Raw genomic sequence first — 144179 nt, 5'->3', positions numbered from 1 at the left:
ACATTGGTGGATGCATTCCCTCATCCTTGAAATCTTCCTCGTTTGGAATGATTTTCTCTTTGCTGATTCTGATGTTGTTGAGGATGATGCTGATGCTGATTCTGACTTTGATGATGATTTTGTTGCTGATGATGACCACTTTGCTGGAATGATCTACCTTTGCCTCTGCCTCTACCTCTACTTCTATCTGAAGCTGTGAATGCTTGATCATTAGAATGACCTTTGTGTGCGTGAATGGCCCGTGTCCTAAGTTATTCACCAAGTAAGACTGATTATTTCTAGTGTCGATATTTGCCATTGAATGACAATACTCTGGACTGGATTCTCATATCCCTCTCCTAGTCCATTCAAGATGACTTGAACCATTTTTGCTAAATTCATGGTCTCTCCTACTTTTGCGAGTTGATTGTTGTAATATTTGATCCTGAGTACGTAAGTATGACTTGAACCATTTATGTTGGATTCATAATCTCTCCTACTGCTACTGAGAATTGATTGTTCTAATATTTGATCCTGAGTACGTAAGTATGACCGGTTTTACTCCTATTGTGGACACTCTGGTTGATTTGGTTGTTGTAATATTTGATCCTGAATACGTAAGTATGACCAGTTTCACTACTATTTTAGAAACTTTGGTTGATTTGGTTTCTCAGTGTGAGAATCCTAGAAGTGTTCTTGGTCTTATAGAGAGCTGCGAACATATTCCATGCTTCTTTTGATGTCTTGACTGTGTTGAGCTGTCTTAGCATGACATCTTGCACATTATTCTTGATTAGATGATATGCATACTTGTCTTTCTTGTCCCATTCTACCTGTGCTTGGGCAATGGCATGATCTGCTATAGGTGCAGAAACTATTTGTGTAGCTGGATATCCCACTGCTGGTGCTATGACAACAGGTGGAGTACAGCTACTACTGGCAAGATCGTCCAATGGTCTAGGTGTAGATCCATCGACATGGTGACATACGTGCTTATGTGATTGATGGGGAAAGGAATCTACAGGCAGCAATTGTAAATGGGTGAAGGAGGGTAACAAAATCTCTATAAAAGGAGCCCTCCTCTCCCTTGTTCATCAATCTCTTCCACCATTAGGCCTCATGTTGCTGTAGCTCTAGTCTCCCCAAGCCTCTTCCATGAGCCTTCTCTCCCTCTTGTAGATATTCTCTTATGTAGACTCTTGAGTCCTTCTCTCTCTAGTTTATTCTCTCTCTATGAGTAGTCTTGGAGCTTCCGCTCCCTCTTGTATGTATGAAACCTCTTCTTCTCCCTTGTGTTTGTAGTGTTGAAGTGGATTCTCACTCTATTTGTAATGAAGGTCACTTCAGGTTCTCTCTCTTTTGAGTGTCTCTTCCCTTTTCTTTCTTTTAAAGCCTTAAAAGTTCTTTCTATTCGGCCGCTCACTGTGCATACATGGTCCATTTGTTTCCCGAGCCACCATGCAAACTTCTTTCCCTCTTCTAGGCGAAATCTATGAGGGGTGGATCGTTGATGAAGGTGGAGTCTTGAGGGAGCATCCTGCTCAGACGAAATTAGCTTGGGTGGAGGGTAGTTTTCATGACAGTTTGACCCCCTGTTAGTGTTTTGCTCATAACTTTCTGCTTGTTAGTCCAATTGTAATGAAACTTATATCAGCACGAAGCTCTCTTCAACACGCATGTTTATATGTAATTAGATCTTGAATCAGATACTGCTGCAAAAAGTTATGAGTCTCTATGTTTGACAGTCTTTTTTCATGATAGTTTTTACCCCCGTCTAGTAAACTGTCCATAACTTTTTGGCCGCTTCTCTGTTTCTTAAAAACATATATCAACGCGAAGCTCTTTTTAAGGCACATGTCTCTATATGCTTAGATCTTGAATCAGATACCACTACAAAATGTTATGGGTCTCTGTGTTTGACAGTCTATTTTTATGATAGTTTTTACCCCCTTCCAGTAAACTGTCCATATCTCTTCAACCGTCTGTCTGTTTTCAATGAAACTTATATCACCGTGAAGCCATCTCAAGGCACATCTCTTTATGTACTTGAATCTCTGATATCATGTCTCTACTGAAAGTTATAGGCCTTTGTGTCTAATGACAGTTTGTAGAGTGTTTTGAGCTAAGTGTAAAGGTGTCTATGAAGGAGGTGCAATGTTTCCTCGGAATCTACCCATCCGACCTAATCATCCCCTTCAAACTCCTCGATATATATGAGTTCATGTCATGTTGAGTCACAAGATCTTCTTTCAACAACGTATCACTCTTCTCTTTGGCGCAGACCGGCTTGTTGAGATTATGGCCTGTGCTGATCCTTTCCTTCTCCCTATGCTTGATTACAACATCACTTGGGATGTTACCATCTTCATTCTCATCTGAGGGAGGAAAGTATGGTATGGTATCTTGGCATATAAGCTTCTTTATAATGTCCCATTCTCAATGATAAATATATTTGGATGTCAGTTCGAAAGCAGCAGGAAGTGAAGAGGTGCGTGAAGTTTATTACCCCCAACTTCATGTCACAGTATACAAAAGAAAGTGATTTGGAGGTTTGGGCATTACCCAAACCTCCAAATTGCTTTCTTTTGTACAATTCTCTCTCTCTCTCTCTCTCTCTCTCTCTCTCTCTCTCTCTCTCTCTCTCTCTCTCCCCCCTAGACATTGTGGAAGTGTACAGAAGAAAGCAATTTGGAGGCTTGGTAATCCCCAAACCTCCAAATCTCTTTCTTGTGTACACTTGCAATGGTAAAGTGCCTTGAATTCTTTACAGCTTGGAGAGAGAGAGAGAGAGAGAGAGAGAGAGAGAGAGAGAGAGAGAGAGAGAGAGAGAGAGAGAGAGAGAGAGAGAGAGAGAGAGAGAGAGAGAGATAAGAGAAGCAGTGGGGCTCGGCAGGAGTGATGAGATGAGGCGGACGGTGCATAGGAAACATCCACCAGATTTAGGAAACCTCAACAACGGATGCACCTCAGAGTGGGGTTCGGTAGGAGTGATGAGAAGATGATCTATATTTAGAAACTCTATATTCCTTTGTTTCTAAATATAAGTTGGCCCCACCTTCTAAATATAGTTTGGCCTCTCTCTCTCTCTCTCTCTCTCTCTCTCTCTCTCTCTCTCTCTCTCTCCCATACTAGTGTACAAAAGAAAGCGATTTGGAGGTTTGGGCATATTACCCAAACCTCCAAATCGCTTTCTTCTGAACACTTTTTATTTTGGAAAATTGTACAACATGAGAGAGAGAGAGAGAGAGAGAGAGAGAGAGAGAGAGAGAGATTTTATTCTATAGGAGAGAGTTTTAAATGTGTGTATGTGTGTGTGTGTGTGTGTGTGAGAGAGAGAGAGAGAGAGAGAGAGAGTTAGTTTTAAATCTATGTATGTGTGTGTGCATGCATGTGCATGTGTGTGTGTGTGTGTGTGTGTGTGAGAGAGAGAGAGAGAGAGAGAGAGACCACGTGCATGATGTTGCGCATGCATGTACACGACCTGTTATATGTGTGTACATGCACAGAGAGAGAGAGAGAGAGAGAGAGAGAGAAGAAGAAGTGCACTATTGTCTACATGTGTCAATGATGGTGTGCATGCATGCATGCATGTACACACACTTGTTATGTGTTTTTAAAATTGAAAAGCATATTTGGATTCTTGTTACATCGTTGAAAACTTAAAATAGTTCATTAAAGAAGAGAAGTTTGCAGGAAGGAACTTCACAGTATCAAGGAGAGAAGAGTGTGAGCAAGAAAGAGAGAATGTCTTTGGTTAGTAAGACAATCTCGTTCAAGGGCAAAATGTTGGAGGAGCAAAATCCTACATATCTTTTACTTTTTGAGTTTCTTGAGAAGTGCAATGCCCAAGAGGATTTCCATATCTTTTATGAGATGTGGAACAAAGACACATATTATGCTGGCTTGTTGGAAATTCATAGAGACTGACCAAGAGTCTTATTTCAGCGGGTCAGCTAGATGATGCTGGTTTTCATACCACCTTTGCTTTTCAAAGGTGGAAAATTCAGAAGGGCTCTATGATTTTGGCCAGGGGTTCCAAGTGTGGGACTTTATATCCCTTACATGTATCAGGGGTGTCTGATCATGTTGTCTGATCATGTTGTTGCAATAATCGAGTAACCAAGTACTTATTTGTGGCATTGCAGGTTGGGGCACATGAGCCAAAATGGAATGAAACTCTTATGCCATTTGGGTTATGTACCGCATTTGAGTTTTTTTTACTTTGAATTTTGTGAGGATTGTCTCTATGAGAAGCAAACTATATTATCCCATAAAAGAAGGGGAAAGAAAGAGCTTGAAAGGCTTGATTTGTTTGAGGTTCATCCCATATGAAGGTGCTTCCCTTTCCCTTAAGCTGGTCCGTCATCAGAATAGCAATCTTAGTGTAATCTTGGATGAATCTCCTATAGAATCCTGACAAACCTAAGAATATCTATAATTCTTCTAGATTTGTAGGATGTGGCCATTCCAATATGGCCCTTACTTTGTCAGGGTCCATATGAACCCCTTCTTGGGATATTATATGTCCCAAGTATTTCACTTCTTTTGCAAAGAATTCACATTTGGATTCTTTAGCAAAGAGTGAATTATCTCTAAGCAGTTGGAATACTTTTCGCAAATGTTCCAAATGTTTTTTCCTTGTTTTACTATAAATAAGGATATCATCTAAAAATCCTACAGCAAATGGTGCATTCAAATGTATGTGGTCCCATGTCTACATGATCATTAGGCAGTGCTGAATACTATGTAACATTCATTGATGATGCAACTAGGAATTGTGGGTTTATGTTGGAGCTTGGAAGAGTGATGTGCTCCACGTATTTTAGAAATGGCTGGCTTTGGTTGAAAATCAGTCAGGTAGAACGCTTAAATGCCTACGAACTGACAAATGGTGGAGAGTATATCTCTCACGACTTTCAGCATTTCTGTGATACACGTGGGATCAAGAGGGAGATCACATCTCCTCATACTCCAGAGTAGAAGTCAATTATAGAACAGATGAATCGAACCATTCAGGAAAGGTTGCAATGTATGCTTTCCAATGCAAGTCTTTCTGGTGGTTTTTGGTTGAGGTAATGAAGATTGCAGTGCATGTGATCAATAGATCGCCTAGGAAGAGTTTGGATGGTGGTATTCCTGAAGAGGCATGGAGTGGAAATAAGCCCTCTTACTCTCATTTATGTATATTTGGGTGTGAGGAATATGCACATGTGCCAAAAGAGCTTCGGAAGAAGCTAGATCCTAAGTCTAGGAAATGCATTTTTCTGGGTTATGGTGAACGTGGAGAGATGGGCTATCATCTTTGGGATCTAGAAGCAAACAAAATCATTCTAAGCCATGATTTGGTCTTCAATGAGAAGAATATGCATAAGACACCCATGACAAATGTGGAAATGAGGCATAGGGTTAGACTATGTGATGCTTACTGATTGCGGGGAGCCTTCTTGCTATAGAGAGGCTATGACGCACGAGGAACAGTGCAAGTGGGAGTATGCTATGAAATCAGAGATGAATTCACTCATGAAAAATAAGACTTGGGACTTGATTTCTTTGCCACATGGAAAGAAAGCATTGCCATGTAAATTGGGCCTACAAGATGAAGGTAACAGGTGACGATATGCCTAAGGACAAGGCCCATTTGGTTGCTAAAGGGTTCAAGCAAGACAAGGGCGTGGACTTTGATGAGATATTCCCTTTGGTTGTAAAGATGACCAAACTTAGATGTGTACTTGGACTTGTGACAACAGAGGATATGGAGTTTATGAAGATGGATGTCAAGACAACTTTCTTGCATGGGGATTTGCATGAGGAATTTACATGGTACAGTTGGAAGGCTTTAAAGAAAAGGGCAAAGAGAATTTGGTTTGCAAGATGAAAAAGAGTCTCTATGGCCTTAAGCAAGCTCCTAGAGAATGGTATTAAAAGTTTGATGTTTTCATTCGGTCCTAGGGTTTCAAAGGAAGTGAGATTGATCACTGCCTCTACACTAAAAGGGCTAAGGATAATAGCCTGATACTCCGGACACTTTATGTGGATGATATGATATTGGCTAGCAAGAACACTTACAATCTTGATGCATTGAAGGCCAAGTTGCATGAGGTCTTTGACATGAATGATTTGGGACCTGCAAGTCATATTCTTGGTATGCGCATCACGTGTGATCAGAGTAGGAAATTACTTTGGCTTGCACAGAAGGACTATGTTGCAAAAGTGTTGCAGCATTTCAATATGGAGGGGGAGAGGCAATAAGTACTCCATTGCCTCCATATATGAAACTAAGTCATGCAGATAGTCCCAAATTAGATGAGGAGAGGTCCATGATGGCCAAGGTTCCTTATGCATCAGTGGCAGTTGGGAGTCTTATGTATGCTATGATAGCTACTAGATCGGACATTGCATTTGCAGTGGGAGCTGTTAGCTGGTATATGGCTAATCCAGGAAAGAGCCATTGGGAGGCAGTTAAGTGCATCATGAGGTATATGAAGGGTACTAAGGAGATGTGCATTTGCTTTGGCAGAAGAGAGATGTGTGTACTTGGGTACACAGATTCTGACTATGCAGGGCATGTGGATAGCAGGAGATCCACTTCTGGTTATGTTTCACCTTTGTAGATGGTGCAGTGTCATGGATGTCTTGCGCACAGAAGTGTGTTGTTTTTCCTACCATAGAAGCCGAGTATGTTGCAGCCACAGAGGGTTGCAAGGAGGCTATATGGCTTGATCGGCTAGTGGGAGATTTGGGGATTCATACAGGTGTATCAACATTGCATAGTGATTCCATGAGTGCTATTTAACTAGCATAGAATCTAGTCTTTCATGCAAATACCAAACACATTGAGGTCAGGTACCATTTTATCAAGGGGGTACTTGAGGACAAGTGCTTAGAGCTTGCCAAGGTTCATAAAGATGATAACCTTGTAGATATGCTAACGAAGAGTCTACCTAGTTAGCAATTTGAGTATTGTCATGTATTGATGGGCATTAGATAGTATGCTCACTGGTTGTTCTCCCTTAAAGGAACATTGGCCTTTAAGTGGGAGGTTGTGGGGGCTAAAGGCCACGATACCTTAACCCAGTTATGTACACTACTCAAACACACATATATATATGGATGACATAGAAGATTAGGGTGTTCTGCACCCACCAAAACTTGTGTGGCTCTCTCTTCTGGCTCTTCCTCTCTTTCACCTTCTTCCATTCTTCTTCCGTTGTTGATATCTCTCAATCGGTTCCAAAGATGGCTATAAAAAATATATGTTGTCGACTCACACATGTTCTAGTATGTGTGACGGGTTTTCTTAATAAAAACAGCATGTATATACCTATTTATGGAACAAGATTTGGTATTACCTTACCAACTCAGAAATGTTTCACCTCAATGTGCGACAAAGAAATGTTATCCATCCTAAAAGAAGATGCTATGCTACTCCAAATCCAATACCTCCTAGCTTAAGACTTTATGCCATCATTTATTACAATCCTACCAAGTTTCATCTTGTTTAGACAATAGAAGCCCAACACAATTATGAAAAATTAATGTTGACAACCCACACGTGTTCCAGTGTGTGCAACATAATTCTTAAACAAAAAAAGACATGTATAGACCTATTTATGGGAAAATATTTGATTCAATTCTTGGGCATGATGTAAATTTGAGACATACCAAGTCTCATTCCATTAGGATGTATAAAGCCATGGATTTGACCTTACCCTAACAAAAATAATTATTGTCGCAGTGCGGCAAAGAAAGGGTTATCTAGCCTAAAACAATATGCTACACTATGCCAAATGAAGTAAAGCCTAGCCATAATATTTATGCCATCATTTATTATATTCCTACAAATATTTGTCTTCTTCAAACCATCGATGCTACAGAACATGGTTATGAAAAACCTTGAACATTGGTGACCCTCACGTGTTGTAGTGTGCATGACGAGGATTTGTAAAATAAAAAGGCATGTATAGATCTATTTATGGGTCAATATTTGGTATGGGGCTTGGGTGAAATGTTATTGAGATTCATACCAATTCTCAGTCCATTATGAGATATAGAAATGTATTTGAACTTACCCTATCAAAAATGTTTGAGTGCGTAGTCTAGCAAAAAAAGGGTTGTCTACCATAAACAAATATGTTACGCTACTTGAAATGAAATAAAAACCTATCCAAAGTATTTATACCATCATATATTAGAGTATTACAAAGTTTTATCTTCTTTCGACCATCGATGCCCAACATGGTTATTGAAAACCAACATTGCTGACTGACACATGTTTTGGTGTGTGCGACGAGGTTATTTAAAACAAAAAGCCATGTATAGACCTATTATGGGATGATATTCGATACGGAGATTTGGTATAATATTGATGATAATCTTACCAAGTCTCTATTCATTACGAGATATAGAGCCATGGATTTAACCTTACCCTAACAAAAAATATTTCTCGTTGTAGTTCGGTAAAGAAAGGGTTATCTTGAGATTTTAGTTAATCTAGAAAAATCGAATTATTTTACTTGGAAATATGCATTGGTTCATTGCACGAAAAAATTTTCATGGTACATTAACAAAATATCTATTGGTCATCGAAGGGTAACACACAGACACAATCTATTGCACATGCACAATTTAAATGGGATAGGAAGGACAAATATAATTAACATCTGACAAAGAAAAATGTACAAGATGTGTTTGTAACTTTGTATGTAGCCAATAAATACTTAGAACTTTGATATTGAGAAAGAAAATGAACCAAAGATTTTCACATAGCAATGAGGACATGCCTATATATTGATACTCATAGACATCAATACACAACTTGCAGCCATACAAGGGACTACAAAATATCAAGAGATTTTGCAAGTTGTCCTCAATATACTCAATGAATGGTATGAGAATTGATATCAAAGAATATCAATTAAAAATTACATGCCAACATTGGAAGCACTCCAAGCTATTTCATTGGGCGACGAATTAAGGACACAATTAATTCAAGCTAGAATAGACAAGAAACTATACAAGCTTTTGTAGCCTCCAATAGAAGTAAAGGAAGAGTCACATCAATATATAAGGAAATGGGTATTAACATTGATATGAGCAACATAATTAGCATCATCAACAAAATAGAAATGATGGCTATTAGAGGAAATCATTCAAACAAAGGAAATGCCCAAGGTAGAGGAAAATCTTCAAGAAATGAATTAAGCATTCAATGCAATTATTGTCACAACTTTGGGAATTATGAAAGAGATTACAAAAGGAACTGTTGGTCAACACAACACCAATACAACAATATTTCAAGGTAGAGGAAATGTCATGAACATAGTCATATTCATTATTCAAGTATACAAAATGACACTTATGATAAACCTAAAAGCAAACACATGTACATTGTTACTAGGATGAGTAAATGTATCCCATTACAAAGTCAAAAGATGAACATAGCTACCAATGCATAAGAAAATGGTGAAGACCCATGGTATATTGATAGAGTTGCATCCTCTCATATGATAGGACATAAAGAAAGGTTTAAAGAGATATAACCTTTGGAAGGGGGATGTAAGATGGGATCTATATAGTTGACAATACACATAACAATATTCCTATCCAAGAAAAAATCAAATTACCTTTAGATAATTTTTACAAGACACAAAGTATTGGTAAATGAGGTACTTTAGGTTCCAAAAATAATCTCTTGTCGATTGGATAAAGACAAAGAAATATTATAGAGTTATCTTTGGTGGAAATGAAGGTGTAATCAAACACAAATCTAAAGGATAGCAACTTTTTGGAGAATTGTTAATTGCTTTTGTCTCCTATGCTACTAAGTCAAAGTTTAGATAATTCTAATCAATTATGAACTTCCTTTAGTTTTCTAAATATGCATAGTACGTTAAGCTTCATTTTGGATATTATTCCCAAGGAGTGGATAGCACAAATCTATGTTGGCTACCACTACAATGAGATTGCAAAAAACATCACTCACTTTTTTGGGCCCGCTCGCTTCTTCCCACTCGCTCTGTCGGCTACCTCAATATTTCTTGTTGCACTATGATAAAGAAAGGGTTCTCTACCCTAAAACAATATGCTATGCTACTAGAAATTCAATAAAACCTAGCCCTAATCTTTATGCCACCATTTATTAGATTCCTACAAAGATTTGTCTTCTTTTGACCATCGATGCCGAACATGGTTCTGAAAAACCAACGTTGGTGACCCTCACATGTTGTAGTGTGCATGATGGGGATTTGTAATATAAATAGACATATATAGACCTATTTATTGGTAAAGATTTGGTATGGGGCTCAGGTAGAATGCCATTGAGAGTCATACAAATTCTCAGTCCATCATGAGATATAGAGCAATGGATTTGAACTTACCCTATCAAAAATATTTCAATCCGCAGTCAGGCTATGCTACTTGAAATGAAATAAAAACCTAGCCAAAATACTTATACCATCATGTATTAGAGTCATACCAAATTTCATCTTCTTTTGACCATCGATGTCCAACATTGTTATTGAAAACCAATGTTAGTGATCCACATGTGTTCTAGTGTGTGCAACGAGGTTCTGTAAAACAAAAGGCCATGTATAGACCTATTTATGGGACAAGATTTGATATGGTGCTACAGTATAATATTAATGAGAATCATACCAAGTATCAATCCATTATGAGATATAGAACCATCGATTTGACCTACCCTAACAAAAATATTTCTCATCCGCAGTGTGGAAAAGAAAGGGTTATCTAGCCTAAAACAATATGCTACACTACTCCAAATGCAATAGAGCCTAGCCATAATTTTTATACCATCACCTAGTAGATTCCTATAAAGTTTTGTCTTATTTTGACCATTGATGCTACACATGGTTATGAAAAACCAACGTTGGTGACCCTCATGTGTTGTAGTGTGCACGAGGGGATTTGTAAAACAAAAAGGCATGCATAGACCTATTTAAGGGATAGGATTCAGTATGGTGCCTATTAAATTACACGGCGCAGCGGAATAGAAACTGAACAAAGAATAGAGAGTACACAGCAAACTGGAGAGGAACAAAATTTTCCTTCAATACTGATGTAGTACAAATGATCGCTCCATCCACCCGTGTGCTCCCACTGTGGAGCTTAGATGGCAATCTAGACAGATACTAGGTGAAGAGCTACTAGTTGGAAGATATGATCTGATCTGAACTGATCTAATACAATGGACTAGGGAGGTCACCTCTTTATAGCTATGAGGGCGGTAGTCGGATCAACGTACTCGATGAAACTGACCAATCAACCTACTCGATGGAACCGACTAGTCGTCCATGGAATATTCAAGATATATTCCCTATACCATTGCCTCGGGGGCTCTCGCCCTCGAACCCCCACCAGGGGGGCCGCTGGCCCCCAAGCCCCAACAAGAATAAGGGGCTCCCACACAATCACCTTTCTACCATCAACGGTCTCATTGATAGACCTCATCTGACATGCAAGTCAGGATCCATCCAGTGTCCTGGGCTCACACATGGCTTCTCCTCATATGGGGGCCTTACAACTTGAGCACCTTGGACCACTGGTGGATACCAGGAGGGTGGGGCATTGAGCATATCTAACAGTGCCTTGGTAGAATGTTATTGAAATTCACTTTGATTCTTGGTCCATTATGAGATATAGAGAAAAGGATTTGAACTTACCCTATAAAAAATGTTTCAGCTCGCGGTGTGGCAAAAGAAGAGTTGCCTACCATAAACCATTATGCTACGCTATGGATTTGAACTTACCCTATCAAAAATGTCTCAATCCAGAGTCACGCAAAAAAAGGATTGTCTAGCATAAACCAATATGCTACGCTACTTGAAATGAAATAAAAACCTAGCCAAAATATTTATACCATCATATATTAGAGTCGTACCAACTTTCATCTTCTTTCAACCATCGATGTCCAACATTGTTATTGAAAACCAACGTTGGTGACCCACATGTGTTCTAGTGCGTGCAATGAGGTTCTTTAAAACAAAAATCCATGTAGAGACCTATTTATGAAACAAGATTTGATATGGTGCTCTATAGATGATAACACCGTGTCATTGGATGGTCCCTATTATGAGGAACAAAAAGATTTGAGATGGAGCATGCAATTTTTGAAGATTAAAAAAGGACATGTGGTTTTCAATGATAAAGATAAGGTATACTACAATTTCAAAGGACTTAAATAATATGCCAATGAGCCAAGATTTTTGTCCCTTCAAATGTGGATTAATCAATGGATGCAAGTATAGTAGTGACATCTTATCAGGAGTGGATGAGTTCATTGGTATCAAGAAAGATAAAGAATTCAAAAGCAATGCCTTATCTGGACTAGGATGAATTCATGCATTTTGAGAAAGGCAAAGACATCAAAAGTGTTGTCCCTTCAGAATTGGATGATTTCAATACAATCATCTATGGAAGGGACATCTTATCAGAAGTGGATGATTTAATTGGTACTAATAAGGCAAAATATTTCAAAAGCAATGTCTTATCTAGAGTCGATGAATTCACGCACATCAAGAAGGATAAAGATATCATCAGTGTTGTCCCCTAAAACTTGGATGATTTCAATGCACTTAACTATAGAAGTGATAGCTTATTGAGAGTGGATGAGCTCATTGGTACCGAGAAAGCAAAAGGTTTCAGAAGTGATGTCTAATCTGGAGTGGAAAATAGTTCGAAACTTTTGGCTTATCAAACATGGATATTGATTCAAATGGTCCTACAATTGCTTCAAATACAAGAATGAAATCAACAAAGGACTATTTGGTATTTGACTTTGACTGTGATAAGATCAAGGATGCAACATCCCATGAAAACAAAGTGACAAATAAATTTGACAGGAGAAGTGTACAAATTCAAATAAGGATGTTAAAAAAAAAACAAAAACGGACATACATATGCATGAAAAGAAAGTGAGTCCAAGCAGATGTAGAAAAGAAACCAAAGAGAATAAGAGTAATGAATGAAGATGTTATGCTAAAATCAATGCAACCTACATATTGCAAGCATAGATGTATGCGTTCCATTAGCTTACATGACACCAATGGGTGTAGAGAACAGGTGTGGCAAAGGATATCAAGCAAAAGAAATGAATACCTACTCATGAGGCTCTCTTGTTTGAAAAAGCAAAGTTCTAGAGAAAATATAAAGCCTCTTTTAAATTGAAAAAGGGTCAATGTTTGCTTGGGTGTAGCCAATCATGGAACTATTTTTGGGGACAATTTGGGGCCACGATGCAACACGCTCCTATGTGAAATTTTGAATTTTTCATGGACCCGCGCTCTCACCGAAAATTTTCCCGACGTCATGATGCCGCACTGGCATAATAATGAGATGCAATCTATTTATTCTAAACACCACAAAGCTTAACACATGGCAGCTCTGCACTACATCATGGATGTTTGCACTGCTTTATGCAATGTAGTCTATGGCTGACCACCTATTATCGCACAACATTATTTTACTACAACTTTTCCACCTGCCACTAGGCAGCATGCCCATGCGGATCATTAAAATTCAAGGTTGGATTGGAGATACCACTGCACTTATTCTTGGTGTAATAATGAGATGCAATCTATCATTTCTCTATCATTTTGAACACTACCATAGCACAGACTCTGGGCTGATCACCTACCATCGTGTAGCCATTTGTCATCGTATGCCACCTGCCATTGGGCAGTGCACCCATGCAGATCAGAGGCAGATCATAGGTTGGCTTGGAGAGACCACCGTGCTGGTTTTTGGCATGATAATGAGATGCACTCTATCATTTTCAACATCGCAGTCTCTGGCCTAAAAACCTATCATCGCCCAAAATTCAAGGTTGTCTTGGAGTGAGCACCGCACTGGTTCTTGGAGTCATAACTCTATTATCTATTTTTAAGTATTACAAGAGGAGGTCTATGATGGCCTTTGTGCTGAACAACAGAAGGAGATCATCTAGCCATTGTTGAGTGGTTATGAGCCTCATTGAGCAAGAGGAAATTTATACAACTTAGTATTGCCACTAGCCTAGCTTGTTGTATTAAAATTTTTTAGGGAGCCAATGGAGGAGATGATGGACAGGCCGAAGACCATGCACATTACAGGGGAATCCATATAGCAGATCCATAAAGAGGCCAGAGGTGAGCATTTCATCTAAGGTGGTGACATATAGATATGGTGGGAATCGATTGTGGGAATGAAGGGCATCTAGACACTAGTGCCAACATTTCTTCTATAGGTGAGTGCAACGCAATCACCTTATTAGAAAAGGAAGATAACATTGGGGTCACAAAGCATCCAGGGGTGATAGTAGGCATGGTGAAGATGAGTGGGTGAGCAACAGATGAGCAAGGGAGAAGATGAGTGACGAGAGTTAGAGGAGGGAGCATGGAGCAAAGTAGAGAAGGGTGGAAAAGAGCTAGAGAAGGTTGTGTGGAGCAAAACACCAGAGTGTGTGGAGCAAAGTAGGAGGTTAAGGGCAAATGAGAGAGAGCCCCACGAGAGACATGGTTGATGAGAGCCACCACCATTAGCCACCACCACCTCTAATCACTCATTACCATGCAAGGTAGTACTACCTCCTTGAATTAATCAAAATACAAGCCAACCAGTATGGTGGCTCTCACCTTGATAGTTCCTTGTAGTCGGGATACAAACTTAAGCCTCCTCTATTACATTCCCTTAACTGTTTCATCTTCTATCCCTCTTCACTGTTTCTTTCTCCCTTGCACTCGGATTGCAAACTTAATCCTCCACTATTCCATTTCCTTCATTGTTTCATCTCCTATCCCTCTCAACCATTTCCATCTCCCTTGCACTCTTCTTGCAACTTCTATCCCCTCTTGTAATGGACCCTGTATAGTCCTAGAGCTCCACACACAATCTTTCCTCCCCCTCTATACATTAGGAAAAAAGGGAGCTCATTTTGGGGCCCTGTAAGAAATTCACTATTTTCTCTTTTCTCTCTCTACAAAAGCAAGAAAATATGGATACTTGAATGAGAAATGTCAATGTGAAAGGAATAAATATATTCTTTCACATGCTTTACATTCAATGTTCATATAAGAGCAACACTTTTCTGTGCAGAATTTGGTGATCTCAAAAGTACCAAATCGCGTATTTCTGCAAATCGCATTTTTCGGCCTTTTTTGGCCGTTTTCGGGCCTCCGGATGTCCGACTCCAGTGTTTCCAGTGCCGTTCTTGGGATTTTGGGCCGTTTCGGACGTGTCTGCGCTGTCAGAATCACCAAATTTTGCACAGAAAATAAATGTTTTAAAGATTCAAATTAGATCACCTCATTAATGTGACATGCTTCTACGAACATATAGTACTATTTCTTTTTCTTATTTTCATCTTCTTTTGTTGAATTTTCAACGTTACGTTAGCCCACTCCTGATTGGTTGAGAGCCTGTTTTCTCTCTCTTCTAAAAGGCCCCAAAATGAGCTCCCTTTTTTCCTAATGGCATAATGTGAGAGCCTCTCCTCCCCTGATCTTGAAATAGTGACATCTAGGAGCTCCTCACTCGCTCTTTAAAAGCCCAATTTGGATGCTCTCAGCAACTTCACTAGTTTGGTGTAGGAGGTGAGTGTGAAGGAAGGACAAATAGTCTATCAAGGTCAAAAGATTACAATCACTAAAAGCGTGATTGCATTCCTAGAGGAAATTTGCAAGAACACTTCTTCAAGAAGCAATGGAAGAGACAGGATATTATAGATGTATACCCCAATGCTTAGATTAGTAAATATGGTGTAGTCAATCTTTCTAGCTTACCACCAAACCTACAAGATGTGCTGAAGAAGACACTATGCACTTCTTTCTTGATACAAGAGGAACCATGAAGTTTTGGTAGGTTCAAGCAGCATTAGAGCAACTGAAAGGATGTGATGTATCTTTCTTAAGGGCAATCTCAAAGAGCATGACAACCAACCTGAAGAATTGCCTGGATGGCAAATCCCAATTGTCATCTCAATCCATTGGAGTTGCAATGAATGTGATGACATCTACCCTCAAATGGATCTTTGAGAAATACGATAAGAAGATGTCTCAGAAGGTGACTTTTCTACAAGAGAAAGCCACCGATACAGCAAAGGTAGCACAGCTTGAGAAATTTCTCAAGGAGGGTGCAGAAGACAAGGTAGAGGAGGCTGAAGCAAGGGCCTTGTAGGCAAGAGAGCAAGCTAAGGCCACTTTTAAAATGGTCAACATGGAAAGGCATAGAAGAGAAGAAGTACAGAAGCGCATCAAGGAGCTCTGAGATAGGCTTGAAGAAGTTAGAAGTGATGGGTACATCACGGACAAGGAGCTAGCAATGATGCAAAAGGATCTTGAAGATCAGAGAGCCAAAAAGGAGGGTCTTTACAAATGGTTCTGCAACATGCAGAACTCATTGAACATTGAAAAAGACCAGATGTGGAGGAGCTAAAAAGGGAGAATGCAGAAACCATAACAATGATGTAGGATGTGCGAGGGAGCTTCAAGGCCAAGAAGTATGGGGCAAAGAGCAACCAGGGTGGAGATGATAATGAGGTAGCTCTCTAGGCTATGAAGGATGCAAAGAGTAGCCATGGTGGAGCCAGTTGTAGCAGCCATGGTGGGGGTTGTTTTTTTGAAACACTATTGGAAGTTCAAAGAGTAAGCTACAAGACCCTACAACAAGATTACAATAGGGTTGTGCACGAGCATACAGTGGCTTTCGACAGTTTTCAAAAGTACATCATCATGAGAGATTTCCAAACTAGATTGGAAGTCTTGGAAACGGCCCATATTGATGTTTTAAGCAATTCAAGCAGCTTCAACAGATGCTGAGGGGTTCATATGAAGCTATTGCACAGAGTGAGAAAAGAGTGGAGGATATGAAGGAGAACATCCACAGCCTTAGGATAAGGGAGAAAGGAATCAAGAAGCAACTTCATCATGTACAGAGCAAGACTATGGTATTGATGGCTGCAATAGTTAAATCGAATGCCTATCCTATTATGCAGCAGGGTCCAAAATGCATGGTCTGCCATACCCCCATCATAGATGACCACCATGATCCAATGGCATGCATGCTACCACCCTTTGCATGTTTTTTGCTTTGGGGTTTCTGTGCATGCAAGATACCTATGTAGAGAATGCCATTTGCCATTGCCCAGAGGTCATGGGCAGACCAAATGTGTCTGCCTACTATAGCTATCTACGATGACAAAGTAGATGTTGCAGCTCAATTTGCCATTTGGGCAAAAAATGCAAAAGACAAGGAGCTCAAATTGAAGAACCGATCCTGACTGAAGGAAAAGGATCCTGAAGGGAAGATCTAGCTCCCTTAGGAAAGGAGAAGTAAGGGCCAAGCTTGCAACCAGGAAGCTGAAATCAAGGAAAGAGGAAGCAACATGACAAAAAGGAGCAAGGAGGGTTGAGCCTACAATCAGGGAGCTCAAGAAGGCAACCTACTCAAACCAATGTGGAACCAGTCCCCTAAAGGAAAGGAGTCCTTGAGATGTAATCTGAAGGAAAGGAGTCTTTCAGATTGGCCTAAAGAGCTGGGAGATGCTTGCTATAGAGAGGTTGATAAGATAGTTGGGAGTTTGTAATTTCCTTGAGCCACAAAATGTCGTCATATTTTAAAAAAGAAAAAATCTTGCAGGTACTTCTTAGACTTGTGGACTTTCTCAAACTGCCATCATCCATGATCTATGGTGCTCGTAATACTTGATTTTGTGTTGACCTGCTTCCATGTTAATACTTAAATGTTTTAAGTAGCCCGGTGGTTGAAATCTGATAGTTAAAGATAACTAGTCTAAAGGGGATTGTTTTAGTATAGCATTGTGCAACGAGTTTTAGGATAGCATAGTGGTAGTGCAAGATAAGTGGTCTTGCCAGCAGGTGATTGGTTGTTGTTGAAGGCATAGCCTCCACCCACGTGAACACTAACCATGGGATAGGTTAAATACACCTCTGGTAAGAGGGAGTTATTAGAACAAGGTAGTGGGATCACTTTGTAATTGTAGGGATAGTTGTAACTATCCCTAACAGCACTCTTTAGTGGCCTAATCCATCACATAATGTTTTTGACTAGGATTGTTATATTTTGAAACTTACTGTTGCCGGACTGATGATCTTGGGTAGCTATAAAAACTTGTATCATCTCCTGTTGAGAGTTTGAGTTGTTGAGTTGATGTATTCTCTATCAAAACATAATATACAAGAAGCATACTACCTTTTTCAAGATGTGTTTGTGTTTTTCACTCATCTGAAGACACTCTAAACATATTGGCGATCCTGTCAGTGTTCCTATCCAGAATTTTTGGTTTTCGCTCAATGCACAACAAGAACCACAGTCAATTACGACGTGAAACAACAAACAAAAAAACATACAAACCACAACTCCGAAAAACATCAAGCTCATAATTGTGTCGTAGGATCACACATGCATGTACAAAGCCAGCAAATACGCCCACGATTATAAATGACATTAGTAACCGCATATGGTAGCAATGTCAAAAAACATAGGAAATTCTATCCTAGTTAATACACTAGTAGAGGAGGATCTCTCAGTGCTACTTCAGCATACGTGCATATCTGTATTAAAAGCACTATTCTGCCAAGGAGAACTTGGACTAGACTGCATGAAAGTTGTCATTCAACGGCAACTATAGGAGCAATTGTTTGAATCTAGTAAGGCTCAATGCTTCAGACTGCAACTCAGACCGCAACTCACAAAGCAAGACCCCAAGAACTGCATCAACAATCAAAAAACAGCTGCCAATCGGACTCCTATTGGAAAAGCAACGTACGGTAGCAGCATCAATAACACACCGAAACAAGAAAAGTACATCAAAATTGGCAAAGAAGATCATAGCATCAGCATTACACCTCCATTGTCACAATAGCATGCAAAGCTTAACTGACAACAGCATATTTCTACCACCCGATAAGCTACTATAATCCTACCTCTCTCCTTTTCCTTTCATGGAACAACTAGCTCATGTTGAATAGCTTCGGAGAGGAAACGTCACCTCGCCATATCGGTATAGCATATTTTACACAAAATAGAGCTCGGGTAGAGGGTGCTTCCCAAACAGATGATCTAGAGGATATCTTTCACGACCCTGATTATATTCCTAGTGGGACAAGTTCCTCTGATAATTCCTTACATAGCTAGGAAGTGCACTTAGCATTATGCTTTGCTAGATGCAGATTTGCTGGTCTCAATTTAAATCTAGCAAAGTGTGCTTTTGCTGTTAGTACAAAAGCCCCAAAAAACATCAAACAACCTCAAAGATTTCTAGGCCAAATCAAATGGCATTGCAAATTTTTAAGATACCTTGTAGATATTTGTTATCCTCTCACAAAGCTAGCTAGAGATATAGAACCATTCGTCTAGGGAAGCCCTCAAGAATATGCATTCAACATTTTGAAAAAGATGCTCATAGTGGCACCTATCCTATAACCCCCTGATTGGTCTCTTCCTTTTGAAGTATTTGTGGATGTTTTAGATTCAACAGTTGGTGCAGTACTAATGCAACAAAAAACACCAAAATGGTTCCGATCTGTGTACTATGCAAGCATGATCTTAACCAAACATGAAAGAAACTATGCAGTTATAGAAAGAGAGGCACTTGGTATGGTTTATGCATTGCATAAGTTTAGACATTATTTACTGGGCTAGTAAGGTGAATTTTCATGTTGACCACTAGGCTTTGATTTATTTGGTAAACAAACAGCAACTAACAGGAAGGCTTGCAAGATGGATGCTTTTATTACAAGCGTTTGATTACACTGTGGTGCATAGACCAGGAAAACAGCATGCCATAGCTAATTATTTGAGCAAACTCCAGTCAAGAGAAGCTCCGACTGGCATCCCAAATGAACTCCCTGATGCAGGTATATATATGGTAAGGATAGAAGAACCACCAAACTGGTATGACAAGACGTTATTTTTCCTTACTGATGAACTGGTTCCAGAAACATTGAATAGGGATCAAAGAAAAAAGTTAGTATTGCAAGAGGGATCAAAGAAAAAAGTTAGTATTGCAAAGAAGACCTTTCCTTGTCATTGCTAGAGTATTGTATAGAAGAGGTATTAACCAGGTCATCAAAAGGTGTGTGCAAGACCATGAGCAAAAAGTTGTGTTAGCAGAAGCACATGGAGGGCCAGCAAGAGGCCACTTCTCAGGTGATATCATGGGCAAGAAAATCTTCCTGGCTGGGTTATGGTGGCCCACAATATTAAAGGATGCACACAATTATGCCAAATCATGCTTGTCATGTCAAAGGGATGACAGATGACAGACCAATGGATAGTGACAGAATGCCACATCAGTCCATTCTTCCATTGGGACCTTTTCAAAAGTGGGGATTGGACTTTATTGGACCAATCAAACCTGTGGCCAAATTCTCAGGTAATCAATATATTCTTGGTGCTACTGATTATTACACTAAATGGGTTGAGGATGTAGCATTGAAGACATGCAAAGCTAGAATAATTGCACATTTTTTGTATCACAATATTGTAACCAGATTTGGTGTTCCCATTGGGATTGTATCTGATAGAGGAACCCATTTCATTAACAAAACCATCAAAAAAATGACCAAGATGGACATGATGCTGCACAAAAAATCCACAGCATCTTACCCACAAGCCAATGGATTGGTTGAAAGCTCCAATAAGCTCGTGAAAAAGGTTTACAGAAAAACAATTGCTGATCACCCACAGGATTGGGATCAACATTTAGACTCAGTGCTTTGGGCACTCATGACAGCACACAAGGTGGGCACAAGGTTAACACCTTTCAGGCTGGTGTATGGTTGTGAAGCAGTGGTACCCATGGAGTTTGTTGCAGTAGTCTCAGAGTAGCAATTGTCAAAAAACTTTCACCAGAAAACTCCATCAATGCTAGGTTGGAGCAACTTTACAATTGGATGAAGATAGATTGGCTAGCTCCCATACAGATAACATTATCCAGAGAAGAAGAGCAGCCTGGATCAATATAAATATTAAATTCAAGCTTTAAAAAAAGGAGACTTAGTGTTGATGTTCAACACTAAACTAGGAAAAATGCAAGGTAAATTCAAATTAAGGTATGATGGTCCATTCAAAGTGATTGATACGTATGAGCAAAAAATATTTCTATTGGCAAACCTATAGGGCAACTCCTTTGAAAAACCAGTCAATGGTTTTTGAATCAAGCCTTACATTGGCCCTGATCCCACATGGGCGAAGATCAACACAATCTCACTGCAGAACCCATCTGAGGTACACGATTATACAATCTCTATTTTAACCTATCTACTCACTAATGGGGTATCATGCAGCTTTCCAATGAAGCCTTCAAAGACAAATATAGAATAGTTTTCTGACAGCTTTGAGCACCATCCTAGTAAGCAATCACATGAACAGCGACTACGAGTACAATCCGACCCAATTTTGCCAACAATGCAGCAAAGACATTTCCGCACTTCGAATACGGTTCAGGTATACTCAAATTACCCTACAAGAAACAAAAGTGATGTTGTAGGTGAGAAGATGCAGCAACAAGATGAAGATGCAATGAGCTCCGCTCCAACAATGTTTGGACGTGTTTCTAACCGAAGTCTGACAAAACCAACTGAGAACTCCACCACAGTTCCGACGGGGACCAAGCTACGCCAATTCGCTGCACGTGTCTTTTTTGCCTTTTTGGAGTTTGAACGAGGTCCGTGATGCCTTGTTCATGTGTTTAGTCCTGCATCTGATTTGACCACCCCAATCCGACGTCAATCTAACCCTGCAATCTAACTCTAATTCTCCATAGGCATCGCAACAAAGTTTGATTATGCTCCACCTATCCGACCTCACTCCGCCCTCAATCTGCCAACTCACAAAACACACTGCACTAACCATACCGACCCATTAGCACCCGTATGTACATAGCATCAATGGTACAAAAATCGACAAGACACCTCACACAAACGACGCCCTCACCACAAGGAGGAGCATCATTGTCGACGCATGCCTTACCAACCCCATGATGCACACTCATATAAACAAGGAGGGATGGGAGGTGGATTATACACACACCCAATCATCACTTCATACTGCTAGTCTGGCACATGCGAGACTCCCAATGAATCTCCAAACAAGCTCAGTGAATGACGGCTTCTGCACTCAAGCTTCCCTTCAAATGGCTCTAAAATGTAGTTTGTGCCTTACAACTCCCTTGCCTTCCGAAACACAGGATTTGTTGCTTGAGCTCCTTCACCTAGCTACTTTGCTAGATGATGAGATGGGTAGAAGTAAAAAGTCCTTGACTCTGACAAGAAAGAGCCCCTGAACAAGCCCAGACAGGGAGAAAGCGATTGTCATCATAGATAATGAGGAGACTAAGTCCAATGATGAACCCCCCCAGCCACGCTAAAGAAGCAGATTGTGATGACCAATTTCGCTAGCTTCAAAGTTTCTTTGGACCTCAGCAAAAACCAAAAATGGTTGAAGAAGATAGGCATGCTTCAGTACACAAGTCTATCATGGACATCCTGGAAGGCCTCGTAAGATCCTCTCGCGCAATATGAAGCGTTCCAAAAATCGAGAGGTATGTTGAGCAACAATCTCATGGTGACACTAGAGATTATCTTTGAGGTTTTTGAATTACCTTTGATTAGGAAGGAAGTTACCTACAAGAAAGATGTCAATAGTGAGATGCATAAAGAATTCAGACCGCCTAAAACACATAAGAATTATTTCTTTGTGAGTAATGTACAAGATATAGGTGGCCGCCAACAATTGGTATGGTATTTAGAGAGAATGTAGTTGTTGGTGAAGCCCAACACAATGAGCGGAGATTCATATGCAGTACTTTGTGCAAGAGAAAGGGCACATGAATCAGCTTGGCTCACCTATTGCATACACGTCTCATGGGGGAGATAGCAAAAAAAGATTTGACTACATCGAAGATTGCACCATTCATCACAGCTTTGTTCAAATTTGCAGCACAAAATAAGGAAGAAGTGCCAAACATCATTATACAATATAGAGAAGATAGAAAAAAGCACATACATGATAGAACAGAGCAAGACAGCAAAGAATCAAACAAATTAAAGGCTACAATAGTGCAAGATTTGCAAGCAGCTTAGTATTCGGAGGATGAGGCCTTACAAGCAGTATACGGTCCTTGGCAGAAACACTCTAGGACACACCACTGGCAAAGGAGGAGATGCCCTCTCAGCAAACACCATATGAATCTGCCAAAAAAATCAAGCTCAATCAATGCATTAAAGCACAAATGTCGAAGGAAACATGGCTCAAGCCTGAGGCTGATGTGGCTCGTTTGTTCCTCAACTCACCTCCCAAGTCCTTATTTGAGAATTTGTCTCCAATCCGCAAGCTCGACTTACTAGAAACTCCTGTGAAGGACAAACCGGCATTCGCACCACACTGAGGTGTCAAGCATGCAAGCTGGTAATGCCCTGCTTGTACTTCAACATTATGTTGACCAACAATAGAGAGAACAAGCTACACTCAGTAGCAAGTCGAACATCTCTAGAAAGAAAAGGAGGTAGCATAGGAATTCATGATCAAGCATTTTGACTTGCAGCAATAGCTTGCCAGTGCACAGGCTAGAATTACATAACTTCAGGATGAATATGCAAGGTCCACAGAGCAACACAGCAGACATATTGCAAAGCTGATAGCACAAGTCAAGGTACAATAGGATTGCATGCCAATTGTGACAACATGGCTCCAAGAGATGAAACATGAGTTCTTTGTTCAACTCGACCGTATGGGAGCAAATCAAAATGACCTTCAAATCAAAAATATTTTGTTACAACAACAGCTTCATGCACTCCAACATATCAAACAACAACTCAAGGAAATGGCCGATGAGGTAGATGGCGTATTCCTTAGCAAATATGAATTTTTTGAGTTGAAAAATCAGCTAGTTCAGACATCCCAAGAGATGTGGAACACCTTGAAGGACAGACTATTTACTATATCAAAATGACCATACGATGCTTTCACATCAGCTGCATATGCCTATGAGGCCATGGCCTATGAGATGGAGAATTTAAGGGCAAAATCAAAGGATGCCCAGAAAAAGCAAATGCCATTGGAGGACCATCTCACAATCTTGGACACAGAGAAAGCAGAAACTTCTGCAAATTTCAATGACCCTATAGAATTCATGACCCAGATTCCTAAGCTTATAGCCGATCAACAAGAGGAAGATGCCAGCACAAAAGTCAGAGCTACCCCCAACTACTCCATGTGTGCCAGCCCTAACAGAACCAATGAACATCCAGAACGAGCAGAAGCAACACACATGATTTGATTTCAAACACATGCCATCATTGTAAAGCCTATTTGGCTATTTCATGGCATTGTGCACTTTATTTCAGCCTTGTAAAGCCTCTTGGATATTCCCGGCATCATTTGCCACAAGTCTTGCAACATATTGGATTATATATTGTGTTTATATCTTCATCGACAGTTCAAATTTCATTTGATACATTTAGTGTTTTGTAGTTGATTCAGACAGTGATTTCACAAACACTTTGAGTACATTTCTTGCACCATGTCTACGACTAGCAACCTCAATCTAGAGGCATCTACTAAGATAGAAAACCCCAATTACGGCACATGGAAATACCGAATGGAGACCATTCTTGTACTTTAGGACAAATGGGAGTATGTTGATGGTTCTACACCTAGACCATTGGATGATCCAACGAGCAGTAGCTCTACTCCACATGTTGTCATAACTACCACCAGCACGGTGGTTGGTCACTAGCACGATGGTTGGTAGCATGGTGGTTTGCTTCTATTATTATTATTACAAGACAAGATGAATGGCATACAATTCATTCGTTTAGGAATTATGGGTTTGTGGATTAGTTATGGGATTAGTTATTTCTCAATGTAAGTGTAGTTGTTAAGATATATATATATACACATATACATATAATAACATAATGTATATGTATATATTGTTACGTCAGATATAATCCCAGAATCGTATGGTGCGATTATGCTGAGGCGGGAAACCAAGACGGCTTGACGCTGCAACAACGGTGGATGTAAATAAGTGTGGCTAGGCATAAGTGGGACCTAGCATTAGAGAGGGATGCCAAGAAGGGGTAAAGACTAAGGTCCCTTAGAAGGACACTTGGCATCTAGAAGTCCACATGGCATGTAGTGGGCTAGGAGGGAGGATTCTAGAGGGAGCTCAAAGAAAAAGAGATTTGGGGAGAGGAACCTCACGAGTCGCAAGACAGAAAACGAGCTCATGAGTAGAATCCGTGGCTAGGTGGAAAATGGTAGAAGAAGCCCTCGAAGCTTAAGGGAATGTTACATTGGTATCGGGAAACCAAGCTTCAATGGTGGATGTAAATAAGTGTGGCTAGGCATAAGTGGGGCCTAGCATTAGAGAGGGATGCCAAGAAGGGGTAAAGACTAAGGTCCCCTAGAAGGAAACTTGGCATCTATAAGTCCACATAGCATGCAGTGGGCTAGGAGGGGGGATTCTAGAGGGAGCTCAAAGAAAAGGAGGTTTGGGGAGAGGAACCTCACGAGTCGCAAGACAAAAAATGAGCACATGAGTAGAATCCATGGTTGGGTGGAAGATGGCAGAAGAAGGCCTTGAAGCTTAAGGGAATGTTACATTGGTATCAGAGCCTAAAAATCAATGATGAATGGAAGTTCCAAGCTTGAGCACTGCCCGAAATCACCACAAATAATTAATTGTGCCAGCTGTTGGGAGTTAGAGGTTCTTGCCTTTAATGAGTCGGTGACTCCAAAGTCTACAATCTTTATGCCTCCACAGTCTGACGATTCATGCCACATGGGTTGCTACAAATTGATGATGGCAGTTGGCAGCAGGATTTTAATATGAGACTAAGCATGTGGGAGCCATGCGAGCGTTATCTATATTGCAAAATTATAGAGTCGTGTGGCAAAGCGAGTTTCAGATCTGCTACAGTGGCACAATGATGCAGCCTACTAGGCTACTACTACTCAGATACTCAGGGTCAGAGTTTAGAGATGATAAAAAGGGATAGATTTGGGACTCACGTAATACGCAATAAGCCAGTCTTATGAAATGGTGGCAGGTTGCACGCCAATTCACCCTTCAAAGCTCTTGTGAAAGTAACGCCCATCGCATTCTTAAAAGCTACTCTAGATTCCTCGTTGGGCCATTGCCCAAAGCAGTGAGAGCACTTTTGTGAAATAGCATGCAGTTTTTACCTTGCGTTCTAGGATCTTGAAGGGTGACTTCTTGGAAGAAGAATTTGGCGAATCGGCGCCTTTGTCTGTTCGTCGACCTACAGGCTGCACAAATATTTAAACCTTTGTAATAGCCACATCATCTAAGGTTTCCAAGACCTTAGAAAAAGCCAACTCATCAATACCTTTTCTACCCCTCTTCTTCCTAAGGTTCTAAAACTCTTTTTACCCCCTTGTCCTTTTCAATCTTCCTAACCTCGCCATTCTCAAAGAAGAAGATTGGATATCGGTTCAAGGAGTTTGAGATTTCAAAGCAAGGAGTTTGAGATAGAAGAAAGCACAAAAGTGAAATCAAAAGTGAAGATCGCTTGCGAAGTAAAAGATATGTTGATTTTGAAGACGACGAATCCAAGGCCTCGAACAAATACCATGGAAGTGGGCATCGCATTTTTCTCTCTGACATAAAGTGCTTTGCTTAAAATTTTTTGGAAAATACACATCTTTAAAATCACAACTCCAGAAAGGGATGATATGAATAGGGAGGCTGACGAAAGGGCTAGAAAAGGAAAAGTGATAGTTGGAGAGGAAATACATGAGGAGGTGCAAATTGAAACTCAAGAGGATAATGTGGAAATGGAGGACATAGACTACGGTGATTATGGAATTACGTATACGAAATTCACTAAACTTGAAACTTGAATGCAAAATATAGAAACACATCTAGGAGTTATCAGTGATACATTGAAAACCCTAGCTGAAGCCATAACTAAGATAGCCGATTCTCAATCGGTATCTATTATAAAAAAATCACCGATTCCTCCTAATCAGATTGAGAGGTCCACCTCTCGACTTAGAGAAACCTCTAATATCCTTAAGGACTTGAAACCACCAATTTTCAATGGGGAAGAAAAAGAGCATAATAAAGATGCAATTAATATGTTCTTGCAAAATTGGCAAGACTTCCATTGACTCGGGAATACTCCTCCTAAAAAATCAAGTCATGGAAGCAAGTCTTTCCCTTGGAAATAAATCCTATAAATGGTGGATGAGCCTCAAGGAAAGTGAGAATTCCTAGGTATTGAACTGAGTTTGAACAAGCCTTCCTAAAAGAGTTTTTATCAAAAAATGAATTAGAAAGAGCATGGGAGGCTTGGGACAATTGCACTATGGGTAAAAACACTCTAGTCCAGTACATAGCAAACTATAGGGAGGCAGTCCTTAAGCTAAAGGGAATTGATGAATCCCAAAAGATAAGGGGTTTTGTGAGAGGTCTCAAAGACACTTATAAGGTTGAGGTGAAAAGAAATTCTCCTAAAACCTTTGAGGAAGCCATTTAGTATGCCCAAATATACGATGATACGACAGGGAAATTCACAGTTGGAACTTTAGAGCAAACATGTTTTGTTCCAAAGTTCAACAAATTTCCCAATTTGAAAAGGAAGGGGCACTTTAAGAAGGAGGTCCCTCAAGCAACACCTAAGAAACCTCAAACAAAAAATTATCCTCTCTTGAAGAAAGAGGATTATGAAAGGGCCAAGCAAGAAAATATTTGCTTCAAATGTTTGGGCAAAGACCATGCTGCTTGGAACTGCACTAAAAATAAACAAGCGAGAACTAAAGACCCAAATAGACTCCAACAAAACAAGTGCATGTGGTGCAAGTGTTGCCGCTTAATGGTACTGAAAAGTACAATGAGGTAGAGGTCTTTCAAAAGGATAGCACCCACATGTGTGTCTATTATCAACAATGTGGCAGCCCACCTTTGGTCCTCATGATTTAATGAGGATGCATGGAGAAATTAAGGGGCAAAGAGTAAGAGTGATGGTCGATGATAGTGCAACAAATAATTTCTTAAACTACTCGCTAGTTAAGAAATTAAAATTGCCTGAGAGTCCCAGCGCCCATAAATACGTGGTCTCTTTGGCAAAGGGCAGTGATAAAAAAGTTTGGGACACCATGATACATGGTGTAGAGGTGGATATTTAGGGTTATCAATATCAGGAAATTTGCAGTGGTATTGTTACACGATCCTTATTTATAATAAAACCAAGAAAAAATAGTTGGAACATTTGCAAAAAGTGTTCTAGCTGCTTAGAAATAATTCACTCTTTGCTATAGAATCCAAATGTGAATTCTTTGCAAAAGAAGTGAAATACTTGGGACATATAATATCCCAAGAAGGCCCGTTCATATGGACCTTGACAAAAGTAAGGGCCATATTGGAATGGCCACATCCTAGAAGAATTACATATATTATTAGGTTTGTCAAGATTCTATAGGAGATTCACATCCAGGATTATGCTAGGATTTCTATTCTGATGACGGACAGCTTAAGGGGAAGGGACGCACCTTCATATGGGATAAACCTCAAAAGAGAAGTTTTCAAAAATTAAAAGTTGCTATAGCGGTAGCTCCTGTCTTAAAAGTAGTGGATCCCAATGAACCATTAAGGGTTGAGATAGATGCCAGTGATTTTGCTATTGGGGTGGTGATAAAAACATTTGGGACACCATGATACATGGTGTAGAGGTGGATATTTAGGGTTATCAGGATGCCTTCGATTTCCAAATCATGCATCTCGACCGAATAGATGTACTGCTTGGTCGAGAATGGTTGTATAGTCTTGGGCATAGCTTATAGTGGAGTTATCTCAACAACTCCATTATGTTTGAAAAACAGGGTAGAGTCATCAAGATACAAGGAGAACATGATGTGCCTAACTCTCCTCTTCTTTGTTCGATGGAATTGGAATGACTACTACACCAAGAAGAATGCGAGGTATATCTATGTGAACTTACTTTTATTGGTGATTTTAGTCTTCTTCATTTGCAAAAAGTGTTCTGGCTATCCTGAGAGAACATGATGATGTCATCAAAGAAAGTGCCAACAAAGGCTAGGTGCTCTTAGAGATAATTCACTCTTTGCTAAAGAATCCAAATGTGAATTATTTGCAAAAGAAGTGAAATACTTGGGACATATAATATCCCAAGAAGGGATTTGTATGGACCCTGACAAAGTAAGGGCCATATTGGAATGGCCACATCCCACAAATTCAAGAAGAATTATAGATGTTATTAGGTTTGTCTGGATTCTATAGGAGATATCCAGGATTACGCTAGGACTATTGTTCCAATAAGGGACCAGCTTAAGGGGAAGGGAAGCACCTTCATATGGGATGAACCTCAAAAGAGAAGTTTTTAAAAATTAAAAGTAGCTATAGCGGTAGCTCTTGTCTTAAAAGTAGTGGATCTCAAAGAACCATTTAGGGTTGAGACAGATGCTAGTGATTTTGCTGTTTGGGCAGGGATGAAAACGTTTGGGACACCATGATACAAGTTGTAGACGTGGATATTCAGGGGTATCAGGATGCCTTGAATTTCCATTGTGAACTTACTTTTATTGGTGATTTTAGTCTTCTTCATTTGCAAAAAGTGTTCTAGCTGCTTAGAGATAATTCACCCTTTGCTAAGGAATCCAAATGTGAATTCTTTGCAAAAGAAGTGAAATACTTGGAACATATAATATCCCAAGAAGGGATTTGTATGGACCCTGACATTCTAAGGGCGATATTGGAATGGCCACATCCCATAAATTCTAGAAGAACTACAAATGTTATTTGGTTTGTCTGAATTCTATAGGAGATTCACATCCAGGATTATGCTAGGATTGCTGTTCCGATGAGGGACCAACTTAAGGGGAAGGGAAGCACCTTCATATGGGATGAACCTCAAAAGAGAAGTTTTCAGAATTAAAAGTAGCTATAGCAACAGCTCCTGTCTTAAAAGTAGTGGATCCCAATGAACCATTCAGGGTTGAGACGAATGCGAGTGATTTCGCTATTGGGGCAGTGATAAAAAAGTTTGGGACACCATGATACATGGTGTAAAGGTGGATATTCAGGGTTATCAGGATGCCTTGGATTTCCAAATCATCCATCTCGACCGAATAGATGTAGTGCTTGGTTGAGAATGGATGTATAGTCTTGGGCATAGCATATAGCGGAGTTATCACAATAACTCCATTATGTTTGAAAAAGATGGTAGAGTCATCCAGATTCAAGGAGAACAATGTGTGCCTAACTCTCCTCTTATTTGTTCGATGGAATTGGAATGACTACTACGCCAAGAAGAATGTGAGGTATATCTCTGTGAACTTACTTTTATTGGTGATTTTAGTCTTCTTCATCGGAAAGATCTAATATTGTTTTTTATAATGTTCAAAAGTATAAATCTTCTTTCAATGATTTAGTGTTTGAATTTAGAGATGTTTTTCTGTCTAATTTATGTGATGGTTTACCTCCTGAGAGAGAAGTAGATCATAAAATAGATTTAATTCCTGGATCTACCCTTGTTTGTAAACCCCCATATAGACTCAGTCAAACGGAGGAATGTGAGGTCGGAGGACAGTTAACGGAATATCTTAGAAAGGGCCAAATCCAACCAAGTACCTCACCTTGGTCTGCACTATATCTACTAGTAAAGAAAAGGATGGTACTATACGTTTATGCATAAATTACCAAGCACTAAATAAAATTACCATAAAAAATAAGTATCCTACGCCTCGCATTGATTATCTCTTTGATCAATTGCAAGGGGAGAAATATTTGACTAAACTTGATTTAACATTAGGATATCACCAAGTGAATTAGGGAAGAGGATGTCCCTAAGACATCATTTCGTACTAGGTATGGGCATTATCAATTAAAAGTAATGCCATTTGGATCAACAAATGCTCCAGCAACTTTCATGACACTTATGGATAGTGTCCTAAGGCCATATCTAGGGAAATTTGCTATAGTATTTTTAGACGATCCTTATTTATAGTAAAACCAAGAAAAACAGTTGGAACATTTGTGAAAAGAGTTCTAGCTACTTAGAGATAATTCACTCTTTGCTACAGAATCCAAATGTGAATTCTTTGCAAAAGTAGTGGAATACTTGGGACATATAATATCCCAAGAAGGGGTTTGTATGGACCCTAACAAAGTAAGGGCCATATTGGAATGGCCACATCCTTTTTCTGTCTAATTTACCTGATGGTTTACCTCTTGAGAGAGAAGTAGATCTTTCTGTTTTAGCTTAAGGGGAAGGAAAGCACCTTCATATGGGATGAACCTCAAAAGAGAAGTTTTCAAAAATTAAAAGTAGCTATAGCGATAGCTCCTGTCTTAAAAGTAGTGGATCCCAATGAACGATTAAGAATTGAGATAGATGCCAGTTATTTTGCTTTTGGGGCGGTGATAAAAATGTCTGGGACACCATGATACCTGGTGTAGAGGTGGATATTCAGGGTTATCAGGATTCCTTGGATTTTCAAATCATGCATCTCGACCGAAAGATGTAGAGCTTGATCGAGAATGGATGTATAGTCTTGGGCATAGCATATAGCAGAGTTATCTCAATAACTCCATTATCTTTGAAAAATGGGGTCGAGTCATCCAAATTCAAGGAGAACATGATGTGCCTAACTCTCCTCGTATTTGTTTGATGGAGTTGGAATGACTACTACACCAAGAAGAATGCGAGGTATATCTCTGTGAACTTACTTTTATTGGTGATTTTAGTCTTCTTCATCAGAAAGACATAACATTGTTTTTGATAATGGGAAAAAGTATAAATCTTCTTTCAATGATTTAATGTTTGAATTTAAAGATGTTTTTCTATCTAATTTACTTGATGGTTTACCTCCTCAGAGAGAAGTAGATCATAAAATAGGTTTAATTCCTCGATCTACCTTTGCTTGTTAAACCCCATATAGGCTTATTTAAACGGAGGAATGTGAGGTCGAAAGACAGTTAACATAATATCTTAGGAAGGTCCAAATCCAACCAAGTAGATCACCTTGGTCTACACCAATTTTACTGGTAAATAAAAATGATGGTACTATGCATTTATGCATAGATTACCGAGCACTAAATAAAATTACCATAAAAAATAATTACCCTATGCCTCACATTGATGATCTCTTTGATCAATTGCAAGGGGCAAAATATTTTACTAAAATTGATTCAAGGTCATGATATCACCAAGTGAGTCACCAAGTACCAATTAGGGAACAGGATGTCCCTAAGACATCATTTCATACTAGGTACAAGCATTATCAATTTAAAGTAATGCCATTTGGATTAACAAATTCTCTAGCAACTTTCATGACACTTATGAATAGTGTCTTAAGGCCATATCTAGGGAAATTCGCTGTAGTATTTTTAGACGATATCCTTATTTATAATAAAACCAGAATAAAAAAATTTGAACATTTGCCAAAAGTGTTCTAGCTGATTAGAGATAATTCACTCTTTGCTAAAGAATCCAAATGTGAATTCTTTGCAAAAGAAGTGAAATACTTGGGACATATAATATCCCAAGAAGTGGTTCGTATGGACCATCACAAAGTAAGGGCCATATTGGAATGGCCACATCCTAAAAATTCTAGAAGAATTACAGATGTTATTAGGTTTGTCAGGATTCTATAGGAGATTCATCTAGGATTACGCTAGGATTTTTGTTCCGATGATGAACCAGCTTAAGGGGAAGGGAAGCACCTTCAAATGGGATTAACCTCAAAAGAGAAGTTTTCAAAAATTAAAAGTAGCTATAGTAGCAACTCGTGTCTTAAAAGTAGTGGATCCCAATGAGCCATTTGGGATTGAGACAGATGCCTATGATTTTGCTATTGGGGTGGTGATAAAAAAGTTTAGGACACCATGATACATGGTGTAGAGGTGGATATTCAGGGTTTGAGATAGATGCCAGTGATTTTGCTATTGGGGTGGTAATAAAAAAGTTTGGGACACATTATACATGGTGTAGAGGTGGATATTCAAGGTTATCAAGATGCCTTGAATTTCCAAATCATGCATTTCGACCGAACAGATGTAGTGCTTAATCGAGAATGGATGTATAGTCTCGGGCATAACATATAGCGGAGTTATCACAATAACTCCATTATGTTTGAAAAAGAGGGTAGAGTCATCCAGATTCAAGGAGAACAATGTGTGCCTAACTCTCCTCTTATTTGTTCGAGGGAATTGAAATGACTACTACACCAAGAAGAATGCGAGGTATACCTCTTTGAACTTACTTTTATTGGTGATTTTAGTCTTCTTCATCGAAAAGACTTAATATTGTTTTTGATAATGTTAAAAAGTATAAATCTTCTTTCAATGATTTAATGTTTGAATTTAAAGATGTTTTTCTGTCTAATTTACATGATGGTTTACCTCCTGAGAGAGAAGTAGATCTTAAAATAGATTTAATTCCTCGATCTACCCTTGTTTGTAAATCCCCATATAGGCTCAGTCAAATGGAGGAATGTGAGGTCGAAAGACAGTTAATGGAATACCTTAGGAAGAGCCAAATCCAACCAAGTATCTCACCCTTGTCTGCATTAATTGTACTGGTAAAGAAAAAGGATGGGACTATGCATTTATGCATAGATTACCAAGCACTAAATAAAATCACCATAAAAAATAAGTATCCTATGCCTCGCATTGATGATCTCTTTGATCAATTGCAAGGGGCAAACTATTTTCCTAAAATTGATTTAAGATCAAGATATCACCAAGTACGAATTAGGGAAGAGGATGTCCCTAAGACATCATTTTGTACTAGGTATAAGCATTATCAATTTAAAGTAATGCCATTTGGATTAACAAATGCTCCAGCAACTTTCATGACACTTATGAATAGTGTTCTAAGTCCATATCTAGGGAAATTTGCTGTAGTATTTTTAGACGATATCCTTAGTTATAGTAAAACTAGGAAAAAACATTTGGAACATTTGCAAAAAGTGTTCTAGCTGCTTAGAGATAATTCACTCTTTGCTAAATTACCCAAATGTGAATTCTTTGCAAAAGAAGTGAAATACTTGGGACATATAATATCCCAAGAAGGGGTTCATATGGACCCTGACAAAGTACGGGCCATATTGGAATGGCCACATCCTACAAATTCTAGAAGAATTACAGACATTATTAGGTTTGTCAGGATTCTATAGGAGATTCATCCAGGATTACACTAGGATTTCGGTTCCGATGACGGACGAAGCTTAAGGGGAAGGGACGCACCTTCATATGGGATGAACCTCAAAAGAGAAGTTTTTAGAAATTAAAAGTAGCTATAGCGGTACCTCCTGTCTTAAAAGTAGTGGCCAGATCCCAATGAACCATCTGGGGTTGAGACAGATGCCAGTGATTTTGCTGTTGGGGCAATGAGTTAAAAAAATGTGGGACACCATGATACATGGTGTAGATGTGGATATTCAGGGTTATCAGGATGCCTTGGATATCCAAATCATGCATCTCGACTGAACAGATGTAGTGCTTGGTCGAGATTGGATGTATAGTCTTGGGCATAACTTATAGCAGAGTTATCTCAATAACTCCATTATTTTTGAAAAAGAGGGTAGAGTCATCCAGATTCAAGGAGAACATCATGTGCCTAACTCTCTTCGTATTTGTTTGATGGAATCTACACCAAGAAGAATGCGAGGTATATCTCTTTAAACTTACTTTTATTGTTGTTTTAAATCTTGCTCATTGGAAAGACGTAATATTGTTTTTGATGATGTTAAAAAGTAAAAATATTCTTTCAATGATTTAATGTTTGAATTCAAAAATGTCTTTGTGTCTAATTTACCTGATGGTTTACCTCCTGAGAGAGAAGTAGATCATAAAATAGATTTCATTCCCTAATCTACCCTTGTTTGTAAACCCCCATATAGGCTTAGTCAAATGGAGGAATGTGAGGTCGAAAGATAGTTAATGGAATATCTTAGGAAGGGCCAAATCCAACCAAGTAGCTCACCTTAGTTTGCACCAAATTCACTGGTCGTAAAGAAAAAGGATGGTACTATGCGTTTATGCGTAGATTACCGAGCACTAAATAAAATCACCATAAAAAATAAGTTTTCTATGCTCTTCCTATGCCTTGCATTGATGATCTCTTTGATCAATTGCAAGGGTCAAAATATTTTACTAAAATTGATTTAAGATCAGGATATCACCAAGTGCGAATTAGGGAATAGGATGTCCCTAAGACATCATTTTATACTAGGTATGGGCATTATCAATTTAAAGTAATGCCATTTGGATTAACAAATGCTCCAACAACTTTCATGACACTTATGAATAGTGTCTTAAGGCCATATCGAGGGAAATTCGTTGTAGTATTTTTAGATGATATCCTTATTTATAGTAAAACCAGGAAAAAACATTTGGAACATTTGCGGAAATTGTTCCAGCTGCTTAGAGATAATTCACTCTTTGCTAAAGAATCCAAATGTGAATTCTTTGCAAAAGAATTGAAATACTTGGGACATATATTTATCCCAAGAAGGGGTTCGTATGGACCCTGACAAAGTAAGGGCCATATTGAAATGGCCACATCGTACAAATTCTAGAAGAATTATAGATATTTTTAGGTTTATTAGGATTCTATATGAGATTCATCTAGGATTACGCTAGGATTACTGTTTCGATGAGGCACCAGATTAAGGGGAAGGGAATCACCTTCATATTTGATGAACCTCAAAAGAGATGTTTTTAAAAATAAAAAGTAGCTATAGCGACAGCTCCTGTCTTTATAGTAGTGGATCTCAATGAACCATTCGGGGTTGAGACAGATGCCAATGATTTTGCTGTTGGGGCAGTCATAAAAATTTTTGGGACACCATGATACATGGTGTAGAAGTGGATATTCAGGGTTATCAGGATGCCTTGGATGTCCAAATCATGCATCTCAACTGAACAGATGTAGTGCTTGGTCAGAATGGCTGTATAATCTTGGGCATAGCTTATAGTGGAGTTATATCAATAACTCCATTATGTTTGAAAAAGAGGGTAGAGTCATCCAGATTCAAGGAGAACATGATGTTGCTAACTCTCCTCTTATTTGTTCGATGGAATTGGAGCGACTATTACACCAAGAAGAATGCGAGGTATATCTCTGTGAACTTACTTTTATTAGTGATTTTAGTCTTCTTCATTTGCAAAAATTGTTCCAACTGCTTAGAGATAATTCACTCTTTGCTAAAGAATCCAAATGTGAATTCTTTGCAAAAGAAGTGAAATACTTGGGACATATAATATCCCAAAAAGGAGTTCGTATGGACCTTGACAAAGTAAGGGCCATATTGGAATGGCCACATCCTACAAATTCTATAAGAATTACAGAAGTTATTAGGTTTCTCACGATTCTATATGAGATTCCTCCAGGATTACGCTAGGATTGTTGTTCCGATGAGGGACCAGCTTAAGGGGAAGGCAAGCACCTTCATATGGGATGAACCTCAAAAGAGAAGTTTTCAGAAATTAAAAGTAGTTATAGCAGCAGCTCTTGTCTTAAAAGTAGTAGATCCCAATGAACCATTCGGGGTTGAGACAGATGCTAGTGATTTTGCTATTGGGTCGGTGATAAAAAGGTTTGGGACACCATGATACATGGTGTAGAGGTGGAAATTCAAGGTTATCAAGATGCCTTGGATTTTCAAATCATGCATCTCGACCAAACAGATGTAGTGCTTGGTCGAGAATGGTTGTATAGTCTTGGGCATAGCTTATAGCGGAGTTATCTCAATAACTCCATTATGTTGAAAAAGAGGGTAGAGTCATCCAGATTCAAGGAGAACATGATGTGCCTAACTCTCCTCTTATTTGTTTGATGGAATTGGAACGACTTAGTACACCAAGAAGAATGCGAGGTATATCTCTATGAAGTTACTATCGGAATGAAGTAATATTATTTTTGATAACGTTAAAACGTATAAATCTTCTTTCAATGATTTAATGTTTGAATTTAAAGATGTTTTTCTATCTAATGTACTTGATGGTTTACCTCCTAAGAGAGAAGTAGATCATAAAATAGATTCAATTCCTAAATGTACCCTTCTTTGTAAACCCCCACATAGGCTTAGTCAAACAGAGGAATGTGAGGTCAAAAGACAGTTAAGGGAATATCTTAGGAAGGGCCAAATTCAACCAAGTATCTCACCTTGATCTGCACCAATTGTACTAGTAAAGAAAAAGGATGGTACTATGCATTTATGCATAGATTACCGAGCACTAAATAAAATCGCCATAAAAAATAAGTATCCTATGCCTCGCATTGATGATCTCTTTGATCAATTGCAAGGGGCAAACTATTTTACTAAAATTGATTTAAGATCAGGATATCACCAAGTACGAATTAGGGAAGAGGATGTCCCTAAGACATCACTTCGTACTAGGTATGGGCATTATCAATTTAAAGTGAGTTTAAAGTAATGCCATTTGGATCAACAAATGCTCCACCAACTTTCATGACACTTATGAATAGTGTCTTAAGGCCATATCTAGGGAAATTTGTTGTAGTATTTTTAGACGATATCCTTATTTATAGTAAAACTAGGAAAAATGATTTGGAACATTTGCAAAAAGTGTTCCAGCTGCTTAGAGATAATTCACTCTTTGCTAAATTATCCAAATGTGAATTCTTTGCAAAAGAAGTGAAATACTTGGGACATATAATATCCCAAGAAGGGGTTCATATGGACCCTGACAAAGTAAGGGCCATATTGGAATGGCCACATCCTACAAATCTAGAAGAATTACATATATTATTAGGTTGTCAGGATTCTTCTAGGATTATGCTAGGATTTTTGTTCCGATGACGGACCAACTTAAGGGGAAGGGAAGCACCTTCATATGGGATGAACCTCAAAAGAGAAGTTTTAAAAAATAAAAAGTAGCTATAGCAGCAGCTTCTGTCTTAAAAGTAGTGGATTCCAATGAACCATTCGGGGTTGAGAGACATGCCAGTGATTTTGTTGTTGGGGCAGTACTTTTACAAAAAGTTTGGCTGGTGGCTTTTGAAAGCAAAAGGTTAGATCGTGCCCAACAGAATTACTCGACATATGAGAAGGAACCTTATGCTATAGTCTATGCTTTAAAAAAGTGGAGGCACTACTTATATGGTGCAAAATTTGAGATCATCTTTGATCAAGAGAGCATTAAGTGGATTTGTAATCAGCCAGAGCTTAAAGGTAGAAAAGCTAGATTGGCTGAGTTAATGCAAGAGTTTGATCTACAATTGACATATAGGAAAGGGAAGTTCAATGTGGTAGCAGACTCTCTTAGCCGAATGCCAATTGTTAATGAATTGAGTTTTACTCAATTTTAGAATGATTTCCTAGAGTCCTTTAAAAGGGAAATGTGAGTTTGATCCTCACTTCTCTGAAATATGGAAAGCAATTAGAAATAGGGATCCAACTAATCGAGAGGCTTTCATAGAGGAGTCGCATGGAAATGGCGACACACCACAGGTTGGTGAGGATAAAGGACTCAAGTGGAAAAAATATACTATTGAAGATGGCTACCTGCTCTACAAGGGTAGAGAATGTGTCCCAGATAATAATGACATTAGGCACCGAATTATTTTTAAATGTTATGATAGTCCGAGTGCTGAACACCCGGGAATTCAGAAGACACATGTGCTTCTGAAAAGACAATTCTTTTGGCCTGGAATAGGTAAGGACGTCCAAGATTATGTATTGAAGTGCCAAAAATGCAAGGTCAATAAGGCTAAATGCTTTAAGGTAGGTGGTCTCCTACACCCATTGGAGATTCCATCTAACAAATGGGAAAGCATATCCATGGATTTCATTGTGGGATTACCTAGGACACAAAAGGGGAGCAAAAGGGTCACAACTCAATGTGGGTAATTGTGGATCAGTTGACCAAGATGGCTCATTTTATTCCTATTTATGAAGGTGTTAAAACTCCAGAATTAGAACTCCAGAATTAGAACTCTAGAATTAGCCAGGCTATTTGTGGAGCATATCCATAGACTGTATGGGCTACCAACTGGTATGGTTAGTGATGAGATAGCAAATTTAATAGCCATTTTTGGAGGGCTGTGTTTAAGAGGTTAGAAACTTCATTGAATATGAGCACTGCAGGACTAGTTGAAGGCTAGAAATTAAAGGTATCAGAAGCTTTGATGAAATTGGATGTCACAAATCATGGAAGAGTCATACAAAATGGCGAGGTTGCTCCATGATCGCAAGGTACAGCTAGTGGTACAGCTAGTCATGGCAATGTTTTGGAAGGCCTTGGGTATTTTGTGATTATCCTATATCCAACTTGGAGAATGCATACACCTTTCCATTGGCTTCATTGGCCAATGAGATTGTAAACTTGGAATTCACCTCTCGAAGTGAGTGATTGAAAGAAACCCATTTCTCCTCTAATTCAAATGGACTTTCCTCTCAACTATCCCTAGCTCTCCTTATGTCTTTCTGCATGATCAGTTGTGCCTCTCCCTTTTGCATCTTTCTTAGTCCAAGATCATAGATTAGAAAATCAACAGTTCTTTCCTCCAATCTTTTGCATCTCTTAGAGTCGGGGATCAATCTAGACAAAAAGAAAAGTAACACAAACCTTGAAGGAGAAACCCAATTTGACCCTAGAGACTCTCCATGTGCTCGCTCTTCCTCTATAACCATGTTTCCTACTTTTCGCTTCCAAGGATCAAAGATAAAGCGAGTGACGGGCAAGCAAGCCAACTTTCATCTTTTGGTAGAGAACATACTTTCAATGTTTGTAAAAAGCCAATCAGCATTCTCGTGAGAAGAGATGGATGATGCCTCAATGGAGAACACAATATTAACTACCACCAACACAGTGGTTTGCTTCTATTATTACTAGTATTATACTACTCGCACATTATCTTTGCATATCTTTGCTAGAGATCCAACACGCTGATAGAGAAGACTATCCATCTCAGATGAATGATCAGAGGTGGACATGTCAGGTTGTATGAAATAAGAATGAGAAGGCCGGACTCAATGAACTCTCCTGCAGACCTCATGAATGTCATGCAATTCATTTGTTTAGGATTTAGGATTCATTTACATTTCATTCGTTTAGGAGTTCACATAGATTCTTGTGACATTGTCCTAGTCATTAAATGGTATTTAATTGTGGTAATTGCCTACACTCTACTGAGCATGCAAGTCCGATGACTAGTAATTAGCTGCACTCTATTGAGCATGCAATCCCGATGATTGGTAATTAACTGCATTCTACTAATCATGCAAGCTTGGTGGTAGTAACTGGCAGGTGAGTAATTGCAAGTCCTCACATAGATTCTTGTGACATCACCCCATGTATTTGTGATTATTTTTGTAACTTCCATGTATGGAAGTCATTGCTTGCACATTATCTTTACATATCTTTGATAGAGTTCCAACACACTAACAAAGAAGACTATCCATCTCAGCCGTATGATGAGAGGTGGACATGTCAGGTTGTATGAAACAAGAATAAGGAAGGCCGGGCTCAAAGAACTCTCTCCCTATTTAAGTGCAGTGCAAACACAAAGTGCAAACACAACTTAGAGCCCATTATGAAATCTAGCCCTGAAACTCTGTACATCGATCCACCTACTGCAACTCTATGGCATACCCAAAAGAATTTGGAATGCTCATGTTTGATGACCTTCTTGCAGAACAGAACCTGGAGAAACCTAGAGAAGAGGTAGGATAATAGCTACAAGGAGGACATGCTTCGCAATTGGCTGTATGACCTGGAGTCGAAAAAGAAGGTGAATATTAATTTCCCTAGCTATCATTTTTCCTACTCCTTTAAGGTACTTGTTAAGATCATGATGTAGGTTCCTTTTGGCAGGACATGATGGTGGCGCGAAGTTGTATAGAGCGCCAATACCAGGATGAGGACCGCAAGCAAAAAGAGGAGTTACTATGGGCATACAAGTCAGTAGAGGCAAGCAAGCAGTTGGTGGTCCAAGTGTGTAATGAGGTCTAGGATAGCTCATCAAACTGGCTTAAAGAGATGGGAGATGCTTGCTATAGACAGGTTGATAAGATAGTCGGGAGTTTGGAATTTCCTTGAGCCACAAAATATCATCGTATTTTCGTAAAAGTAAAAATCTTGCAGGCATTTCTTGGACTTGTGGACTTTTTTGGACTACCATCATCCATGATCTATGATGCTTGTAATACCTGATTTTGTGTTGACCTATTTCCATGTTAATACTAAAATGTCTCTAGAAGACAGTTGATTTATTCTTAGTGTCAATAATATTTGAGCATAATATTTTGTGAGCATATACGAATTATCTTAGGTCTACTCAAGTAAATTATTAACCGGTTTTATTTTAGTCGACCAAAGTAAACTCGGATGGATCTCTAGTTTATACATGACTGCTTAATACACGAGGTGGATGAAGCAATGAAATAGTTTATACATGACTGCTTAATACACGAGGTGGATGAAGCAATGACTACTCTAATGTCTTAAGGAGCCCGATGGCTGAAATCCGATAGCTAAAGATAATCAGCCTAACGGGTACTGTTTTAGTATGGCACTTTGCAACGAATCTTAGGATAGCATGGCAATAGTGCAGGATAAGGGGTCGCTAGTGCGGTGGTTGGTTGCACTGGTTGGTTGCACACTAGGATATTAACTGCCACCAGCGTGGTGGTTTGCTTCTATTATTATAAGATGAATGGCATAAAATTCTTTCGTTTAGGATTTGTGGATTTGTGGATTCGTTATGGGATTTTATAAAAGTAGCACGGTGGTTGTTTGGGATATACTAAAAACAAGCATGGGATTTACAAAAACAAATGCAGTGGTTAGTTTGGGACTTACTAAAAGAAGCATAGTCTCAAATACATTTTCCATTTTCTAGGATAAGTGAAATATTGCTTCCTTGCAATGAGACTACATTTTCTTAGTACTATCTTAGTCGTCCTTGTCCACCAGACACCCCAAGATGTGCTCATGTGTCTAAATCCAATTTGAAGACACTCTTGTCCTTCTTTCATTGTGGCACAAGTTGCATCTAGAGCTTAATAGCTCTTACTAGATGAGAGCACACAAATGTTTCTGGCCTTTTATGTAGTAGTTTGTAATTGTGGCCTCTCTTGGATGTTTTTTTGTACCAAAAATCTCTACCAACTACTACACCCCACTTTTCATAGGTTGTTTCCCAATTATCCTTAAATGTTTTATCAACCTTGTGTTTAGGTTTTGTGCACTGCAATAGAAAATATGGGTCGTCTTTCTTATTCTCCTCAAAGGCAACGACAATTGCAAAGTTATCCCCCTCTTCTAGACAGTCAATGAGGTCATCGAAACTCTCCTCAAACTATGGTGAGTCATTGTTTGTCTCTCCATTGTTTGTCATTACATCTAAACATAGAGGGAAAACTTGAACTCACTCACATGTCTTCACAGTTGCAATGTTCTCACAATGGTCATGATCCCCTATAATGCACGTGCTGCAGAAGTAAGAAAGTTTTCTTGTTTTAATCAGGTGGTTGTTTGAAAATCCCCATATGCTATAAAGACCACGAACTCCTTTAATTTTCTTGCAATCGTGCCGGCTTTTCCTTTGCACTTCATCCACTTTTACTTCATGGAACACTCTATGTACTACACTATTCTTATTACTTTGTTTACTATATATTGAATGCACGCCGGTGGAGAGGTTGGATGTAAGCCATGTTACAACATCATGGGCATCATTGAGATTTTCTTGAGGGAATGTTAATTGGTGTTTAAACATATATTATTTAATAATAGCACTACATCCATCATGTTCACCCTTGCCATGGCTAGACCCAAAGAAATTCCACATCATGTCTAGACCAGTCAAGGATTTGAACCTTGAGACAAAGTAGAATCCATGGACTGATTTAAATTGAGAGGCAACACCATCTAACCACACCCAATGTTATTTTATATTTTCTACATGGGTATTTTCCCTTTTCAACCATTTCCAATATAGTAGAAAAGCATGATGCATGACAAAATAAGGGCCCATGTTTCCTATCATCTAAAATGTAGAAATCGTATGTGTGTTGCATTGACTTGGAGTCCTGTGAGCCAGCAAGTAGATTGGCATCAATCATAGAAGAATCAAGCAAATGACTGTACGTGATATGCATAATAATTTTATCTACTTATTGTACCAGTGAGTACTTGGTATCTCATCTTGTTCTTGAAATGAATAATTTTTAGCTCTATGACAGAGACAATAGTGGCATGGGGAAAATTGGCAAGGCACGTCTTGAATTGCTTATCTTGCCACCTAGCCATGAAATTGTGAAGCATATTTTGGAATGGATTGAACAACGTGACCTATAAGATCCCTCGAGTAAGTGCTCTTATATGATAATTTAGCCATCTCTTTTTATTAGATCCTTCAATATTGACATTTTCAAATCTCCTCCATTTTAGAGAAACATGGTTGTCTTCTCTCATTTCATTTGGACAGACATGAAATGTCTTCTGCTTTAGCTTCAGATTGCAATTCTTGCTTGTGCCACGAATGCATTCATTTTTGCAGTGCCACTCATGGTATGCCTTTGGACAAACCATTGGCTCCCACAAGACCTTAGGCTACAAACGTACTCTCCCTTGCAACACATGATGAGGACCCAGGTGGTCTACAGACTGGCATTCATTGGGGAGACATGGGCATCGATCCCCATGGAACAATGCTCCAACACGACCAGATATTAAGTCATTCATAGCTTGGTGGGCTAGGTCAAAGTCTGTGTGTGTTTTGCAATAACAAACATTCCCGTCTTTGAGTTTCATGACGTACCAGGGTTTAGAATGCTCAAAGCTCCTCTGTCCAATTGAAATGTCAGAATTCTGACCCATAAACTTGAGATACAATGAGGATACAACTCTGTCTGTTGACCCATGCAAGAACAACAGAACATTGAGCCCTCTTTTAAATGGAACAATAGTATAGCACGAGCCTCCTTTTTGCACTACTAAAACAAGACAAAACACAGTACGAGCAAAAATGCAGTCTAATTAAAGTATATAATGAATCTAAATTGAACTAATCAAGCTATAGAAGCAAAACAATTTCAACCACCATGTTGGTTTAGGACAGTCACAATTTCAACTACTGGCCTGGTTTAGGATAGTCACAATTTCAATTTCTGGGCTAGTTTAGGACAATCACCGAGATGGTTTAGGACACATTTAGGATAGTCACAATATCAACTACCGGGTTGGTTTAGGACCTGGCCACAATTTTAACCATAGACTGGTTCAACCTAATGGTCTCAACTTCACATATTAGACAATAACAAGTATATTTCTTTTCATTTCTAAATTTCACAATTAGAAAATAACATTTCACAATTAGAAAATAATAATATATTGCTTTTATTTTTTAATTTCACATTTTTAATCACAATTTTAATCAGTAATAACTGTTGTTTGTCTTGAACCAGCACCGGGTTGGTTTAGGACAATCACATTAACTCCAAGCCATCCCGGTCTAGAAATTGAGTGGTATATGACCTGAATAGCAAGTAATTAAATTTAACTAATTTAAGTACTAAGAAACAAAGTAATTTCAACCACCGAAACCATTGACAATTAATGTTTGCTCAACCACGGTGGTTTAATACAATCACATAACTTGTGATTGAGCTAAAGCAGTCATGGTTGCATGATGTTCCAACCATTGGGTTGGTTTAGTAAAGTAACAATATATTATTTTTCTATTACAAAATATATTGTTGTTATTTTTTGCTCACCCACACCACTGGTCCGGTCTTAGAACAACTAATGTCTGTTCAACCAGTTGGTTCATATCAATCACATAAGTGGTGATTGAGTTGAAGTAGCCCTCACGGTTGCATGATGTTCCAACCATCGGGCTGGTTTACTAGAATAATAATATATTGCTTTTCTGCTGTGAAATATATTACAGCTATTAATTTTTGCTCAACCATGCCACCGGGCTGGTCAACAACTAATGTCTGTTGAACCACGCTGGTTCAAGACAATCAAATAGCTAGTGTTTGAGTTGAACCAACCTATGGTTGCATGATTTTCCAACTATCGAGCTGGTTTAGGATAATCACATTTAGTCCAAGACTGGTTTAAGAAATGAAAGAAGTAAACTATTCCAAAGCTCAATCACAAATAACCATCGGATTCGTTTAGGCACCACTGACCTGTGTTATATTAAGCATGTGTATAATGTGCTCCTCAAACACCTTGTGTCCCGTTTGCTTTTTATAGATGTTCTTTCTATTTGGAGAAACTCTTGTATTTTTGTGCCAAAACATCGCTACTCTAGCAATGACTTCCACACTTAGGCTGTCCTTTTCTTGCATTCTGTTAAAGCCCACAGACTTTTCGGATCGGGATGATTGTGCATTGCTTCTGCTCTATGTTCAACCGTTGCCGGAGCCACGTTGGTCCTTTTGATTGACAATATCTTCGATATTGTGTGCCCAAGCAGTTTCTCCTCTGTTTTAGGGAACACCAACATAGCTAATGTCGCCCTCTTTATAGCTAGTTGATCTAAGTTGTGCACCCCTTTCACTTTCTATAGGCCATTTCTCATGTTAGAGAGCATCGCCTCTTGGCCGTGCATCTCCCGAGGTGTTGGTAGGGTTATTACTCTATGAACTTTAGGGTGTAGGCTAAAGCTTATGAAGAATTGAGACTAGTATTCACCTGAATGGCTTGATGTTGCTACCTCAAATGCTCCCACCAATCGTGACACCATAGCTCATGTTCTTCGTTTTGATGGAAATGGTCGAATGTGTGCATCTGCAACTACTTCTTGCTGTTGCTCTGCAAGGAGTCTTCTTTCTTCTCATTGTTTCTCCCTTCACAAATGTTGCAAAAGTGTCTTTCGTTGCCATTTCTATACCGTGTCATTGCTTTCCTCAACCCGCAATCTGTTCCTTGTGCCTTGATAAGGCTTTTTAGCTTTCCTGCCTCACAACCTCTATCTACTTCTCTTGCAATCCATGGCGAGTTGCATGTTGCCATTGACGCCATGGCCATCATTAGTCCAGAATAGACCGAGAGAAGCTAGCTTGTGAGGCACACAAACAATAGAAGACAACTTACTAGAAAGAAGACCATGCCAAACCAAAGTCTGCGCAAGGTCACATCAAGGTGTGTGCGAGTTGGAAGGCGTTTGCAGGGTGGGGGCAAGTTGCAAGTACTTAATATTCCAAGATTCAATGGGCGAGAGATATGAAAATTAGAAATTCGTAGGAGTAGCAAAATTTTCAGCCCTACTGGGTTTCCCCCCTCCGATGATACAGGTCAGTAGATTGGATATCCCAAACAAGTACAATGTGGCCTGAAATGCTTCAAAACACAAATAGGTCAAAAGACACACTATTAGGTTTGATGCCATGTATTATGAAATGCAATGACCTTTGGCATGCTTATGAGCCATATAGCGAGCAAGTGCATGGGAAAAAAAACAATTCAAAATTGTAAATAGTGTTGGACTTATTAAAAGATCTTTGGACATCCACAAATTGCACATTCTCAACTTCTTCCATCTTAGGGTGAATCTAGATACCAATATCAACAACTATCAATGTTTTAAGACCACCAGGCAGTAGTAACTAGTTTGGATTCCAATGGTGTGCCCTCAATGGTGTGCATTACTTTAGCACAACATTGGAGGACCATTAAAGCATGCCTAATGTTCTCATTTAGGTGTGTCCTAGAAGCTCGGATAGTGTTCTTTTGAATGATTACTTGGTTGCATGTGTGTATAGAATAAAATTTTGATGTTTTTGAATAAATTGCTACATCCTATAGTCTTAGGATGCATGCTTCACATGCAACATAGCACTTTTAATGCTTTACTGGTCTTGTTACAAATCCTTATTCCATAATTTTTTGGTAAAGTTTGGAATGTGTACTACAACTTGAAGACAAAGTTTGTCGAATTTCATTGAGCAATGCATAAGCTATGGGTCATGCAAGATACCTATATACAAAAAATTCCCTGAACCTCACCAAAAATGGCTAGACCCAAGCAAACAATGACCTAGAAAGTAGGTGGGGAAGGCATCAAATGGGAGTTGGACAAAAACTTGGGAAAATGGCAAGATCTCCCCCTTTTATAGATATCGCTTGGACATACTGCGTAGTGTCATAAAACATAGCGTAGTATATTTAGACAAATAAGATTGTGCCACCCGATGCGCATGCCTTTGTCAGACGCATCTCGCGCAATATCCCTATACACTGCACGGTAATGCTCCAATTACACCATAGGATGCTTTGTTTTACAGCACGGTCTTTTGACACCATGTGGTATATCTATACACCGTGCAATGTATTCTATTTATACCACACTGTGTCAGGTGATACTGTACCATGTATTCTTGATCAATTGGTACACATTTACCGGTTAGAAAAACATGTTTAATGCATTTTGAATGTTCCCATATGTTTTTAAAACAAAAAGGACATTCTCTTGTTTAAAAAACCATAGTAAAAAAATCACATGGATGGGGGTATGAGCTAAATAGGGGATAAAGATAGATAAGGGAGGGAATAGGGGGTTGAATAGGGGATAGAGAAAGTTGGATATAGGTTAACAAGGGATATGGGAGAAGATAGGATAGGTGATAGAGGGACAGAGGTGGGGCTAAATACAATGAGGATAGGGGATAGAGGGATAGATAAGTGATAGCGAGGGCTGAGTAGTAGATAGGGGATGGGGAAAGTTGGGAATGGGGATATGCGATAGAGGGTAGGATATATAAGGAATAGGGAATAAAGGGTCAAACTAATAGGTAATAGTAGATAGAGGGATGGATAGAGGTTAGAGGTGATTGAATAGGGTAGAGGAGTTGGGAAAGGGGAGTCTGCCTAGGGATGGAGTGCTAAATATAGAGGGAATAGGGTATAGATGGTTGGATAGGGGATAGAGAGTGCTAAATAGAGGATAGGAGATAGAGAAGAATGGAGATAGAGGGAGGGAATGGAAAGGAGATAGGGGATAGGGGTGAATATAGAGCATGGAGATTGGGCTTAATGTATGGGATAGGGGATAGGTATAGGGATAGGAATATGGGGTACATAGGACATCCATAGAGAGGAGATAGAAGACTTGGGAATAGCAGACATGGGTTGAATAGGGGAAAGAGATGATTACATACGAGGTAGGGATAGGGGATATGAGAGAGAGGGTTGAATGCATAGGAAAGAGAGGATAGGGGGTTGAGTATAGAGGGTAGAATATAGAGGATTGGATAGAAGATTGTGTGCTTAAATATATAGGGGTGGACAGGGATAGAGAGAATAGACTAAATGTAGGGGATAGAGAGGAGATCTAGGGGAAAGAGGGCCAAATATAGGGAGGGGGAAACAGAGAGATGGGGATAGATGAAGATGGAAAGGTAATGATAGGATAGGGAAGGGGATATGGATAGGTTTGGACTGAATAGGGGATAAAGAGGGATAAATAAAGGGAGAGGGGATGTGGATGAATATAGAGAGGGAATATATCATATGTGGAGATGAAACTAGAGAGGGGATATATCATATGTAATCAACTTGCATTATGATACTAGTGGGTCTCATCACTTTATAAATTAAAAACTTGTAATGGAGATCGACTAGATCTAGATGGACAGGGTACACTTTGGTAACCATGTGGGGCTATGCTATGGTCTTTATGAGCAGCCTCTACTAGAAGGAATGTTTTCTTGAGGGGATGGAGCGACTCCCCATTCTTCTTGGAAGCCCCCACAAGGTTGAGGTGACACTATGAGCCTCAACCTTGGTTATTTTCTCGCTTTGTTGCAAGAGCTTGATTTTGATTTGGATTTATTTTCCCATGTTGTGCATGATGTACTTCTCCACTGAGCTTTGCACTCAGAGGTCCTTTCATACTCAATAGGAGTCTCCTTTTTGCAAAAAAGAGAGTGTGTATTATCAACTAAAGTTTTCACATTGTGATATATACTAGTGGTTCTCTTGACTTTAGGAATCAACAACTTGTAACTATGCAACTATCCACATTTATGGAAGAAGTGCAAATACCTTTACGCTCAACCTTGAAAAGGTACAGGTGGAAATGAAAAGTCTTTACAAATAAGCAAAACGCCTGCTATAAGTTGCAAAGGCAAGGCAAGAAATGAATGCCATAGCTGCAATAAATTTTTCATTGATAAGTCGTCCCAAATTACATTGGAGTGTTCCAAATGAATTTTCATTGAAAAGCATAAATTATGTCCAAATTATATTGTTCCAAATTATGACAATCCGATCTCTCACATGAATATATTGACTTTATCTAACGTTCACATCTGTGAGAGAAAAGGCTAAAGGGAAATTTTCTGCCGATGAAGAGACTCTTGAACTCTCAATCTCTATACGATTAGCCTCTTTAAGTTCGAGAGACACCTCACTCATCGTTGGCCTCCTTCTACTCTCATGTTCTACACACATCATTGCAGTCTCCACAACCTTCCACAACGAAGACACATTATAGCCTTCTTGGATTTCCGTGTCAACGATGTCTTGAACAAGTCCTCGCTCAATTGAACGTCGCACCTGCCAAGTTCAAAAAGTGCAGCACTCTTTAGTTAAGCTTAATTTTGTCATCAAGGATTGAGTCAAAATTATCACTATCCTGTACGGTATTAGTAATTGTACGCAATCTATTGGTAGGCTAGAGAGGTCAACAAAGAGAACCTTTGTTCTACTGCTATAGCCCTTGCTTACAAGAGCTTTGTACAGTAACCTCAAAATTGTTTAAAAAGGTGCGCAGTAACATGGGTATTACCCACTGCACAATATGTAAATGTGAAGTATTTGGGATGAATGGAGGCCGTCCGCAAATAACCTCAAACATCAGCACTCCGAAACTGTAGACATCGGCCTTTTCAGTCAAATTCAAGGTTGATGAATACCTGCATCGTCGCGGTCAAACAATCTGTAAGATTATAAAAACATTAGAGGAACCGAAATTGTGGAGTTTTGCAATGAAGAGAATATATGAAGAGACACGTAAAAACAATTTGCTACAATTATACTCTGGATCCAAGTAGCCCGGAGTGCCCATCACATGCATGGTGAAGTCGCCACTATTTTCAGACGTAGGTCTGGATATTCCAAAATCTGAAACTTTCCCTTCCATTTTGTCATTCAATAGGATGTTGCTGCTTTTGACGTCCCTGTGAATGATTTTCGGGTTGCAGCCGTAGTGTAGATATTCGAGACCTACAAATGTCACCAAATTGAAATGATAACCATCCACGCTTACTAGCTATTCTACAAACATAATATTTTGGAGGTTGAATGAAAGATTTCATGTAGCATCATTGCTAGTCGGTTGAGTAACGAATTCTCACCTTGAGCAGCATCTAATAGAACTCTTAGCCTTGCTCTCCACGTAAATGGCTCGATTGATGCAATTTGACCTTCACAGATTTTCATTTTGTCACTATTAGGCATTTCTAAATTATCCATCTAATTTCCCTTGACCAATATCATTAAAAAGTTAACATGGGGTGTGCAGCTCTTATATATCAACCTAAGTAAGCACATTGCTATATTACCATATAGGAGATCTTCTAAGGATCCATTTGACATGTATTCATATACGAGCATTAGTTTTTGATCGGTACAGTAGCCCAATAATTTGACAAGGTTCTTATGATGAACTCGTGATAGAAGACTAACCTTCAAGGCAAAGATATATAGTAAAAGTCAATATTGCAAACAAGAAAAAAGAATTGAAGGCTTGACTCATTTGAATATTAGATCCAACGATGCTTTATGTGAAAAAATGTGAATAGCAGGTTAGACATTCAAATTGCAAGAAAGAAAGTAGTAGAAATTACTTCATTAAAAAATTGTCGAGCTCCTTCTTGGGAATCTCCCTTCAACACTTTGATAGCGACATGATAACCATTGGCAAGCTTTCCTTCATACACATGTCCAAAACTACCCTCACCAAGCTCAAACTGAAAGTTATTTGTAGCAGCTTGAATTTCTTGGTAGCTGAAGTCACTCACTAAATTTGAAGCCTTGACCAATTCTGTATGCCGGATGACTTTTATATGTGGAGCAAGCAATGGGTAGAAATAAGTGGGGAATGGAGAAACAACATTGATAGCCCACTACGCGTGCCCGAAGTTTTATTCCATTGAGTATACATTGGAAGTATCTTGTGTGCGAACATAGAAAAAACCATACGCACCATGTTTTTTTGGAATGTTGTATGTGCTAGGAGTTGCCAATTGTTTATTTTGCTTGTGCCTTCTCCTTCGATAAGCTATCGACATAATGATCCCCAATAACACAAGAAAAATAAATGCCGCAAGAACAACTAGGCCAATAATTAAAGTGGTATTCTTGGAGTTTTGCCTTTGGGAACCATCATAACACGTGTTGTTGCTTGTCGTACATAAGAAAGCATTTCCTGAATAGCTAAGAGATGCAAGACCGCCAATATGTTGTTAAAGTAGGAGGTAAACAAAACCAGCAAATGTGTAGATGGTAAAAATGTCTAATCTATGTTTCTAAACAAACGCTAACCCCTTACTTAAAATCATTAGAAAATGATAATAGAGAATTTATGTGATATGAATCAAACTATTCATGCAAGTCCTTGATTTTTATAGATTAACACCATACTTTTGTTGAAGTTGCCAACGAAAGAGATCAAATTGGGTGAACGGATTTGCTAGGGCACAATACCACTCAAACTCACATGTTAGAAATGTTGATATGAAGCTATTTATTACGATTTTGTGAAGGAGCATCATGATTAGCATCCAAAATTAGGCTAATGGGATACCCACTTCTTATCAAGGAGGCATAGGGACTAGATTGTGATGGCAAAGTAAAGGCATCTTTCAAGTAACCGGCCATCTAAAGCTACTAGTGGCTGAAAATGGCAAATGAGGAAGGTAAATGATACCTTTGTGATAAATTCTTGTAAAGTAATTTCAACGAGCTCTAAATGAAAAAAATGATTCTTGCTAGCAAGGCATTTATTGCATCCATCAAACTATATCAAGAGATATGGTCATTAGATGCTAATGTCTGGGAGCGCAATTTCTTTTGTTGGATGATAGAAAGAGACTAGCAGCTGGAAATTGAGAAGTTAGACATTACACAATTAGTTGAACTTGTTTGAAGGTTCATGAAGTATGAACTTTAGTTGGTTTGCTAATTGGTAGATCTTCTCTACAACAAGACAAGTTGTATCTAGGTTAGGATGCCTAAGTATTAGAACTATATTTGTTAAGGGTAGTTTGGCGCATATTGATTAATTAATCCCAAGTACTCTAAGGCCGTGCACATGTCATATAATAAGTTTGTCACATGACATCCTAATTCGTTTATGAGTAACTATTGATTGGTGTGATTCATAAAACATTCATTGAATACAGCTACCCAAGTGCAACTTGTGCACAAAAAAAATAAAGAGAGGGTGCTTACTTAAATTGAGTGAATGATCGCTTCAATAATGACGCAGGTATCGGTCCACTAAGATTGTTGTTTTGTAGGTACCTTTAGACAAAGGAAACCAACTCTAGTTTCTTATAGTGAGGAAAGAAACCTTTACCCAAAGGCATTATTGTTCATATCACAACACTGCGCAATTCCGAGAACATACTTACAAGTACTGCAAATTCGGCAACTTGGACAAGAAGTCTGGAATGGCTCCACTCAAGTTATTGTTGCCAAGATTCCTGTAGGAGTTCCAATTCACACAAAGTATGTGTACTTGGAGAAAAAATAGTGACTATTATTTCATTAAACACATGAAATGTGACGGTTGCGTCTCTTTATCAAGGCACCAAACAATAATTTCGAGAATCTTACGTTGTACGACTTTTGAAAAGAGACGAGAAACTTGAGGAGGCTTCGAAAGAGAAGACATACAATACTTGAAGATTTGTGAGCGAGCTCAGATCTGGGATTTGCCCCTCAAAGTTGTTCCAATCCAGCAAACTGAGAACGCAAAGTGGCAGATCAGCGAAAGATTACGAAAGGGAGCAAATGGTATGGGCAGGCTTACCAAAAACATCGCAAAACCTTGAGCAAGCGTGACCTTACATTGCGATAAGCGCAGTAAGATTATTGAAGCTTGTAGGTATCTCGCGCACCAACGCTCGATTCGATAAAGATCTGTAAGGAAGACGTTTACACAATGCAGGTCGTTCCAAACATCAATATGTATATGTATATATAACGATCGAGACAAATGATTTGACACTCACATGTTAGTGACTCGCGGAATGGGGGTGTTTAGACTACAAGTCACCCAGGGATATCCATAACCGGAGGGAAGACATGGATCACCCGTATAATTGTTGAGGTTGTATAGAGTGGCACTTATGCTGTTGATTGATACGACTGCGTCATGAGGAAAATGTCATTTCACCGATGCAATGAAGAGATCTGGTTACTTTTTGAGTGCAATTTGCAATATAAAAGCGAAGCTCAAGAAAAGAGATCCAATTGCACGGGATGGAAATATTCGGACGTCTAATTGATTAGGTGGTGGTACAGACCGGAAGTACTCACCATCGGGATAGAATGTGCCGTTCGACATCGGATTGTCGAAACTTTCAAACATTTCCATAGCGGAGATGGAAGGAGGGTACATGGAATTCAGAGTCGGCGACAAGGTTATATTCAGCCAGTCCAGTGATGCCGTAGAATTATGTGAAAAGACCCACTCGTAACCACTATTGTTCCGCGAATCCGTCTCTTTAAAAATGTCTAAGTCAGATATAATCTGATATCCATTCACGAGGATGTTGAAAACTCTCTGGCCTGACCTGTTCACGTTAGGGTCGATCTCTGCGAAGTAGAGGGCGCAGAAATACAAGTGAATACCTGTTTGCCATGGGTACATATCAATACCCCGTCCCATATAAGTTCCGACGATGGCCGTTTGGAGCACTGGAATGGGCGGCAGATCGTTGATATCGTTATTAATGGTCCGGTTTGTAGATACATAGGAAAGATCAGTTCCAGGCGTGGAGATCCAAACGCGGTCCAGCGAATCATTAGCATACCTGCCACCATCCAGGGTACGAGGTGAGGAGCTTTGGCGTGAGTGCCTAGATTCCCTCGAAATCACCCTCCAAACCATACCTTACAGGCAAATCACTCGACTGAGCTTCGTAGTGCAGCCTATGCTTCGTTCGTAAAGCATATTGGGTGTAGTTACGGAACTCCATATTGTCGTTAAGGGGTCGCAATTCTAAGGCAGAAATGAAGGGCGGGTCGCTTACTCCAGTTTGTTTTGCGGAAAGGCAAACGGCCATACTTGTGCTGATGGCTTGCACGTAAATCTCGAGCGCCAAGGGATCGCACTGGGGCAAATGTATCGAAACATCTTGCCATACATCGGCATTGATGATGAGCTTGAATTGGAGCTGCGAGGTACTAATGGTGCGGTAAGGAGGGTCGGTTTGTCCAAGCCAGAAGGAAGCACGGACGAGATAGAATTTGCTGGGGATGGTGTTGGGCAAAACGTAGCAAAACTTCGTGTTTGCTGTGGTATCGAAATAGCGGATGGTTGTGAATCGTTTGGTTGTAGAATAATATGATGGATTTGAGGGTGGTGAGACAGTGAGGGAGGTGCCACCGGGGTTCATATTATTGTTGGAGTCTGGCGTCCAAATGATATCAGAGTCTGTATCTTTGTAACTAATTACATTGGTGGAACCGCAATCCAGGCTCTGGAAGCCTGCATGAACCACAAATCGATCATAATCATGTGGTCATTATCGCTCCAGGTCTGTGATAAACTTAACTCCCATGCTTGTGATAAACTTTAACTTGTAGTGCTTGCCATTGCATTTCAGCACACAAGGATTGGAAACAAACGGCAACGATGGGATTGAAGGCGTCTCAGATGACACGAGAGAATTTTGTTTCCTCATCTCATGACACACAAGAATGGGAAGGTGTGTAACATGACAAGCTAACAACAGCTGAACAGAACATAATTTGGGTGCATTTTAACACACTACAAGAATGGGAAACCAATAGCAAAGATGGCAGGTATTGAAGCTGTCTCAGATAACACTAGAGAATTTTGTTACCTGCTACTCGATTATCAACCATGGCGCAATAGAGAGGACGGGCATACTAATGTCATCTCAATACACCACACCACATTAATCATAATCATCTGGCCACTATCGCAATATGACTGTGATGAACTCTCGGATAATCTCTAAACTTCCTGTGCTTGCTTTTCAACATTTAGATGCATTTCAACACATTCAGCATGATATTTGGGCCCAACAAGAATAGGAAACCAACAGCAAACATGGGATTGAAGCTGTCTGAGATAACAAGATACAATTTTATTGCCTGCTAGAGCGCAGTCGAGAGGGTGGGCATACTAATGTCATCTCAAAACACATAAAAATGCGAAGCTCGCTAACATGAAAAGATAAGCACATGCTTTTAGGAGAATATAATATTATCACCTGTGCGTTGAGCCATGGCCAAATGTAAGAGAACATGGGCAAACTGGAAGCCCAAAAAAACAAGCACAATGCAGAGCTTCATCCCTCACACTATTCCTAAAGCCTCCCACAGAATCAGCTAGGCGCGCAAAATTACATACAACCTAAAGCCTCCCACACAATCATTTAGACGCTCAAATATGACTATTCCCAAAGAACGCTCTATTCCTTATATCAGAAACCTTTCCATAAATGCCATACAGAATTATTTCGCATTTTCATATCAAAACAAAAAGAGTATAGAAATATAGTCAAAAGATAAATAGATATTAGAAACAGCATGGCCACACATTCCAAAATATCCTTCCAAAGTCAGTCAGTCAGTCAATCAGTCTCTCTCTCTCTCTCTCTCTCTCTCTCATGCCGTAAGACAGACGCAAGATAGAGATTTATTCAATTGTCTTAGTCTTGGAAATAGCATGGCCACACATTCCAAAATATCCTTCCAAAGTCAGTCAATCAGTCTCTCTCTCTCTCTCTCTCTCTCTCATGCCGTAAGACAGACGCAAAGATAGAGCTTTATTCAATTGTCTTAGTCTTGGAAATAGCATGGCCACACATTCCAAAATATCCTTCCAAAGTCAGTCAATCAGTCTCTCTCTCTCTCTCTCTCTCTCTCTCTCATGCCGTAAGACAGACGCAAAGATAGAGATTTATTCAATTGTCGTAGTCTTGGAAAGTGGATGCACTTGACATTGTTATGAACGGACAATGAATAGCCAAATTATGTAGGACAATGAATGAGCAAACAATACATAACATTACACATAGCATGGTCACATGACAATATATTGATGTTGACATTGTTACTATTATTGGCATTGATACTCGTGAATTTTCACACTTTGGCTTTTTACAAGCACAAAATGACAAAAGTTGAGCTTTTCTACATGTGTGGTTCAATTTCACACAACTTCAGTTTTAGTTTTGCCCTCTTAAAAACAAAAAGGAAATTTTAAGTTATTGTTGAAGGTGGAAGAATAACATGAACCTGAATATATAAGAGAATAAACTAAATTTTGAGAGCTATCAAGTAAGGGAGAGACTTAATGATTGTGAGCGAGATGTTAGTTCTTAAACAATGGCTCCTAATAAAGAGTATTACTCTTCTTATTGTCCCAATGTTACAATTAATCTTGAGCTAATTTAAAGAGTCTCAAGGGTTACAAGTATGGGTTACCTTATGGCTACTTTAAAGTGAGTTGATGTAGATAATATTTTCTAATGATTGAGCTTGTTTTTGTTTTATTCTCTTTATCATTTTTATAACCACATTGGATCTCTTTAAATGAGCTTTAAATGCAAAAACTAATAAGTTTACATGTTTATTGAAAATCCATGGAAACTTCCAACACATGCATGCATTTTTCTCTTTGCCATGAGACAAACGTAATAAAAGTAAATTGTCATATCTTAGGGCCTTAGCACATGGATGGGGCTAGCATGGGTTTAGGATAGGAGTAGACCAAATGGTCTAGGATGGATTTAGAATGGGAGTAGCCACTTTTTCTCCCATCCTGGACCATGGCCTCTAGACCCTAGCAACCAAAATGGGTTTCCCTTTTTTAGGGTTCAAAAACATGGAAGGATGACATATGTCCTTGTCCCCACGTGGTCCCCACCTTCTAAATAATTGAAATGATGCCATGTGTCCTCTTCCACCTAAACCCATCCCTAGTTCTTTTTCTGTTAGCACATGGTGGGATGGGAATATGATAGAAATATGCATGGGACCACCTGTTAGCACAAGGTGGGATGGGAATAGGATAGAAATATGCATGGGACCACCTAGACCACATTTTTCCATTCCCATCCTATTTCTTCCCATGTGCTAAGACCTTTAGAAAGTAGATGTTGATGTTGTTTTGAATGAACAATGAATCTAATATTAGAGATGGCATGGCCACACTAGGTTGACATTATTACTCATGAAATTTTGGCTAGAGTTGATGTAGATAATCTTTTTTAATGATTGATCTTTATTCTCTTTATCATTTTTGTAACCACATTGGATCTCTTTAAGTGCAAAATCTAATAAGAGTACACATTTGTTGAAACTTCATGGAAACTTCTAACACATGCATGTGTTTTTCTCATTGTCGTAAGACAAACGAAATAAAGAGAGTTAGTACTAAATTGTCACAGTCTTGGAAAGTAGATGTTGACATTTCCACTATGGCTTGGACTTCATTATATGCCTTGTGGATCAAAGGCACAATAATGTTGAGTATGTCATCTCTCTCACCCATCCGCATAGGGATATCTTCGATGTCTTCCATAGGTGGAGGGTGATTTGCACATGCGTCAATCCCACCAATGTTGAGGCAAGAGAAAAATATCATGCCCATTACATGTGTTTTGCATGGTCAATCACGTATTGAACCACGTTTCTCACCTAGTGTCATGCACAATCGTCAAAAAACATGTCTTGAAGTGTGTTATTCGCACCTCCACTTATTTTATGGGCATCCCGCTTTGCACGTGCATCAATATCACTTATTTTGAGACAGGTGCAAAAAATCATGCCCATCCGATATGGTTTGCATGGTTGATCGCGCATCAAACCATGTTTTCCAGCTATTGTCGGGCACAATCATCAACAAACATGCCTCGAGGTGTGTTATTCAAATTTGCACGTATCCGATGAGCATCCCCCATTGAACATGCATCAATAATGCCTATGTTGAGGCTCATTTAAAGTATCATGCCCATCGGATATGGTTCGCATGGTCGATCATGCATCAAACCATGTTTTCCACCTACTATCGGGCACAATCATCAAAAAACACATTTCCAGGTGTATTATTCGAACTTGCACGTATCTGATGGGAAGCCTCCTTTGCAGGAGCATCAATACAATCTATGTTGAGGCACATGCAAAGTATCGTGTCCATCAATTATGGTTCGCATGCTTGATCACACATCAAACCATGTTTTTCACCTAGTATCATGCACAATAGTAAAAAAACATGCCTCGAGGTGTGCTATTCAAACATGAGCGTATCCGATTGGGAATTTCGCTTTTCACACCCATGAATACCACCTATTTGGAGGCTTGTGCAGAGTATCATGCACATTGGATATGGCTCGCATGGTCTTTCACACATCAAACCATGTTTTTCACCTAGTGTCCGACACAGTCGTCAAAAAACATGCCTCGAGGTGTGTTGTTTAATCTTGCATGTATCTGATGGGCATCCCCCTTTACAAACACATCAAGCCCTTCTATGTTGAGGCATGTACAAAGTATCCTACCCATCGGATATGGTTTGCATGGTAAATCACACATCAAACCACGTTTTCCACCTACTGTCGGGCGCAATCGTCAAAAAACTCGCTTCCAGGTGTTTTATTCAAACTTGCACATATCCGGTGGGCACCTTGCTTTGCATACACATCAATATCAGCTATGTTGAGGCACGTGAAAAGTATTGTGCCCATTGGATATTGTTGGCATTGTCGATCACGCATCCAACCATGTTTTTCAGCAAGTGTCATGCACAAGCATCAAAACACATGTCTCGAGGTGTGTTATTTGAACTTGCGCGTATCTGATGGGCACCTTGCTTTGCGCATGCATCCATACAACCTACGTTTATGCATATGCAAAGTATCGTGACCATCAAATATGGTTCTCATGGTCGATCACGTATGAAACTATGCTTTTCACCTAGTGTCCTGCACATTGTCAAAAAACACGCCTCGAGGTGTGTTATTCGAACCTAGATGTATCCAATGGGCACCCCACTTTTCACATGCATCAATACCACCTACGTTGAGGAACGTGAAAAGTAGTGTGCCCATCAGATATGGTTCGCATGGTCGATCACGCGTGAAACCATGTTCTTCACCTAGTGTCACAGGCACAATCATCAAAAAGCATGCCTCGAGGTGTGTTATTTGAACGTGCACGTATCCAATGGCATCCCATTTTGTGCACGCATCAATATCACCTATGTTGAGATGCATGCAAAGTATCATGCCCATCAAATAAGGTTCGCATGGTCGATCACACATCAAATCATGTTTTCCACCTAGTGTCGGGCATAATCGTCAAAAAACACTCTTCCAAGTGTGTTATTCCAACCTGCATGTATTCAATCGGCATCCCTATTTGCACGCACATCAATACCACCTATTTTGAGGCATGTGCAAAGTATGGTTCCCATTGTATATGGTTCCCATGGTCGATCACGCATCAAACCATGTTTTCCACCTAGTGTCGGGCACAATCGTCAAAAAACTCTCTCTCTCTCTCTCTCTCTCTCTCTCTCTCTCTCTCTCTCTCTCTATCCATCTATATATTTATATTTATATTTATTATATATATATTATATACTATAATTACAAATAAATAAGTTTATTTCTTTCTTTTTTTATGTTTATTTTTATTTCTATTTATATTTTATATATATATATATATTATAAAGTTGTATATATATATATATATATATATATGTATGTATGTATATATACCTTCACAAAAATAAGACTTCTCTGCATACCCGCTTTGTGTTGTCGCCCAGGAATGATACTAATTGCTGAACGCTACCCTGGCTATGCACAAGAAGCAAGTTCCTATTGCAAAGATCATGGTACTTCTTAGTTGTCTGCATTTGGTCACGTTTTCTCACAAGCTTTTCCTAATGACTACTGGGAACTTGGTGCCTATGCTCTTGCAGACACTTCCTCAAATTAACCAAATGATGAGAAATCTCAATCTGTCGGTGAAGGGAAACAAAAGATGAATGAGCATTTCATGAGAGTGGAACCACCAACCAATGAAGGTTCTCTATTACCTTCCCATCAAATTCCATGTCCTCTTCATCCCTGACTTCTTCCACCTCTTTTGAGTCCTTGCCACTTGTATGAATTGTTTGTCATTCCACCTTCTCTTTCAACTAGTCAACAGTTTCTTCACTGCCATTGTGGTACTCTATCACATGCAAAGAACCCCGCAAGGAACGTGATTAATATTTCACACGACCTTTGTACCATGTTAGATCCAAAATCCATTAAATTTAAAGTCCCTTTGCAACAAACAATGCATGATCGGAAAGTTCATTACTTGCATAACCCTGTGATTTGCTGGTAGCTACATAATTGCAGGGTCCTCCAAAGCTGAAGACGTTTTAGCACGCTATTAATTAGACCTGCAAACGTTTTTCCTTTAAAAGTGTTTAATAAACTTTCTCTTTCATAGTGGTGGTTAATGAAAACATAACCAAGGATTCGTTTCAATCTCCGGTGGTTGTTTGTTGAAAACGACATCGCCCGGTCCATCCCCAACTATTGACATACCTATTTCATTCATGGCGGCGAAATATTTCACAAAAGATGGGTCCCTCTTGAAGCATTCCAACATCAAGAAAATTAGCAAGAAAACACTGAAGGCAACTTTCCAAGTTGCTATAGAATAGGCATATGCTGAAGGTAAATGTTCACTCAATGTAGCCTATTTTTTCCAACACGTTGAGCACTAAGTTTCCACTGTTTTACTCGACCAATAAAAAAAGAGGTACGCAAGTAGGGTTGCCTTCTCAAGATGTGTTGCAGGATCGAGCTACACATAGAGCCACCCTTTGAGGAAGATATAAGCTATGGTTTGATGAAAAATTTTGGGGAAAAGAATTACAATGAACACACATATCTTCATTTTCATCCCTTTTTCCTTATTTTTAATCATGGACTCTTTCATATGCACCTTCTTTCTTATCTAAGCTATTTTTATCTTTGAACTAAACCATATTCATTTTAATTATTTACTTCATGAGATCCAACCCACTTCCATCTCTACCTCTATTATTATTATCATCACACATATTCTTCTTCATCAATCCACTTTTACACCATTGGTATTGGCTCTTATCTAATACATGGAAGTAGAGTTGATTTATTGTTGCAATGTACTTGGCATGGACACTTGACACTCCCTAAGGATCCAATGTGGACTTTATCAAATTAATCGCTACCTTAATAATATTAATATTTGAATGGAAACTTCATGCCTTCTATTGATAATTTGAAAAAAATATTCAACCTTCTCATTAGAAAGGGATTTTTGAGAGCTTACTATTATTGTGAAGGTTATTTTGTATGAAACTCTCTTCTGAAGAGTAAAATGGCCTTACAAGGTCCAAGAAGGCTTCAAATTTGACAAATGCACCACACCATCACTCAATTCTGAAGGCTAGGCCTAGTATTTTCTTTCAAGACTTGCAATATCCCTCATATTTGAAGGACTATCCTTGTTTTCGATGACAAGTCAGCAAACCACCTTCTGACTAGAAGGTTAAGTTTTAAGGCCGCCCTCCTTTTGCATGGAAAAAGATTTCCCTCTTCTTTAATGATTTATTAAATAATAGATTGAAATATTTCAATATAGAATTTATTAAATTTTTATATATTTGAGCACCTATGATTCAATTGATATGACATGGAACACTTAAAGAAACACCCTCCATAGTTTGAATACACTATAAATTAAAATTATTGATGTCAACATTCATGCAAAATGTTACACTTATTTCTCAACAACAAAAATATTGGAATAAAAATTTTAACAATGCCATTTCTTCTACTATTTATGATTGAATAAAAGAATTACATTATCAAAAGCTCATAGTTTCAACTACATTTTAAAGGGACATTGACCATCCAAAAAGGAAGTAAATAATTACTAACACCATGCATGAAAAGGTAGATTGGTGAAAAAGAACACACATATGATAATGAAAATAACAAAAATGGAGATGGATAAGATGGCGACTGGATGGGAAAAAAATGTAGGGTGATCATGAATAAGAGAAGGAAGAAGGTGTGATGAAGAGGCCCATGGATGAGAACAAGAAAAAGAGATGCATCAATATTTTCAGCTAAAGGTCTAGTCACGATCTTCTATAGAGATCTAGAATACTAGAAGCAAGAAGGCCTAAAAGAGGCCCATTACCTTCTTCCTTCTATTATTCAAGATCTCTCTAGAAGATAGCAACTAGTTTGGTTGAAAATATTGATGACAATCAACATACCTATCTCCATTTTCATCTCTTTGTCCTTATTTTTTGTCATGAGCCTCTTCCTTGCACCTTCTCTTTTCAAGACCTTGCCATCAATTGATTCAAAAAATGGATTAAGGAGTAACCATGCCTAGAGGGGGTCCCATCAACCCCTAAAAAGTGCACCTACCTATGCTTGTGGCCCCACACTCTGCCAAAAATTGTACCACCCCAAAGCTAGGAACCCATACTCTTCCAAAAGGTGCAACCCCCTCTTCTAAGAGGCTCTTTCATCCCAAAAAGTTACTCGCACATACCATTCCTTCAAAAAAGATGAAATTTACAAACAATACCCAAATGAGCCATGATCCATTTCAAACTACTACCCAAACTATTAATATCCAACTAAGCCACTTCTCGATCTTAAAATAATAAAAGTTCCATACCCAAATCCTTTCCCAATCCCAATTAGTATTGTTTTGTATCCATCTCATGCTCAACTCCATCTTATCATGCCTGCAATTAACAATGTCATGAAAAATGGAGGTGCATTGTTTACATTGAAGGCTAGACCTTGGACAACAAGGCATACAAGATTAGAGGGAGGACAAAACCATGGTAATTTAAAAGCACTAACTTGGTGCTATTGATAAAGGGCCTTCTACCAGGCTATCAGACTCTTCTTAGTGTAAATGTTTGGATTTATAACTTTTTAGGTGCACATTTTCCATCGATTACCACATCAAATAAGTCATATGGATTACAAGACTTGGGATTACTTGAAGAAATTTTAGAGATGAGATTTAAGCATGATAACTTTGCATTGCCATTTGTAGTATCATGCACATTATCCAACATAGAAGGTGCTAAAATCTTGCCAAGATAAACAATTAGGCTGGTTGGAGATCTTGCTTGCTGAAAGAAGAATCAAGGAGATGGCAAATGGAAAGAAGGTTTATGATCTCAAATCTTTTAGCAAGATTGGTGACTGGATTGAATAAGCCATAGCCGTTTTGCTACTAAGCAGTTAATAAAAGGATCCTTATCATCTCCACAGCTTGAGATTCTATGGTCTTATTCGTGAAGAGAATTTTGGTCTTCTCTACTCATGTTATTAAGATTCCATGGGCTCAATAGGAGGTCACACATCATGTGTATCACCTTGAATGAAGAAGTCAAGCATGTTTTATTGTTATAAGCAACAATGCCAATCTATGAATCGAGTCTATAGGGTCCATTTTTGGATAAATAAAGGAAAGGAAAGTATCTCTAAGCTATGTTTGGGCTAGTATTTGGATTAACTTTAGACTACAATGAAGCTATGAAGGTCATGATTTAGAAAGAATGGTATCCACATTCTAGGAGGTAAAAAAACAAAATTAGCTTACATTGTCCCTAATTTGATTCTTAGTGTGCTCAAGTTTGCATGTCTATTAACTACATTTTTTTCATGATGAACCTTGTCAACAACTTTAGAATAATTGGTGCCTAATGGTAAATAATTGTGTTTCTCACATTTTTGTGATTCATAGAATTACATTGTTATTTATTTGGTGAAATTTTTATGATTCTTAAAATTACAATGTTATTTATTTGGTGAACAATTTTGTTTCTCACATTTTTGTGATTCATAGAATTAAAATGCTATTTATTTGGATAGCTTGTGTGAAATTAAGAAGATGACAAACAAAAAGATGGTTTGTGGAGAATCTTTTAGCAAATTGGTGACTGTTGATTGAATAAGAGCATAGTCTTTTTGCTACTAAGCACTTAATAAAATGATCCTTGTCATCTCCACTTGAGATTATATGGTGTTGTTGGTGAAGAGAATTTTGGTTATCTCTACCCATGTTATTAAGGTTCTGTGGGCTCAATAGTAGGTCGCGCATCATAATGTGACATGTCTATCCCTTGAACAAAGAAGTGGATAAATAAATGTATGCTTGTTGTTATAGGCAGCAATGCCAATGTATGAATGTAGTCTACAGGTTCCACTTTAGGATCAATAAAAAAAAGGAAATAATCTATAAGTCTATTTTGTTGCTCAAGGCTTCGTGTTACAAATTTAGGGATAATAATAATGAAATGTGGTTATAAAATGTTTGGGCTAGTATTTGGGTTAACTTTAGAGTACAATGAAGCTATTCAGGTCATGATTTGTAAAGAGAAGCAAATTCCAAATGCAAAATAGATTTAGCATCCACATTGTAGGATGCCAAAAATAAAATATTTGCATTGTCAAGGTGCCTCTCATTTGATTCTTATTGTACTCACGCTTTGCATGTCTCTATTAAAACTAAGTTTTCTCAATAAATTAAACCTTGTCAACAACTTGGAAGTAAATGGTGCTTAAATATAAATAGGTTTATTTCTCAAATTTTTGTGATTAATAGAATTACAATATTATTGATTAGGTGCAATTTTCTACACATTTGGTAATTTAAAATATAGCTTGTGTGAAAGATTCCATGCATTAGTTGAATATAGTGTGTTTGACTAGCCCATTTTTGCATGAAAAATTAGTTTTATTTCTCTTGTAATCTACAATAAATCATTCACAACAAGACAAAGCACCCATAGACGCGCACACAGACGTGTTTACTGAACTAAATAAAAAACTTACGGGCGCGTCTATTTTTGCGTCTAGAGACCCGCGTCTAACACCGCGTCTATATAGCAGACACACGCACGTATAGACGCGCATTTGGACACTTAAATAGACGCTCTGCTTAAAAATTTAAAAATAGACAGACGCATCGTTAAACGCGTGTATAGACACGTTTTTAAACGGTCTTATAAACGTGTTTATAGACGCGCAAATAGACGCTTCCCGAACAAACAGACGCGTATATAGACACGTTTATAGACGCACTGATAGACGCGCTTTATAATATATTTTTTTTAATTTACAGAATGCTGTGTATGTTGTGTATGCTATATAGTTACAAGAATCTCATTTCCACATTGTGTAATTCAATTCTTACAGCCAACCGCATTTTAATTACAATTCCAAATAAAACATTACAACTCCAAAACGCAATAAAATTGAAAGCTCAAAAAGTGCTTGTATGTACATATAGCACGAAGCTAAGCCACGTCATGTGGCTTCAAGTACAAAAAATAAGAAAGCTAAGCCACATCATGTGGCTTCAAGTACAAAAAATAAGAGGAGTGTATATACAAGAGGCACGAAGCCAAGCCAGTGGCTTTAAGTACAAAAGAGAGTAGCTAGCACTACTTCTACGACTAATCTATGTTCTCCACGTCCTCGCTCCCTTCCACGCTTCCTTCTGTGCTCCCTTCTATGCCTCCTTCCTCGTCGTCTTGTGCACGGGCCTGTAAACAAGGGACAACATATATCAATGTATGAAAAATCAAATCTTTACTTATAATATTGACATTATTTGAGCATTATTTAATTACTTTCAAATACCTCGGGGGCCGCTCCAGTAGCCCGGATATACTGCTCTTCAGTAATCAACCCGTCATCATAGAAGTGCCTCCATGTATCTCCTCTGTGATGGTGGCAATGGTAGGCTGTCTCGACAGGAGTAGCGTATCTGCCCACGATCTCAAGCTACAAGACGACACAATTTGCGGAGGGATTAGTACAAAGAAACGACCTCCTAATAAACTACATAAGCAATATAATTTGAGATCGATACTTACAAATTGGGCCTCCCATGATTCAACACCCCCTGCTCCAAAATGCACGCTTCCATATTACTCCATCTGGATCCTTCGTGCCTCCACGTGCTGCAGACTGGGGTCCTCCCTTGCTGACTTCATTGCTTTCTTCCACTCACGCTTGTGAGCAGTGTGGGGCGGGCCCCTTGGTGGTTGACCTCCCTTGAGCCTGGCAAGCTCTGCTAGTGCCTGCCTCTTAAGCGAAGATCTTTTATTGTCAAGTATCGTAACAATCTTTGACTTGGCCCATTTATCTGTGAACTGGCGATTGGGGGGGTTAGGATACCTAGAGCGAACAGCAACAAGGGTCTCATCAGCCAACCTCTTTGGCTGGTCTTTGAAGTGGATAAAGCAATCTCTGTAATTGTTAGCAATTACAGAGCGACTACATGGGACTACGTTGACCACTCGTAGCTAGAGAACCGAGTCTCGACTGCACATGAGTACGCCGACGGCTCTGTGAGACAGAAGGACCTCCTGACGACATGGGGGAAGGGGCATAAGACAGCATGGCAGAAGGGGCATAAGACGGCATGGGGGAAGGGGCATAAGACGGCATGGGAGATGGGCCTGCGTTGTGTAGCTGGCTGGGCTGTGCTGACTCCGCTGGGGTGATCTCAGCTAGTGTGGGGTGGTTTGGAGTCTGTAGTGCCGACTCCTGGGGGGTGTTTAGAGTACCCATCATATACCCGTATAACTCCGCAGGACTAGGAGGGTTCCCTAAAAGGTTATATAAGTCCCTAAAAATAGAATCTCGGGGATTAGGTGAGCTCGAAGCGCTTCCTGGCCACATGATGAACTGGAAAAAAGAAAAAAAGACGATTACTAATGAGTTGAGAAGAAAGGGGAAGGAAAGAGAGGATTACTGTCGGAGCGCGTCTATAGACGCGTTTGATTAGCGCGTCTATAAACACGGCTATCTGTGTCTACAAACAGGCTAGACGTGCCTGTAGACGTGGTTTTAGATGCGCTCTGAGACGCGCCTATAGACGCGCTCCGACAGACTAACTTTTTCAAAAAGTAGAAAAGGACATGCGCCCGACACACAAACGTAACACTGATACCCAAATCATGCATTTTTTGGATACAAGTACAAATCCAAAGAGAGTAAACTTCCAAAAAAAGATCAACTGCAAAAAGACTTACCTTGGATAGAGGTATGGAAGGTTCTTCTCCTTTTTCAAAGTTGCTTCTCTTCCTTGTTCGCCCTCCTCTCCTTTAAGCTTGGAAGTAAGTGTGGGTGCCTTCCTCTTAAGTGTAAGCTTGGAAGTAAGTGTGGGTGCCTTCCTCTTAAGCGTCGAAACTGTGGATCTGCTAATAACGAAGCAAGCAAGCCACACAAAGTATAAGTAATGTGAAGAAAAGCGAAGCGAGCGCGCTAAAAGCAGATTTAAAAGTCGCATCTATAGCGCGTCTATATATGCATCTAATTATACAGATCAGACGCGGTTTTAGACGCGCTTGTAGACGTGCACCTTAGAACAAACAGACGCGGTTTTAGATGCACTGGTAGACGCGCACCACAGAATAGACAGACGCGGTTTTAGACACGCCTTTAGACGCGCCACAGAGTTTAAAATTAAATATTTGAAGAAAAGCAAATTTTTTTGGGTTGTTTGTTTGTAGGATGTCTTCATCTTCAACAAGTAGCTCCAATGAGGATGAATCCCTCCGTATCCACCATCGCGAAATGTGGTTAGAGTAAAAAATCAAATGTGTGTGTGATCGATGTCGAGGAAACATGTATCGTGCACGCAGGATTACACCCAATCACATCTCAAAGTATGGAGAATGGGATGTGACCGTAAACATGGTAAGGGTTTGTAAGTTAAGGTTGATTGAGATACCTATGGGTGTTCATATGTTTCAGTTATGATCCCGTTTTAATTTGATACAGGATGCAGTGCCACACCCGCATATGTTGCCCTATGCTCGCCGTGAGGAGGCGAAGCGTCGGCGATATGAGGTGGGATCTTCAGGAGGGACCGTTACGGATGCATGGAGTGATGGTGATAGTAGCCCTCCGCTATTACCTCATGAAGCCGTGGAGGAGGGTGTGTTTGATGATATGGTGCGGGATTTATATGTCCATCAAGGGAGGGATGATAGCATGGAGTAGGATGATCTTTTTACTGCAGCATCGACTCCACTGTTTGAGGGGTGCACATTCTCTGTACTACGTGCCTCCCTTGAGTTACTAAACTTGCAAACCATCTATGGATGGAGCAATGCAAGTTTGAATGCATTACTCAAGTAAGCTTTAAAGTCTATTTTGCAAACATGGTGAATTATGCTAGTGGGTCAATTACTCGAATGCTTTTCCTCATTTATGGTCTTCACGTGCAGGCGATTGTGTAAAATGCTTCCAAGGGAGAATAAATTACCGACCTCAAGAGATATGGCAAGGCAACATGTAACCTCTCTTAGAGGATTAGATTACAAGCGCATCCATGCATGTGTCAACGATTGCGTTTTGTTTCGTGGACTACATAAGGATGCAAGAGAGTTTCCTACTTGTGGAGAGGCAAGATATAGAGGAGATCTCAAAACTTTGGACGTGCCTCATAAGGTTCTGTGACATTTTCCCATAATCCCTCGCATCCAACATATGTTCAAGTGCAAATCTATTGCAAAGCTCATGTCATGGCATTCCTCCCATCGATCAACCGATGGCAAGTGGAGAACTCCGCGGACTCTCTTGCGTGGAAGCATATTGAAGACACATGGCCAAGCTTCAAGGAAGAACCTAGGAGCTTGAGACTTGGATTAGGTATGGACGGTGTGAACCCATTTGGTCTCAAAAGCACCTCTTACAGTGTATGGCCAGTGATATTAGTGAATTATAATCTTCCACCCTCTATGGCTATGAAGAAAGGACATGTTATGCTGTCCCTTCTAATTCCAGGGAAACATAAAGTCAAAAACCCTTATGTTTATTTGGAGCCTTTGATTGACGAGCTAGAGATACTTTGGAGAGGTATCGAGGTGCATGATGTGAGCAGGCCTCCCTCATCATGAGACTTCAACTGCAAAGCAGTCTTGATGTGGACGATGCATGACTTCCCAGGCTATGGCGAGTGTTCAGGTAAGCATTCCACTTCTAATTATGAATAGGCAAAGGATGTGGCACCCTAAACCCACCTTCAACTCTTAATTGCATCTATTGTTCAGGTCTTACTACATCGGGTTACCATGCATGTCCTGTTTGTGGTCCTTCGCTAGTTGCCTCATGGACAGACGCATTGAATAAGGTCATCTATGAGAATCACCATCGATTTCTCCCACCTGATCATCCTAGATATTTTGCCCCTTGGAATGAAGTCCTCCCACAATCACTCACCGCGGGAGATTGGATGAGAATTTGGGATGGTTCCACGACTTCTCCACCACTTGGCATGAGCCGGTAAGGGTTTGTAACTATTGTGCTCGGGGGGGGTCACTCATCATATGTAACCCTATCGCGTGAGTTCGATAGAAGGATATTTTTTATTCCTAAAATTTACAGAAATAAATATGCATAAGGGACTATTTAAAATAGTTTTGGAAAAAATTTACAGATTTGTATAGAAAAGGGGTACATTCTATTAATGAAAAAATTTACAGATAAGGGATTTTAAATATAGGCATTGAACGCACGTGATATAGAGGGTTTATACATAGTGATTTCCCCGAGCTATTGTGTGCTATATTGGTTGGAAATAAAGATTGCCCGCTAACACTTTATTTTGTTTAGATACTCCATCTTTCATCGTTTACCATATTGGTCCCACCTCAAGATCAATCACATGCTTGATCCCATGCATATCTTCAAGAATGTGACATCTACCATATGGGAGCATTTGAATGGGACACGAGATTCCGTAGGCATAAGGGAGGATCTACGTACCGCAGGGAGGATGCGTGAAGCTTGGCCACAAGAGAGACCAAATGGGCGTGTTTTTTTACCTCGTGCACCGTGGAGGTTATCAAAGCTAGAGATGGCGACAGTGAAGCGCGCTATTACTACAATTCGTACTCCCACTGGATGCATGAGGCGTTTGAAGGGAGCCTTTACAAAGAGCAAGAAAAGAGGTGTAGAGCAATTATATGCCTTGAAATCTCATGATTGGCACAAGATGCTCCAAGTAAGTATTTTATGTGCATAATATCTTTTTCCTTTCAAATTTGTGAGTGAATAATTATAAGCAACTAATCAACGACCTCCTCGTGGGTTCAGTTCATACTACCTACTAGCATTTCATGTAGTGCATCGAAGGACGTGAAAGATTGTATTTACAAGATGGGCGAGCTTGTGAGGTACTTTACATGATACAAAATATGATGCGTATCAATGCTCCATGCAAGTTTGAATGCATATTGCTAATATGCTGTACTTTTTCATTTCTAGGTATGTGAGCTCAAAGGAAATAGATCCCACCACGCTTGAGAATGCTCGAGTTATGTCAATGGAGGTGGTTTGTTTAGTGGAGGAGACATTTCCACGTTCTATTCTCACAAGCCAACTACATCTTATAGTGCATTTGGTGGATGAGATTGCTATATGCGGTACTATACATGCACGATGGTTGTTCTTCCTTGAGCACTTCATGAAGACCTTGAAGGGCTTCGTGAGACAAAATGCAAGACCCGAAGGTAGCATGGCCGAGGGTTGGTTGGTACAAGAGTCACTTGTATATATTTCTGAGTTTCTTGTTGATGTGGATAGCTCTCTACCACGACTATGGAGAGATGATGAAGACCTAAGGATGACCTCTATTGTGCCTCAAGGAAAAGGATGCAACAAAGTAATAGACATGGAGTTGCATAATAGTATCAACCTCTATTGCGTGCTTAATAGTGATGTGATGAAAAGATGGGTGATAAGATACGAGGATGCAAAGGCAAGAAGACAAGAAGAAAGGGCCCTCTTTCGTACACACCATGGATCTCGTGTGCCATACCCTCAGTATCTAAGAGCACTTCCAAAGGATATTCATGTGGATTGGCTACTTGATGAAATGGAGAAAGCAGAGAAAGACGAGGGGATGCATATCACAATGGAAGAATGGGAGTATGCTAGGGGATGCATGAGCAAGGTCGGTATATATAATGTTATGCATAAGTTAGGAGCTTTCAATAATTTAGATTGCTTATTTAATTGATTTTTTCTTGGTGTAGTGCACTATGTTCAATGCTATATGGTGTGAGGGCAAGCATTTTCGAACACAACGGATTGATGATAAGAGAAACACACAAGATTGCGGCGTCATTGCTAGCTTTGAGGGAGCCAATGGAGCCATGGATGATTATTGTGGCATAATCCAAGATATTATTAAGCTTGACCTTCGACGCTTCTTTGTGTATGTTTTGGATGTAAAGTGGTTTAAGGACGTGGTGGAAAGAGGCCCTAATGAAACAATCAAACGCCATGCAAGTGGCTTTGTAACTATTGACACCACAAAGTTTTGGCAAAGTAGGAAGGACACACTAGTACTACCGCAACAATGTGAACAGGTACTGTGCACACATATAAAAATACTCGCTTTTAAATATTTGATGCAAGAAAAATAACATGATTGTATTTGTGTTTGAGTTAGATTGTCTATCAACCAATGGTGGATAATAATAGATGGTGGCATGTCATACCTATTATGCCACATTCCAAAGTGATGTATAGTACATTTACTAATATGGAGTGTATGGAGGATGATCATGGCCATGGATGTGATGATGACCGTGATACGAGAGAGGAGGATGATCATGAGATAGGAGATACAGTTATTGAGGCCATTACCCGTGAGGATGAGCCTACCATTGGTGATGCTGATTTTGATGAGCACATGAGTAGCACAAGTAGTAGTGGGTTGAATGTATTTGTAGATCTAAACACTTGTTTGGATTTTGAAGTAGATAGTTTGGCAAGGGTTGATCTCATTGAGGATGAGATTGAACCGTAGCCCATCATTGATATTGGCAAAACTATTTTACATATTGTCTCATTCTCCTCACCTCACTTAATTCTTGTATATGTGGGCTTGCAAAAAAGCATTGATGTTTTTGTTAAAATTATGTGCTTTGGTAATCATGGGCAATGTTTGGAAAGCAATGATGTACACCAAAATCTCACTTTTTGTATTCTTTAGTTTGCGTCTAAATACGTGTCTAAATACGCGTCTAATTCTCAATGTAAACGCGCAAATAAACGCGCTAATACATGCGCAAATAGACGCGTTGATAAACGCCATGTTAGACGGGCCCGTATTTTCTCAGTTTAGATGCGCAAATAGACGTGTTGATACATGTGCAAATAGACGCACTGGTAAACGCAATGTTAGACGGGCCCGTATTTTCTCAGTTTAAACGTGCAAATAGACGTGTCAATACACACACAAATAGACGAGTTGTTAGACGTGTTATTAGACGCGCCCGTAATTCCTCTACTCAAGCAACGCCTATAGACACGCCCGCTATTTTGCGCGTCTACCAAGCATGTCTATAGTTGCTTTGTGTTGTTGTGATTGATAACTTTTGATCCCAAACTCAAAATATTACGCATTATCCTATCATCATTGGGAGAGAAATGGGGTCTCAAAAGGGCCTTGAATTAGTGTTACTTATCTCAAGGAAGTAGTGAGGGACTTGAGGTGGACTAATTGGAGAGTTCCTTTTTGTGGGTCAATGCCATGTTGAGATGTCCAAAAGAATTTCCAAGGGGGCCCACTATGTTAAAACCCCATATAGTACATGCAATCAAGGGGTTTAAAAAAAAACCCTACCTACCCCCCCCCCCCCCCCCCTTCCCTCCTACCTGAGAAGAATTTATGGGTGGGGAGACTTCCTCCCCATCCATAGAAAAGTTTCACCCAACGACCTACAATTCATAACTATGTTTTTCTTTTACTTTTTAACCTAAATCAAATGTAAACCCTTCATCAATGCAAACATCTAATGGATGAGATTGAAAGAGGAGGCAGGACAAATTTAGCCATCGATTAAGCAATAGATCCAAGGGAGGAGATCTAATCTCTAAATCTAGAAAACACAAGGAGCTCGAATTGGATTCTCATGAAGTAGATGTGTAGTCATAAGATAGAGTATTTGAAAGCTCAATGTACTTCATGAGAATCTAAGTTAAGCTCATCTTCACTAGATTCAGAGATCACTTGTGCTATTCATTCCTTTTAAAGGATTCTTTGTGTATCTCCTCCTCTAAGGTTCTATTGCAAATGAGACGATAAGAAAAAATTATCTAAAATCATTGAAATTAAAGTGTTCTATTTTTCCTTGGATAAATGCTTCTAGCATAGCCTCACCTAACACTGTGTTTTACAAGAAGGACCTACTTACTATCTTGAATGAGTGCACCCATAAAGAAGCCCTTACTTTTTATAATGTAGATAGGAGATGACCAACTTTAGTACCCATTCCTATCACACCTTTGTATAGAGTTGTTGCCTCTTAATTAGATAGCAAAAAGCATTTTTCAAAGATATTTTATTTGATTTTTTACATATTATAAAAATTTCAATATTTTTTCCTTGCTAGCCTACTTTGCTGGAGGCATATTCCTAGGTGTGTGTCCCTTATCTCTGATCATTTCTTCATAGTATCAATTGGCTCCACTAATATCTCACAATCGGTCTTGCCCTGGTCCTCAGGATCCATATCAACTCCTTAATAGAGGGGACAAGATGTGCTCCAAGAAGGAAGGCTGCCTCTACCTCATGGTCCATTATGTCAAAGTAAGTACTACATGTATATGGTATGTACCTCCAAGTGTGCTATTGTTTGAGGGGGCCATTGTAGATTTTTTTTTTTTTTGAAAAGAGAGAATAAATTTAAGTCAATGCACGCTATTCCCCAATGTGCAAAGCCTATAGACCTCTCTTCAAGAACCATAAATAAAATGAATTAAATCAATTTGTTTAGTTTACTTGCTAGAATACTTAGATAACTAAGGTCAAGGGGTCTCACACTTGAAAGCATCACAAAAAACATCAGTACTTGATAGTCTTATTGACAACTCTATTGATTTTTTAATGATGATTAGGGTTTTTTGGGAAAAAAATTTAAGGCCTGTCCTTTATCAATGACATTATAGATGGTTACGATTTTTTATCCAATTATTTTGATGCTTAGGGTATTTTTTTTAAGTTTTATTGATGAAAACTATATTTTCAAGGATAGGTAATTGTTTATTTTGCATATTTTATAATCAAGTTTAATGGGATTAGCTATGATACCGATGCATAGATTGAATCTCTTTTTGATCCTTGAAACTATAGCGCAATGTTGGCAAGCACAAGGGGATTTCGAGCAGCTCATGATGAGATTTTGGTCTCATTTATAGGGGCCCAGATCATTAGGCCAAAAAGTTTCATAATTTCTTTCGCTTATCATTCATAGGTATTCTATGGGATCTTGGCTCCATCATATTTTGTTTGAATTCCATAGTGCATAGCTAATGCATATGGTTATTGTGGCCTTGCCCTTACTATCCATTACTAGTTGTTTTTTTATCATTTACTATATAGGAAAAGTCTATGGATGCTCCTAAGTTTTGTGTACCACTCCCAACACTATTGGTGATGACTCTCTCGCTCTTGTTTCCTCCAAGAGCCACTATATTTCTCAGAGATAGAGATAGAGACGCCTTGGCTCATACTTATAAGCGTCAAGTACTTGTATCCAAAAAATAAAATATCAAAAAAGCATCCAAACAATCTTGGGTAGGATTTTCAATGCTTATGTTGACACTATGTATGCCATTTTTCAACATTTGTTGAAAAAACGAGCGTACCCTGTATATCCACTTGCATTCTAAATTGGAAAAAGTTTGTGGGACTCAAGGGCATGTATACCTCTATCATCCTACCAATTTTGGTTTTATTTCGATTTGTAGCGATGTACATTTTAGTAGATGGTGCCATTTTTTAAATCTAAACCCTACTTAGGTGATGCATCATTGGCATGATGGGATACATTGACTTAAGTGGAACAAAACTTGGTAAGGATCTAGAAAACATTTAAACTAAGAATCCTACCAATTTTGGCCTCATTTAGTTACAAAGCCTCACCATTTTCATAGATATCATTGTTTTTTAATCCATACCCCACCTAAGCACTATATTTGAGAGCATCAAGGGCTACATTGTTCTAGATGGGAAAAAAATTACTAATTTTCAACCAAGATTTGGATCCCAACTGCCTTTCTTTTCTCTTGGATCACATAAGCGGCTTCATCGACAAGTATGCTCAACTCCATATGCCTCTCCTCACTCATCAATAATGCAATCTGTTCCACAAATTCAAGACTTTTTGAGTTCACTCTAAGAATTTGAACCAAATTGGGATACCTATGGGACAAAGAATTACTAGCAACAAACAAACCACCATGGCTTTATACATGTGGTACATCTTTGTATATACATGAATTAGTAGTATAAGAGCCCTGAGGGATCAAAGTCATGATGTGAATACTCCTTATGAACTCAGAGCAAACCACTTTTAAATTGTATTTATATTTTGCGAGGTTCTTTATAATGTGGAGAGAGGGTGAACATTTGCATACCATGGCCATTGCATATCTCCCTCTCCCATGTGTGTGTGTGTGTGAGAGAGATAGCTATCCCCAATGCAACACGTTGTTCGTCTCAAGAAGATCCAAAGTTATAGTCCTATTAAAGTCGACTTTTGTGTTTTTTTGCATTACCCATGTGGCACATTGTTCAACTAGCTTCTTGGTTGTTTTGTAGGCGTAGATGTCTTTTTATAAATGTCGAGTGCTTTAAATATCTATCTTCAAATGTCGAGTGCTTTAACATTTGATCTTTGATATATTAAGCCACATCTTTGTAGGTGAAAAAGTATTCTTGCTCTTCTTCTAATGCACCTCAATCTTCCTGGACAAAGAAACATGATTTTTAGTGTCTTAGTCTTGGCATTTTGAATAACCTCATGAAAGAACAAGGTGCCCTTGCAAATTGTAATTTGGTCGACTTGGGGTAGGGTGTTGGAGTGTAGTTGGAACTGAGGCTTACGAAGAAAAATGCAAGGACCACTTGCAGCTGAGCCATAAAGCTAGCATGAGAATGGGCTCTTAGTTTGACGAGAGAGGTCCCATAGGCCAAGGGTGTTTATAGACTACCCCACCATGGACATGCCCACGGATCATGGACAAGCAAGATTGCCTATCCACATGTAGCCCATGGTCCAAATGCATTTAATGCACCCTCGGTGGGCATGGGTGCCTTGTAGTATGTAAATACCCTAAGGGTCTATTCATGTGAAAGGCTTGGTTTGGTGGAAACCTCCCTGTCCCTATCAGCCCGTACTTGGAAGTTGGTTTTTGAACTAACCCCTACTCCAGAGCAAGGCCTTGAGGAGAAACCAAGTCTACAACTAATTGTATTAGGTGATCTTGATAGCTCAAGGACTTCCTTGTTGACATGTTAGGCTGCATGCATACATTTTCCCCAAAAAACGACCTACTGAAAACTGCATGTGAACGGATCCAAGTTTTTTGTGCCTAGGGGATCGCAAACCATATCATTTGCATGAATAGGCACCCTAAGGGAATTTGAGTGGATTGAAAAGTGTGTGTGTGTTGGATCATGATGTATGATGTGGTCGCATGCGAAGGGCTTGGTTTGCAAACTAGCAGAAATCAATAATCTGGTGTGGCAAGGTTGTGTACACACTATTATAACATAGTGGCAAGGCTGTTGTGAACATGTTGAGAAGTTCCGGGTTCAAGCCCCACCACTCGTGCCAGCATTTATCTTTTGTCAAGAAGGAATTGCCCGCCCAAACCCTTGGACAGGGGGTCTTGCACCCATACTTGTCTAGGTGACATGATTTCGAGTAAGGGGAACACTCTGGTGTGTAAGAGTGCCTCCTCGCGCTAGCTAGTGGCACTCACCTAGCACCACGAGTAGTTGATGGGAGAGGCCCCATGGGTAGTTGCAAGTTTTAGTAGGGGGAGTGCCACAATTTTGTCCCACTAGGTGCACATGGGACCTCAATTGATGTTGAAGCCATAATGCTAGACTCAAAAACCCGCTCCATCTCTAGTAGTGCATGGCATCCCTGAATTAATCGTTTTGAACTTTTAGATTAGCTTAATTCGTAGTTTAGACAAGAATGCGCTGGCACGACTGTGTGTGTGTGTGTTTTTCTTGCTTAAACTTGAAGAGAGACCACTCGAAAATTCAAAAGATTCAGCTGATTTATGGCAAGATCAAAAGTCGAAACCACAATGAATTGGGATGTGAGCTCGAGCCATTGTCCAATTGGCCTCCGCTAGTCAATTGTCCAATTCTATTTCCTCCTCGAGGGGCGGCCAGGCGGCGAAGAGAGAGGGAGAGTGTGTGTGTGTGTTGGGTCATGATGTGTCTCATTGTTGCTGTTTATTAAACTTTAAGCCATTTAAACCATTTTGCACGTCAATAAGGCCTGTCTGTTTTTTGCATTTGCTTAATGTTGAAGAGATTTCTCTGTTTTGTAAGAGAATTCTCAGTTTGTTAAGAGAATTGGAATTGGAAAGATGGCAGCTCATGGATAGCAAGATGACACAGTTGAAACCAGAATCAATTGGGATGTGAGCTCGCGCATCATCTTCGTCTCTCCATCCTCGAATCCAAGAATCAATTAGGATGTGAGCTCGAGCATCATCTTCGTCTCTCCATCCTCAAATCCAAATTCAGCAAATTTATGGCAAGATCACACAGTTGGAACCATAATCTCAATTGGGATGTGCGCTCGAGCATCATCTGTCTCTCCATCCTCAATCCAAATTCAGCAAGATCACACAGTTGGAACCATAATCTCAATTGGGATGTGAGCTCGAGCATCATCATCTTCGTCGTCTCTGCTCTGCAACCAGTTTTGTAGCTTCCAAATTCATGGAGCGAGTGGGAAAGCAGCTCGCCCCGCAGGATTGGGAGCAGATCTTCCATGACTTTCGAGGTGACAATCGATCCAAATGGCTTTCGCAGTACCCTGGCCTCGCCATCCTCGAACAGGCTCTCTACATCGTCGCTGAGAAGGAGTACCCTCTCAAAACCCACCTCCTCACCTTCATCCAAGAGAACACTGAGCTCCTCATTGGCGAAGACGACACCCAGGAGGGCCTCGCAAGCGTCGTCGAGGCCCTGCGCACCGTCCTTGACGCTCCTGCAGATGGGCTCATCGTAGCGAACCTGCTCAAGGAACAGATGATGACCACAGCTACCGTGGCCATGGTGGTCGTGGACAGCCTTCACAAAGCCGTGCATCAGCTCGAGACGTTGGTGGAGCTTCTGCTCGGCGTGATCAATCGACCCAATCATCTTGTGGATCGCCAGGCCAGGGGCATCGCTTGTGAGTGCCTCAGGGAGCTTGAAAAGAACTACCCCTGCCTTTTGCATTCTTGTGCAGGGCATATACTCTTCTTGTTTCAAAGCGAGAGGACGCATGTGGCGCAAAGCTATACTCTTCTTCTCACCACCATCCTTCACAACTTGGCGTGCTACATGTACACCACTCCAGCTACCAGATCTGCTGCAGCAAACTCTTTCCTGTCGACCGCTGCTCCGTTAACTCCATTCTCTGTTCCACCCTTCCTTGTTACATCTGAGCCCGGTGAAGAAGCACTCTCTGTTCCTTCTAAAGAGCTCACACCCACAATCTCAAGAGAATTCAGAAGAGTAGTGGGCTTGCTTCTTGAGCGTCCTCAGCTTCTTACTCCAAGTGCGATGTTGGAGTTTGTGTCTAGCCTTATGGATATAGCAGCAGCTCTAGAGCTTCAGGGGTCCATATTAAAGGTGCAACTGTACAATCTCATGTATACATTCAGTCCCCTTCTTTGCCACGTTGTTCTGATGATCTTCTCTCATTTTACGGACGCGTTTGAGGGGGAAGAACCAGTCATTTTCAGACACCTTAGTTTCCTTTGCAATTATCCTCAACAGCCTCTAATGATTCGCTTATTGGCTGTCCATTGGTTGCTTGGTTTAGAAAGCCTTTATTTCAACAAACAAAAGAAACCACTTTTTGCTTCAATGGCATTGAGCATGTATCCCCTGATATACGATCCGCTTTCTCTAAAGGCGTTGAAGCTGGACACTTTGGCATATTGTGCAGCATGTGTGCAGCCTTCTGGGGGATCATCTGAAAACATACCTCTCAGTGCTACACAAACGTCCCTCGATGAAAAAATAGAAGCTGCCAGTGAAAATTTACTTTCCAGTGCTTCACAAATGTCCTCCAGTGAAAAACAAGAAGCTGCCAGTAAGCTTTTTAAGGACGGGGCTGTTTGCGTCTCAGCATTTCGCTGGTTGCCCTCTTGGAGCTCAGAAACGCATCTTATGTTCCGGATGCTGCACAGATTTCTGACAGTGGAAATTCCTCATTCACAAGGTGAACCTTCAGATGTTGCTCAGTACACAAGCTCCACACTTTTCAAAACCTTAGAGGTGATTATGATTTTGCATGTTTTCCTTTCAACCCTGTATTTTGAATATATCTGTAAACTTCCCTGTGGTCTTTCAAAGTGCAACTATGATAGGCTTCGAAGGGCTTCATCTTGAGACTTGACCTGTGGTTTCTTATACTTGATAAGATGCACTTGCGTGTCACTTTACCATTTAGATTGTCTCTCAAATTCTTTTATATCTTGCTGCAGGGACAAATTGTGTCATTAGCATTGCAAATGCAAAGGCTAGTTCCTTGTGTATTGATGCTTGTCGATCGACTCTTACTGTGCGAGACACACAAGAACTTAGGAGAACACTTGCTGCAAACCTTTAACAGAGATTTATTGTCTCGGACATCCCCAGATAAGCACCTGCCTGCCTACTTTCCAATTTTTGAACGTATTGGGGAGAATGGCAGCATACCACCTGGAGCTCTCATTGGGCTTCTCACAATGTACATGCGAAATCAAGTGGCAGTGGTTGGGGATGAAAGCTTAAGGTTATGGATTCGTGGTAGCCAAGTTTTGCACATCTGCAGGACTGTTATGGTGCATCATCATAGCTCAACAGTCTTTCATCCTCTCAAGAGTCTCCTTGCCTTTCTTTGCTGCTACTTTCCAGATATTGATGTTCGGGATAGTGCCAGGTGAAACCACATATTATTTCCTATAATATGTTTCATACTTGGTTGTCACTACCTTGAATTGTATCATATGTTTTGTACTGGTGGTAGTTACCTTGATTCATAGTGTATATTTATATTGGGATATAGTTTCCTTCAACTCACAGAGCCCAACACATTTATCAGCTTATAACAAAGCAATCACATTAAAATAATATGGCATCCAAAGAGACCGTTACTAATTGTCCAAAATAACTGTGGCAGTACATAGTTTTGGTTAGGCTTGCTCCTCAAAGCAATCCTGCATGATCTGAGTTTGCTAACTCCTGAAACAAGCCCTGCTGCTGGAGGTGGCTTCACTGTTGTGAGCTTTTTAACGGCGTGGGTTTGGTGCTGACAGCTGTAGAGAATACCTGCTTATATTGACCCATAAATTTCACCTCTTTGTCGCTGGCAATCTCTTGAGGCAACCCATGAATGCTTGAACACATGATCGACGAATCGCCAGGCAACCTGAGATGCTAAATACTGTGTCTTGGTAGGGATGAAATGGGCTTGGTTCATGTGCCTATCAACCACCACATAGATGCTGTCTCATCCTCTATCCATAGAAGGCAGCCCAGTTATGAAGTCCATGGCTATGTGTGTCCAGTTGCCTTCTGTAATGGGCAATGGCTGTAACAAACCAGCTGGAAGTTTGCTGTCCACTTTATTTTACTGACATGGCAAACATTCAGTAGCATATTCCACCAAAGACCCTCCCAAAAGAAACTTTACTTTATCCTTTTTCATAGGTCTTTGTGATGCTTGTATGTTTTGCTGTAGTGGACGAATGCATTACCAACATTCTATATTGCAAGTTTGAAAGCAAATATATTTTGCCTTAGAACCACAAGCCATTGGGCAATAACTCGGGATGATTGTGACACGAGGGGTCATGCAAGTCTTAAAATACGGTTGCTTCCCTCAACTTCTGCATAGACTCCTTTTGAGTGCCATGTATCCAATCTTTGTAGATAATGGAGACAGCAGACAATGTGCAAGCCTATATTCTTGAGACAAGGCATCCGCATCCACATGTTCTTTGCCCTTCCTGTATTCAATGTCAAGATATGACTGCATTGAAGCCAACCACATCTTTTACTTGGCTGACAAGTTGGGTTGCATAAGAAAATATCTAAGTGTCTTGTGATCAGTCTTGAATTTTCTCATGAGAAGAGAAATGACTAATTTGTAATTAACAGACATTAGAACATAAGTACATCATTGCACCAATTGATGGTGCAACATGTGTTTGCATCTATTGGTGACATTGGCCGATATTGTTATGGCAGTGGATCATCCAAGTAGATAAGGCCTGTTGAGCTGGAGCCACTGCTTCAGGCGGAGGCGAAAACCTGCGAACAGATGCGATAGCAGCAGGGGTGAAATTCTGGGAACAGAAGCGGTAGTGCAAGGGTAGGAAGAGGAAAGATGAGCTCTTCAAGGAAGCACTTTCTCTGAAATTTCATTGTGGCTTATGCTTTTTGCATTGGTGAACGGGTGTGGTAAAGGGGTGACTCCCCTCCGGTGTGAATGTGCCTTCAAAATCCCTTAAATCATCAAGAAAAGGACTTGCCCAGTTCTGCCTAACGGAAAGTCTAATCGGAACAAGGTTTTAAGGGGGTGATCTACCATCAAGTACCCCCTATAACGGTCTTGGACCTCTAATTCCCTCAAATCAACAAGCAGCCTAAAGTGAGTGCATTATTTTACAGCAAAAGACAAGGAAGAAGGGCTGTTTTTCAACCAAAATCAAGCGGGAGTCAGTGAAGTACCACCAACTCTATAACATTTGACTTTTTCTGTAAAATAATCCTCTATTTTGAAATTACAGCAAGCCATTGTCATGGGCATCTACAACCCGTGGCCATGCTGGACTGCCACGCAGGCAGCCAGCTCAGCAGCAACCCACGGAAGTGGCCACATGGCCTGCCATGAGGGGAGCCACGTCAGCAGCTGCCACGCAATCAGCCAGTAAGGACAGGGCGCATAATGGTCGCAGCAGAAGTGCCAGCTCAGCAGCACCACGTCAGCAGCCAGTCGGCTGCCAAGTGGACTGGTCGGTGCCACATCAGCAGCCAGTCGGTCGCATCAGCCCAGTCAGTGGTGCAGCAGCAAGTCGGCCCTACTGATCGGTTTTGGAGCCCAAGGGGGCCTATAAAAGTAGCCCCTTGGCCCTCATTCTTCATCCACTTCTCAAGCCTTCAAACCTTTAGAGCAGGAGAGCCAGGCCTCGCCGCAGCAGACCAGCAGGGTAGCCTCAGCCTCTTTAGGGATCTAGTGAGGATTCACCTCTTATAGGTAGTCTAGTTTCTTTTAAGTTTTGCAGTTGAGGGTTTCAGCCCCTCCATACAGTTGTATTCAGCCCTTTTGGGCATTCATTATTCAGTTGTATCTATTTCCTCTTCGGAGGTCCACTACATTCTCTCCCTCTGATTCTCACTCACATCCACATTATCACTTTGTGTATTGAGTGCATCATCTTGTAGTTGTAGTCAGTGTTGAGCAAGAGAGAGAGTGAGGATAGTCCATCTCCTGCTACATTGGTATCAGAGCTTCAGATTCTTTCCTGAAACAGAGGGGTATCCTATTTATTTTTTCGTATTTTGTCCCTACCCCGGACTAGTGGTAGTACCAGACTCCATTAGCCGCTCCCTCCCTTACTCCATCGTGCATCGGGCCGTCTCCCGTCTTCACCCATAGGTCTTTACACCTTGTGGTTTAAGGGAAACATTCTTTTCTAGGAGTCAGGCGGTTCAGGTTAGTCAGGTTCAGCCCCCATCGTTTATGGTCTAGACAAGATCCGGTGAGGACACCGTGAGCACCAGTGAACAGTCCAACTCAGGGCCTAGGGGGGGAGGGTTCAGTGCCTCAACCACCACCCCCACCACAAAATCCTGCAGACACTTCCATGTCTGCCATGACAGGCATGTTGCAGGCTATGATGCAGATGTAGCACCAACAGTCCGAGGCTCTCTTCACCTGCATGACCCAGCTTCAGGAGATGCGGGAAGATCGTGAGTAAGCCGCTAGAGAACGTGAAAGGCTAGCTCAAGAAGCAAAAGAAGAACGCGATTGGGAAGCTCGGGAAACAAAAGAAGAATGCAATCGGGAAGCTCGAGAAGCCGAAAAGGGCAGCTCGGGAAGCAAAAGACGAACGCTATGGAGAGGCTCGGGAAGCCAAGGAACTCCGGGACCGCGAGGCTCAAGAGGCCAAGGAGCTTGGATAATGTACCGCTCGAGAAGAGAAGGGAGAACGGGACTCATTTCTCTACTCCGACCAGCGGGGGGAGAAAAGGAGAGACTTCCACCTCTAGCCAAGCCTTCCTTTCTGGGAAGCTCAACTTCACATGGTATGATGGTAAGCAGGGACCCGTAGTGTTGACTTCGTGGCTCAATCAGTTCGAAAGTTATTTTTTAGTGATGCCTATGAAGGACAACGAGGAGTGCATCCTAGCATCCATGCACTTCATAGGCGAGGCGGTCACCTGGTGGCTCAAGTGGCAGAAGGACCACTATGATGCAGACAAGGAGACACCTTTCTGGACGGAATTCGTGAAAGATCTTCGATCACGGTTCTTGCCACCGCAGTACCTGGACAAGGTCCAGAGTCAATTCTATGAGCTACGCCAAGGAGACACCGAGACGGTGAATCATTACCCCAATAAGTTTACTCAGGTGTTTATACAGTTGCAGCTAGTGGACAGTTAGAAGTTGAACAAATTTCTCCATGGGCTACGTACAGACATCCAGTGGTATGTCAGAAGTTTCAGGCCACTGGATTATGAGTGTGCTTACGAGCTTGCTTAGAACTTTGAGCTCATGCACAAGGGTCAAGGATCCAAGCATGTCGATGGTAAGAAGTCCCAAGATTCCATGCTAGTTGATGGTGGGAATGGGCAGTAGCAGAAGAGCTGGATGGCGAAGGACAACGACGACTTGGATACGACACGGGCACTCTATGCCAAGGAGAACCGATGCTTCCATTGTCATGTGCCGGGCCATAATACCGAGGACATCATCTCCACCAAAGCAACTCAGAAGGCTCAGTTGCCTCTTACGCCAATGGAACCAATGACCTTGAATGATGCATTTCTAGGGCAGCAGATAGATAGCAACATGCAGGTAGCTTCAGTCACTCTAAAGATCTCAGTGGGTACACAGTGGGCCACTCAGGATCGCAACTACTCAGGGTCGCAACTACTCAGGGTCGCAGCTACTCAGGCAGCCGACATCATCTTGGGAGCACGATGGTGGCAACAGTTCAAAATCCGACCAGAATAACAGCACCAAGGCTTGGATGTCAAAATCCCAGGTCATGGGTCCAAGTTCATCGATTAGATTAAGGGTGTTCCGCCTCGACCTTCGATATCAGTCATTCAAGGGGTTTGAGACCGGCGCCAGCAAGCCACAGTATTGCAACAGGGTATAGTATGACAACATGCAACGGGGTTACACCAAAACCAAGATGCCTCTCTTGAGCCCACCTATATGCATTGAGAAAAACCACATGGAGCATCATCCTGGAGTATCAATCCCAGTACCTATCCTTACTAGAAGTCAGCACTAGATCCACGAATTAAGTACCTGCAGATCAGGATTTATTAGCCAAAGTATACCACAGCCAATCACCTCCATCAGCCAACGGGAGGCCACTTGCATACCCTAGTTCCAGTTTCAGCAGAACGGGATGTCATGAGCATCCACAACCTGTGGCCATGCTGGATTGCCACGCAAGCAGCCAGCTTAGCAGAAGCCCACACAAGAAGCCACGTCAGTAGCAGCTGCCACGGGGGACTGTCACGTAGTCATCCACAGCAAGGACAAGGTGCAGGAATAGTCGCAACAGATGTGCTAGCTCAGCATCACCACGTCAGCAGCCAGGTGGACTGGTCAGTGCCACGTCAGCAGCCAATCGACCACATCAGCCCAGTTAGTGGTGCAGGAGCAGGATCGGCCCTGTTGGTCGGTATTTTTGGAGCCCAAAGGCCAAAGGGGCCTATAAAAGTAGCCCCCTTGGCCCTCATTCATCATCCGCTACTCAGGCCTTCAAGCCTTCAGAGCAGTTGAGGCAGCCTCCTCGCAGTAGACTAGCAGGGTAGCCTCAGCCTCTCCAAGGATCTAGTGAGGATTCACCTTCTCTAGGTAGTCTAGTTTCTTTCTAGTTTTGCAGTGGAGGGTTATCACAGCATCACTTTGTGTTTGAGTGCGTCATCTTGCAATTGCAGTCAGTGTTGAGCAGGAGAGAGAGTGAGGACAGTTTGTCTCCCGCTACATCCATTTTCTCTCCTTTATTTGTAAAAGGATTAGTAAAAGGAAAGAATGGAAGGGGAAGGGATATATAATAATGAACTTGTCCCATTTCCTCCATTGTCTGAAGGAAAGAGGGAAAGAACACCATCACTTCCTCGTGAAGAGGATATACCTTCCTCTTTCCTCAAGAACCCCTTGATAGAGAGTTTTCCTTTGGAAATAAGAGGAGAAATGAGTCCACCCAAGAGCAACATAATGAGTTTACACCTTTAGCTCCAAATAGAGGAAGATTCTCCCGTTGATAAGCTGGTTTCTCAGCTTAGCAACATGATTGAACAATCCATGATGACAAGCTAGGGACTAAGAGAGTTCTAAATTTTGGGGATGATGATTTGAGTACTCCTTTGAAAAGAGCGGACTCGTGAAGTTCCAAAATATGATGGAGCAAGGGAGGATGATGAAATCCTTATTTGGATTTGCCATTTTGAATTATACATCAAGACAAGACTGATCAAGAGAAGCTTGCTGTTGCTACATTGCATCTACAAAAGGATGCTTTAATGTGTGGTCATTGTTGCAAACAAGAAGAGAGCCTATCGTCAAATGAGCTAAGTTTGTGGAACAATTGAAAGCCACTTTCATGCCTCCGAGACATGAAGAGAACTTGACCTTCCATTGGGAAAGGTTCAGTCAATCTGACAATGAGAATTTATAGCCAGGTTTTGGAAACTCTCTTTAGAGTTACTCCAAAAGAGTAACGAAGATAGAAGAAAGAAATATTTAGCAGGCCCTAAACTTGAAACTGAGGTAGTGGTTGAAATGTTCAACCCAACCACTTTTAGATACCTCACTAAACTGGGTGAAATAGCTGAAAGTTCTTTCCCCATTGGTGCACCCAATCATCGCCCAATTTTTGCATGCATTGCACCCATTTTTGGACTACCAACATTCTTATTCACTTTGTCATTGAACTTTTTGCTTTCAAAAGCTTCTACCCCATGCTCTTGCCTTGAAAAAAGCCCCCAAACTTTTGCCATTGGCATCTATCTCCACAGTAATTGACTGTGAAATTTCAAGGCATACCAATGAATGGGCATGAGTCAATGGCGGTTCCAGATCTTCAAATTGACATGCGCCACCATTGACCACAAGAAAGCATAAGTGATGTATGAGACATTTGTCGAACGAGGCCCAGCTCAAAAATCTCTCTATTGAAATGCAATTTTGTTGGAGTAATGATGCTTCGCCAGCTTCCTTCTTGAGTCCCAATGACATAGAAATCAGCTCTTGCGAGCGAAAATGAGAGCACAAGAGGGACTATAGAGAGTGGTGCGGTCCACAGATCTCATAGCAGACTCGGCATTTGATTTCAAAGTGCTCCTCTGTTTGCGTCTCCTACATATCACACAAAGTGTAGATCCATCTCTTGTGCTCGTCCAGTGTCAAACTGTAGCTTGTGAGAAGATACTTGGAACTGCCTAAGCGAGATGCTCAGTGCATTTGGGAGATTGATCTACAGCCCGATGGTTTGGTCGGGCAAGAAGAAGAACCTATAGTCTCTCAATGTGGGACCATTTTGTGTCCGATAGATCTGTCCCCCCAAAAGGGATTGCTGTATATCCCAATTGGATGGACAAATGAGTAAAAAAGAAGAGACTTGGTTTTTGGGTCTTGGAAATGAGAGTGAAAGAACTCGCGCTCTAGTCTGGCTAGTTCGGCATATCTTCTACTTAAATGAGCCCACATGGCTCCATGCTAGTTTCATTGTGAAGATTAGGCCGAGAAGAGGACCCCCAAGTACGCATAGCTTGCATGGCTGGAATGCTCTCGATGTGCGGCTGCCCGAGATGTGTTGAAGATCACGACCTTGGTTATACTAAGGTCATGATGTGTTGAAGATCCTGACCTAGGCTATACCAAGAGTTGACCTTCAAAGCATGTGTCACAGAAAGTTTGGAGTGCATCTAAGTGCCGCTAGAGACCCACGGTTGATTAGGAGAGTAGAACCACATTATCTGTGTATAGTAGAATCAGGAATTGGGAACCAACTAAGGGTGAACTGTGCCTCTCAATGTCATGATGAATGACTCGAGATCATCAATAATTGTGGACATCATATATATGCTACCTGCCCATTCCTTTTGTTGGGACTTGGCAATCACCAATATTAGCCCCTTGTACATATGAGTGTCTTCTTGATTGAAGAGGGCTTGTCTGAGTTCCACTGAAGGGCTATGCCGAGGATGGATGAGGCTCTGCCGGAGAGGCTACATTGGAGGATGGATCTTGTAGAGGCTGTGGTGTCTGTTACTGAAGAGGCTACTGCATCTACTGTTGAGGGAGCTGCGTTGGCTTCAGGGGCTACCTGGAGCTGTTGCATGGACTGCATCTACTGCTACTGATGCTGCTGCTGGAGGTGGAGCCAATAGTGTGATTGCATTGGGAGATGATCCTGGTGTTGGAAAGGTCACCTCCCCATCTTTAAGCCCCCAAACGAGGAGAGCATGGGGGAGCGAGACCTAGGGCATCTGCCCAAGGAAAAAAGTGGAAAGAAGGGGCTGCCACATGGACAGCATGATGGCTGTCATGTGGGCAGCACATCTGAAGACATACCTGGCAATGGAAGGGCTTCTTGGAGGGCAGATCTGGCAGAAGGAGATCTAGAGGCTGTCCACATGGGGAGAGGACCTGATTGCGCAGGAGATACAGGGCTGCCACGTGGTGGGGTGCTGCAGAACGAAAGGTGCTTGCCTCTAGACAGGTTTGTGGGCAGATCTTGGGCCTGCAATGGGCCTGGCAGGAGGGCAGGTATGCAGGGCATCCAGGTGGCCAAGAGGAGCAGCAAGTGGGCTGCAAATGGGCATGGCCCTGCGCTTAAATAGGGCTGGGCTGGCTGGTCGGCTGGCCAACCAGGTCAGCCAGCACACAGCCCTAAAACAAATGCCCAGGAGCTCACATCTAGTTTGGTCCTGGGCTATTCTGTCAGTCTTCTGCTGTGTGTACCCTCTGTTGATCGATTTCTAACACTTGGTGATTGAGGGGATGCTTAAATGAGAGGGGATTGGAGTGATTTGTATACAGCAGATTGTTTCTTGCTCAGCCAAGAAATGCAAGCTTTGCCCAAAAAGAAAGAATTACCACTCGTGGACTGCTTAGTGTCATAGTCTCCATCCCAATCTGAGTCATTGTAAGCATGCATTTGCGAGTCACCCCCCTTGGGAAACATCAAGCCATAAGACTTTGTGCCTTGCAAGTAACGAAAGATGCATTTTACAGCCTGCCAATGTGTTGTCTTTGGGCTATGCATATACCTGCTCACCTGAGATACTGCATACTGAATATCGGGCCGTGTATTGCACAAGTAAATGAGGCATCCAACAGCCTGGCTGTAAAGCGTGGCATCCACTTCACTTGCATCATACACAGTAAGCTTCAGCCTTGGCTCCATGGGAGTGGCTGTAGGCTTACAATCTTGCATGTTAAATCTATCCAAGAGCTTTTGCACATACTTGGATTGAGACATAACAATGCCACGCTTGTGTTGTATGAACTGGATCCCCAAAAAGAAATTTAACATGCCCTCTGTTATGTCAAATTCAGCTTTCAATTCAGCTTAGAAATATGCAATTATTTCCTCATTTGACCTTGTGAGCAGCATGTCATCTACATAAAGAATGATGACTAAAATATCCCCCCCATCCTTCTTGATGTAGAGGATGCTTTCAATTGGACTATTATGCAGCCCCTTGCTGGCCAGGAAGGCATCAATCTTGGCATACCATGCACGTGGGGCTTGTTTCAGCCCATATAAAGCTTTATTCAACTTGCAACTTGATGTGCATTGCCCGAAAGTTCAAAGCCAGGAGGTTGTTTGACATAAACCTCTTCCTGCAAGTCCCTATTAAGGAAAGCTGTTTTTATGTCCAACTGATGAACATTCCAAACAAAAGTTGCAGCCATTGCAAAAACTGATCTGATTGTTGTCATCTGGGATGTAGGAGCGAAAGTCTCATAATCTATGTCCTTTTTTTGAGCATATCCTTTGGCAACCAACCGTGCCGTGTACCTATCAATGGACCCATCTGGCTTCCTTTTCACTTTGAAAACCCATTTGGTACCGATGGCATGTTTTCTTGGTAGCAAATCCACAACATCCCAAGTCTGATTTTTCTCAATGGACTGCAATTCATTGTGCATGGCATTCATCCAGTGCACATTATCCTTGGCTTCTTCAAAAGTATCGAGTTCTTCTTCATCAAGAAGAGTACGTGCATAAGCTGATTCAACGGAAAGAGCCCCCCCTGCGTGCCTTGCTGAACTACAAGTCCTTCCAGGCAAAGGTGCCTCAAGTCTACTTTGCCTGATTTGTAGCACACGTGATTACTTATGTAAGAATTTGTGGTTGGTATTCCCAAATGCACTGTGGAGTTGGAATACCGTGGCCAACTATTCTGTGAAAGGCGGAGCTTGGTGGTGAGGGACTCATCTAATAATCCTTTGAACTGCATCATCAAACAGGATAGTGACCTTCTATCATGCTACTTGTCCATAGCACATGAGAACCTCCCAAATTGGTTCTCTTGAAGAGTCTCCCTTTTGCTGAATTTCTGCTACCAGTGAGATTGCTGAGACAACTCTTGAGGGTGGGGTAGATCTTGATGGAAGAGAAGGACTATTTCCAGGATGCAAATGAGGGCAGTGCTACTTGTTGTGGCCATGCACGTGGTAGTAATAATAGAGATGCTCCATGTCATGCCTTTGCTTCTCTTTTGCATTGTGAAAACCCCCAAACTTACTATGTGATGCTGTCTAAGCTATTGCTAGTTTTGGTAACATATTTGCCCCGAAGTCTCTTGGTACTTTTTGTTGAGAGGGCCTTTGGGTCGGTAACCCTTGTTAATGAGATCAAAATTCTTATCGAGCTCATAGGCGTCCTCGTATGTCACTAGCCTAAAGCTGCAAACATACCACTGAATGTTAGACCTAAGACCATATAGAACTGATCCGGTTTTTTGTCTAACACCTACAATTGAATAGCCACTTCCACAAAATAATTCACATAGTGGCTGATTGACTTATCTCTAGCACTTCAATGTAGTGTCTGTGCGCCACATGGCAGCTTCACGTGTCAAGCGTGTGGAAGCCAAAGATGCACTTCTCATTGTCCTGTGTTTGCATAACACAAAAGTAGCTCTCGAATGGGTTGAGCCAAGACAAGTGAACTAGGTGGTTCTATTTTGCCATCATAAGGTCAGCTTGCCTGGAAAAGAAGGATTGCTTAGTGGTGGATCTGGTCTGTCAGTCAACGCAATCCCATTCCTTGTATTGCTTGCGTTGCTTGGAGGTGATAGTCTCTGGCCTCTTGGTGTGGAGCAATGATATTAGCAAAGCACGATCCAATTTCTTGTTTGTTGCTTGCATTTGGAGGTGACCATCCCTGGTCTCTTGGTTTGCACAAAAACATTCTTCTCTGGCCTACTGGGCATGAGTATCCCTCAATTCCTGAAGTTGTAACATGTGAGCATCTGCTTGTGTGTGCATACCAACACCTCTGGTCACCCTTTGCCTCCAATGCCATGGATGAGGACAAGGCCAACCACGGAATCCTACTTCGCCCTATGGTGCAAGAGCCATACTGTCTAATGTGGTAGAGATACGTGATAACCTGAAATGCCGCATCAAGCTGTAGTGGGAATGCTCTGAACTCAGCCAGGACTATGTGATGTGGTACTGAGGGCTTACTGCGAAGGATATGTGGTAGAGATATGTGATAACTTGAAACGTCGCATCAAGTTGTAGTGGGAATGCTCTGAACTCAGCCAGGACTATGTGATGTGGGACTGAGGGGGCTTACTGCGACTCATCCTTAAAAGCATGAGACCTTGAAGCCTCTCAACTCGAGCCCACTCTGTCTCTAACAGGCCTGGCCCTTAACAAGGTTTGCCATGCATACTTGCTGGCCGAACCAAAGAGTCAAAGAGGAGGGTTTTGGTCTAGGGTTTGTGGAAATGAGAATGGAAGCACTGTTGCTTAGAGTCTGGCCAATGCGGTTTCGATTCAAAATTTTCCCCAGGTGCCTGTTTTACCAAAAATTATATGCCTACTATATAAGTACACATTCCTGGGACGTAAAATGCATATTTTCATGCACTAATGGCACCTAGGACACTGAGGAACATAGAGGAAAATATTTCAGCAATCTAATATGTTCATACACTTAGAAGTAAGCCCGGGAAGGCATTTTCCAACAAAGCGTGATAGCGACAGCTCCTTTGACTGTTTTGATAAAAAATAAGGCCAAAAATTGACCTTAGGGCTTTTTGCCCCAAAAACCACAGCCAAAAAAACACGTTTTTTATTTCCAAACGTTTGGCAACGTTTCAAAAAATAAGAAACATGTTTCATTGCAACTATGCCCATGATTGCCCAGGTGACCTCCTAATCGTACCCCAACTCTTATAAACGTCCAATGAGTGTGGCCCTCGGCACTGTGTCAAACGCCTTGCGAAAATCCACAAAGCAGCAGTAGAACCTTTGTCTCCGTGCATGCCCTCCTCGATAATCCCGTGAGAGTAAGTATATGATCCATGGTCCCGTGATCTATCTGGAAGCGTACTTGTTCCTCGGCTCTAAAACTCCGAAGCTCTACAAGTAGGCTAACCTCTATGTCGAGTATTGATGCATAGATCTTCGACATGACATGTCCAATCATAATGGTCCTTTCCTGCCTTGTGTATGGGGGTGATGGTGGGGTCCAAGTGTGTGGGAAGCTTGTGCAAACTGCTTTGTTCACTAAGATTGGGACCAAGGTATTGGTTCCATATGCAATGAATTTAGTACATAGGTCCTCATGATCTTTCGGTTGGGCATTGTGAAGCTTCAGGGCTGCGGACCAGTACTTGTCCATACTAGGGCCTGGTACCTACTATATCTGCTGTACCACATTATGCTGCACATGCTGCAGCCATGCGTCTGCTCTAAACACGTGTACCTGCTGCTGCCAACCAGGTATGGCCTTTGAATGGTCCTGTACTACTGTCTTGCAGCCGTACAGGTTCCATTACAGCTTTGCTGTCCTCTACAGTACCTGCTGCAGCAGCTCCACTTGCTGCCTACATGGCAGGCTGCCTGTCTCTCAGACCTTAGACATGGTGCTGGTCTACCTCCCTCATGTCCTCATCGTACGGGGGCTCATAGATGGGGAGCTGATGCTGATAATTCCAACATATCATCTTCAAAGGTGATGCTGATAATTCCAACATATCATCTTCAAACCAGTCCCTAGTTCGCATATGTCTGCAGTGTCTAGATCATGAGCATGAACCGCCTCCTCTATCTGCACGTCAGCTTGCTCTGTGTGCTGGTCCTGCTTTGTGAGCTGCTCCTGCTCTGTGGCTGCTCCAGCTCTATCTCCTGACACCCATCTCTGATCGATGTCATCAGGATGACGATGCTCGAGCAGCTGCATGCAATCCTCCTCCTGACCCTCTTTTTGGCACTGATAACTACGAACCGGTTGTGGGGCTTGTGGTAATCCTAGGTCCGTGCCATGTGTATGTGTAGCCTTTGTAGCAGGAAGTACCCATGATACACCAGCTCTAGCCATTGAGTGTGTCTGGCATCGAAATCGGAGAATATCCTTTCATAGGAAGTCGTCGGCATTATTGTCCTCTCCTTTCGCCGAATATTCATTTCAGGACTCACTTGCTTTGGCCTCCACTCCATACTGCCAGATCCATCTGGAGTTCTGTACTTGTTAGAGATGTAGGTTGGATTTAGCCTATTGAACTACTCTGTGCTCTAACTGACACGAAGTATAAGAAACTCAATTGTCAAGGCTCAATATGTCATTTAGCAATTATAGAGGTTGAACTCTGGAGTCTAGACTCAAGAAAACTTCTTTATTTGTTTTGTGGATACCTACACAATGCTCCATATCGTCTCAAGTGGACCTCAGGTGCAATCATATGAGAGGATGTGGAGAGCTAGCTTCTGCAATGAGGGGTTCAGGATCCCAAATTTCTCCCTTCAAGAAAGAGCAAACAACTTGTCTCTTTCCTTGGCAATTGTGCAGAAGAAATGGGCAATGTCATTGTGGAATTCTATGATCTCCTCTTCTATGCTATTGCAATGTACCGTTTCAAAAAAAACTCCCATTTTTTTAAAACTTGTGGCCACTTGCATGCCGATGTCTGCATGCATGAATGACAATATAGCTTAAATAATAATCTATAATCATAAGATCTATCATCTGTTCTAAACCAATGTGTGCAAACTCTCTCTAAGTACGTTGTCCATTTGCTGACAAGCCCTCGATCCTTCCATTTTGCAACTCCTTTCTCAAGGGATGAAGCATATGTGCAATAGTATGGATTGGATTATGAAACAATTATGTTCTCTTCCTCCAAATATCTAAGATGCCATCCTTCCTAAGATATAGGATTCAGGTGCAGACTTTGTGTTAGGACACTTACAAGTTAACAAGTTACTACTAAAAAACCTATATGGAATTTGGAAACTGAATAAGTTTGTATCCGCTCTGTTTGAGGATGTTCTATGGATCAGTTACAGCAAATGCAAAACATTTTGAAAGATAATCAAGATCATATTAGGGTTGCCCAAGAAGAGATGAAGTGCTATGCAGATTTGAAGGCATCACCGAGGGAATTTAAAGAAGTAGATTACGTTCATCTGAGATTGCAGCCATATAGATGGTCTTCTTTGACGAAGTCTAAAAAGGGAGCATTATCTCCTGATTTTATGGGGCCCACTTGATTTTCACAGAAGAGGCGAGATGGCTTATGAATTACAGCTCTCAACTACTTCTAAGATGCATCCAGTATTTCATGTCACCTTGTTAAAGGAGCATGTGGGATGGCATGATCTGATGTGCATGGGTGAGCTAATCCTTGAACCTGTATATGTGGTGCATTTTAGAAGTAAGATTCTAAGGAATTGCAAAGAAGTGCAGGAATATTTGATCAAATGGAAGAAACTCCAATTAAAGACAATACGTGGGTGAACCAGAGCTTTATGGAATAGCGGCCTCCATTTATTTGCATAGCTGGACATCATGCTATATCTTGTGGGGCAAAAATGCTCAACCAAGAGCTGTTCATAGGGCTTTAAATGTAAACTGTCCATTTACCCCTATTTTTGGTATTCTAAATTTATAATTAAAGTAATAAATTAATGTAAATAAATTGAAATATAATTATGATCCCCCTTTGACCATGTTGAGCTTTGATTGTGGTCAGAGGAGAGCACTTTCGTAGAAACAATTAAAACAAAACTTTCTCTAGCTCTAGCTTGCATTAGCACTAAGTTGTAGCTTGCTTGGTTGATGTGTCTTCTGCACATGAGAATTACCAGCATGTCTCAGGTTTCATCTTTTGAGCTAGATTTGCTGCAGCATTCTTCCACCTTGGAGTTTGCTATCCGTCCTACACCTTGTAGCTATATTTTCTGCATTCTACCACAGTTTTATACTAGATTTGTTGACTGTTTCCTCCAAATCTGTTCTGATTCCTTACTCTTGCTGTTTACATTGAGATAGCATTTACTGTTACAGCGAGTTAGACAACTCTGCATCTTATATGAGTAGCATACCCCGAAAAGCCCCTTTAGTCACAATTTTACGTCTTACTTGACTGGGGGTATTGCAAGTGACTTTGTAACATTTTGCTACAATTGTTTTCATCTATTTATCACCTTAAGCAGACCAGATTTACAGTTTATTACTTCTTATCTAGGTTGACCAACTTTTGTGCTCTAAGCAGCTTCTTATTTGCGTCTTGTTTGGCGTATTATTGTTTATTGATGCTTGTATGCTCCAAACTGTTTGCAGAGATGTGTCTTGCGTTTGTCTCATCTCAAACCCTGTCTACCATTCCTAGTTTGGAGAGATGGATGGGTCTTGCGTTTGTCTCATCTAACCCTGTCTACTACTTGCTTTTTAAGCAATCCTATTCCATACAAGCAGCTTTTCTGTCCCATCTTCTTGTTATTTTTCCCCAAAACACTTCTGTGTGTCTGAACAGCATTTGGCGGGAGAAAACACTCAGACCAAAGGTGAGATACTTATCATGTGTATTCATCTGTCAATGATATTAATGCTGATTTCAATGAGCTCTGGATATTTACAGGATGTATCTTAGAATGCTTATAAGTATACCCGGAAAGAAGCTGCGAGAAATCTTGAAATATGGTGATGAGAGAATTGAGGATTCATCTGGCCCGCAGCTTTCACAGGTATCATCTCTGTTGCGATCTCCAACTTCATCTTCCCATGGCGTTAAGCAGCCACTACAAGTTGCATCATACATTCACCTGAGCAGAGCTACACCACTGCTAGTTGGCCAATCTTGGTCACTTGTGTTGCACAACTTGTTCGAGAATGGGTCGAGTGTAAACAGTGAGGGCTTGGGCTACAGTCCAGAAGTGTCAGCACAAATGGCAGAGTCAAGTGAGGAGACTACTATCAAACAAGAGCAAGGAGAACAACCTGATGCAGAAGATGCGTCTGATAAAACGGAGAATGATTTTAAGGATGAGGATAATATGCCTGAAGGAGTAAATGTTTTGCGAAAGTATTTTTCGGTGATTCCTGATTATCGTAATGGGCCAGGGTTGAAAATCAAAGTACGTTGCTATCTTAGCTTTAACTGTGAAATGCAGGCGCATGAAGGGGAAGAGGACTCCCCAAGGTCAACAATATCAGGTCCAAATTTCAATGAGTCATGGCCAGCACTGTATGCAATTGTTTTATCTTTTTCCACATCAGGACCATATGGACTGATTCCATCAGTGCATGTTCCCTTCCTTCTGAGCGAGCCTTCAAAAACAAATAAAACTGTTGATGGGAGCACTTCTTCCAAGGAGTTGCTAATTGTGCAACAGACACAAGCAGAAGAAACTCAAGGTTTCTCTGCCTCAAAAGGTAAGGAGAAACTGTACTCAGAAGATCTGATATCAGAAGATTCAGATGGAAGACATGCCACGATTGAAGTAGGTTCGACTTCTGAACATCTCAATGCAGATGTATTTAGGGCGACTGTCATCATAGAGCTTGAGCCAAAGCAGCCCGTTCCTACGATAATTGATTCCCGTGTTGTTACCAGTGATGAGGATGGGAGAAGTATTCACGGCCAGCTTGACAGCATTCATGTGGGCATTGAGGATCTCTTTACTAAGGCACCTGTTCCTTCTGACGTCTCTTCTACAGAATATGATTCATATTATCTTAATCTCTTCAATGCATTGTGGGAAGCATTTGGCGGACCTGGCTCATCGGTCTCACAACCTTTACTTTTACATGGTGGAAAAGAGGGCATATCACTTGCAGGGACAGAATCGGTGAAATTGTTGGAATCACAAGCAGACAGATTGGTGGATGCCGTTGAACGCTACTTAGCACCATTCGTCGTTAGTGCTCGGGGGAACCAGCTTGTGTCAATATTGAAGGATAGTGGCATTTTAAAAGACATTGTATGGCAAGAGGATGTGGACAATGAATTTGGCAGGGCAGGCCACTTTGCAATAGCATATGGCGTGTCAACTGAGAAGAATGATGATCTTTCTGGCCTATCATACAACTCTCAAGGACAGGATGAGGCATGGATTCCTCCTGATGTCTTTAAGGAAAACCTTGGCAGTCTGTGTATTCTTGTATTTTTACCCCCTCGCTTTCATATTCTTTTCAAAATGGAGGTGTCAGATTGGTCTTCCCTAGTCCACATTAGAACAGATCACTGGCCTTGCCTTGCATATGTTGATGAGTACTTAGAGGCCCTTGTTAAATCAAGGTAGCGTGTGAATTTTGCTTGAGTTTATGGCTTTGGCTTGTCTTTGTGTGGGCGCAAGTTTATACTCCATTGTGATTATTGTGCTCATGTGCTCTCTATCTTTCTTCTTTATGTAAGTGATGACACAGTCTTCTCTTCGAGGATGCAGAATCACTTGCAAACCATATGGAAACCCATCATTCTCAGGGCTTGTGTTTATGTGTGCTAATAGGAATGACAATACATGGAACATGACATAAATATTCTGAGTTACATAAATGAAATAGTTTGCCTGGCCTTTAGTGCTATGCTTAGTTACATCTGGTGGGAACATTTGAAATAGTATGCGATTCTCGATTTGATCTTGTCTCGAATGCTAATCGTAGCTGCATTTAGTTGAATGTGCAAAGCCCCTTTCCCCCTTCCTCTTTTTCACAAAACACAAACACCCTCTTGTAACCACAATCTCATGTACCACCACTGTATCTCTTTGAATTATTTTGCAGCAGCGACATGCTGGTGGTGAGTACATTGCAAATATGGGAGGATGCCCTATGTGATATCTCTAATTCTTGGCAGATAGAAGTCACTGTTAAGAGCAATGCGTGGCTTTCTTATCTAAATTAACTAACGAAAGGGGCTTGTTGAAACACAACGAGGGTTTGCACCTAGCTCTAAGCTTCATTCTGAGCCTTACAAGCAGTCATTATCTTTTATAATCTTTTGTTACACTTGATTAGGATCATCTAGAATTGTTGAATTGGATTGGCTGTATTGCATATTAGTCTTTGTGGAAAGCGACTCGCTTTTGTGGTGGGGGTCATATTTGAACTGCATTAAAAGACCCTTTTTGCTCTTTCTAGCTCATTATTGCTAGTTCCAAAATTGCAGTTTGCGAGTAAAAAACATATACAAATATCCTCTGGATAGCTACAAGTATTTGGAAGAAATGATCATTGCCACATTTTCATCTCCTACATTTTAAATGTTACGCTCTAGCCGAGGTAGCATGACCTCGGAAGAATCGGTCGACATTTCCCTTAAAGGATCTATGTTTGTAATATATTTGTTTGCGCTTCATGTAAATGATCGAGAGGGAATTAATGTCAAGGTCCTAGGTGAGGGCTGATAGCACCAGACTAGGTGGATCTAAGGCTAAGGGCCTAATGCAAGAAATGTGCCTAGGGGCAAAGGAAATTAATCCCAAGAGAGGGGTGAAAAGTTGCATTAGGAAGGCCCTATGATAATGACATGTGGCATCTAGATCCATCTAGGGAGATGGGGCTTGTTGGAGTTAGTGAGAGAAGGAGAATGTATTGTTCACATATGTTTTTTTGATTCTGATTTCTGTGTGAGTTTTCACGCTCCAACAGGATTTGGCTGGGAGGATACTCGTGGTGCTACTCCTGTGATATGTAGTATAGGAAATAGAGAAAGTTTTTGACATTTGGTATCAGAGCCGAGTTGAGATCAAGGGATGGGCGAATTTTGGTCGACGATAGTAACTGTGCGGTGATCTAACGGAACGTGAAGCGTATAATTGCTATCAGTTGAAGAACGTATCGGTTGCTCTTTGGTAGTGGATAGCAGACTTGGAGCGCAGGCATGGGATGCGTGGTGGTTCGTGGGTTTAATCGGCGCTGGCCTGCGAAGCGATACGTGAATTGTGACGATACGTGATCGACGAATTTTGGAGGGGTTACTGCCCATGACGACGAACGACGTGGTGGTCCTCCCGCACTGTCCGTAATATTTGCTCGGGCTTAACAGGGGCTCGTGTTACGGGAGGCCTTCGATGTGCTGCGTGGCTGTCTGGCTTGTAATAGATTTCGACCTGCTTCCCTGGCGGACTTACAGTTAGAGCCCTCCAAGGCCACGTAGGCAGCTCGTAGGCTGAGACAGATTCCAAACAGAGAGCCTATCGTTTCGTTGTGAATTGGCTGGGCCGTGGCGGCTAGTATGGGCAGCGTCGTGACTGATCTGCAGAAAATAGAGAAAGTCTGGTTCATTTGGTATCACAGGGGTATCAAATCGAGAGGCAGGAGCAATCAACCAGGGAGCTTCCGTCAATTCTGTGTTTTTTTTTTTTTTCCCTGATTAGTCTTTGTTGATGCTCCGCTTACGTGAAGAGGGTCTCGTAAATGATTAGTTTGCATGAAGGTTCGATACTATAGCAGGGACAGATTATGCCTGTGCATATGTGTGTGTGCTTCAATCACAGTTGATTTGCAGGAATTTCCCTAGTATAGGGAAAGTGGTATATTGTGATATAGGCTTGTGTCAAATGCCTAGTTAATGTGCATGTGGGATTGCAGGTATTCCCTAGAATAGGGAATTGTGTTAGAGTGCTAGTGTACTGAATTTTGTTAGTCTATAAATACAGTGTTCTAGCGGTGTTTTTCTTTTTTTTTTAATAACCCACCCATTGACCTGAATGGAAGCAAAAGAAGGGACTTCCAGGAGGGACCCTGGTGAGTCAAGAGTCCGGCCGACCCAGCAGGTGTCGCGCCCAGTAGCTCACACCTTATCTGGCAGGATTGCATTACTTGAGGATGCCTTGCAGCAGTTATTAACGCAACAGTTACAGGCAAATGCAGGGCAGTCTGAACTTAGAAGAATGATACATAGTATGTCTGCCAGACCTTCTCGAGATGAGAAAGGAAAGGCTCCAATGGAACCAGAGTCTAGTGTCCATACGGTCGAGCCTAGAAAGGCTAAAGTACCTAATATTGCCAATTATAGGCCGGAAAAGTATTCTGGTCGAATGAATGACGGTAGTTCTGATGTTATTGAGACCTGGTTACACAAATGGGATGAGGCGTTCGCCATTTGTGAAATCAGAAATGATATCAAGAAGATTCGCGAGGCCACCCACATGTTTAGTGAGGCAGCAGATCGGTGGTGGATTAAACAACAGAAAGATGGAATTGCATCCACTACCTGGGAGGGGTTTAAAAGAGAATTCAGGAAACAGTTCTTACCTCCTAACGAAGCATCCCGAGCTTGGGATGAGTATAGAAACCTTTGTCAGTGGCAGAATACACTGATAAGTTTCGAGAGAGTGTAATGAAGGTTGATGAACCCCTGCCTCAATCAATCCAAGTGAAAGATTTCATATTTGGATTGAATGATCGGATTAAAATGAAAGTTCGGGCTAAGTATGCGAACACGTTGGATGATGCAATAGCCATAGCCTTGAACTATGAAGATGCCAAGGGCAGCAGGCCAAGTGGGTTTGCACAGATTGAAACCCAGTATGGGTACCAGAAGAAATCTGGGTTTAAGAAGAAGTGGATTAGTAAAGGGAGTGGTTCTCAGCCGAGTGGTCAAGCCAAGGAGGCGAAACCAGCTGAAACTCCTAAATCAAGTACCACCATTGGAGTGAAAAGGAAAGTAACGCCAATGGCAGCCCGGACTTGGTCCAAGTCTCCCTTAAACCCAGAGCAAAGAGAAAAAGCGAGGAGAGAAGGCTTGTGTTTTGGTTGCCTTCAGTCTCATCAGTGGAAGAATTGTCCACGGAATAAGGATCGTCGGATGGCTGAGATGATAGTCTCAGAATGCGACGTGGAAATGGAGGGAAGTCCAGAGCGGAATAGATGCAGATTCAGCTAGCGGGATCTTCTCAGAGATGAGTACCTTGTTTGTTATGTGTGTCTGTTGCTAAGCTAGTAACGAGTGCACCTAATAACATCCTATCTAAGCCCGCAGCAATGGGGTATACAGTCTTTAATGATACGGAGTTAATTAAGATGAGAGGGCAAGTGTCCAATCATGATGTCATTGTGTTGTTTGACTCGGCGTCAACTCACAATGTAATTAAGTCCAAGCTCGTGAAGAGGCTGAAGTTAAAGACTAACCCATCTGACTATGCGTATACAGTCAGGATGATAGATGGAAGTTCAACTGAAGTATGGGACCAAAGGGTTACCCAGTTGGAGCTTCGTATTCATGACTATGCTGAGAAGCTTGATTTTGAAATGACTAAGCTTGCTCATGCAGATATAGCCCTGGGTATGGCGTGGCATTCTAGAAAGAATCCAGCCATTGATTGGAAAAAGCACGTATATCAATTCAAGATGAATGATGTGCTTTATGTCTTGCGAGGTGGAAAAGATGTACCTCAGGGACCGTTGGTTTCCGTGATGGAAATCCGAAAAGCTCAAGAAGAGTTTTTATTCCTTTGTACAGCATCGGTAGAGCCGATTGATGATTCTTTGGCTAGCACTGATGTTGCGCAAAGTGGTGAGATGGTCAAGCTGGCTAATCTTATAGCAGAGGAGTTCTCTGACTATTTTAGGGATGAGCTACCTTATGGGTTACCTCCAGAGCGGAATGTTCAGCATAAGATTGAACTGATCCCGAGGGCAGAACCTGTAAATAGACCTCCCTATAGAATAGAGGCGGAGGTGCATAGACAACTGGAAGAATACCTCAAGTTGGGGCAGATTCAACCAAGTTTCTCACCTTTTGCTTCGCCAGTGATATTAAAGAAGAAAAAGGATGATACGTTTCGCCTCTGTATAGATTACAGAGCATTGAATAATATCACTATTAAGCACAGGTATCCGATGGCTCGGATTGATGATTTGCTAGATGCATTACATGGAGCCGTGATTTTCAGCAAGATAGATCTTAAGTGTGGCTACCATCAGATCTGGATTAGAGCCGAGGATGTGCATAAAACCACTTTCAGAAGCAGGTTTGGTCATTATGAGTTTTTGGTAATGCCCTTCGGACTTACCAATGCTCCAGCTACATTCGTCATGCTTATGAACGATTTACTACGTCCGTATATCGGAAAGTTTGTAGTACATTTTATTGACGATATTCTAGTGTTCAGTAAAAGTATTACTGAGCATCGTGAACACTTAAGAATAGTGTTCAGTACTTTGAGGAAAGCCATTCGACAGTGCCATGATAGCCCATGTGCGGGACATCCAGGAGTCGAGAAGACATATGATCTCGTAAAGCGAGATTTCTTTTGGCCAAAGATGAAAAAGCATATTCATGAATATGTGATACAGTGTTTCTCGTGTCAAGTAAGCAAGGCCGAGCGGGTGAAGCCACCCGGACTTTTACAGCCCTTGGAGATACCACTAAGTAAGTGGGAGAGCATTTCCATGGACTTTATTGTAGGGCTGTCTACGACACAAGGTGGATATGATTCTATCCTTGTGGTGGTTGATTGTCTAACTAAGATGGCTCACTTCATTCCGACTAGAGAGTCTATTAGTGCCCCGCAAGTGGCGGATTTGTTTATTAGACATATATTTCGTCTGCATGGATTGCCTAGATCCATAGTGTCAGACAGAGATGTCATATTTACCGGTCATTTTTGGACAGCGGTATTTGAGACACTAAGGACTGAGTTGGGAATGAGCAGTGGGGATCATCCTGAAATGAATGGTCAGACGAAGAGAGTCAACCAGACTTTAGAGGATATGCTGAGGGCATATGTGTCATTGAGGTAACATACGTGGGACAAGTGGTTGCCATTGTTAGAGTTTGTCTACAATGATAGAAAACATTCCTTTACAGGGTTCAGTCCGTTTGAGCTGAACTATGGTTATAGACCAGCGAATCCAACTATAGTTGGAGTACCTCAGAAAGTGCCTAGTGCCGCGAACTTTGTGGTTCAGATGCGGGAGATGCTAGCACTTGCGAGAGCTAATATCCGCTAGGCTATGGATAGAGCCAAGGTGTATGCGAATGAAAACCGGTCTATAAGAGTATTTAAGGAAGGAGAAAAAGTTTTTCTCAGAGTTCCTTCGCACTCGAAGTCGTTAACTTCAGGAGAGTGTGCTAAGTTATCACCTCGATACTGTGGGCCGTGGTTAATTCTAAAGAGAATAGGCAAGGTAGCCTATAAATTAGAATTGCCACAGGGGTGTAAGGTGCACCCAGTGTTTCATGTTTCACGCTTAAAGAAATTTTTACATACAGGTGACTCACTAATCGAAGGTGTGGTTTTGTTTCAGGAGATAGAGGATAATGTAAGGCGCAAACCAACAAGAACCCTGGACCGAGGAACAATGCAAATACGAAATCGGAAGATACCCACGGTGTTGGTTGCATGGCATGGTCAGTCTCTATCCGAAGCTACCTGGGAATCCGTATACCAGTTGCGGAGAGTGTTCCCAGACTTGATCATCGAGGACGCTGATGTCTGAAGAGGGAAGGATTGTTACGCTCTAGCTGAGGTAGCATGACCTCGGAAGAATCAGTCGACATTTCCCTTAAAGGATCTATGTTTGTAATATATTTGTTTGCGCTTCATGTAAATGATCGAGAGGGAATTAATGTCAAGGTCCTAGGTGAGGGCTGATAGCACCAGACTAGGTGGATCTAAGGCTAAGGGCCTAATGCAAGAAATGTGCCTAGGGGCAAAGGAAATTAAAGTATCCCAAGAGAGGGGTGAAAAGTTGCATTAGGAAGGCCGTATGATAATGACATGTGGCTTGTTGGAGTTAGTGAGAGAAGGAGAATGTACTGTTCACGTATGTTTTTTTGATTTTGATTTCTCTGTGAGTTTTCATGCTCCAACAGGATTTGGCTGGGAGGATACTCGTGGTGCTACTCCCGTGATATGTAGTATAGGAAATAGAGAAAGTTTTTGACATTAAAACTAATTCAAAACTTGTTATTGCAAGTCTCTTTACTCTCCAAAGAGATGCGAATATCGTCATTGTCTTCCATGTGGCCATAAGCACAATTGGCAATCTCTTGTATAACAATGATAGTCATGGAGAAGGATTTTGTTATGAGGATCATTATGTGTTATGCATTTTGTCACCTATGTCTAGTCCATTCTCAGTGAATAGCAATGTTGATTATTGGACTAGATCATATCCTCCTATCGTCTAAGCTTTCAATAGCATCCAATACTAATTGGGCTATGTGTATCTAAGTGGAGTGGGTGTGTAAGGTTTTAATTATGTGTTATGTGGCAACTAATTGTACTCACTTCCTTGCATGTGGGATGCTTGGAGGTGGTATGCTTTGTGCAGGACAAGTGGACTTCTTCCCTTGTCTATTGTTGAGTGTGTGAGACATCTTTGTGAGTTGTATCCTCATTGTCATCAATAAACTTTGTGTTGCTTCATGACATCTTGCCTTCATCTCTCTTTTCACATTCTGCTTTAGCTACTCTCTAAATGGTAACATTGTATCATAGCATTCTTCCATTAGGGAGAGCTTGAGAGAGAGAGAGAGAGAGAGAGAGAGAGAGAGAGAGAGGGAGGGAGAGAGAAACCCAGAATGAGTAATTTGTTACAGTGATAACAGTGAGTTACATTGAGTTACACAATTTTGCATCTTGTATTAGTAGCATACCCTGAAAAGCCCTTCAATCACAATTTTGGGTCTTGTATGAGAACTTGACTGGGGGTATTGCAAGTGACTTAGGCTTTGTAACATTTTGCTACAATTCTTTTCATCTATTTATCACCATAAGCAGAACAGATTTACAGTGTATTACTTCTTCTCTAGGTTGATCAACTTTTGTGCTCCAAGTAGCTTCTTATTTTGCGTCTTGTTTGGCATATTCTTTTCAAAAGGGAGGTGCCATATTACAGCAGATTACTTCCCTTGCCTTGCATATGTTGATGAGTACTTAGAGGCCCTTGTTAAATCAAGGTAGCATGTGCATTTTGCTTGAGTTTATGGCTTTGGCTTGCTTTTGTGTGGGTGCAAGTTTATATTTCATTGTGATTCTTGTGCTCATGTGCTCTCTACCTTTCTTCTTTATGTAAGTGATGACACAGTCTTCTTTTAGAGAATGAAATATGGGAGGATGCCCTTTGTGATATCTCTAATTCTTGGCACATTAAAGTCACTTTTAAGAGCAACGCGTGGCTTTCTTATCTAAATTAACTAATGAAAGGGACTGATTGAAACACATTGACTATTATGAGGGTTTGCACATATCTCTATGCTTCATTCTGAGCCTTACAAGCACTGTCATTATCTTTTATAGTCTTTTGTTACACTTGATTAAGGTATCATCTAGAATTGTTGAATCGGATTGGCTGTTTTGATATTGCATATTAATCTTTGTGAAAAGCGACTTGCTTTTCTGGTGGGGACATATCTGAACTGCATGAAAATACCCTTTTTGCTCTTTCTAGCTCCTTATTGCTAGTTCCAAAATAGCAGTTTGCAAGTACAAAACATGTATGAATATCCTGTGGATAGCTACAAGTATTTGGAGGAAATCTAGGGTGATCAACGATCATTGCCACATTATAATCTCCTACATTTTAAAACTAATTCAAAAGTTGTTATTGCAAGTCTCTTTACTCTCCAAAGAGATGTGAATGTCGTCATTGTCTTCCATGTGGCCATAAGCACAATTGGCAATCTCTTGTATAACAATGATAGTCATGGAGAAGGATTTCGCTATGAGGTCGCTATGTGTTATGCATTTTGTCACCTATATCTTGTCCATTCTCAGTGAATAGCAATGTTGATTACTGGACTATATCATATCCTCCTATTGTCTAAGCTATCACATCTTTTTTTTTTGGCAAAAAAGAGACTTCTATTAAGTAAGAAAGAAACTCGCTAGAGCAAGCTCTGTGCGGAAATACAACATGCTAAGCATGTAATAAAAACACTTCAAAGGAATGAGGTAGAAAGAAACCAAGGCTGAGGCTGAAAATGTCAACTCAACCCTGTAGAAGTCTCATCAAAGAAGGGAGAGTCTCCCCAATCTCTGAGAAAAGTAACTCTCCTGGAGGAGGCTGCTCGAGATGATCCCTGCATGGTCGCCCAAATGGCCATCAAAGTGTGTACCGTATCTGTCCAAGTACTAGCCAAGATCTGAGAAGGGTGAACCTGAGAACCCTCCAAAGCCTTAGTGCATCTGGCTCTCCAAATGTGCCATGCTGCAATGCTAGCTAAGATCTCCCATGGAGAGTCAACCGAGGAATGAGCAGCCCTGAAGAGAGTGGCCGGAACATCCTCTAGAGAGCACGACTCCACAAGGTGTCGTCGGATGTGAAGAGCCCAAGAGGAGTCAAGTCTCTCAAAGAAGACTTGGGGCCCTGAAAGAGTGAGCCAAGCCACTGATCCCCAGGTCATGTAGAAAGGTAGGCGAACAAAAGTGCTGAGAAGTCTTGCCATCCCCTTCCATATGTGTACATTTGTTGAGAAATAGCATCTAATACTAATTGGGCTATGTGTATCTAAGTGGAGTGGGTGTGTAAGGTTTTAGTTATATGTTAGGCCTATGACACATGTGAGTGCTATGTGGCAACTAATTGTACTCACTTCCTTGCATGTGGGACGCTTGGATGTGGTATGCTTTGTGCAAGACAAGTTGACTTCTTCCCTTGTATATTGTTGAGTGTGTGAGACATCTTTGTGAATTAGAGGAACGACCTTTAGATAGCCATTTGGCAACTCTGTTATCGGAATTAGAGCAGGAGATGAATGTCCGGGGATTGGAGGAGGTCAATCGTGCTAGAGAGTTGGGCAGATAAACCTGGTTGGCAGCTTGGTGACTGCCCTACCAAGTTCTTTTTTGAGACTGCCAAACACAAGCAGCAAAGAGAACGATTAACAGGGTGATGGGTCAGATGGTTGAATCGAGGTGGAATTCTGGCACATTACAAATATATTTCTAATGCATCTTAAGGGGCTTGTTGGACAGCCTGTTTTGTAAGATGATGAATGGCATGAGGTGATGTCTAGCATCCTTATGGATACCCAACCCTGTATTTCCGGCATGCAGAGAAACATGCTTGCTAGACCCTTCACTCAGGATGAACTGTGGGATGCTGTCAAGCGCATGAAGAAAGATCGAGCCCTGGTTCAGATAGTCTTACATCTGAATTCTTTCTTGGATTGTGGGACATTCTGGAGGATGACTTAAAGGAGATGGCTAATACATCTAATGCCAGGGAAAGGCAATCTCAAGACCTACACACTCGGTTAATTAAGCTTTTTCCTAAGAGGCAAAATAGATTGCTAGGTTGGGGATTGGCGGCTGGTTTCAATGCTTAACACCTCATACAAGGTGATTGCAAAGGATATTAGGGAGATTTGTATGCAGGTTGTGGACAAAGAACATTGTGGGTTTGTAAAGGGCCGGGACATTTTTGAAATGATTCTCAATGTAAGTCTTGCTATGGACTATGCCTCGGTGACGAGTCAGAAATGCCTCTTGTTTGGATTAGATTTGGACAAGGCATATGACCGTATAAGATGGGACTATATTCTGGCTATTCTATGAAAACTCAGATTTGATAATGCTTTGTGCAAGGGTGTCCCATTGCCCCCTTACTGTTTGCTATAAGCACTGTGCCTTTGATTAGGTTGTTAAAGTGGGGTGTGGCTGAAGACCGACTTCAAGGGATGGTCCTCCCGACAGGGAAACAAGTGTCTTCTCATCTTTTTGTAGACAATATAATGGTTCTATGTCTGGAAGAGAAGGTCGATGCCCTAATGCAATCAGTTTCCCTATTTTGCAAAGCATCTGGCTCGATGTGCAGTTGGAATAAATCTTTTGGACTCAGGATTTGCCAATGGTGCCCCTCCAGAATGGCTAAGTGACTTGCCTATGCATTGGATTATGAGGGGTGAAGATCTGAGGTATTCGGGTGCCCCCATTGGCGTGGGTATAACTATTAAGCAGCGCTTCCAATGGTTCAAAGACCGCAATTTTAAAAAAACTTTGGGCTTGGTATGGCATCTCATTGGGGTGGAATGTTAGAGCCTTGATTGTCAAACATATCTTATTTGCCTCGATTACTTATGTAGCAACAGTTTGGAATTTCAAGCGCACCCATTGGCTGGAAGTAGAAAGGTTGTTTAGGGCCTTCTTGTGAGCAGAAGAGGATGGAAGAAGACACATGCATTGTTGTCAGGAGGAATGGGAATGCCAGATATTTCATCCAAGAGTAGCTTCCTCTGCTATTCTCTAACAATGTTCCATGGGCTGTGTTGGCTCGTTGGTTTATAGAGCATGGGAAAGGTTTGAATATGGAAGGGGCTTCCCTAGTACGAAAGGTTTTCTCAGATCTTCCTCTATGTATATCTGGTTCGGATTTTATGTTGGGGCTGGTATCGGCCTGGAAGATTTGTTCCTGCAGGATGGTGTGGGAAGGTAAGAGGCTTGAGAGGTGATGCGAGTTTAGGAGGCTATTTGGTGGAGCTATGCTTTAGTGATGGATGGTCATTCCATGGCCTAGCAAGATATCTCGAGACTCATAGCATTTTTAAAAAGGGCTTGAGATGCTGGTCTCAGATTTGAGTGCCAGCAAAAGGTGGCTGGATATCGACGGGAGATATCAGCTGTTCCTTTTTCTCTGTTGGTTCAAGAAACAGCATTTATGCATAGAATCCTCCAAAATTTGCCTGAGAATTGGCCTACGAAGTGGAATTGAAGGATCAGAGGATCTCTCGGGCAAAACCTGTCTAAAAAAGATCTTGGCCAAGGTAATTTATAGAGGAGTGTACGATGCACAACCTTTACATCCTGAATTGAACAAAAAGTGGGGTTTGCGCCGTACACCAGTAGAAGTTTGAAGGAGCTATGGCAGGATTGCAGAGAATAGGCAAGCTGAAGTTTATGGCTTGGAAAGTATTACATCAGTGGTTGCCAGTTCGGGCTAAATTGATGAAGAAATTTGTGGTTAACCTTGTGTGTCCATTGTGCAATAAATCCATGGGGTCCATTCCTCATCTGATGTGGCGTTGCACTGCAACACGTGGCATATGGGCAAATATTGGAGCTACCATTAGGAAGGTTGGAATGATGTTAAATTTCTATCTGGGGTCGAAATGGAGGATGGGTCTGTTGGGAGATGCTGCTAAATGCCTGTCGATACTTGTGGCCTGCTGGCCATATATACGGGCGGCTATATTATTTTCAGTTTGGTCTAACAGAAAAAACCAGGTGGTGTTCAAAAGCATGTTGAAGGTCAGATATAAGGATGATTCTCTATTGGTTTCAGTAAGATCTTGTCTTTGGGATATCTCTAAGGTTCTGGTAGCTCATGATCCGTTAGTGAGTATCAGTTAGGCCGATATTGCTGGGGTATTGGGAATGTAACTTGTGTGATGGTCTTTCTCTGCTAGTAGTGTAGGTGTTGGGAAAGCCCTATATTGAGAACAATTTTTGTATTTAGGGTCTATTTTTGGGCCTGATCCATCCACTTAATACGAGTCGGCTTGTTTTTGTTTCTAAATGCATCTTTCATATGCATGGTTTGGAGAGGTCTCTAGTGCAGCATATTCAAAATCATATCATCCTTATCTGGCAGATGCAAATGGCCATAACGAAGTGGCCAAATCTAGCATGCCATAATTCTACATTTTTCATTATAGATGTTATTGTTGCCATACAAGCATTTTTCTTGCTGCTGTCATGTGTATCCAACCAATACAAACCATTATAAACAATACTTGTAACCGGCTATCTAGTAATCTTTGTCTGTATCTTTGATAATCCACTGATCAACCTAAAAAATAACATGACATAAGTCAGCTCCATCTATTGACAATAGAATAGTCTTCCCACCTCCCTTTACACAAGATATGAAGAATTGTTGGCACATGAAACCTACAAACAAGGTTTGTACCAACATTAGTACTACTCTTACAAAATACCAAATAAAATTGCATGGAAGATGCCTACCTTGCGGCCATAGCCCAACTTAGAAACTTGGCTAATGAAATCTTGTTTCAAGTTCTTTTTTGTCCCTCTAGAATGTCAACTAGAATAGTAAATCAAAGATGCCCAAAGCGTTCTTGGCACGCATGTAAGACAATTTTCAAGGTATTCATTACGAACTATCTTCATTGTACATCACAAACCACCTTCAAGGTATACATCACAAACCATCTTTCATTGTACTCTTGTATCAGTCATGAAAGAACACCCTTGCATTCATTCACGAAAGACAACCGCCATGAATGCAAGGTTAAGAAACAATTAAGGAACAATTTATGTAATAAAAACCTTCAAGTGACATGCAATGCAAAGGCACTCATAGTTTCATGGTTCTCATTGTAGGGATCATTTGCAATAAGTACTTGGTCCATGACACCACCATCTGTGTCAATTTTACATAACCACAAAGGCCATTGTGCCAACAAGAGAAGAAATAGTTCCTTTTCCCAGATCTAACAAGTGACAATGTCCAAGGCACATATGATGTGATTATTGTTTCCAAAAGAAAACTAATGTTGCCCTCGAAGGGTTTGGATTTGATTATGATAGTTGTAGAATCAACATGCAAGGACTACTTTGATGTGCCGCCCTCAACAGATGTTTTCTTTGCAATAGCCGTGCCCTCAATCTTGGAAAAAGAATTTGGCTATAGGTTGTCTCTAAGCTATTGCACATAGCTATGTGAGACCACTAGAGAGATAGTCTCACAACTCACAACTATGATCATCAGCAAGATCATCTCTTATGCATGTGGGATAGTAGGATCCCTTGCCTTATAAGTAACATACTTCACCAATAAGTTTCCTTCAAAAGAGAATTGAAGGCACACAAACTCTGAAAGATCGCTTATGCAAAGTACTTGCAAGGAGTTCCCTCGACTTTTGAATTTTCCCCCAAATGGGACTAAAACATTGAAATTATAGTTCGAATTTTGCAGTGGTGGCTCGCTTGTGCGTTTGGTTCCTTGTTGTTGTAAGCTAATTTACCTCCTCGTCATCTTATTTGATTGATGATTTCTTGCTAACTGCAATATTACGTAGTAGTGCAATCAGTAAATACTTTGTAATTGCAATGGACTGTATTACCTAGAAATTTCAATAATTGAGCACCTTCTTAAAAATGCGATCATTCATATGAATATGTCTCTTCAACACACACTAGAAAGTGTGGGCATTGAAATGAACAATTACAAGAAAGTATTATCTCTTATTCAATATTTTTATAGGTAAAGTCCATAACAATTACAATGTACTTTTCATAATGTTATCCATGAGAATATTCAATCATTGAAAAGTTCTTTAATGTTATGGATCTCAATAACACATGCAAGTCATGTTAACTTTGCAGCATGTATTATTCTTCATCATTATGCTTCAAAACATTGAAATAATAGCGTGTATTATTAATACTTCATCATTATGCTTCAAAACATTGAAATTATTTCGTACACATAACACCACAAGCATGAAACCCAAAGCATAGTTTTGCATGTATGAATATGGAGCATATTGTCACAATGCACTTGGATGCAAAGCTACGCCTTTATGTGTATGCACACTAGCGCGCAACCCAAAGGATAGTTTCCTGGAATGAATAATTAGAATGCACTTGCAGGCAAAGTTGCACATGTATGTGTACGCATGCAAGCCATGCATATGGGTGCACTAGAAGCCACTAGTAGATCTACTCATAGGCTTCACTATGAAAGCCTACACTGAAACGTCAACAAAGCTGAAGTACCCCTTGGAGTGGATGATACTTTGATGGTGAACAAAATACACACTTAGCATACAAGCAACACTATTCACAAATGATCGACCCTATAATTTGCTCGAAGATCCGCCCACGTTGTCGCTCAGCACTACCGAAACATGCAGTCGCCTAGATTGACGAAGCCCACAGAAACATGCAGTCGCCTAGATTGACGAAGCCCACACATATGCCCACGGTTTGCTTTTTGAAATCAATCAATGAAACTAGCAATGAAGCAAACATTCTTTAATAATTAAGCGATCAACTTTCGAAAATCGATTGATTCATCTACACGAGTTAAGGAAATTCATGCTAAATAAGCTCTCATTGTAGGTTCAATGGAGCCAATACGGTGAAAATAACTAAGAGCAATTCCCACACTTAACAAGTGCATAGTTGCATTGCACGATTGTAACTGCACCCTATATGTGCAACAGTAGCCACTCAATCATAAATTTGAGTACCACAAAATTGTAAATGTCGACAATTATCTTGTGCTCTGAGTTTACACCAGCCAATACTTCTTTAGGGATTTGTTTACGAACCTCCAATCCACCGTTAAAGCATTTGTGCAAAATCCTGGCACACATATTCGTAAGCTGTTCAAATGCAGCTACCAAATGAGATGAAAATTTACTGAAAGAGCTATTCAAACACATTTATCTTCTGTTCAACATCTTGGAAAGCTTTCCATAGAGATATGTCTTGGGCTTTTTGGATCGAAGAGTGTTGCCCATCTTTGGCGACTTTGAGAGAAGTAGAGACAAGCACAAGACTACTTGATGATGCAGGCTGTTAGATTTCTACGTGAACTCCTTTGTCCTTCACGTGAGGAGATGTTGTGAAAGTGTCTGCAACAAGCCTATCAAATCAGATGACAAAATACTGAAAAGTTTGCATGTGGTGAAAACTTGTGCTGCATGTCCTTGAACTTACAAATCACTAAAAAAGCTGCATGTACCATGAAATGGAATCCCAGACTTTCCGAATTCGCACAACAATCTTCCACATTTGTGCAAAACAATACATTAGAAACATCAATCGAGTTCTATCTACAGTGCCAATCAACCAAAAAGCAGCAGCATGGAGGGATGGACAAATACAAGTTTTGTATAGTCTCTCTTCTCAAATACAAGCGGCGGCATGCAGGGTAATCGATGCGATGGACAAGTACAAGTTTTATATGTGATATGGTAAGTCTGTCGAGTCCCTCTTCTCAATCTTTAGTTTATTGAAACACCTCTTCTCAATTCTTAGGTTGGCACAACTCTTATCTGAAGCATGAAGTCCCAAAAAGAAGAAATTAGAAGTCAAACATATTTTGAAGGACATTAAACCTCATCGGAAGTTAGTAATCTCAGTACCCATGGAATCAGCAGCAGAAGCTTCACAATTTGCCATCGCGCTTGAAAGTCCAACACTAGCCAAGAGCAAAGTCAATGCCAACACTACAAAACCAATCTATTTTCTAACTGGAGTACCGTTATAAAGGCAACGACCGCCTTGGATTTGCCCATTATTAGCCGCACTCAACCAGATGCATAGCTTATCTTTGGCGCTGCTCAACCATGTGCTGAGAATATATCCGGCGGTAATCAATCATGCTTATCTACCTACGAATTTAGTTCTAAATCATCACATGCACAGCTTCAAGTATAATGAAACAAGACCACAAATCAATACGATTGTCACACACCCAGCTTCAATTATAACTAGGTTGCGGTAGGCAGCTCGAGTCCTAGAGTTTTATCAAAATTTTAAAGGGAAAAAGTAAATGATTCAAAACAAGGACATGAGACCGGAGAGACGGTCCCTTAGGACCCGATCCTCCTTGTAAATGTCAGGGATGGTGATTTATTATTGACTTGGCCGTATTGTATGTAAGTTTTGAGAGTTAAAGCCTAACAAATACATGTATAAGGCGACACTCACAAGAGCTCATAAGTGATGTAGTCTATACAATATTGTGACATGGATTACAATCATATGAATAAAAGTGTTGATATCTTTCAATCTAGCATGCGGCTTGGATTCCTTGCTCCCTCACATCGAGAATTGAGACATGCATAAAAAAAGAGGAATGTTGTCAGAATTCAAATTGAAAAGAAGTAATTTTGAATGGCGAGCAATTGAAAATATTTGTATGATAATATATAATATATAATTATTATAACCACACATAGTGTGGACACGGAAGCGGTGCGCTTCCTTTCCCTAAGAGTTATAATCCGAGGGAACGGGCCCTTCCCCATGCGTTGAGAATATAAACGCCAAGAATATTAGCGCCAGAATAAGTCTCACAAATAAATAAGAAACTGGCATATTACTTGAATGTCAATAGTTGTAATCGTAGTTAAATGCCGGTAAAATCACCACGAGCCACTGCTAATACTTTCTTTGCTTTAGCTTTTGCGGCAAACAAACTGGAACCATCAAGGTGAGAAAGTAGCTTGGGACCAGCTCTTCCAATATTTACCTATCCAGTCTACCAAAGAAACATGATGAAAGGGTCAAATATTTCACAAGTTAATATGCCTAGTCCACACCTTAAGTCCATCACAATTGCACCTTTCAACAGTAGGGGATTTCTTGTGATTGCGTCGTAATTGGAGTGGGTGTTGTAGGCTGGCCATTGCAAGACAATTGGCTATGAAAGGCAGAGATGTCTTTGTGGTTGAAGCTACATCAACGCACGAGCTTGAGGAACATTGAGGTCATCCACGTAGAGCTTTACTACACAAGCAATCTTCCAATTCGAAGAAGAATTTTCCCACTAAGAATACTGGCTATCAAGAGAAAGAAGCTGTAGCTTCTACAATGGGATTGAAGAAAGTTTTCCATCTGCAATTGAATTTGCTCTTGATTACCTGACTAGGGAGAGACAATGGTATGGAAGATCTTCATTTGCTGAGAAGTGAGGACCTGATTTAAATGGAGCCGCACCTAAAGTGTGTCAAAGCACTGTGGTCACCATCTATAAGAATTTTAGACACTTATTCTTTCATGATGTCGCTTCAGGCAACGGCCCTTGATTGTGGCAAAATCACTAGAAGCTTCAAGCACTATTGGTGGAGATTTACAGCCTTTATATAGCCTCTGCATACTACTGCAAGGACCCAAGAAGTCAATTGTGGGGATGCAACTCGTTTGAAGTTTATGTGGCTCGAGGTTGTAACAAGGGGTTTCAAACTTGCAAGATATGATCTCTCTTTTGGCTCTCTGGATGATAATTGTAATGGCCATTCTTATGGTTCTCTATAGTGATCCGAGATTGATTGTGCTCCTCTTTCAGTTGTAGCTTGATAGAAGCTTTGCGTTGATCGGTAACCCTACAAATTAGTTGGAGATTAGAGGCCCAACACGTGACGAGCGAAAGAGCCACGGCTACACTAAGAAAAATTTCTATGAGTTGGGAAGAGACTAAACGCAAGAAAAAGTGAGACTTAGGCCCATGGCAAGCTTAATGTGAAAGGTTTGAGATTGCAAGGTAGAGATGCCAGCCATGATCTAATCAAGATATTCCAAATGATGGACAATGCACTTTAGTGCATCACTGAGAGCCTAGCTGAAGAGGGAGCTCGTGTTAGCAATGTTCGGTCTATTTCCTTTGCTACTGATGGCAACCTTATATGTGTTTCAGGTAGCCTTGAAGATCCATCCATTGCAAGTATGGATCCATTGAAGATCCATCCATTGCAAGTCTCCAATATTGTATTTTGCCTTTTGTATGGCTCCTCGTCTTGTTCGGTGAGCTAGATTGGTTACTATGTCTACCGTTTGTATTGCATCAGCTTCAAGCTACACAATTACGCTCACTTCCATCTTAGTGAGAATTCATTTCATCTCTTTTGCTGCCTCTTGATTCATAAGAACTGAGAATTCATTTTGTCTCTTTTGTTGCCTCTTGAATGGCCTCAAACATCGTTTCTTGGCTCTTCTCAATGATTTCTTGAATAATGCCCTTTTCACTTCTTTATTTCCTTTTCCCCAGTGCTTGGAACTTCTATCAGTAGTGATGATGAAAATTTTAAAGTATGATCTGGCCGTTGGCAAGACAGAAATACCCTACAACCAGACATTGCCTTCATTCAATCATTGATTGAAAAGAAAAGGTCGACATGATTAACAAGATTTAGACATGGAGAGACCTACATTGCGAGAAAACACAAAAACCTACCATCTTTCACGTGATACTCCATGCCTTCATCAGGGGTTGTCGCTATCACAGTCCCATCCTGAAGTTTTGCAACGAACTTGACTGCAAAAGAGTGCCTGAAGTTAGCACTCTCTTTCACTAAAAGGGCAGGTCTAAAGCAACATGATTCACCTCCTCACCTGTAACCTCATCCACATCTTTTGAATTTTGCCACTTCTCTCCCTCCAAAAGAACCTTTTTAAAAATGCCACCATCCTTGCAGATATACTTCACACTAGCCCAAGATATCAGCTCAACATCGAAAGTGAGCGTAGCCTTCGGAGGAATGGAAGGAGGTGCACTAGCTTCACCATAAGCAAGCTCATGCGGTATGGTGATATATGGCTTGCCCGCCTTTCTTCATGGTAGCGATTCCTTGATCCCGTCCCTTAACAACTTATCCTGAACAATTGGCATGGGGAAAACTATGGGAGGAGTCGCAAAGGAAACTTTAGCAATCTTGCATTAACACTCTCCTTCGAGCCACATAACCTTGACCGACGAGCTTAAAATTGAAAGGCTCACCACGATCGCAGCAGCAGCTGGAATCAAATTTGGTACCATCTTGTAGAGTCCTAGTGTAATGCACTAAGACAAAAGTTCAATGTCAACTATGTGCCAGAACCATGTTCAAGCAACACATCATCGTCTTGAATCGCTACAATCACATCAACAGATTGGATCTCTTGCCTAAACATGATTAAGAAAATTGCAATCTCCCGATAGATACAACTCTTGCATAGAAGCAGGCACCACCACGCTCTTAAATCTCCCATCTTTGTCGACTACTAGCATGTTCACTACTGCAATGCTGAAAAGAAAGCACTGAGGAATGGGAAATAGTAATGCAAAAGATAGAAAGTAGCTGGTCACCACGGATATCATCCTTCGCAGACTTCCCAACCTCCGTCGTCTTCACCCTAGAATTACACTCAAAGTAGGAGAAAACCTTGGCTAGGCTACTTGTGAAGGGAGATCGTGGTGACCAGAGAGCTTTGGGTGAATAGGATTAATTGACCATGGCCTTAATAGAGCAAATAGAGAACAGCAATCAAGTCAAAACAATGCAGAACGTAGACCATTCGATTTTTCCAAGATCAAGGCCTAAGACCATGACACGTCATTCAAGGAGGGACCTCAAATCCAAAACATGTCTCTAGGCTGCCTACCATTATGAAAAAAGACAAAAAACAAGCGGGAGTATGAGAGGTGATTTTAAAACAAGACCACAAATCAACGAGATTGAGACTTTTATCAAAGAGACGGGAGCATGAGATCTGCATTTAGACACCTTAACCCCATGTTGTTTGCACATTTCGATTTCTTCTTTGATTCCAATTGCCTCATTGATTCCAATTGTTTTGCCTCGTAATTCCAGTTGCATAGCTCATTGTATCTATTTGCTCGGGAAACACATCTCCTGGGAGTAGGAGTCCTTAAAAAGGCAAAGAGGATGATTTCCCTCAGATGGCGCAACATGTGTGACGAAATCATTGTAGTCAACAACTTGCTGCAAAGAGTATTGTCCATGCAGTAGTGTGTCTGTGTCCAACACATCAGCGTTTTCTGGATTGTGCCATGGATAGTCTCTGCCCATAGCATCGCATGCAATGAATTAATGTGGTTAAGCCAATCATGGCTAAGGGCCACATTACTCTGCACATATAGCGGTGTTGAGATAAGCTCTTGAAGAGCTTTCATTAACTCATGTAACAATGCTTGTACTCTAGTTTACATTTAATGCGGACTAGCAATGACGCATTGTCACATAAGAAACACGGCAATATTTGATGTGCTTTCTCTATGTTCACCATTACATTGATTATGCTCCCTGGCAGATTGTATTGCCCCTCGTGGTTTAGCTCTTTGATTTGGGTAAATGGTATTCTTATGGGCAGTAGACGTGCTTTAGCTAGGGTGGCTGAATTGTAGCAATGAGTTTGCACACAAATTTGGCAGTTTATTGGCATTCAGGGAGTTCGCACATTTGCAAAAAAGTTTGATATGTTGTTCACCGATGGCATTGTATGCATTTTCGAGCATGGCAATTGCAATGAAATTCGGTGCTTGTAGTTGTTTCATGAAGAAAAGATTCCTATAAGAAGCACAAGGATTGGAAGGGGTGTTACTGTGATAAATTTGAAATACTTCAAGCTTCCTTTCGAATGTCTAGTACTTCCCACTCTGTCTTGCTTGTGTGTTGGAATTGCGTGAGATGTGGTTGCTCTATCACTACACATCTTGTAAACTTTTGAGCATATTTGCTTTTCTATCATTTTTGTCATTGGATATAGTCTCTTAAACTTTGCAATGATATACTTGCTACCACACAGTGTTTGTTCTATTAGTAGTTTTGTCCAAGATAGCAAATTCCGCCCTCGTTTACATTGATGGTGTGTAGTTGTTGTTCTAGGGAAAACAAAGCAACTACTCTCCACCATGTCGAATAGCAAAATAGCTTTGGGGCTAATCAACGTGGATTTTGAATTGTTTTTTATGCTTACAACTTTCCTAAGTTCTATATGATTTGTTATCTCTAAATCTAAATCGAAAGTCTCCAGAATAACACCTGGAATGTAATTTAGCATTGGAATCGTAGGTTGTTTCTAAGAACTTCAAAATGGCTTCTTCTAGATTGGTTGGCTCGAAGATGTAGTCATCCCCACGGAGACTAGCTTTGATATCAAGTCCTTGACATTATATGCATATTCAAGTAAATGAGTCAAAACCAAGAAGATGTTTCTATTGAGTGGAAATGATTGGAAGAAATTCAAGTCAATATCTAGTGTAGCTAGAGACTCCGCAACGAGGTGTTCCATTTGAGCTACAATGCTTCCAAAGGAATGCAACTAGAAGAGCGATAATGTTCACATTAAAGTCTCAATGGAACATACTAGTGAATCATTATTCGCTTCTAGCTAGAAAGAGTAATCCAAGATGCAACCTACGATTGTACTAGCTCAACATAAGTCCAATATTGCATATGAATGTTCCAATAGAACATGAAATCTTTTATTGAAGCAAGAAAATATATGAGGAAGCTCTTAATGCAAAAATTTCTAAACCAACCGGTGCCGGTTCTCATCAAACAACAAGAAGTTACTAACATAAATTGTGATTGAAATTGTGAAATTCAAAAATGAAAAGCGATATATTGTTATTTTCTAATAGTGAAATTCAGAAATGAAAAACAATATACTTGTTATTATCTAATATGTGAAGTTGAGACCGTAAGGCTAAACTAGCTCGGTAGTTGAATTTGTGACAATGTCCTAAACCATCCCGATGGTTGAAATTGTGACAGTGTCCTAAACCATCCTGGTGGTTGAAATTGTGACTGTCCTAAACCTGTCCTAAACCAGCTCGGTGGTTGACTATCCTAAGGACGTCCTAAACCAGCCCGATGGTTGACTATCCTAAACGTGTCCTAATCCAGCCCGGTGATTGAAATTGTGACTGTCCTAAACCAGTGCGATGGTTGAAAATTATTTTGCTTCATTATATACTTTAATTAGACTGTGTTTTGTCTTCTTTTAGTAGTAGCAAAAAGGGGGCTCACTATTCTATTGTTCCCGCATGTTGGGTCAGCAAACGAAATTGTATCTCAAGTTTCTGGATTAGAATCCGGACATTTCAATTGGGAAGAGGAGCTTTGAGGATTGTAAGTGCTTGTACATCAGGAAACTCAAAGACAAGAATGTTTCTTGTTGCAAAACACACATAGACTTTGACCTGGCCTGGCAAGCTATGAATTACTTGAGATCTGGTCATGTTGGAGCATTGCTCCATGGGGATCGATGCCCATGCCTCCTCGATGAATGCGCAGTCTATAGGCCACCTGGATCCTCATCGTGTGTTGCAAGGAAGGGCAAGTTTTGTAGCCTAAGGGTCTCTGTGGGAGCTAGTGGTTTGTTCAAAGGGAGACCGTGAGTGGCACTAGAATGAATGCATTCGCGGTACATGCAAACATTGCAGCTTGAAGCTAAAGAAGAAGACATTCAACGTCTGTCCAAATGAAATGAAGGAAGACAACCATGTTGCTCTAAAATGGAGGAGATTTCAAAATGTCAATGTTGAAGGACCCAATAAAAAGACATGGCTACTATCCTATAAGAGCACCCAGCCAAGGGAGCTTATAGGTCACATGATTAAATCCCTCCCAAAATATGTGCTTCACAATTTCACGGCCAGTTGTTGGCAAGATAAGCTATTCAGGACGTGCCTTGCCAATTTTCCCCATGACACTATTGTATATGTCATAGATTTTGCTGAAAATTATTCATTTCAAGAAAAAGATGAGATACAAAGTGCTCACTGGTACAACAGGCATATAACAATTCTTGTGCATATCACGTATAGTCATTTGCTTGATTCTTCCACGCCTGATGCCAATCTGCTTGCTGACTCACAGGAGTCCAGGTCAGTGCAATGTAAGTACCATTTCTACATTTCAGATTATAGGGAACATGACACCTTATTTGTGTAGCATGCTTTTCTACTGCATTGGGAATGACTGAAAAATAAAAATCCCCATGCAGAAAAATATAAAACAACATTGGGTGTGGTTAGATGGTGCTACCTCTCAATTTAAATCACTCGGTGGATTTTACTTCGTCTCAAGGTTCAACTCCCTAACCGGTCTAGACATGATGTGGAATTTCTTTGGGTCTAGCCATGGCAAGGGTGAACATGATGGATGTGGTGCTGTTATTAAGCAAGCTATGTTTAAACACCAATTAGCATGCCCTCAAGAAAAACTCAATGATGCCCATGATGCTGTAACATGGCTTACAACCAACCTCTCCACAGGCGCGCATTCAACATACAGTAAACAAAGCCTTAAGAATACTATAGTACGCAGAGTGTTGGATGAAGTGCAAAGGAGAAGCTAGCATGATTGCAAGAAAATTAAAGGAGTTCGTGGTTTGCACAGCTTATGGGGCTTTTGAAATGACCAACTAATTAAAACAAGAAAACTTTCTTGCTTTTGCAGTGCGTGCGTCATAGGGGATCATGATGATTGTGAGAACATTACAATTGTGAAGACATGGGAGCGAGTTCAAGTTTTCCCTCTACATTCAGATGGAGTGACAAACAATGGAGAGACAAATGACTCGCCATAGTTTGGGGAGAGTTTCGATGACCTCATTGACTATCTAGAAGAGAGGGATAACTTTGCACTTGTCGCAGCATTTGGGGAGAACGAGGAAGATGACCCATACTTTCTGTTGCAGTGCACAAAACCTAAGCACAAGGTTGAGGAAACATTTCAGGATAATTGGGGAACAACCTATGAGAAGTGTAATGTAGTTGTCGAAGCTTTTTGGTACCAAAAAACATCCAAGAGGGGCTGCAATTGCGAACTGCTACATAAGAGCCCACAAACATGTGTGTACTCTCATCTAGTAAGAGCTATTAAGTTCCAGATGCAATCTGTGCCACAACGAAAGAAGGGCAAGATTTTTTTCAAATTGGATTTAGACACACATGAGCACATCTTGGTGTGGAGAGGTGGACGAGGACAGCTGAGATAGTACTAAGAAAATGTATGTAGTCTCATTACAAGGAAATAATATGTCCACTTGTCCTAGAAAATGGAATTTGTATTTGAGACTTTGCTTCTTTATAGTATATCCCAAACAACCACCGTGCTGGTTTATTAAATTGTTTTTGTAAATCCTAAACGGGAAATCCCATGCTTGTTTTTAGTATATCCCAACAACCACCGTGTTGGTTTCCCATAACGAATCCACACATCCACAAATCCATTCATGTTAATAGAAGCAAACCTCCGTGCTGGTGGCTGTTAATATCCTAGTGCAACCAACCACCGTACTTGGCGATCACTTATCCTGCACTACTGTCGTGCTATCCCTACACTACTACTGTGCTATCCTAAAATTTGTTGCACAGTGCTATACTAAAATAGTCCCCTTTCAACTGTTTAGCATTTTGTTAACCATCAGATTTCATCCCATGCTTATTTTTAGTATATCCCAACAACCATCGCACTGGTTTCCCATAATGAATCCACACATCCTACAAATCCATTCATCTTGTAATAATAGAAGCAAACCATTGCGTTGGTGGCTGTCAATATCCTAGTGCAACCAACCACCACGCTGGCGATAACTTATCATGCACTACTACCGTGCTATCCCTACACTATTGCCATGCTATCCTAAAATTTATTGCACAGTGCTATACTAAAATAGTGCCCTTTAGACTAGTTATCGTTAACCGTTAGATTTTCAACCACTGGACTACTTAAAACATTTAAGTACTAACATGGAAGCAGGTCGATACAAAATCAAGTATTATGAGCACCATGAGAAAGTCCACAAGTCCAAGGAATGTCTGCAAGATTTTTATTTTTTCAAGATACGACGACATTTTACGGCTCAAGGAAATTCCAGACTCCCAACTATCTTATCAGTCTCTCTATAGCAAGCATCTCCTAGCTCTTTAGGCTAGTCTGATTGACAATGGCATACCTCTTCGCACACTCGGATTACACATTGCTTGCTTGACTCTACTGACTTGTATGCCCATAGTAACTCCTCCTTTCACTGGGGATCCTCTTCATCCTGGTCTTTGTGCTCTATACATCTTCGCGCCTCTATCATGTGCTGCCAAAAGAAACCTATATCATGAGCTTGACAAGTACCTTAAAGGAGCAGGAAAAACAATATCCAAGGAAATTGATATTCACATCTCTGCCGACTCTAAGTAATACACCCACCACCGAAGCATGTCCTCCTTGCAATTATTTTCCTCCTTCTCCGGGTCTGTTTCTGCGAGGATGCCATCCAACATTGTTTTCAGATAGAAAAAAGCGTTCCAAAGTTTTGTAGGTATGCCATATATTTGCAATAGGTGGATCGACAATAAGTGGATCAGTGTACAAAGTTTGGTTCGGCAGTCAAACTTTTGGGGCTAGATTTCATAATGGGCTCTTAGTTGTGTCTACACTACACTTAAATACTACACTTAAATAGGGAGAGAGTTCATTGAGCCCGACCTTCTTGTCTAATCAAAATCTTTGAGTTCATTGAGCCTGACCTTCTCATTCTTCAGTCTCATGTTAGTTGTCTAATCAAAATCTTTTGTCTCACATTAGTTGTCTAATAGAAATCTTTCATCTCACATTAGTTGACTAATCGAAATCTTTCAGTCTCACATTAGTGAATTGTATCGCATTTAACCATTGCCAATATTCATTTTACCCAACGGCACTACTGGATTTCCCAATGCTTTTTCGCAAGTTAGGACTGCTCAGTACATGCGGCTATTATGTACTAGCACCATTGATAGTAGATAGGGCTATCATGTACTAAGCAATCCTAATAAGATAATTCTTAATGCTCGTGAGGAAGATCATTCAAACACCATATGTCCTACGATCAAAACTCTTGACAAAATGCTCTCTGGTTTCAACCAGAGAAGAGCAATGGATAATCCCAATCATGGAATGGTTGGGTATGGTTAGGTAGCCTACTTAAGCAATCAACATGCCTTATGTCTACTCCCTATCTTATACTTGATTACCAAAGAATACTGTTGCATGTAGGATGCACGACATATTCAAAATTGCCAAGCTTTGTTGAGTTGTCAAATACTCAAGGAGCTAATGAGTCGTGTTGATGACCTTTGATCAATCAAGTAATGTCTCTATTGCTTGAGAGACTTCACATGGGCATAAAGTTCCTTATCGTGGTAGGACAATTCACCTTTGCATCTACAAGAATTGTACTTTAGAAAGCCATTGGATGGTTTTATTGTGACATCAAACCTGCTATATGCTTGCATGACGTAAAACTTCAAATGCCATGTTACAATCTAAAAGATTTGCTCTAGGATCCTTTGCAATGAATACTTTGCGATTGTTGCTGATCCTTTGTCCATACACATGGCTTATCTTTTGCAATGAATGCTTCGTGCTTGTTACATGCTCGTTGCTGATCCTTTGTCCATACACATGGCTTATCTTTCTTTGCAAGAGCAGAAAAAGACAAATAAGTCCTTTAATGTAGGGAATATGTTTCCTATTACAATTTCAAGCCAAGTAAACTCCTACACTCATGCACCTTAATTCTGAGCAAGAGTGGCCTTCACCTATCTTCATCAATGCTCACTCCATCATGAAACACAATACTTCAAGGAAAGCATGAGAAAGGAACAATTCTACAATTAATGCAGAATTGATGCTTGGAGAGACATGCATATCTATTGTTCAAGTGTTAAACATAATCTTCATGGATAAAGTAGATGAGGATGTTAACAAGGCACAATTACAAACTTATTGAAGTAGGGTTTAAAGATTCTAGTGATGGTTCTCATAGAGGTTGAAGAGAACTTGCCTTCTTTTGATGGCTATTTTCCAAGTAGTTACTTCTTTGAGGATCTTATTATTATTATCATTATTATCTTTTAAAAACAAACTTGTCGAATTTATTGGAGAGTGGTTAGCCCTTCAAAAAAGAAAAGACCTTACTTACAAAAATTGGTCAAGTTTTGTAGGCTGAGCTGCCCTCGACCCTGTGATGATCTTATTGAGTGCTCTAGAGGCAGTCTATAAGACTTGTCCTTTTGGGACACAAGTACAATGAGGGCTACAGAAGGGCATGAGGAAGGCCTCATATACCCTAATGAGAGAAGCTCTACAATTATTTCCTTGATATCATTATCATTGTTTAAAGGATTAGACTGGTAGAGAGGTTTATGTTCAATGACTCTACAACATGTGTGGGTCTTAATTGCCACCTTGATCGAAGGGCTCTTATGTGGTGCTAATCGCAAGATGTTGATTTGGTTTGCTGGTCACCTAGTCGATTTTACCGATCGGTGATTCTGGAAAATGAGCTGGTGGAAATCTGTAGCACAAATTCCCATTATTGTTGATGGAGTAGGGAAGGTCCATGGGGAGTCCTTTTCAAAAGCCAGAATCCTACTGGACTCCGATCGGAAAGGGCGATATGTGGCCTTTCCCAACTTTAAAGGGGAGTGGCAACAGGGAGGGATGGGTTGTCGCCATGTGGATGCTTGTCCACCGGTTTTGGGGAGGCAAATTGTGCACGTGCAAGGTGTTTTGATTGGACAGTGGAGGTTTGATCTCAACCGACAGACGAAGGTCTAATCTGTGCGGTCCTGAGACGGGGGACACAGGGATGCCATCTAAATGTGACTAAAAGGTTGAGGGATGGGACATTCCAAGAGAGGGTTGGGAAGAAACGAGGGGAGGCTATGTTCTCAAGGGGAATGTCGAGGAGGGGGACATGTAAATATTTCCATGAAAATAATAAGAAGATTAAAAAATGATAATCCAAAGTTGAAACAAACATTGGATTCTTGCTGGAATTGAAGGATATCAAAAATCTCTCAGAAGAGTAGAGCCAAGCTCAGCTATGGCGGTTGCACCTCAGAAGCTCGGCTATGGCTGCTCTCAAGCTCAGCTATGGCTTCAGCCTCCTCTTCGACCTTCCTTTTGATCTTGAAAAGCCTGCATCCAGCCACTTTTAGCTCCCCTTCTCTTCCCTTTTAGCTTTGCCGCTTTTTTGCCGTAGCCACGATCGCCATCTGGCTATGGCGGACGGATCTGCGGTTCTTCGCATCACGTGTCTTGTCCGTTGTGCCCTTCTTTAGTTGCCGCCCTTGCTTGTAGGTCGTGAGTTGTTGCATTGACGTTATCAGACCAAATGCATGGTTTGCGGTCCGCTGGCACTCCTTGAATCCTTTTTGCCTCGGCTGTGTTGCCTTCAAGCCCTCTGCAATGTCGTGCGATGATCTATCCGCTCACAATGCCCCTGATTGGAAGGAATTGATAGCCTCTTCTGGCCCCCTGCAGCTCGTTCCATTGGAGAACGGTGTCAACGGCTGGGCTTCTCCTCCTGGAGATTTGTTTCACGTTCGTGGACCCGAGTATTTCAGCAAAAAGCAGAAAGTAGCTTCTGCAGACTGGCTCCTGCAGCCCCTTGGGGTGGACTGGCTCAAGTCCAAATTCAAACTCGATCACGTTCTCTCTCGTCCCGACAATCGTGTGATTCAAGCGCTGGAGAAGGCTCACCAGCGTGGGGAAGGTCACAATGCATTCATTTTTGCAGTTAATTTGCAAGTTCCCGGCAGAGATCATCATAGTGCGGTATTCTACTTCGTCACCGAAGAACAGATTCCGAAGGGCTCTCTCTTCCATAGGTTTATACACGAGGACGATACCTTTAGGAACAGTCGATTCAAGCTGGTAAACAGGATCGTTCGAGGCCCTTGGATTGTGCGTGCCACGGTGGGCAATTATGCGGCTTGCTTGCTTGGAAAAGCTTTAACCTGCCGATACATTCGAGGTCCGAACTACTTAGAGATCGATGTGGATATCGGGTCTTCCACCCTAGCGAGTGCCATTGTGCATCTCGCTCTTGGTTACGTGAGTACTGTCACCGTAGATATGGGTTTCTTAGTAGAGGCGCAGACAGAGGAGGAGCTTCCAGAGAGGTTGCTAGGTGCTGTCCGAATTGCGCAAATTCAGATGAGCTCAGCAGTTCCGGTTGAGGTCTCCCAAGAAGCATCTCTTCATAGCCCTGGCTCTGGTTCCTCCTGGAGACGCTTTAGCAGGGGAATATCTTTTCGGGGACATACAGCAAAACCGAAGATTGAGGCAGAAGAAGGAGAACAGCAGGTGCAGATTGCACCCACGAGCTGAACTAGGTAAGTGAGAAAGGGGGCGGCCATGGAAGTATGGCATCAATTTTGTTTAAAATTTTATAGCAATATCATCGGAAATGCCATGCGCTTCTGGACTTTATATGTCTGCCATTCTTTCAAATGTTCACGAGATTAAAGGTCGTCTTCCAAACGTTTATGCTCGTGCGTTGTAGTTTTCAACTATCATGTGTGGGTGTGTGGATTTGTATGTGTGAGAGCATACTTTTATACTATGGTCTACACCCACTGTTGGCTCTGATGACGTCGGTGGGGATGTCATAGTAGCTAGTCCCTGCTATGCATGATGGAGTTTATGGTTCTCAATCTTATGAGTGACTCTCGTGAGATTGAAACTGCACTATGTTGTGTTTTTAGAGGATGAGTTTGGGAATGTTCCTGGATTCATCTAGGTATATTCAACTATCATGTGTTTTTTGCTTTTTGTTTTTGCTGACCTAATCTAAACGTGTGAAGTATCTGAAAGCTCTCTGATAACAGCATGTATCTGTGTAGACTCACATGGTTTTTCTTGCAAACAATTGGCGTTACCTAGCATGGTTACAGGCGGTGGTTACTTTTGCACATGAACTCCATCCTGCAATGCAGGTCGAGTTCTTAGTAACTGCTCGTTGCGTCAAGAGGAATGCTGCGTTTGTAGCATGGTAGAACTGAGTCCCTTTGTTGTCAAAAGAACGCATGCTGACGTCTAGCAGTCTATGCATTACACTTTATTCAGGCAGGGGAGGGGATAATTTTTCCAGACCGGTTTTGATCCTGTAAGTAGATCTTATTCCCCACAAATGTCTATCGATTCTATGGATCATGGTGACCCAGTAATGACAGGTGTAACTCTTAAGAATAATGAGACTTTGACTCCAGTTAAGGGCTTACAATTTGTTTGATCCTCAGGTCAGGGAGGTGGTGAGATGTCCACAGTTTGTGCAATCCATGGCTTATGATATGTAAAAAGCTCGTAATCTTGCTAATGAAGAGGGATATGAAGGATAAAATTAGCCTGTTGAAGTATGATTGTAGTAGTTCCCCAAATGAATTTGAAGAATGGATTAGTGAAATCGAGGATTATTTCCGGTGATACCCAAAAGGTGACAAAGTTAACATCCAGTTTGCTTCTTTTCATTTGGAGGACAATGCACATGCTTGGTGGAGGCATATGATGCAGGAGGTTCAGGAAGGTATCAAGCATGAGATTTTATCATAGGAGTTGTTCAAGCATGAGGTCATCCTTACCTTTGTTTCTCCCTTGCTCCCGGATCAATACATTTGCTAGCGGTAAGAGTTGGCCCACCCAACAAGGTTCAGTTAGGAATTATATCAGACAATTTTGGAGAAGGGAGCTGACGATTAAATGAAGATGGTGGAAGTTTATACTTGGTCTTCTTGGGGGTCTTGCTTCAGATGTGTCGCTTTCCAAGCCTAAAACTTGAGATGAAGCAATCTAGTTGGTAGAATTGTTTTAGTGAAAATATAATTCAAACATCTCGGTGCTGGCCTTTTTAGTAAGGCACCTAATATGGATCAGGGCACAAGAGAAGATACTTGGAACAGGAGACTGTTTCAGCTCCTACAACAGGGGATCAATTCATCTCACTGTCAAATCAAACAAATTTCTAGGCCATGGTTCAGGGGCTGAGGATGCATGTGGCGGGAAAGAACATAAGTACAGATTAGATGTTAAAGATGAGCTGAAAGAACATCTGACCAAGACATTGTTGGATGAGGAGGAAAGGAAAGCTTATGTTGCTAGTGTGGTGAGAAATGAACTGTAGATTTTAGAACTGAGGTGGTGAACTGAGTATGGTTATTGAATTTGTGAGGAGTTTGAAGCTTGTTCTGCAGTACAAGCAATTCTGATAACAAGATAGAAGATTGCTCATTTCCATCTGACCAAGGTTGATGTTCAGGCCAACTCTTTCAGAATATGGAGTTGTAAGGTGTGATGAAAGAATGTATGCCATGGGGTGATGATTTTGAAAGTAATAAATGCTTTAAGAAGAGAGACGCCAAGTACAAGAAATTGTACTTTTATGAGATTGCACACAGCACCTCTGTGGAGGTAGAGAGTTGCGAGGAATCTCACCAGTTGGTGAAGAGGAAGTATATTGGGATACACAGGCTGTTTTTTTGCAAATATCAAAAGATGCCTACCATGGGTTGACTATTAGCCGTTAATACGTCGAAGGGACAAATGGAAGAGATATCTAGTTGCTTTTGGACACTGGTAGTGCACACAGCATTAACCCTTCTACTCTACAAGGAGTGAGAGTGTTGGCTACAGACCTGGAACACAGCTTGAGGGTGGAGGTAGCTAATGGAGATTACGCTGTCCGTTCTTCGTTTTGCTACAATGTTACTGTTAAGCTTCATGAGCATTATTGGGTGATAAGCTTGGGGAAGCTCACTATGAATCTGATTTCTACTTAGCATACCAAGGTGGGCTGTTTTAGTGAAGCATATTGAGCAAATCAATAGAAACTTAGAAACTTATGTGCTGAACATTGACATCAACTCTACCAAGGAGAAAGGCTTACATGTGAAAGATGTCCATATATCCGAGCTTCTGCAGGACAAAGAGGGGGAGGCCATGCCATCCATTTAGTGGAAGCATATAAACCAATTAAGAAAGCTCCACACAGAATTATTTCATTGCTCATAGCCAATCTCCCTTTGCCGCACAATTGCTTTTGGAGGCAGGTATTGGGATTGCATCAGCTCTTTGCTACGACAAGCAAGTGTGCATTTATGGAACAAACCATTGAGTACCTTGGTCACATCATTACACCTGATGGTATTTCAGTGGACCCTGCTAAAGTTAGGGTGGTAAAGGAGTGGTGAAGGCCTTAGAATTCTATCCAACTGAAAGGATTTCTCGGGTTAGCTTCATTCACATTTGGGATTCCAAAGCTGAGGCGTCTTTTGACGATCTCAAGCAAGGACAAAGAGGGGGAGACCATGCCATCCATTTAGCTGAAGCATATAAACCAATTAAGAAAGCTCCATACAGAATTATTTCATTGCTCGTAGCCAATCTCCCTTTGCCGCACAAAGAGGGGGAGACCATGCCATCCATTTAGCGGAAGCATATAAACCAATTAAGAAAGCTCCACACAGAATTATTTCATTGCTCATAGCCAATCTCCCTTTGCCGCACAATTGCTTTTGGAGGCAGGTATTGGGATTGCATCAGCTCTTTGATAAGACAAGCAAGTGTGCATTTATGGAACAAACCATTGAGTACCTTGGTCACATCATTACACCTGATGGTATTTCAGTGGACCCTGCTAAAGTTAAGGTGGTAAAGGAGTGGTGAAGGCCTTAGAATTCTATCCAACTGAAAGGATTTCTCAGGTTAGCTTCATTCACATTCAGCCAATAGAGCAGCTGCACTCACAGATTTGCTGACAAGATGTGCCCACATTTGGGATTCCAAAGCTGAGGCGTCTTTTGACGATCTCAAGCAAGCCTTAGTTACTGCTCCAAGACTTATATGTCCTGATTTTCTGAGTCATTTATTGTAAGACTGATGCCAATGGGAGAGGCACAGGTGCCATTCTTAAACAACAGCTTGGGATCATTGCTTATGAAAGTCGGAAGCTCTCAAAAGAAGAGGTGGTTTATGCTACTCATGGCCAATAAATGTTTGCAAATATCCATGCCAACAGGAAGTGAAAGCATCACTTATATGACAATTATTTTAAAGTTAGGATTGATCATATGAGGAGCTTCAGATGTTTCACGTCACAACTTACCCTCTCGCAAAAACAGCAGAGATGGATGGAATTCCTGCAATCTTATGATTTTAATATCGAGTACCAGGACAATGTGGTGGCTGATGCAGTCTCAAGAATGTGGGCTTGTCAGACCCATGTGATTTCTAATTCACACAAGTGGATGCTTGGAATTCAAGAAGAGTCAAGATCTTACAGTTTGGAATATCTAGCTTTCAGATTTGAAGGGGGACTTTATGGTACCAAAGCAAGGTCTATCTTAGTCCCAATTCTACCTTCCAAAGTTATGTTTTGGAAGAATTTCATAGTTTCCTTCGCAAGGCATGTTGGGCTCAATAGGGCTTATGATAGAGTAAAGATATGGGAAGGGGTTATGGAAGGATGTGATTGACTTTGTCAAGCAATGTAAACCTTATAGCAGAATAGAGAAGATAATTTAATTCCTTTTGGACTTTTACGACCACTGCCAGTTTCTGAAGGTAAAAGGATGGATTTCATAACAGGGTTACCTCCACTAGTAAAGGATGGAATAGTATTTATGGTGGTAGATAGGATGACAGAGACTATATATATATATATATATATGGAGCATGTCTTCATATATATATATATATATATGGAGCATGTCTTCAGGCTGCATGGGTTGCTATAGGAATTTGTTAGTGATCGAGATGCAAGTTTCATGAGCAATTTGAGGAAAGAGCTCTTCTCTTTAATGGGAACTTTGTTGACTCCTGCTACTGATGGCAGACTGAAAGAGTTAATATGGTTAGAAGAGTTTCTCAAATATTTTTGCTTTGAGGCACAAAAGTCTTGGGATAAATGGCTGAAGTTGGCAGAGTTCTGTTATAACTCAACTAAAGGGAGGTTTGCCAATAGCCACGAGTCCCTTTGAAGCTTTACATGGGTGCCAAGTCATGCATCCATCAACTATAGTTGACAAGTAGATTGCATCAAAGTGCACAAGAAGACTTGGAGAAATGGAAGCCATTCTACAGTTGGCAAAGGATAATCTTTACTAAAGCACAAGCAAGAATGAAGACTTATGCTGATGCCGACAGGAGGGAGCTGGAAGTTGAGGAAGGGAATATGGTCTATCTCAGATTACATAAGCGTTGTTATGCATCCCTAAAGGGTAATACCAATACTAAGCTTGCAAATAATTGTATGGACCCTACAAAATGAAGAGGAGGCTTGGTAAGGTTGCTCATGAGTTGGAACCACTAAAATATACAATGTATTTCATGTTTTATTTTTGAAGAGACATGCTGATGCTATTTTTTAGCAGAGTTACCTCTCTATGGAAGAAAGTGGACATGGAGAATCGTACCAGAAAATATTCTTGGTTTTAGAGATCATATACTTTGGAATAATGTGCTTGTTAAGTACTATGTTCAAATAGAAAGGACTTCCGGAAGATGAATCCTCGACAATCTTCTACTATTGTGTAGCAATCTCCATACCTTTTGGACTGAGTTGAAGATTTTGTTTGGGTCGGAATTTGTTTACCCAAGAGATACCGCAATCTTTCAAAACTGAAGAGTTAACTGTACATTGAATTCCAGAATTCTTCTACATGAACAGTTTGCAAAGGAGTAACTATTCCAGTAACTTCTTGACCATGAACAATATTGTGGATAAAATCATTTTTCAAGTAGAAAGGATTTGTATCAGAACATCATACTTAGTCTATGTGATCGCTTATCACGGCTAGAAAGCCCTCAATGAGTAGTGTAGGATTGAGGATTGATAACAAATTTGTTAAATTTAGAGTTTGTTTATTAAGCCACCAACTGGGAGCATTGCTATTAAGAGTTTGTTAAATTTAGAGTTTGTTTATTAAGCCACCAACTGGGAGCATTGCTATGGATACCATGTGGCATCAGAGTACATACATGGCTTGCTGGGGTAAATTTTCTTCTTAAACTATAAAAGCCTGCAAACTCTAGCATGAGGTAGCTTTTAATTTTGAAGTCTAGGAGCGTTGGCTCTAATTAGACATGGATTATACCAAGCTTATGATCTTGCCAAGTAGGTGGACTCTTATCCTCTTACTCTGTTTGCTGTTTATGTGTAGCCCATGATGGCTCTTGTACCTATCATGTGCATTTGTGTATTATGTAATGGGATTTATGAATTGTAGGTCTCTATTATATATGAGCAATAAAGATAGAACTTAGGCATTTCTATACAACTTTCCTATTTCATGTGCTTTTCGTTTTGTTTCACCCCAAGCAAGAAAGTGAAAAGCCTCTCCCGAGGAGCGTGCTCCCCCAGTAAGCATCTAGCTGGCATTCCCCATATACCAAGCAGAGACTCCCCGAATCCATCTGTCCGAGAAATCCATCCTTCGCATGGTACCCTCCAAAAAACGGCTGCTTCACCTTGTCTGGTTCTCAGGTGCTGCCAATGACGGACAGGTTTCGGTGGACATCGTTCGGGTGGGCAAGCAAGGAGGCCATCGGGTGGCTCTGCAATTCAGTTCGGATAGGCTGCGATGGAACTAGCCACCTGTGCAATGAAACTAGGGAGGTCCTCACCCACCCAAAGGGGCTCAACTCCTGTGCATAGCTTGTATGCACCTATGCACAACCCAGAGGTTGGGCAGGATGTCTCCAGTGCCAAAGCACCGTGGATTTGTAGGGAACTGATGCTACGTTAAAGCTGTTGCACATGTGTAGCTTGTATTGCTTGCAGTTTCTATTGAAATGAAGGGCGAAAGGGGGAAAAGCAATGGTGCCAGGGTCGGAGCTTTGATACCAATGTAGAAAAGGGGGTAAGGACACATTAGAGAAGGGGGATGGAAGAGCGGAAGGGAGAGAGGATGAAGAGGAGCAGGAAGGAGAAGGAGAAGGAGAAGGAGAAGGAGAAGGAGAGAGAGGGAGAGAGAGAAAGAAAGAAAGTTTATTAAAGTCTTCGGAAGACCGATGGGTCTATGAGACTGTGAAAAACCTGATACAATGAGCTGTGGTAGTGGAGCTACTAAACAAGCATCCACACCAATGCAGAATGCAAAAAAATGCAAAATGGCAGTGCTGAATCCTAAGTACAACATAGTCATATCTCGACTATATATATCATCGTCGACATCATCATAACCATCATCATCATCATCAGCAGCAGCAAGACATCAGGATGGATGAGGTTGTGGAAGTGGAGGCATGAGGTCAGCAATAGAGCGCTGTTGTCCCCCCCCCCCCCCCAAGGGTGCAGTCTTGGTACGTCTCCTGGTCGTAGCTCTGCGTCTAACCAAGGCCACTGTGACCCCCGTCGGTCGCGGGCTTCGACCCTAAACAAGGAGGGGATGTCTCCAAGTGTGATCTGTGAGGCAACCCTCTGTCTGAGCTATCGGGTGATAGGCTCCGGGTCACGGTCATGTCGAGGTCTCGCCTTGTGGGGGTCTATGTGATCTGGCTGAAAGAACTCCATGATAGAGATATGAGAGGTATCAGTAGAGGAAGAAGTGTGCTCTTGTCTCCGTGCTCGGAGTATCCTATCGCGGTGTCTAAGCACCTCATGAATGAAACCAGCCAAACATCGCTAGTTTGGGTAGGAGAGGAAACAGGCCGAAACCCCATAACTATCTCTGAAGAGGCAGTAGAAACGCCCTCGGATCTTATAGTAAAAATAGGACACCTGAAGATGAAATGCTCCTCTGTCTCAACCTCCTGCATGTCACACAGTGGGCATATGCGCCTCTCCCTGGGTAACCGCTCTGCTATGCCGCTCTCGATACGAAGTCTGTGTGAAGAGAGAGAGAGAGAGAGATTAGATGTGACATCCAAAAGTGCATTGCACATGAAGGGAGCATACTTATATAGTACCTCCTTATCCCCTTTGACCTCTCTATCTTGCTAACACCCCAAGTACTAAGAATCCTAACCCCCACTAAGTTGGCCAACTTTTGGCCTTCATTACCTATTGCTCCTCTCTTGTGGATGCAAAGTTGAGGCCCCCAAAAGGACGGGAAGGACTTTTGGTTGCACATCATTGCCTCCTTATTAAACTTGAAGCTTTCCACAGGCTCATTCAGATGGGCAAATTTGGAGATTATTGCTTCCAAACTTCTTTAAAGGGAATCATGTAAAGTGTTGAACTCCCCTTCTAATTACGTAAAAGTCTTGAAGGCCCCTCCTTTTTCTCTGACCCTTCATGTCTCAGAAGAGAGAGCCGATGTTGTAGGATCAGATTGGTGCTCTGTTTTGCTTAGTTGTTTGTAGCCTCATGGCTGTAGATAGGCCAGTGCCAAGGTTGCCTACACATGAAGTACTTGTTTCTTTTGTGATAGTTGTACCCACCAATGTTAGAGCTTTGTAGTACGTATCTTCAGTTGCCTATCTTGTTGTGCAGATTTCCAGATTTGTGCGTGCTTTATTTTCAAGATCCAAGTGTTAGTATGATCTGTGGGAACCCTGTTCCACTGCGGGTGTAGTGATGTATTGGCTGCCCTATTATATCTGACAATCCATGGGGAATCGCACCCAGATCATGATTTTTAAGAGATTGATCATTGAGATAAGCAAGAGAAATTTGAAAGGTTGAATTGGAACCATGATGCAATACACTTATGATTTCTAATTATGCTTCTTTAGATGGAATTCTCAAGATAATTATAGAATAGCAAGCTACCACGTCGCTATTTTTGTGTTTTTCTGAATCCCCTTATTTTTTCACGCAATTTGCAAGTGCAGAAGAGAGCTTCATTTCAGGATATTTTGGTGCAAAGAAAAGCGCATCTAGTAGGGAAGATGGATGATAGTAGGGAGTAACAGTCTGATAATGCAGAAGCGAATTTGTGGTGTCATTGTTTTGATGAGCGTGTGTTTGCATGCACTGTGATAATGCAAAAGGGACTTTTTGGTCTCGCTGCAAGATTGGATAGCGACACCAATGAAAGAACATCCCAGCAATCACCCACCTATTGATTTTTAATCAGGTAGACAAGACAGTTGAATAGATTCACACATTCTTGAAGGAGCTGCTGTTGTCAATGTAGCTGGGCACCATCGATTTTCCCCGACTAACAACTAGACAGTTAAGCACAGTTGATTTGAAAATTGAGAATCAAGATTCTATTGTGTTTAGTTTAATTTCTGAAGGTCGTCTGCATTCTCATCTCACAATGTCTTTTTGCATTGTATCTCCGAATGTCTTTTGGCATTGTCTGTGTATGTTTGAGCTACTACTGTGTAGATCGCGTGGATCTACTCTTTCAGTTGTAGGTTTTGGTAAGAAGGTTAGATTAAGGCTGACAATTCATTTAGATGGATTTCCTTCAAATAATGATTTTCTTTCCATGTGTTTGGCGATGAAGTTGAGCCATGACTTATCCTTTTTGAAATGCCAATATTGTGTGCTAATGGTTGTTCAAATTTTAATTAGACTACTGAAATAAAACATTGCTTGTCCACGCTTGAAGGCTCCTTGAAAGGGATGGAGGAATTTGATTTCTTGATTGCAACCACCTGGCAGGATACTTTGTGCCTATTCAATGACTTGTTGGCCTGACATACTTCTCTTTGCTTGCTTGTTCAGCGCCATACACCCTTGGTGATATCATCACTGAGGCCCTACTCTCTTTACAAGTGCCACTAAACCTTGCTATGTGGTTTCTGATCTTCTTTAAGATTAGGATGATTCAAATGCATTAACTATTGGCTTTCTGAATTTAAAATGATCAGCTTTTTTGTTAAAGGTTTGCCTCTGTGAGTTGGTTTGAGTTATCAACAATATATATCCTGGCTTAATGTCATTTTCCAGCACCCACTTGAGTAAGCTGTTGGTTCAATGGCTTTTTGGCAATCGAAGTGTAGCCTTCATCAGGGGTGTTGCTTTGATGCCATTAGTGTCAGGATTTTGTACGAAAGTGTGTGAAGTCAGTAGAGCATTGGAAGAGACTTTGTCAGACTACAGTCACAATGTGGTTTATTATTTTTTCTTAAGTCAGTAATGCACAACTTCATTGAACTTAGGAGATTGACCTTTTAATGTTTGTATCTTCCCATCATTCCAGAAGGATGAATGTCTTGCAGGAGATCTTACTGGAGCTAATGCTAGCTGGTAATGTCTAGGTAACTGTATCAAATTATGTGCATGTCCAAGCAGCCTGGAGTTTTTTGAAGAAGTATAGATTGAATGCAATCAATTTGGTCCTTTATCGTCACCAACCAGGTTATGGCAAACTGAGTGGCTTGAGGGTCATGTAACACTTGCTAGACAAAGGCTGCCACCTCATCATTCATGGATAGGGTTTTACAGTATATATGGTCATTGTGTAGCCTTCAATCCTTATCTTGGTGAGCACTTTCTTAGGGAAGTACATTATTCTTTGTTTATTCAAAGGCAAGTTTAAGTGACAGAGTGAGCCAAAAAGAGTCAATCATGTGATGTCAGGTGTTTTATGGCAAAGACTTTACCATAGACTGGCATTCTACCATGAAAGTTTCTTCATCAGTCAGTCACACACACAATGGCTCATAACTATTTTGCATTGGTTCTAAATGAGAAAGGTATATGAAGACAGAATCGTAGAGGTGATGAGAAACCACCACTCGAGAATTTTATACTTGAAGAGGTGAAAAAAGAGGGTCAAAAGGAGCAAAAGGATGCATAATATGATGAACTATCTGCAGAGGATGTTCTTTTGTAAGGATTCATGTTTGTAGATAGAGGTTAAAGTATTTGCATATTATGTTTTGAACTATGAATACACCTAGAATTTCGGCATTGTAGATCCTTCTATAACAGGTATCAGACAATAAGGGACACCTGCATTGATCTTAAATTATAGATCAGGTTATAGAAAGATCAGCTTGTTGCATGTGCAAAGAAAATGACGTTTTTACTTGGAAATTACTCTCATTAGCAGCAAAAAAGCTTGCAAAGAATTGGAATGTTGGATGAATCAAATGAAATATGTGGGGCTGATGGTGAGTCAAGAGGAGAAAGTTCTTCCATTAGACACGAGTGCACTTGCTGCCATAATTGGGGCCTTAAGGAATTGTTGCTAGAGTTGTACATAGAGATCTTTTTAGAAAGCTTAATAAAACCACCTCTTCTTGCTTTTAAAAGACTTTGAAGTGGTCTTTATCACACTCCTTGATATTGATACATGCTACGCTACCATTGCTCAACCAAAAAAGTAAGAAATCATGGATGACCATACCTTATTTGTTGGTCTTAAGAAACAGTTACTACACTAAGTCTATGTTCTACATGAAAACATGTGGTTTCATACCAGCTGAGAATTTAGGATATCTCTAATGTGTTAATCACAAAGGTCGATCTATATTATGACATAGTCAAGATGAGGATAGAAGATCAACACAATCCTTTGTCAAATGAAGTGCACTTTATGCTATAGGAAAGGCTTATTCATTACAAGAATCAATATAGAGTATTGTCGTGAAACTATAGAACAATTTATGGCTCTCATATGCCAAGTTGATTTAACCCTAGAGATATAACAAAAAGCAAAACTCGAGACACTCATGGGAAGGAACTTCTGTTATCTATTACAGTGAGTTCAACAAAGTGGGAAGTTCATCCTTTTTCCCAATTCTTGCTTCTTCTAGGGTCCCAAGAGAAGAAAGAATATGTGAAATCCATAGAGGAGGTGGAAAATGAGGGAATTTCATCCTTTTTCCCAATTCTTGCTTCTTCTAGGGTCCCAAGAGAAGAAAGAATATGTGAAATCCATAGAGGTGGAAAATGAGCAATATGTGAAATCCATAGAGGTGGAAAATGAGCAACATCTTCTATCCTCTGTCAAATGAAGTGCAATTTATGCTATAGGAAAGGCTTATTTATTACAGGAATCAATATAGAGTAGTGTCATGAAACTATAGAATAATACATGGCTCTAATATGGCAAGCTGATTTATCCCTACAGAGATAACAAAAAGCAAACTCAAGAGACACATTCAATGCAAGGGAGGAACTTTTTTAATCTATTGCAGGGAATTCAACAGAGTGGGAAGTTCAGCGTTTTTCCCCATTCCCACTCCTTCTAAGATCCCAAGAAAGAAAGTTTATTAAATTCTTCAGAAGATCGTGGGTCTATGAGACTACGAAAATCTTGATACAACGAGCTGTGGTAGTGGAGCTACTAAACAAGAATCCATACCAATGCAAAATGCAAAAAATGCAAGAATGCAGAATGGCAGTGCTAAGTCCTAAGTACAACATAGTCATGTTGATGGTTGACTATATATTAATCTCAGCATCATCATCAATATCATCATCATCCCCAGTAAGAGCAAGATATCAGGATGGATGAGGCAGTGAAGGCATGAAGTCGGCAATAGAGTGCTGTCAACCACTTAGAGGTGCGGTCCTGGCACGTCTCTTGGTTGTAGCTTCGCGTCTAACCAAGGCTACTGTGACCCCTATTAGTTGGGCTCCAACTCCAAACAAGGAGAGGATGTCTCCAAGTGTGATCTGTGTGGCGACCCTCTGTCTGAGCTGTCGGGTCACGGGCTCCGAGTCACAGTCATGTTGAGGCCTCGTCTCGTTGGGGTCCATGTGATCTAGAAGAAAGAACTCTGCGATAGAGCTCTGAGAGGGATCAATCGAGGAAGAAGTCTGCTCCTGTCTCCGAGCTCGGAGTATCCTTTCGCAGTGTGTGAGTGCCTCATGAATGAAACCTGCCAAACACCGCTGGTCTGGGTAGGAGAGGAAACAGGCTAAAATCCCATAACTATCCATGAAGAAGCAATGGAAACGTCCTCGGATCTCATAGTACACAGGACACCTGAAGATGAAATGCTCCTCTAACTCAACCTCCTGTATGTCACACAATGTGCATATGCGCCGCTCCCTGGGTAGTTGCTCCGCTCTGCCGCTCTCGATACGAAGTCTGTGTGAAGAGACCCGGAATTGTCCAAGAGAGATCCTCAGCGAGTGGGGTAGGTGAATCTGTGTGTATCCTGGTGGGTCAATGAAACCCTCCGCTGTGATATGTAAGAAGTTATCTCTGTAGAAGCTAAGCTTCATTGGGAGTTCACTGGGTTCCAACCAGGTTTGAAAAGTGTGTAGCTGTAGTAGATTCTCACGTATAACCTGATTGACCTCGTGTGATAAGAGGGGAGAGAACAGAGCATCCATGCTATATTGGAAGGGAGGTAGTCTATCCATGTGGAGCCCTAGTTGCTCAAACCATCTCTCTATACGTGCAGACTAGCACCTCTGATCTCCTCCTGTAGCAAGTGCCATAGAAGAGGATAGAGCTATCCATGGTAGCCTGCTACGCCCCGAGGTATAATCCCTATATTCCCTAGCTCGGTATAGATATGTGATGTCCTGAAATGCAGCATCTAGGTATAAAGGGGGTGACCCAAACTCAACCTGAATGATCTGGTGAGGAATGGATGACTTACCACGAATCATCCATGATAACATGAGAATCTGTAGCCGCTCCACACGGGCCCATTCTGTATCCAACAAGTCTGGCCCCCAACAAGGACTGCCGTACATCCCCGTTGGGCGAGCCAAGGAGTCAAAAAGCAACCCCTTGGTGTGTGGATCTTGAAAGTGCAAGTGGAAGTACTGCCTCTCTAGCTTAGCCAATGAGGCATACCCTCTACTCAAGTGTGCCTACATCGCGGGTCTCATAGTGAAGCTCGGTGTGGAGAAAACCCCAAGATAAGTGTATGATGAAAGTATCTCAACAGATGATCCCGCAAATGTGAACTGCTCGTGACGCATGATGGCTCGAGATGTATTGAAGATCATGACCTTGGTTTTACCTAGGTTGACCTTCAAATCATGAGACTCACAAAAGGACTGTAGTGCGTCTAGGTGTCTTTGAAGCCCTCTACTGAGGAAGACAAGAGAGCCACGTCATCTGCATAGAATAAAATTTGGATCAGCGTGCTCGCAAGAGAGCAACCTACATCCCCTTGTGTCTGCATCATTGTCTCAAGCTCGTCAATGTAGAGGCCAAACAAGATAGGTGACAAAGGACACCCTTGTTTGACCCCGATGGTACTCATGATCTCGTTTATCCACCTAGATCCTGCCCGAACTGAAACTCTCTCATAAAGTGTTCATGTATATCCACTGGCTATTGGAAGAGGGCGCTCTAGACTCTAATGTGTCTCTATATAGAAGACTATATCGTGGCCTATATAGGATTTCGAGAAGTTCCCTGATTCTGACCATAAGGTACCATTACAGTTCCAAATGGTGCAGGACAGTGTCTCGGATATCTGAGTCTCATAGACCCGCTTCCCTATGTAGGGGAGGGGGCAGGTGCCCTACGGGGGCCTATAAGAAGTCGTCCCTCTCGTACCACTGCCCACTTCCCCTCCTTCCGGGCCTGATCTCGTTTCTGCAGCAAAGAGCGCCTCTCCTCAACCTATAGAGGTGTGAGGTCCTCATCCATAGAGATCGCTGGCTGATCTCGAAGGACTGACCTATGTCGTAGAGCTGAAAGTCGTGCCTGAGTGTCATGGAATCGTATGATTAGGGGTTGCTCTCGGATGGGATCTCTCCCCACCCGCCATGCCCTCTCTATCCTGTGCTCAGTCACACCCAGGGTAGGGGCCACGAACGCAATCACATCTACCATCAGTATAGCCTCGGTGCGTGGGATCTCGTGTACTCTGATGTTGAGAGCCTTACTGGCTCTTTGCTGTTGCTCCATGAGGGTAGCCAAAACGGTTACCCTTGCAGGTTTTCGTTTGGCCACGTCAACCCATCTGGAAGTCTCCTCAATAGCAGATTGCATGCTCGCAATTTGTGCCTCGACCATCGAGGTACTCCCTGGGACAGTGTGTATGGTTGTGACCTCCTGTCGGAGCTGCATGATATCTTGTCTGAGTCGCTGAATAAGACCCGCCTGCTCCCAAATGGCCCTAGCTTGTGCTCTTGTATGATGCGGCTCTGCTCCTGGTTGAAGCGGGCCTGCTCTCGTGCGAAGCGAGTCAGCTCCATCTCATGCTCACAGAAACTATGTATCTCCGTGAGCAAGGTCTCACGGGCCTCTAGTGTATCAGCCCACCCATGTCCATGTTGAAACTGTGGTGACCGTGGCATGAAAGAGTGGGATTGAGTTCGATGACTAAGGAACGGAGATGATAGTGGAATGGATGAGGTAGTCTCAACGACGTGTGGGAGGGTGGGTTGACTGAGAGGGAGAGGGGAGAGTGAAGCGTAATGCGGCACAATGTATGACCCCTCCGAAGTAGGGGTCATAAGCTGTGCGAGAGCTGTAACAGGAGAAAAGGGGAAGGGAACGACAACTGGCGCCATTGGCATGAGTATGTCACTGATCGTAGATGTAGAGGGAGCTGAGACTGGAATTAGAGCTGGGCCTGAAGCGGGGACTGAAGTCGAAGTAGAGATAGAGATAGAGGGAGCTGAGGCTGGAGCTGAAAACGAAGCTGACACTGTAGTGGGAGTTGAGGTTGAGGTAGAGATAGAGGTTAAAGAAGCTAAGGCGGGTACTACCTTTGCCTTGCTGTCTACCCTGAGTCCACTTCGATTGTAACGTGTGTTCACATCCTCCAGTTTTAGTTGTGTCGTTTGCTTTTTTTTGTCGTTGTTATTGTAATCTTTCTTGGCTTTGTCCTCCATTTCTCTCTTGGGGTGCGGGTGCAGATCTTAGTGTTCGACCGAGAACGGGAGCACCGGTTCCCCCCCATAAAGGGAGGCACGTCCAATGCGAGGTGGTGGAGAGGCAGGGCAGAAGCTTGAGGTGGAGAGGCAGCCAAGAGGTGGAGGAGGAGAGGCTAAGATGGCGAGGAAATTTTTTTTTTGGAAGTTTTGAAAAAAAAAAAAAAGAGCGAAGGTGGCAGGGGGAGCAGAGAAGGGGGGGTGGTGGATGAGCAGAAAAGGAGGGAGGGAGGTGGCTGAGTGAGGGGGTAGTGGGGAGCGAGGGGTGACTAAGGGGAGCAAGGGGCTAAGCGGGGAGCAAAGCTGAGCGGGGAGCAGAGGTGGTTGAGCGGGGAGCGGGGGAGCAAGGAGCGAGGGAGTGGGGAGCGAGAGAGCGAGGGAGTTGAGCGAGGAGTGGGAGAGCGAGGGAGCGGGGAGCGAGGGGTGGTTGAGCGAGGGAGCGAGCTAGCGGGGAGCGAGGGGTGGCTGAGGGGAACGAGGGGTTGAGAGCTACGAGGGAGAGGGCAACAGGGCGTGAGTAGGAGAGCATGAGTGTAGGCTGAGCGTGAGCGTAGAGGCAGCATAGAGCTAGTCATTGATTCAGCCTGCCTTCTTGTTTTTCGCTCTCCCCCGTGCTCCTGCTGCACGCTCCTTTACACAAGAGAGAAGAAAGAATATGTCTATAGAGAAGGTGGAAAATGAGCATGTACTCCTAAGATGCAGGCCTATGCTTACATCAAAGAAAGATATGATGACAACAAAGGCAACCTAAAAATTTTGTTAGAGCAGGCAGCTACAAAGCTCGGAAATTATCTAAAAGAAGTGCTAGAACATAATAACTCTATAATATTTTACTTCATTAGATGTAAAAGGTCACTATTTGTTGATAGAGATCACAAGTCTCATAGATCTTGAAGTGTCTCGGGAGGACTTTAATACAACCATATCATATCATCTCTCTCTCTCTCTCTCTCTCTCTCTCTCTTCCTTTCAGATCTTGCATTCTACTGAGGAGTATCTGCACATGTGAAAATTGTCTTCAAATGCCATTACCTCTGTCTCTCTGTGTCTGTTGATTTGTCTCTCTCTCTCTCTCTCTCTCTCCCAATAGCTTCTTTCTTAATCCCTTTAATTGCAAAAAGCTTCATCCATGAATAGCCAAAAAATAGTACATGCAAAAAAAATGGATGTCTGTAATGGCCTTCTCCATCTTCATGTGTTCTATCACAATGGAGACAAAATGGATGTTTGTAATGGTCTTCTCCATCTTCGTGTGTCCTATCACAATGGAGACAAAATGTACATTCTTTTCACCATTTAGAACATCTTCTCATTTTCAAGTTGCTTTGTCTTCAAGCTCTCTCTCAGGCCGAGTTTGGTGCTTCTCCACTCCAACTAGATGTAGCCTTTCAGACCATCACATATCTACACTGGGTTAGATCATATGGGGACTGCACATCAAGGAGACAGAGGTTGCCATGGTTGCCTCTCGATTCCTCCATGAGGTTGGTAGCAGAGGGAGACGAGCGATGCTGGTATGCATAGACTCACAGATGATTTGTGAGACTAGGGTTTCACATCGATAGGATACCTCCTTCACATGGATACTGCAAAAACATGGTATAACTCTTAAGGTATGCTACGATTCCATGCACAATATGTTGTAATGATACACACATTCTTTCTTATGCATCTCTCTATGTGATTGATAGATGTTGTGTTACATATAGTATGCATGCTAGGTTTTGATGGTAAAGTCATACAATTCAATTGGGTTCCTATAAGTGTGGTCATGTGCAGTCTTTCATGCTATGATACTTGCTAGCTAAGTCCATTCTTTTATATGTGGTTCTCTATGCGTAGTTTTACAGATGCAGTCATCTATGTTGGCTCTAGTATGTAGAGCTAAGAAGAATCCATCAATTTATTTAGACGAGAGTCTTCCACTATTTCAAAACCTTTCCATTGATCCACTGTTTGATTTATGGGACTCATTATGTGCCTCTCAGTGAGAGGACAACAATGCCTATGTCTTCTCAGATGGCTCGAGGTGGACTTGAGCGATGCTGCTACTTTCTTGGGTACATTTTGTCTCTCTTGTGTATTCTAGGAGGACTAGTTTTGGAGATGGGTTGTGTCGACGAAGAGACCTTGTGTCAAGAATTCAACCTCGTTGCCTTCTCTCTTATCGTAACTAAGCCTTAGAATCAATTGTTGCGTTAGAGC

The 144179-nt window shown here is 41.0% G+C and overlaps 2 protein-coding genes, 1 long non-coding RNA gene and 2 pseudogenes across 11 annotated transcripts; 3 read left to right on the top strand and 2 right to left on the bottom strand.

Annotated features, from left to right (window-relative positions):
• Positions 1 to 49124: 49124 nt before the first annotated feature.
• Positions 49125 to 55680, bottom strand: LOC147887714 (putative LRR receptor-like serine/threonine-protein kinase At1g67720). 3 transcript variants are annotated; one of them, XM_087393925.1, is made up of 15 exons: positions 55441 to 55679; positions 54092 to 54689; positions 53516 to 54012; positions 53209 to 53344; positions 53045 to 53116; positions 52871 to 52939; positions 52606 to 52677; positions 52424 to 52495; positions 51177 to 51406; positions 50818 to 51029; positions 50533 to 50656; positions 50326 to 50394; positions 50008 to 50194; positions 49758 to 49884; positions 49125 to 49525 (listed from the first exon to the last, which is right to left on the bottom strand). In XM_087393925.1, exons 1-15 carry the CDS (start codon positions 55520 to 55522, stop codon positions 49262 to 49264), a joined length of 2811 nt encoding a protein of 936 aa, XP_087250051.1. In that variant the 5' UTR covers positions 55523 to 55679; the 3' UTR covers positions 49125 to 49261. The 3 variants fall into 3 exon arrangements, 2 of the variants coding, with proteins under 2 accessions (XP_087250051.1, XP_087250052.1); XR_015543162.1 differs by having other exon boundaries at positions 49390 to 49525; positions 49982 to 50194; positions 55441 to 55680; XM_087393926.1 differs by having other exon boundaries at positions 49391 to 49525; positions 49667 to 49884; positions 55441 to 55680.
• A 22000-nt stretch (positions 55681 to 77680) lies between these two features.
• Positions 77681 to 98239, top strand: LOC147887713 (uncharacterized). Of its 2 annotated transcripts, XM_087393380.1 has the most exons (4): positions 77681 to 79594; positions 79804 to 80240; positions 95657 to 97315; positions 97801 to 98239. In XM_087393380.1, the coding sequence occupies exons 1-4, from the start codon at positions 78044 to 78046 to the stop codon at positions 97919 to 97921; spliced, it is 3768 nt and encodes a 1255-aa protein (XP_087249506.1). In that variant the 5' UTR covers positions 77681 to 78043; the 3' UTR covers positions 97922 to 98239. The 2 variants fall into 2 exon arrangements, with proteins under 2 accessions (XP_087249506.1, XP_087249507.1); XM_087393381.1 differs by lacking the exon at positions 97801 to 98239 and having other exon boundaries at positions 95657 to 97569.
• A 13983-nt stretch (positions 98240 to 112222) lies between these two features.
• LOC147887711 (uncharacterized) lies at positions 112223 to 116902 on the bottom strand. The gene is made up of 3 exons (XR_015543155.1): positions 116058 to 116902; positions 115900 to 115980; positions 112223 to 112573 (listed from the first exon to the last, which is right to left on the bottom strand). It is a non-coding gene; the product is annotated as an uncharacterized LOC147887711 (long non-coding RNA).
• On the top strand, positions 114080 to 115859 carry LOC147887712 (L-2-hydroxyglutarate dehydrogenase, mitochondrial-like; annotated as a pseudogene).
• An 8372-nt stretch (positions 116903 to 125274) lies between the features above and the next one.
• On the top strand, positions 125275 to 137202 carry LOC147887710 (protein ENHANCED DISEASE RESISTANCE 2-like pseudogene; annotated as a pseudogene). Of its 5 annotated transcripts, XR_015543152.1 has the most exons (3): positions 125275 to 126615; positions 136391 to 136654; positions 136752 to 137202. The product of XR_015543152.1 is annotated as a protein ENHANCED DISEASE RESISTANCE 2-like pseudogene, transcript variant X4 (transcript). The 5 variants fall into 5 exon arrangements; XR_015543153.1 differs by lacking the exon at positions 136391 to 136654; XR_015543151.1 differs by having other exon boundaries at positions 136430 to 137202.
• Positions 137203 to 144179: the final 6977 nt, after the last annotated feature.

This window comes from Dipteris shenzhenensis, chromosome 22 (assembly GCF_047967505.1).
Source record: "Dipteris shenzhenensis isolate YYH24624 ecotype China chromosome 22, Dip_SZ_1.0, whole genome shotgun sequence".
Classification (NCBI taxonomy): Eukaryota; Viridiplantae; Streptophyta; class Polypodiopsida; order Gleicheniales; family Dipteridaceae; genus Dipteris; species Dipteris shenzhenensis.
The sequence above is the reverse complement of the archived record's forward strand: the minus strand, read 5'-3'. Positions and strand labels throughout refer to the sequence as shown.

Bases quoted from the DNA above. Each gene is read 5' to 3' on its own strand.
- LOC147887713 (XM_087393380.1), top strand. From the start codon at position 78,044: ATGGAGCGAGTGGGAAAGCAGCTCGCCCCGCAGGATTGGGAGCAGATC. The intron at 79,595-79,803 runs GTGATTATGATT...ATCTTGCTGCAG, and splicing joins CACTTTTCAAAACCTTAGAG to GGACAAATTGTGTCATTAGC. The intron at 80,241-95,656 runs GTGAAACCACAT...GGATATTTACAG, and splicing joins GATGTTCGGGATAGTGCCAG to GATGTATCTTAGAATGCTTA.
- LOC147887714 (XM_087393925.1), bottom strand. From the start codon at position 55,522: ATGAAGCTCTGCATTGTGCTTGTTTTTTTGGGCTTCCAGTTTGCCCAT. The intron at 52,940-53,044 runs GTAAGGTCACGC...TTGCGTTCTCAG, and splicing joins CTTACTGCGCTTATCGCAAT to TTTGCTGGATTGGAACAACT. The intron at 51,407-52,423 runs GTAAGCACCCTC...TGCATCTCTTAG, and splicing joins CGATCATTCACTCAATTTAA to CTATTCAGGAAATGCTTTCT.